At 54.0% G+C, this 116,318-nt stretch overlaps 3 protein-coding genes, 1 long non-coding RNA gene and 1 pseudogene across 15 annotated transcripts; 3 read left to right on the top strand and 2 right to left on the bottom strand.

Annotated features, from left to right (window-relative positions):
* Positions 1–7,987: 7,987 nt before the first annotated feature.
* On the top strand, positions 7,988–32,395 carry LOC309610218 (casein kinase I). Of its 6 annotated transcripts, none has more exons than XM_082352782.1 (11): positions 7,990–8,267; positions 11,737–11,824; positions 20,468–20,578; positions 20,719–20,867; positions 22,187–22,415; positions 23,451–23,621; positions 24,932–25,080; positions 29,223–29,415; positions 29,515–29,654; positions 30,253–30,318; positions 31,375–32,395. In XM_082352782.1, exons 2-10 carry the CDS (start codon positions 11,749–11,751, stop codon positions 30,283–30,285), a joined length of 1,251 nt encoding a protein of 416 aa, XP_082208908.1. In that variant the 5' UTR covers positions 7,990–8,267; positions 11,737–11,748; the 3' UTR covers positions 30,286–30,318; positions 31,375–32,395. The 6 variants fall into 6 exon arrangements, with proteins under 6 accessions (XP_082208910.1, XP_082208909.1, XP_082208908.1 ...); XM_082352781.1 differs by having other exon boundaries at positions 31,212–32,395; XM_082352784.1 differs by lacking the exon at positions 23,451–23,621 and having other exon boundaries at positions 7,988–8,267; positions 31,212–32,395.
* Positions 14,054–24,916, bottom strand: LOC309610252. The gene is made up of 2 exons (XR_014233803.1): positions 23,823–24,916; positions 14,054–19,860 (listed from the first exon to the last, which is right to left on the bottom strand). It is a non-coding gene; the product is annotated as an uncharacterized lncRNA (long non-coding RNA).
* A 13,131-nt stretch (positions 32,396–45,526) lies between the features above and the next one.
* TMEM184B (transmembrane protein 184B) lies at positions 45,527–94,406 on the top strand. 3 transcript variants are annotated; one of them, XM_082352787.1, is made up of 10 exons: positions 45,527–45,685; positions 70,252–70,501; positions 72,023–72,188; positions 83,690–83,780; positions 84,300–84,375; positions 87,146–87,237; positions 88,101–88,270; positions 88,741–88,935; positions 91,008–91,028; positions 91,987–94,406. In XM_082352787.1, exons 2-10 carry the CDS (start codon positions 70,310–70,312, stop codon positions 92,226–92,228), a joined length of 1,245 nt encoding a protein of 414 aa, XP_082208913.1. In that variant the 5' UTR covers positions 45,527–45,685; positions 70,252–70,309; the 3' UTR covers positions 92,229–94,406. The 3 variants fall into 3 exon arrangements, with proteins under 3 accessions (XP_082208913.1, XP_082208914.1, XP_082208915.1); XM_082352788.1 differs by lacking the exon at positions 91,008–91,028; XM_082352789.1 differs by lacking the exons at positions 91,008–91,028; positions 91,987–94,406 and adding an exon at positions 89,930–90,976.
* Positions 94,407–96,067: 1,661 nt separating this feature from the next.
* MAFF (MAF bZIP transcription factor F) lies at positions 96,068–105,547 on the bottom strand. 4 transcript variants are annotated; one of them, XM_082352838.1, is made up of 4 exons: positions 105,322–105,506; positions 104,455–104,605; positions 98,467–98,532; positions 96,068–97,892 (listed from the first exon to the last, which is right to left on the bottom strand). In XM_082352838.1, the coding sequence occupies exons 3-4, from the start codon at positions 98,500–98,502 to the stop codon at positions 97,434–97,436; spliced, it is 495 nt and encodes a 164-aa protein (XP_082208964.1). In that variant the 5' UTR covers positions 98,503–98,532; positions 104,455–104,605; positions 105,322–105,506; the 3' UTR covers positions 96,068–97,433. The 4 variants fall into 4 exon arrangements, with proteins under 4 accessions (XP_082208964.1, XP_082208961.1, XP_082208963.1 ...); XM_082352835.1 differs by lacking the exons at positions 104,455–104,605; positions 105,322–105,506 and adding an exon at positions 105,524–105,547; XM_082352837.1 differs by lacking the exon at positions 104,455–104,605 and having other exon boundaries at positions 105,326–105,447.
* A 4,869-nt stretch (positions 105,548–110,416) lies between these two features.
* On the top strand, positions 110,417–112,192 carry LOC309610245 (succinate dehydrogenase [ubiquinone] cytochrome b small subunit, mitochondrial-like; annotated as a pseudogene). The gene is made up of 2 exons: positions 110,417–110,674; positions 110,882–112,192. The product of its transcript is annotated as a succinate dehydrogenase [ubiquinone] cytochrome b small subunit, mitochondrial-like (transcript).
* The last annotated feature ends 4,126 nt before the right edge of the window (positions 112,193–116,318 follow it).

The raw sequence follows: 116,318 nt of genomic DNA, 5'->3' as shown, positions 1-116,318 counted from the left end.
TTCTCTTCTCCTAGCCTCAGTTTCCTTATCTGTAAACTGTAGGATAAAATAGCAGACCTAGTCCATGATCATCAATGGATGCTAAAATCCCTGGGTAAAAGTTTGATGGGGAACTTTGTAACAGAAGGATGAGGTTAACAACACCTAAAGCCACTGATCAATCTCAGCATCGCTAAATGTTGGAACAACCCAATACTCTATGGCTCCTGCTCTGATGCACTGGGAGGGGCACAACATCATCCGTGAAACATTCTTGAGAAAATCATTGAATCCAAATCAAATCAAGCCGCCAGCCTTTAGAATCTACATCTAATTACCAGTTTATAGGAAATACGGGGGATAGTGGAGCATGTTAAGAGACACCACAGGGATGCAGTCAACCAATTCTAGACTGTGGGAAACTCGATCTGGAATACTATTCAGCCAGAAAAAGTACTGCATCCCGGAAGTACTGATACATGTGACCACGTGGTGGAACCTTGACAGAAAGATGCCAAGTGAAGCCAGATGCAAAAGGTTGCACATCATGTGATCCATTTATATGAAATAACAAGAATAGGCAAAAGACAAAAGTAAATTACTGGTCACCAGGGGCTGGAGGAGGGCAGAAATGGGGAGTGACTGCTGGTGGGTATGGGGTTTCTTCTTCTGGGTGATAAAAATGTTAGGGAGTTAGAGGTAATGGTTGCAAAACCCTGTGAATCTACTAAAAGCCACCAAGTTGTATACTTTTTTAAACGGTGAATTTTATGTTACGTGAATTATATCTCAATGAAAGACAGAGAGAGAGATTTAAAAGATATATCAACCTTATATAGGGTTGGAGGGAAGTTCAGAGAGTGGGGTATGAATTGAAGAAAACACTCGAGGAATCAGAGGCTCCCCCTGTCCCTCCGGAGATCATTCCTTACTCCAGGTGATTTGAACCTGGAATCCGAGGACCCAACTGTTCTGTGTAAGCGGGGGAGGGGGGTGGATGTGGGATGGTGGGAATCCCAGCTCTTTCTCGGTTTCTCAAGGGGTCCCTCACTCTGGCAGAGTGGAACCTCCCCTCTCAGTCCGCCCACCCCCGAGGGTCTCACTTGGAGGCACAGCTGACGGCTGGGGGCCCGGTCCGAATGAGGCGTGCGTGTCGGGGGAAGTGTCCCCATCACCTCACCCCGGAAGCATGAGAACCACGAATCCCCGCGGGCCGGGAAGCCGGAGCGTGGCCGGGAAGCCGGGGGCGGGGCGGAAACGGTGACGTCACAGCCCCGCCCCAGGCCGGCTCCCTCCTTCCTGCGCGGTGCGCCCTAGCTGAATCCTCACCTGGAGAGACAGGTGTGCGCATCTCCCATCTCGGAGGCCAACACGCGAGTGTCAGGTAAGCGTCAGCAGGAGCTCCGACTGGGGGCTGGGAGGAGGGTCCGGGGTGGGAGTCCTCACTGGACGCAGAGGAGAGCCTGGTCAAAGAACGGAGCGAGTCCTGGGTCTGTGGAGGTACTGGTTGCTCCCCAAACTCCTACCATATCTCTTGGTTATAGTCACGTTGTACTGAAAACATAGGCTTTGGAGGGATCTGAAGGAGAGGAAGCTGAAGAGGAAACAGCAGGTTTCACATGAAGTGAAGAAAACCCAGGTCGTGTATCTTACAGAATGCCCCAGTGGAGGGTGAGGGGGCAGCTCACCACACTTTGGTGCCTCCGCTGATCCCAGGCCCCGTGGATCTGTCTTCCTGCACTCACTGCTGGCATGTTCTCTCCAGCATTGTTTTTTTTTTCCCCACGCAGCATGCAGGATCTTAGTTCCCCGACCAGGGATCGAACACGTGCCCCCTGCAATGGAAGCTCAGAGTCTTAACCACTAGACTGCCAGGGAAGTCCCTCTCCAGCATTGTTAGTCTGTCTTTTTCTTGGGTATACCCAGCCTCCCCAGGCAGATTGTCAACTCCTGGTGAACAGGGTCCAGTGTGGATCTCTCAGGCCCTGCAAGGAGTTGGCATCAGGAAATGTTTGTGGACAGACATGTGACATGCTGAGGAGACGATGAGTCGCAGCAACTATGCTGAGTTGAGAAGTGTTGTTGTGGGAATTGGGATTATTAGCCGTGGCAATCATCGTAATTCCCGCGGCCCAGCTAATGAGTGGTTGTGTGTCCCGGGGATGGGCTTCCTTGGATTCCCAGAGGATGGAAGGAGCAAGTTTTGGAGAGGATCGACAGCAGTGCGAACGAGGGAGATTGTGTGGAGCAGAGAGGTCAGGTGAGCCCAGAGGGGCAGCCAGGTGACAGGCTGAGTTGAAGGAAGGAAGTGGATGGAGGCATTGGGGGTGGGGGGGGTGGGCTGGAGGCTGGGTGATGTGGTCCTTTGGTGATGCTGGGTTATTGTTAGTGCTCACTGTGCCTTTGGACACGTGGCAGGCATTCCTAACTCCACTGGGAGTTGATTTCCCTTAAGAAGACAGCAGCCCAGGGATTGCTGAGAGAGGCTGTGTACAGCTGAGGGGGCGGGCCGACAGCCCACCACAAGAAGGCCAAGAAGGCTGGGAGGGGGTGGGGAGAAACCACAGGCCTGTCCCTGAGGGAAGGCTGTCAGGCAACATCTGACCCAGGGATGGGAAGTGCCAGGCCCTGCCTCCACCCCAGGGACCACATACCCGTGGCAGAGTTCGTGGCAGAGTTCGCTCATTGCACAAGTATTTATGGGGCACCCATTACCAACTGAGCACCCACGGAGCAGCTACAGGAGGGTTTCTTTCTCTTGGAGCTTATGTTCACGGGCATTAAAAATAAACAAGCTAATGTTTTCAGCCTCCAGTAAGTTCCATAAAGACAATAAGTCAGGGTGATCCAGCAAAGAGGGACGGAGGGCAAGGGGGCCCACTTCAGATTGTGTGGTCAAGGAAGACCTCTGTGAGGAGGTAACTTTTGAGTTGCGATTTGAATCATGAGATGGAGGCAGCCATTGAAGACCTGGGGGGAGATCATTCTAGGCAGAAGGAACGGCCAGTGCAAAGGCCCTGAGATGTGACAAAACAAAAGACCAGGGGGAGAAAGGTTCAAGGTGAGATCTGAAAGGCAGATTGGGACCAGATCATAGCAGACCTGGGAGAGAGCATGGATTTCACGCCGACAGAAGGAGCCATTAGTGTATTTTCAGTAGCAGAGGTACATGATCTCACCATTAACAGACCAGTGTGGTATCCAAGTAATCCAAGCTGGGTTCAGCATGTAGTCGGGAGACAGAGCTGACAGGAAGTGCACGTGTTTTGAATATGGGGGTGATGGTGGGAAGAGAACCCTTTCCCACTGAGCCCAGATGTGTGGGACCTCAGGATCTCTCTCAACAGAGTGCCAGATGCGGAGCGTGTAGGCCATTCCCCATCTGGTCCAGCCTTAAGTTTACAGACAGGGAGACTGAAGAAAGAGCCTTAGAGGTCTCCTTGTCCAGCCGCCTTGAGAGGGGCTGTGAATTCTCCAAGGTCCCCCTGAAATTCAGTGGCTGAGCTGGCACTCGAACCCAGGCCTCCTGGGCCCTGGTCCAGGCCTGTTGCTAGCCCGCCCTGCTGCCTCTCAGCTGAAGAGGGCAGAGGAGGGAGGAACCACTGCCGGGAATGACCTGACTAATCATGATGGTGTGGTGAGGTCACCCAGGAGAAGCATTGAAAAGCAGTGGAGACAAGAGAGGGCAGGCCGAGGCGTCAGGACACTGCCGTGGGAGCAGCCAAAGGTTGGGGGAGGGCACCCTGGAAGGCTCTGGGGGCAAGGAGCCGAGGTGAATGGAGTAAGGCAGCATTTTCAGGCTGGCATATCCTGAGGAGGACCTCTTAGAGCAGAGCCTGTGTGGGCCACTGACCCTTGAGGGTCTTGGGAGAGACCCAAGTAGGAAGACCCCAGAGAAACTTCTTGCAGGGGCTTCCTAGAACCAAGACCACAGGTATAGACAGAGAGTGGGCAAGGCCAGTGGCTCACCGGGCCCAGCTAGGACTGCATACCTCCAACCCACGCCCACCTCGAAGGGGCTGGTGGCGGACCCTCCAGGGGGAGGTAAGGTAAGGAAAGAAGCTGGAGATGTAGCCTGCACTGCTAGAGAGAATCCAAGACAGGCAGCCTGCATTCACTCCGTGTCCACTCCTTACAACAGTAATAGGGTCAACATCTTCCTCTTACTCAGGGCTTCTTCTGGACCAGGGTGTTTCTGTGCATGATCATCTGCATTATCCCCATTTTACAAATGAGGCTCAGAGAGTTTAAGGAACTTTCCTAGGGTCACGCAGTTAAAAAGTGGCAGAGTCAGCATTTGAAGGCAGCTTCTTAACCACCGTGGGCTACTGTCTCGGATTCCCTCTGTGACCTTGAGCAAGGCTCCCTGAGTCTCTGCCTGTGAAATGATGGAGTTGGCATAAATGAGCCCCACTAGGCCCTGTGGCTCTCAACTGGGGCCCAGAGTTGCTTCTCTAGTAAAGGAGCTCAGGGGTCTGATGGAGGGAGCCAGGGCCCTGCCCCAGAGCTGTGTTCTCCACCAGCCTGGGCGAGGTGGTTAAGAGAGTGGGCTCTGCCAGGCCACTATCTCTGCTGAGGATAGATGTGAGGATCGAATGCAGGTATCGGGTCTCAGAGAGGGCCTGGCACACAGTAGGTGCTCAATAAGTGATAGCTCTTCATGTGTTCTCAGAGAGAGTGGAGGCTGTCCCTTCACAATCCAACCATTCACTCATTCAGCAAATATTTGTTAAATCCCTCCAGTGTGCCAGACACCAGTCTTGATACTGGTGACGCGTGATGCCCCCAAAGATCTGCCTTCATGCAACTGATATTCCAGTGGGGGAAGCAGACCAAGAAAAAAAACAGTCAAATAAGTACCATATAGAATAAGTTAGGTAGTGGTAAGTGCCAGGAAACAAAATGAAGCAGAGAAGGAGAGGCAGATCTTAAATCAGGATTGGAAGGCCTCCCTGTGGAAAGGGACTTGAGAGTCCTGACCTGAGGGAGGTGAGGTACACAGCTGAGGGAAAAGTGCCCCAGGCAGCGGGAGAGCCAGGCCTGAGGTCCTGAGGCTGCAGAACAGCCTCAGGGGACAGATTGTGTCATTTTAAGGACCCTCCCCTGCTGCCTGGTAAATCCAGGGTGACCTCCTCCTCCCCACACCCCACCCCCAAGACTCAGGTTGCAGGTCCCTTGGGGGGGTGCTGAAATCTTTCTCCCCATCACTGGGCACCACAAGAGCCCCAGCCCAGTGCTCTGGGGTGCCAGGGAAATGGGAACAAACTGTCAGGAGCGGCTCCCCCTGACCAGTGCAGAGCAGCTAAAACCCAGTGTGGGGCCCAGTGATCAGCTCTTCACTGACACCTATTGTCCCAGGCCCAGTTGCATCTTCTGGGTGGGTGGGTGGGTGGGTAGGTGGTATGTAGGGAGTGGGGCTAGGGGAACTCCAGCCAGACACACCCTTGGGCTTTAGAGTTGGGAGTTAAGTCCCAGGAGGAGTCATTGAGAATCCAGTCTGGAGAGAGAAGTCAGGCCCAGAGGCTGCTAGAACTCTGTTGTAAGTTTTCTTTCCCTTTGGAATCGCCTCCCCTCCTTGGCTGGGTTTTGTGTCCCCTCAGTTTCTCCTGAGAGTTGAGCTGCAAAGTTCTTCAGAAGGACCCATGGGTGGTCTCAGAGGGGAGTAGGGAGGAGGAGAACTTGGGTCCACAGAACAGCTAAGCAGGGAGGGGGTGTGGGGAGCATTCTTCCAAGGCAGAGACTGGGGGGGGATGGGGTGGAGGGGTGTGTGTGTGGAGAGGCTGGGCGCAGGCCTTGAGGGGAAGAGTGGGTCTTAAGACTGGCTGACCAGGATCTTCAATAGTGGTGCAGAGGGGGGTCAGTTACAAGTTCTGGAATGGGAGGGGACACGTGACAAGATTGGGAGGGGAAGCTGGGACATCTGACTGTTAATGTGTACCCTGAGGCAGAGGTGAGGAGCCTCAGATTCCTCTCTCAACCTGGGAAAGGACAAGAGTAGGATTTCATCTTTGTTGAGAGGATTACATGAGATAACACCTTTCCCAGTGCCAGGTACTTAGTAGATGCTGGAGGAGTATCAGTCCCTTCCTGGAGAGAGAGGGTCGGGAAGCAGGGCCAGGTTGGAAGGTTGGGGTGGTGAAGACAGAGGACACAGTGGTGTATCCACCCTGCTCAGTAGTGCTGGGGGGCCCTCTGCCTGGGGCCCCAGGCCTGGCACCTTGTCTCACATAGGAGAACCTGCAGCCACAGGGAGGGCCGGCTGCCCTGGACAGTGGAAGCAGGATTCAGGGTCGGTGAGATTGGGGTGGAAACAGATGACGAAGGGAAAGGGCATTGGTAGCCAAGCCTGGTGGTTGGCCTCTAGGACAGGTCACATTTGGGGACCTCCAGGAGATGAGGGAGTCATAAAAATGGGTAAAACAAGCTGACGTGAGGAAACAAGTGGGGGCCCTTGGGCTTTGATAAACGTGGGTGGCTGCCGCCCAGGCCTGCTGAGTATGGCCAGGGCCCAGGGTGCGTTTGGGCCCAGAGTGGCAGTTCTCCCAGTGCTTGGAGAGAAGTAGGGAATACAGACCTGTCATATGAAATCTTCCCATTTTAAAACACTGGGAATCAGTTAACAGAACAAAAGAAATAAAAAAAAAACACCACGCAAGCCAAGCAAAGCCCACCACTTTTGCTGGTGACCCTCTTCTCTGGCAAAAGTGGCTTTGAGGGCAGGTCCCCAGCTGACTGCCCCAGACCTCTCCTGGGAGGCTTGTCCTCACTCTCCTCCTCTTGGAAGTGAGATCATGATAGACTCATTTTCCCAGGGACCGCTGAGAGAACAGAGCTATCTTGTGCTGTGTGGTCCCAGGCCAACCCCTTCCCATCTCTGGGCTGCAGTTTCCTGGGCTCTGAAAGAAGAACCCAGTCTGTGGGGCTCCTGACAGTTTGGAGAGTGTGTGACTAAGTCCCTCAGGCTCGAAGGAAGGTGTGATTGTTCTTGAAGTGACTCTTCCCAGGAACCGTGCTTCTGGGACGGGATGCAGCGCCCTCCAGCATTTTGTGTGTCCACAGCCACAGCTGTGTGCGTGAACGGATGTGTGTCATAATTGGGAGCTTTGCATGGTACAGTGTAAATATCATTTTAATAACTGCCCTGGAATCTTTCATCGCCTGCTCTGGAAGCCAGTAGGAAGCCTTAATTAATTCTCAGTGACCTGGGGAGGGACGGGTGCTCCTTCCCGATTTGCAGATAAGGAAACCGCAGCCCAGAGCTGGGAGGGGACTCGGCTAAATGTGCACCACTTGGGGGACCCTCGCTCAAGTGTTGGCTCCACGGCAGTGCGTGGGGTCCCTCATTAAACGAGTGAGGACAGGATTGGCTTTGAGGTCAGCTCTGTGCCCATCAGTTTGAGCTGCCGGAAGAGGGAGAAGGGAGAAGAAAAAGGTCTTTGCATTTGATTTTTCCATGGGGGGAGAGCGCAGCATAGCCCCAGCTACCTCTCTGGGCCGTTTGTCAATATCCCTCCGTCTCTTGCTGTCCGGTCAAATCGCTGGCCTCTGAGTCAACCTGGTCTGTGTGCTCTGCAGCACTCAGAGCCCGGAGGCGGAGTGAGACCCCCAAATCTGTAAACATTCTCCTTTTGCAAACACCGGCCTTCAGAGGGGCCCACTACTAGGGTGTGAGAGGAGAGAGAACCGGGCAGAGGGGAGAGGAGTGTTTGGGTCTAGAAGAACCCAGCTTTTTGTGCCCTCCTCCTCCCCACCCCCTCCCAGGTTTTTCCACCTGTGCCCCCACTGGATCAGGCTGTCAGTGTCTGTGTGCGCTCCTCGGCCCCAAACGTAAGGCCCCGTTCCTGCCAGGTGCTCCTCGCGAGCCTGGGGGGCCGTGTTTCCTGGCTCCGGGGCGCCCCAGCGTCCCCGGGAGCGGAGGGCGCGGGCACTTTAAATCCTCCAAGGCGGCGGCGGCTGGCCGGGGATGACATCAGCGGGCGGGCCCGGGGCTCAATGGGAGCCGGCGGGCGCGCGCCGGGCGGGAGCGCGCGAGCCGGCGGCGGGGGCGGTCGGGCAGGAGGGCCGGGAGGAGGGAGGCGGCGGCGGCTGCGCTGAGATCCCAGAGCCTGAGCCCGGCCGGGACGAGCGGAGCGGAGCGCGGCGGCGGCGGCGGCGGTGGCGGCGGCTGGGCCGGGAGAGGCTGGCGCGCCGGGCGGCTCTGCGAATCCTCCGGCATCCGCCCAGGCGGGCCGCCCCCGCCCGCGGCAGCTCCCCGAGCAGCGGCCCGGCACCGGCGCCTTCCCGGCGGGGTAAATATTGGGGGGCCGCGGGCCCGCGGAGGGGCGCAAACCTGGGGGGAAACGGGGCTCCTTCCGCCTCTTTGTTTTTGCGCGAGAGGGAGGGGAGGAGAGGGCGGACACACGCGCGTTCGCACTCGGATATGGGGGGGCTGCCCGGGCGCCGCCCGCTCGGCCCGGCGAGGACAAAGGCGCGACTGGGGACGAGGAGGAGGAGGGTGACTATTATTTTGCAGGCTTGCCCGGGGGAGGCCACCCCAGTCCGGCCCGCTTCCCCCTCCCCCAGCTGGACCGTTCAAGGCCCCAGCCGGCCGGGGCGGCCACCCCGGGCTGCGATTTGGGGACGCTGAGGGAGGGGGTCCGGGACTGGGGTGCTGGGGGGCACCCGATACTGTTGATTCGAAATTCTCTCCCAAACCCTGGGCTTCGGTAGGGTTCACCAGAGCATTAGCAGAGCCCCCAACCCCTTCGCTTCTGGCCTGGGTGCTCCAGACCTGGGGGTCAGCAAGGCTGCTCCCGCATGTTGGCTGGGGACGCTTGGGGGCCCTGGGGTGATGGGGTGTGTGGTCACCCAGCCACCGATTCTGTTTTCCTTTGTGGAGAGAAAGAAAGGGGTGGGGGTTATTTATCAGATCGGATTCTCCCGTTTCTGCGTGTGAGAAATCCATGTTTTGCAAGTCTCTGTGGAACATAAAACTATGTTTGTGCCCGGGTGTCCTTAGAGAGAGGATTCCCAAGCTCTTCACGCCCAAACTCAAAGTGGGGTGAGCCCCCTCCCCAACTTTTTCCCTTAGTTTTCTTGCATATTTTCTTTTTGCATCAGCCTTCGTCAGGGAGAAAGATTTGGGAACAGGGGAAGGGGATCCTGAGTGTCTTAAGTTGCACCCAATAAATGCCTGTTTGGGGCTCCTTTGCCTGGGTATCTGGGATGTCCCTCCACTTTTTATTTTAATGGTCCAGGGACAAGGGCCCTGGCAGGGGAGGGGGCTGGGCAGGGAGTAAGAAAACTGCCCATGTGCCGTTCTGCTTGATAGTTTGTCTAATTTTTTTTAACCAGTTGAAACTCCGGAATCTTCATGTCCGCTTTTTTTTTTGTTGTTGTTCGTTTATTCCAACGCCAACCCCCCACCCCGCCCCCCAAAGGAGAGAAGCAGCAAAGAACTGGAAGGCCTCTTCCATTCCTGACTCGAGCCTCTCTCCTCTCCTCTGGGAGGCTTTTGGGGAGACGGTGCTGGGACAGTCTAGGCTCTCTTTGGGGCCCTGGCCCCCCGGGTGTAGGAGGAACGCTGGCGGGTCTGGGTGGTAGCCCAGAAAAGTGGTGGTTGCCTGCAGGGCTGATTGTTTGCACCCTCTCTTCTCTGCCCTTCTCTGCCGACAGCCCGGTGAGTGGGGAGGGGCTGGGGGGGTCATGTGCAGTGTATTTATGTAAGACACCCAGACGGAGGGCACGGGTATTTATATAACCCGGCGTGGGTATTTATGTAATATAGGATGCGGGTGTATTTATGTTCCTTTCCTAACCTGCGGCTTTCCCGGCTGCCGTGTGTGGTCTCTGAATTGGCATTGGCGGAAGACGGACTGGGGGTGGGGGGGTTGTTGTGTGTGTACACACCCGCCCGCCCCCCACCCCCTTCCCCAAGCAGGGCTCACAGTGTATGTCTGCGTTTCTTTCTTCCTTTGGAGTGTACACACAGGACGGTGTGTATGTGAGGTGTGTGGCATGTGAGTTTCCCGCATCTGTGGAGCGTGTTCTGCTGGCAGCCCTGGCACCTCCGCTGGGACTGGCCGGGCGTGTGGGCAGAGGCCCTTGGTGGAGAGCCCAGAGTTTGGCTGGCGCGGGGTGGAGCTCCTTCCTTGTGACCATTGGTGAAGGGCTAGTGGCGGCTCCCTGGGAACTAGTGCTGGGGCTGGATGTCTCTCCTGGGCAGGAGCTATTGGCTCCTTGCCTCCGCTGGGGTGGAGAGCTCCAGCCTGACCAACTGTGGAATAGAGCTCTCCCGTCTCCCCTCCCGGGTGGGTCTGGCTTTTGGGGTAGTACTTGGCATGGGGAAGGGTCTGAGCCTCTGTGCCGCACACAGCTGCTTTTCCATCTTCCTGTTTTGTTTGCCTCTTGGCCCTGGCATGAAATAGGTCCTGTTTGAGAGGGTGGAGGCTGCCAGGTAGGGCAGCAGGAACCCTGTCTGGGTCTTAGGGGAGGAAACTGTCAGTAACTTGCTGCTGGGGTGGGGTGGGGAGCAGGTGGCGTGTCCTCCCTGGGCCTCAGTTCCCTGTCTGCAGGGAGCGGCACTTCTTTATAGTTTTCTGCACTTGCCCTCTCGTAGACCCTCTGAGATCTTAGGTATCCCCCATCCCTCTCCTTATTTCATTGGCCAAGCCTCCCCATCCCCCAGAGCAAAAACCACCTCCTCCTGGCCTTTGAATTTCCTCCTCTGCTGCCCAGACCTTTGCCCCAGGCCAGAGCAGAGGCATCCCTACCAGGGTGGCCCCTGATGTTCCGTGAGCTTGGACACCCAGGGTGGGACACAGGAAGGAGGGAAGTGCTCAGATCAGCGCTTTCCCCCCAGACCTCCTCCCACACCACAGAAGCTGGTCCTTCAGCTCAAAACCTGGCTTTGGTCCCCTCAGTTGCTCTGCAGGGCCCTCTTAGGAGACCCTCCTAATCTTGAAGAAAACCAGCCCCAAACTGTTCATCCAAAGAGATCCTTGCAGAGAGTCCTTTGTGGGGTTTTTGGTGTTGAGAGGGAGAGGACCAGAAGGTGGGTGTTCTGGGGGCCCCTTTCTTGCCTTCCCCGTGAGTTGGGGAGGAGACCTCTGGCAGGGCACACTGCAGACTTGCAAGGTCTGCCTCTGGGAAGACCAGCCCAGGCTGTGGAGACCTGGCCTCCAATTCTTGGTGCTGGAAGCTGGAGGCCTGGGGTAAGGATGGGGGCACGGGGATCCTGTCAGTCCTGATGGGGCTGAGGAACTCCTTTGGGGACAGTTCAAGCTGTCCTCCTATCCCTGGAGGTTGCAATTTGCTGGTGGTTGCCATGGCCGCACCCCCAGGGTGATCAGCTCCTGCATCCCACCTCCCCATCACCCCCTTTGTCCTTGATTTTCCTTTCAGAGTCTTTGCCCATTGTGACTGGCCTGCCCCTGAGAGGCTCCTAGCGGAGGGTCCCTGATTGAGTATCCCCCGAGGAGATGCTTGCTTTGCTCTTTCCTCCTGGGCCTTGTCTCTAGTCCCTCTTCTGCCTGGCTACACTGACACCTGTTCTAATAGCCTCACCACAGGTGGAGGCTGTTGGGCTACCTGACACCTGGTTGCTCTTAGGCAAAGCAAAGCCAAATCCCTTCCTGGCTGGTGGGAGGGAGGATGGTGGTGTCCCAAGTTTCTCGTGGCTTTGCCTGACCTTTGGTGGGGGAGGAGTGGGCTCGGGGGGCTAGGCCCCCTTCCCAGCTCCCCTCTTCTCTGACCCTGTGTTTCTGCTTACTTTTGCAGCAAGAGTGAACCATGGAGCTACGTGTGGGGAACAAGTACCGCCTGGGCCGGAAGATCGGGAGCGGGTCCTTTGGAGATATCTACCTAGGTGAGTGTTTCTGGCTCCAGCTCAGTGGCTCTGGAGCCCCTGGGACAGCCCTGGGGACTAGGAGGAAAGATGCCAACATTTCATGCTCTGGAGTCAGAACGTGGCTCTGGTGGCGTGTTTTGGTCATTTTGTCCCCAGAGCCATCCCAGGTGGGGAGGGAAGCAGCAGGCTGGGGGTGAGGCAGGTCGAGGGGCTCCTCAGTCAGGGCAGGATGGGGTTCCCACTTGCTGCAGTCCGGGCAAAGGAGGGTATTTTTAACTCTGGTTTCTAGCTGCAGATGAGCTGGGTCTCCAGCTGGGCGTGGGAAAACCCAGTCTGGGTTAACACCCCTGTCTCTTGTCTCCTGGGGGAAGGATGCTGGTGGACAGAAGAGGCTTGAGCAAGCTGATTGCTCCCAGCTAGGCCCCCTCCCTGCGGTCTGGCCTCTTGGAATTCAGCCCAGGAAGGCTTCGGAATGACGCAGTCTCCCCCGTAACCTCAGGGCCAGGGCGGGGGGCGGTCTTAGCTTTTAGGATCTCTCTCCCTGGATGTGCTTCCTGTTGAAAGTCTGAGTTTGCTCTCATGTTGTTGATTAAACAAATCACTATCTCACCCCTGTCCTTGACCCAGGAGAATGCCCCTTTCTCAATTGCCCTGGGGGTGCGGGGCACAGTCAGGGGACGCGGCCCTTCCTTGGCAGCTGTTGGTCTGGAGGGGAGAGACTGTGTTGGTAATCGTGAATTGGAGTTGTTAGAGCAAGGTGGCAGCCCCTGGGGTTTCTCCCCGTTCCTGTCCCTGTGCCCTTGGAAGCATCTGTGCCTCTGTTTCCCTCCTGGGAAAAGAACAGTAAGTCAGTTCTGTCCTGGGCAGAGGAAACTGACAGGTCAGTGTGCTGTGCTTGTTGCTTCAGAACTCGGGGGGTTTCTCTTACTCAGCGATCTGGGTCCCTGCCCTCTTAGGGTATGAAATCTGCTTCTCAGTGAGCTGCCCCTTCCCCATCAGAGGGGAGGGGGACATGTATGCCCACATTCTCTGGACAGTACTTAGGCTGGGCTGGGCCCTGTTCGAATGCGGTCTTCCCTCACAACAGCCTCTAGAGATGGTGCCGAGCTGTGTCCCTGCTCCACACATTGAGACGGGCAGCACGATCAAGTTGGCCACCGAGGCTTCTCTCCAAAACTAGAAAAGACAGGGAATTCCCTGGTGGTCCAGTCGTTAGGACTCCGCACTTTCACTGCCAAGGGTGTGGGTTTGATCCCTGGTCGGGGAACTAAGATCCCGCAAGCCGTGTGGCGTGGCCAAAAAAGAAAAGAAAACAAACAAACAAAAAAACTAGAAAAGGCAAACTTTCTACCCACAGCCCTCCACAGGAGTGAGAGTGTAGAGGACAAAAGGTGGGAGAGAGCCATCAGACCTGGCTCTGTGCGGTTGGCGAAGTTTGTGTGATACTGATGCGTGGCCGACTAAGGACTTTCATGAGGCACAAGTGAAATGGGCGCGTGGGAAAGCATCTTGTAAACTGTAAAGTACCAGCCAGGTGTGCAGGTCATTGTCAGACACCTAGTAGATCACCCTCCTGTAAGCACTGCAGAGCTCAGAACAGAGGGAAGGAACAGTGCAGGCTGGAGCTGTTTGAAAGGTTTGCTCTGTGACTCTGAGCTCCTCTGGGGGGGAGGCGGGGAGGCGTTGGGTTGTGTCCACCTTCTCGCCCCAGCACCCAGCACGTGGGGGCTCAGTGAAGGCCTTTCAAATGAACGAATGAGGAAATGGGGGCTGTGACGTGCAGAGGCCTGTGAAGCGGCCTCACTTATGGCAGGAGAGAAGAAGGTGGGGATATGGGGGCAAGTTCAGGTCCCCAGTCTATTTCTCATGTGCTGTGTGACCTGGGATAAGTCACTTTCTCTCTCTGAGCCTCAGCATTCTCATCTGTAAAAGGGGGTGCCCATCTCCTTACTGTTTGTGAAATTGGGGTGGGTATAAAAGACCCTCTTATCATGGAGGCTTTGGGCTCAGGACTGAAGCCTGGAGCCACTGGCTTGAGGGCAAAGGTCAGGGAGAGGCAGCTTTTGGCTGATGCATACCTGCTCCTAGACAACACCCAGCCCCAGGCCTTCTCTTTGCAGAAGGGAAACTGAGGCCCATAGATGGAGGGGCAACCCAAGGTCATTCAGAAAGTCATTGTCCCTGGACCATGTGGTGGGACCTTGCTGGGGGTAGTACTTCCTGTTTATCCAGTAATCATCTAGTTCATTTTTTAAAAAAATATATTTATTTATTTATTTTTGGCTGCGTTGGGTCTTCATTGCTGCGCGCGTGCTTTCACTAGTTGCGGTGAGCAGGGGCTGCTCTTCGTTGAGGTGCGCGGGCTTCTCATTGTGGTGGCTTCTCTTGTTGCAGAGCACGGGCTCTAGGCGCACAGGCTTCAGTAGTTGTGGCATGCGGGCTCTAGAGCGCAGGCTTAGTAGCTGTGGCGCATGGGCTTAGTTGCTCTGTGGCGTGTGGGGTCTTCCCGGACCAGGGCTCGAACCCGTGTCCCCTACATTGGCAGGCGGATTCTTAACCACTGCGCCACCAGGGAAGCCCCCATCTAGTTCATTTTAAAAACTAAGTCCGGGTTTACTCCTCTTTGTACAGGCTTTGGAGTAAATTCTACCAGGGTTTAGGTACTGGCGTTTCTTTTCCTCACTGTATGCCCTTGAGCAAGTGATGACCTCTGCCAGCCTTGGCTTCCCCATCTGTAAAATGGAGTTGTGAGGCCTCCAGGGTGGTGAGAAGTAGTGAGATCACAGCATGCAAAAACTCTGCACATGCTCGGCCCTGCAGTGGTGCTTTTATGTTGTGTCCCCCAACCCTCAGTCTTGGTTAGGATTTGCTACTGTCAGGAGCTGGGTCCTTTTGGGCCTGAGTGGGGGGTAGGGAGCTGGTTCTCTGCTGACTGTCCAGCCTTCGCTGGCTGCACAGGCCTCGGGGACCCTGGCCTGATGCAGTGTCCTGCCAGCTCCTCCTGGGCCCCTCTCGCTGGTGTGGGGATGGTAGTGATTGTAGGGCCTCCCTGGCTGGCCTCACTGGCTCCCTTTGTTCGAAGCTCTGGCCACATTCTTGTCACTGGTGCCAGTGCCAGGGCCTGACTCCAGATGGCCTCTGCAGGTGGGGCTGGGCGCGGCCTCCAGGCCCTGCTTTCCAGGATCTACTGAAGGCGAGCACATTTGTGGATGTGGCCGCAAGGCCTATACTCCTCTTCCAGCCTCTCCTCCCTCTCCCCTCGGCATCATGCGGGGCCAGCTCTGGTAGCGCCTCACCTTGGCTGCATGGGGTCCGGAAGTGGCCGAGCCTGTGCCACCCACTCTACGAACCTCTGGCCATGTGCCTCAGGAGCTCTCTAGACCTCTTAGTCTCTGGTCCTCAGTTCCAGATGGGGGAGGGAACGGTGTACCCCAGCGGGTGATGGTGTGGGTACTTCCCACCTTCAGTCCGGCCCAGTCCCTGACTGTACCTGTCTGTGAGTGTCTGAGTGAGCCCCCACTTGAGCTTGATCATCCCCCTCCCCACCTAGAACTTGCCAAGGTCCCAGACTCTCTAGGACTGGCCAGGTCCGAGCCCTTCTCTACGTCCAAGATTGTTTTCCACACTGGCTCGTCCCCCCACAGGGCTGCTCGTTCTCCTAGGGGCCACCTCTGCCACCTTGCCTGGCACTTTTCACTTAATCAGAGTTATCCTTTGTTGTTCCCACGGAAGGTGAGCTGAGCTCCTCCAGGGCAGGGCTGCCTCAGGTGGCCCAGGGCTCAATATGTGTCTGGTGATTGAATGAATGAGATGCTAGGGAATTGGAGTAGAGAAAAAAGCAGGGGCTCTAGAGACTAAGTTTCAGATCCTGGCTCTGCCCTAGCCAGTTCTGTGTGACCTCAGGCCAGTTACGTATCCTCTCTGAGCCTCAGGTCAGTGGTTGTGAGAAGTGAGGGAGGTCAGAGAGAAGACTGGCAGCTTCCTGGTAGAGTTCAGAGGCAGTGCAGGGGTCTGGTGGTGGTGGGACCCGTAGGCAGCTCTGACAGCTTTCCAGCAGTCGGTTGGGGTCAGAAGCCTTTGCCTAACAGCTTAGGTCCCTGTTCAGGGAGGTTGTGTGGCATTTGGTCATTGACCTTTGGTGTCTCCGTTTCCTCATATGATACAAACAGTAGTACTGGCAGGATGGTGTAAGAGCTCAAGGGGACAAAGGGCTCTTTCCCTCCACCTCCCCATTTCGGGGAGGGGCGTTCTCCCGGCACCTCTGCTCCCTGCACAATCTGCTGAGTCATAAGTGCTGAAGGCCCTGCGTCATCCAGTGTCGCTTGGTCTCTTCCCCCTTCCTGGACGGGGCCGCCATCGTCTGGACAATTGCAGCAGCCTCCTTCCAGGTCCCCCCCCCCCCACCTCAAGTCCTCTCCGGTCCTTTCTAATACACCAGTGGGTCTCAACAAGGGGAGGGAGGCCAGATTTTGTCTCACAGGGGACGTTTGGCAAGGTCTGGAGACATTGTTGGTTGTTTCACCTCAGCGTGGGGGTGTGCTGCTGGCAGCTAGTGGGTAGAGTCAGGGATGCTGGTAAACACCCTGCGGTGCACAGGGCTGCCCCAGAGCAGAGAGTCGGCAGTGCCCTGTAATAAGGCATCGATGCCTGGCCCCCGGAGTCGCAGGCTGATGACCAGGATCGTAGCTTGGCATTTGAGCCCCTTCCCATCTCCCCCTGACTCACCTCTTCCACTGTCTTCTTCAGCCACCTCGAGCTCCAGCTGCACCAGACCACCCAGCGTTCACTGCGCCCACTCCTGTTGGGCCTTTGCACGTGCTGTGACCACAGTCTGGGATGGTCCTGCTCACACAGCAGGAGCCCTTGCAGCCTTTCCTCCCACTGCATGGCCAGTGGACTGCAGTGAGCCCCAGCTCCCCCCCCCACCCCCATCCTCACTGTCACCTGGAAACGTGTGAGGCTCTCCCCAGTGATGAGTGTTGACATGTCAAAAGCACTTTACAGTTTGCAAAGCACTTTCTCCCCATTGCTCACTGGATTTGGGAATCCACTTTTTTTTTTCTTTTAAGTTTTAAGTGGTTCAGAAATGAAAACACAAAACCAAAAACCAAAACACAACAACATGCTAAGTGAAAGAAGCCAGTCACAAAAGATCACATATCTATGATTCTATTTATATGAAATATCAGGAGTAGGCACGTCCATGGAGACAGAAAGTGGATTAGTGGTTGCCTAGAGCTGGGGCGTTGGGGGAGATGAGGAGCGACCACTAAGAGATGCAGGTATTTTGGGGATGGTGAAAGTGTTCTAAAATTGATTGTGGTGTTGGTTACATGACCTTGTGAATATACTGAAAACCACTGAATTGTACACTTTAAAGAAGTAATTGTGTAGAATGTGAATTATATCTCAACAAAGGTGTTGAAAAAAATGACAAGACGTAACATGGTATCAGAGAAATGCCCTTTTCCCCTCCTGCCCTAATCCAGCCCTGATCCAACCCTGCCTAGTCTTGACTGGTTTCTCATGTTCCTTTTGAGTGTTTCTTTATGTTGATACAAACAAACACAGATACATAGTTTCCCCACTTTTTTTTTTTTTTCTTTAACCACTGAAAGGAGAGCATATAATACATACTGTTCTGTACTTTGCTTTTTCACTTCCTGTATCTTTGAGATCTTTCCACTTCTGCACCGAGAGAGCTTCCTCATTCTTTCTCCACTGTTTTCCGTTTTATGGATGGGCCTTTCTTTATTTAACCAGTCCCCGCTGCTGGACATTTGGGTTGTTTCCAAGCTTTTACTGTTGCAAACAGCCTAAGTGGACAGCCTCATCCAGGCCTTATTTTGCACCGTGCGAGGGTATCGAGTAAAGTCCCCTGAGTGGGAGCTGGAGGGAGCCAAGTGGCCTTGCAGCCAGGCTTCCCCAGTTCACTCGGGGACCGCTGGGGAGGAGTGACCCCTCCCACCGAGAGCGCAGGCTAGCTTGGGTGGACATGGTCTTTTAATATTTATTTATTCATTTATTGTGGCTGCTCTGGGTCTTGGTTGCGGTACTCAAGATCCTTAGTTGCAGCATGCCTGCAGGACCTGGTTCCCCAACCAGGATCGAAACCGGGCCGCCTGCATTGGGAACTCAGTCTTACCCACTAGACAACCAGGGAAGTCCCTGAGTAAGCCATTTTTATACTAATGATTTCTTTCTTTCTCTGTGAAGTGTGTGTTTGAATCCTTTACCCTACTTCCTATGGAGTCATTGGTCCTTTTCCTACTGCTTTGTAGGCGCTCATTATATATTAGTGTGATGTTAGCTCTTTGCTATTGATAAGAGTGTGCACTATTTCTTAGGACTTTGTTTCTGGTGTTTTTGCCGTGGAGAGTGATTCCTTTTTTGGAGGAGGGAAGGGAGCCTTTTGTTTTTCTTTAATGGCTTCTGGATTTTAAGTCAGGATAAAAAGCCTTGCCTACCCCCAAATTAAAAGGCAGTGCTCCTTTCTTCTAACATCTCATTGTTTTACTTTTTTATTAAATGTATAAAACATGTGCATGGTATAAGGCATCCTTCCCAACACCCAGTTGGAGGGGGACATGCCTGTCACCTTGAAGGCCCCAGTACCCCACCCCGCCCCGCCCTCTGCTTCCCCCACACAGAGGTAACCACTATCTTGACATTTTAAGTTATTCTCTTCTGTTAGTTTTATCGCATGTTTATATCCCTAAACTATATATATTTCAGTGTTATGTGTTTTGAAATTGAGACAATTAGAACTGTGCTTGCATCCTTCTGTCTCTTCCTTCCTCTTTTTTTTATTTCCTTAAACTGAGGTGAAATTCACACAACATAAAATTAACCATTTTATTTAATTAATTAATTTATTTATTTTTGGCTGTGTTGGGTCTTCGTTTCTGTGCGAGGGCTTTCTCTAGTTGCGGCAAGTGGGGGCCACTCTTCATGGCGGTGCGTGGGCCTCTCATTATCTTGGCCTCTCTTGCTGTGGAGCACAGGCTCCAGACGCGCAGGCTCAGCAATTGTGGCTCACGGGCCTAGTTGCTCCGCGGCATATGGGATCTTCCCAGACCAGGGCTCGAACCCGTGTCCCCTGCATTGGCAGGCAGATTCTCAACCACTGCGCCACCAGGGAAGCCCTAACCATTTTAAAAGTACACAAGTTAGTGGTATTTAGTACAGCCCCAGTGTTGTGCGACCACCATCCCTATCTAGTTCCAAGACATTTTCATCACCCAGAAGAAAACCCTGCACCTATTAAGCAGGCCCATCCTATTTCTCCCTGCCCCCAGCCTGTGGCAACCACCAGTCTACTCTTTGTCTCCATGGATTCATCTGTTCTGGACATTTCATATAATGGAATCAGACAGTATTTATTTGCCCTTTGGTGTGTGGCTTATTCACTGAGCATAGTGTTTTTAAGGTTCACTGATGTCACAGCGTGTGTCAGAGCCCCGTTCCTTCTCAGGGACAGGCAGAGTGGCTATCCACGCCTCTTCTGATGGACATTCAGGTGTCTCCACCTTCCGGCTCTTGTGAACGGTGCTGCTCCTTGCTCCCCGCACTCAGGGTTCAGATGCCGAGAGCCAGCCGCTTAGCCGTCGTGTATGCCTTCCACTGCCTGTGGCATCCCCGGGGCGCTTGCACCACCCTGTAGCCATCCTTCTGGTGCTGGGCTTTGTGGTCTTTGTTGCTGTGCAGGTCCTTTCGTGTCCTCCCAGTGCTCACGGTTCTGAAGGGCATACACTTGGGAGTGGACTGGCTTGGCCAAGGGTTTGTGTGTGTTCAGCTTTACCAGGTAGAGGCCAACCTGGTTTCCAAAGTGGTTGAGCCAACTTACACTCCGATTTTTTCCCCCGTACTATATTTTGCTCCACTTCGGACTTCCGGTACGTGCTGTGAGCTGTGCTGTCTTTTCTCAGATGCCAGTTATTCCAAGGACGTTTGTTGCATAGCCCCATCTCGTCCCCTGATTTGAGGTGCCGGCTTTATCCTGCCTGTCCTCAGTTCTTCCAGTCGTGTGCCCTCCTCCGGACTTTCTCTGTTGTCTGTGTGTGAAGACTACACCATTTAGTTGTGGCAGCTACAGTCCCGCTTGGCCCCAAGAAGGAGCCGCCTCTCAGCCTAGCCCCCAGCCCTCCAAGTCAGCCCACCCATTACTGTAGCTGGGGAAACTGAGGCCAGGTGCAGCGGGGATTTGGGTCTTTCTTGAGACAGCCTTGCCCCCCTCCCTTCTCTCCTCCTGAGCCCCACACCCCACTGACCTCACCTCTCTTCGGCTTGGGAGTCCTCAGTAGCTCCCACGCTCCAGGATGAAGTTCCCCTTACTGGTCTGTGAGCGTTTTTCGGCTGTGCCCTGACCCCCCTCGCATCCAGCCTTCCTGCTGCCCCAGTCTCCGGTTCTCTGAATGGTCCCCAGCCCTCACCTCCTTCCCCTGGCACGAGCTGCAGCTCTGGCTCGCCCCTCCCACCCAGGCTGGGTCGGCTGCCTGCTCTGTGTCCCACAGTCCCTCCGCTTCCCTTGGATACAGTGCCGGGCCCTCTGCACAGCCTCCCCCAAGGGGTGCTGAGCTGCTCGGGGGCAGACACTTAGTTGCTCCTGGACTGGTGCTGCCTGCCCAGCTGAGTGTGACCCCGGTCCCTTGCCCCTGGCAGGTGCCAACATCGCCTCTGGTGAAGAAGTTGCCATCAAGCTTGAGTGTGTGAAAACGAAGCACCCCCAGCTGCACATCGAGAGCAAGTTCTACAAGATGATGCAGGGGGGAGGTGAGGGCTAGAGGGGGCTGGAGGGGGGCGGGAGCCTGAGGAGCTCTGCGCATGTGCCATGTGCTTGTGCACGTGGGAGGGGCCCTGGGGCTGGGCGGGGTGGGGAGTGACTGCCCCTGACAGCCCTGCGTCCCCCACAGTGGGAATCCCGTCCATCAAGTGGTGCGGAGCCGAGGGTGACTACAACGTGATGGTCATGGAGCTGCTGGGGCCCAGCCTCGAGGACCTCTTCAACTTCTGCTCCCGCAAGTTCAGCCTCAAGACGGTGCTGCTCCTGGCCGACCAGATGGTGAGCCCCCCACCTACCCACTCGGGCTGGGGACTGGGCTCCCAGCTTTCCTTCCAACCTCCTCTGCCCCGTCGTGCCAGTGGGCACTGGGTACCCAGCTGGAGGATGCTGGAGCAGGAGGCAGTGACAGCGACGTAGGACAGGCCTGGTTCCTGGACCAGGACCAGGGGACCTTGACCATCAGTCATGGTTGGGGGGTAGGTAAGGAAGGGGTATTAAAATGCAGGCTCCCAGTTTCCACTCCAGCCCTGCTCGGTTGGGCTTCCGGGGAAGGCCTGGGACTCTGCCCTCAGGTGAGTGTAAAGCCTGTGGTCACACAGACCTGGGTCCTGTCCCTGTGGGGTGACTGCAGGTGAGCTGGGGGGCTTCAGTCTCCTCAGGAGCGTCTTCCCTTTGCTGGGTTGTTGTGCGGTCACCTGGGATGCCACATGGTGCCTGGACCAGAGCAGGAGCCCACGGACAAGCAATGCTTAGGTCCTCAATCCCTTTATAAGTTCAAGGGAGGAAAATTTTAGAAAAAGAAAATTAAAAAAGCATAGAATTCTAGCCCTGGAATGATACATGCAGATCTTGTTACATAGGGGTCTGTAGCTGTGGCTGCCCTCCAGAACGTCTGCAAACATCCTCCAGTTTTAGGCTAGATGTGTGTGTGCAGAGGAGGGTGGTCAGATTCTCATAGGACGGGAGACTCAAAAAGGGTTTAGGAAATACTCAGAAGCCTGAGGCCCAGGGAGGGGACCAACCTGCCAGAGGACCTATTGTGTGCATATATGTTAATTTAAGTTTCTAACGTATTGTTTAAAGGAAGACAAGGGCCTGTGTGTCCACCTTACTTTGGTGTCCTCTGGAAGCCAGGGGACAGATCCTGTCTGTGTGCTCCATCTCTGTCACCCCTGCCAAATTTAGGGTTCACTGGTGCTCCTGTTCCCCCCAGTCTGGTTTCCAGAACAGCCTTCGAAATGCCTCTTTGGTCCCTTGAGGGCCTCTCATGTCCTCTGTGGGTGTAGAGCCAGGCAGGTGAGGCCTGAATGCCTTTCTGGGCTTCATTTCTAGATCTTGCCATTCGCTTTCCTGCCTTGCTCTCTTTCCTTTGTCACAGCGAACTTGATGAACTCTTCCTTCAGAGTTCCTCTTTACTGTCACTTCCTCCAGGAAGCCTTCCGTGACCTGACCCTTGAAATCATCATACATGGTGATTGCAGACTGATCTGGCCCCCCCCCCCACCCGTGGCAGGGACCACGGATGTGTTTTTTGCATCTGTACGGCCCCAGCCCCTCTGTGGAACATGTGCTGAACGACTTGCTCTCCCCTCCCCCAGATCAGCCGCATCGAGTACATCCACTCCAAGAACTTCATACACCGGGACGTCAAGCCCGACAACTTCCTCATGGGGCTGGGGAAGAAGGGCAACCTGGTGTACATCATTGACTTCGGCCTGGCCAAGAAGTACCGGGACGCCCGCACCCACCAGCACATCCCCTACCGGGAAAACAAGAACCTGACTGGCACAGCCCGCTACGCCTCCATCAACACCCACCTGGGCATCGGTGAGTGAGCGAGGCCCAGGAGCAGGGTACACCCATGGGCTGCTGGCCAGGACTCTGGCTTTCCTTCTGCAGCCTGGGTTTACTTCCCTGGCTGGCCGCACAGGCAGGTCTTCTCTTTCACAAGAAGAGCTGTGGGGTGCCGAGCACCCGCCCTCTTGTGCCTTACTCATCCCCGCAGCAGCCTTGGTGCGCGAGGCTGTTTGCCCATTTTTTTTTTTTTTTTTTAATAAATTTATTTATTTTATTTATTTACTTTTGGCTGCCTTGGGTCTTTGTTGCTGCACACAGCCCTTCTCTAGTTGCAGCGAGCGGGGACTACTCTTCGTTGCAGTGCGCAGGCTTCTCATTGCGGTGGCTTCTCTTGTTGCAGAGCATGGGCTCTAGGCGCGCGGGCTTCAGTAGCTGTGGCATGAGGGCTCAGTAGTTGTGGCTCGCAGGCTGTAGAGCGCAGGCTCAGTAGTTGTGGCACAAGGGCTTAGTTGCTTCGCGGCATGTGGGATCTTCCTGGACCAGGGCTCGAACCCCTGTCCCCTGCATTGGCAGGCAGATTCTTAACCACTGCGCCACCAGGGAAACCCTGTTTCCCCATTTTTACAGATGGGAAATGCTGGCTCACCGTGTGACACAGGTTGCTTAAGGTCATACAGCTTAGCAAGTGCCAAAGTCAGATCTGACCCCAGCCCTGTCTGATGCCACTGCTTGAGCCTTATCCGCAGGGTGGGCCAGGCAAGGAGGCCCCGGGGTGCCTACTGCATAGTTGCTGAATGAATAAGAGCCTGAGCTGGAAAAACTAGGCCTAGGTTGTGTTGGAAAAGCTCAGCCTCAGGCCCCTTCTCTGTAGAAGGGGGTGATAACAGTGCCTGTTTGTAGTGGGGCTGCAGCAAGCCAGCATGTGACAAGGGGGGGCTCGTGCTGGGTGCACAGGGGGGGTTGTTCCCCTCAATCGAGGAGCATGCCTTGGAGAAAGGGGTCCTGGCTCCCATCAGCCGGGAGCCCAAGTGGACCCTGCCCCTCACCTCGTCCTTGACTCTGCAGAGCAAAGCCGTCGAGATGACCTGGAGAGTCTGGGCTATGTGCTCATGTACTTCAACCTGGGCTCCCTGCCCTGGCAGGGCCTCAAAGCAGCCACCAAGCGCCAGAAGTACGAGCGGATCAGCGAGAAGAAGATGTCGACGCCCATTGAGGTCCTCTGCAAAGGCTACCCCTGTGAGTAGCCCAGTGGGGCAGGTGGTTAGCCTGGGACCCCTGAGGCCCTTTCTGAGGGGCAGACGAGACCACACAGAGCCTGTCCTGGGCTACCACTGCCTGGCACCAGAACATCAATCACAGGCTCTGCCACTGTTCAGGCACAGCTAGGAGGCCTGGCTGGTAAATACCGAGTGTCCCCAACCCACACTCCGGCCTCACCTCGTAAGGGCTGAATGTCAGGAAAAACTCCAGACCTTCCTCTTCCTGGGAGTCTCCTTCACTACTCTCACGGAACACTTCACTTCTGACACTTCTGGTCACCAGAGGTCTGGGGTTTTTTTCCTCTCACCAAGCAATGCTCTGACACCAGCCGGGTGTCCTAGAGTTTAACTCAGTTCCGGCACTATCTCCCTGGAGGTAGTGTCAGATCCCACAGGGTAAGGGCTCAGTCCCACAAGGCTGTTCTCACCACACTTCAGATGCCAGTCACGAGTCCAGGTTGCCACCTGTGCGTCTGACTGATTGGCTATAAATAAATCTGAGGTTCCCGTGACTCCCTCCTTGGGTTTGATTAATTTGGCTCACAAAAGTCAGGGAAGTACTTCCTTATGTTTACCAGTTTATTAAAGGATGTGGTAAAGGATACAGATGAACAGCCAGTTGAAGAGATACATAGGCTGAGGTTTGGGAGGGTCCCGAAAGCAGGAGCTTCTATCTGCGTGGAGTTGGGGTGTGTCACCCTCCGGATGTGGATGAGTTCGCCAACTGGGAAGCTCTCCAAACCCCATGCTATTGGGATATTTGTGGAGGCTTCATAATGTCGGCACGGGTGATCATTAACTCCATTTCCAGCCCCTCTCCCTTCTCTAGAGAAGTGGGTAGGGCCGGGGGCTGGAAATTCCAAGCTTCTAATCATGGATTGGTCTTTCTGCTGACCTGCCCGCATCCAGGAGCCCACCCAGAGTCTCCTCCTTAGAGCAAAAGATGCTCCTCATGCTCTGACCACCTAGGCAGGTACAAGGCTTTAGGAGCCCGGGGGCCAGAACCAATATATATATTTCCTATTGTCTCACCAGGGCCCTCTCTTGCCTCTGATTTTCAGAGGAGGAAATGGAAGTTTTCCTCCTGTGGCTTAGAGTTGCCGTCGGGCTCTTTGACAGGCTGAAGTTCACGGATTGTTGTAGGGGGGACGGCCTCTTGGACCTCATCTTGACCCCTCTTAGATCAGAAGTATCTGTAGGGACGGTGGCTGGGTGGGACAGCGCCGGCTTTTGGGGGCCCTGGGAGCATGGGCCTCATGCTGGCGCCTTCTGTCCCCCCTCCACCAGCTGAGTTCTCAACATACCTCAACTTCTGCCGTTCGCTGCGGTTCGACGACAAGCCCGACTACTCCTACCTGCGCCAGCTCTTCCGCAACCTCTTCCACCGTCAGGGCTTCTCCTATGACTATGTCTTCGACTGGAACATGCTCAAATTCGTGAGTCACCTGGAGGCTGAGGCGGGCTGGGGGGACTGAACTGGGAAAGCCAACGTGACCCCGTAGCGGGCGGGGCTCCCAGAAGATGGGAGCTATGAGCTGGACAGTGCAAGTGACCTCACCGGGGTCCCGGAGCCCCGTGCTCCTCCCTTCTCACGTGCTGCTGACGGCACGTGCTGCTGTGGTCAGCGGGGCCCAGGCGGGGCACCACCTCCCACCAGACCCAAGAGGGCCTGTTTGGGCCTCGAGTCCGTGCTAGGCGCCTTGATGGGTGGGGCCCGGATGGCGCTGGGGGGCTGCCCTGCTGTCTGGATCGTGGCCTCCACCATCCTGCTCTTGTCGCTCTGCACATCCCAGGTGGCGGCCTTCACTGAGGCCCCCTTGGCCAGCCTGGACCCCTTCATTGTGGTTTCCTTCTTCCTGGTCATGGGACCCTGGGTCTTGCTAGGCACCTCCTCTCTCTCTCTCTCTCTCTCTCTCTCTCTCTGTCAAGAGTCTTGGGGGTGGGGTGGGGAGAAGTGTTGGTCAGCTAGGCCTAGAGCTCCGGAATCTGTGAAATCCTATGTCTTGTTTCCCATCTCTTCTGGAAAAGGGGGCTTCCTCGAGCCAGGCTCAGCCCCGTGACAGCGACGCTATTGCACTGCCCAGGCCCCACCCCTGTGCCTGTGCCGGGCCCATGTACCCACCCACGTACTGGTAAGGACCCTCCAAGACCTGGCCTCTCCAAGACTTAGCACTTGGCGGGGTGAGCACAAGAGGCTGAGCCCCTGCTGTGCTCTCTCTGTCCCTTCCAGGTGCCCGGCACCCCTGGGCACCCAGGACCCTCCAGGTAGGCCCATGGAGGATATGGAGGAGCTGCCCGCCGCACACTACTGGCCTGTGGTCTGGACCTCAGGGCCCCAGTTCTGACATCCCCAGGTGTGCCTGAGCCCATTGGGGCCAGGCCCAAGGAGATATCCCTTGGCATGGTGGGAGTACAGTGGAGAGGCATGACGGAGAAGGCCCTGCTCCGAGATTCTTGGGGACAAATCGGCTGCCTGACGAACAGAGCCTGAAGGAGGGACGATGTTCACTACCCTGGAGGAGCCAGGTGGCAATGGGCACCAGGAGCAGCCTCAACCAGACCCTGTCGGTGGCCTCTGTATTGAACCTGAACTCATTAAATGCCCCTACCTGTACTGCGTTTCATCGTGGCGTGCCTCTTGGTGGGTGCCCTCGGCCTGCTCCACCAGATGCTCAGGCCCGAGGCCTTGTTCTCCAGGACGCTGGGATCGGCACTTGGTCTTGTGCCCCTCCTCTCTCTGGCTCTCAAACAGTGGCCTGGTACTGTTCCCTAAGGAGTGGGGCAGAGGATGGGGGTCCCACAGGCCGAAGGGCCCCAGGGGTGAGAGATGGGCAGTGGGGCACCTTTCACCCCAGACCTTCTGGCTGGGAGCGCAGCTGAGGGCCCGGGGCCAGCTCTTCTTGCCCCAGGGCACTGCTCAGGGCACTGGGCACCCGCTCATCCATGTAGAAAGTCATTCCTGAGTCTGGTTCTGGGCTGAGTTTGGCCCTTTTTTCTCTGTATAGCTCCAGGAATGGATTTTGCATTGTCTAGGCCTGTGCCCTCCAATGTGGTAGCCACTGGCTACGTGTGGCTAATTTTTAATTAAAATTAATTAAAGCTGAAAACGTACTTCCTCAGTTGCATTTGGCACATTTAAAGTTCTCAGGAGCCACAAGTGGCTGGCTAGTGGCTGCCCTACTCAGCAAGGTGGATGTGAACATATCCATCATCACAGAAAGTTCTGTGGGACCTGCTACTCCAGATGGCTCCTCACAGAGCTTCTCATGGGACCATCCAGCCGACAAGATCTCGCCTCAAGCCAGGCCGGGAGCACGCTCTCCACCCATTGCTGGCACCCTGACCCCTTCTTGGGATTCCCTTAGAGACAGACCCTGGACTCAGAAGCTGAGCAAAGGTGCCAACAGCCTTATCCTGCCCCGATCTCTGACTTGAGGGCCATCATACTGGATAATTGGGCACCTTTGACCACATCACCACTGTAGTGAGCTCAACCGCCTCCCGCTGCCCCTGGCAGAAGTATCTGCAGACACACGATGGAGACCTTCCGCACTTTCACCTCGAGACCAAGCCCCTCCCACATCACCCCTTCCCCCCTGCAAGAAACCTTCATCAGCACCTACCAGCAGACTGGACACCATGCTGGACGCCGTGGGCCGCAGACTCTTCCATGGGAAGGATCCTGCCCTTGACTGAGAACTTCCCTCCTTGGAGTGGCCACCTCGTATCGTTCGACATCCGGGCCCTGGAATCCCCGGATACCTGGAGCCTGGGATGTTGTTCTCAGCACACAGAGCCACTGTGTTCTGAGGTCCAACTAGCTGGCCAGGTGGAAACTTGACACAGCCAAGGACAGGGGTGCATACAACACTGATGAATACTTGTGTGACTTTGCTGTTGATCTTTTTGTGTTTTCACATGGGCAAATAAAAGCCAAGAGACCTCCCTGGTGTGCGTTTCTTGAGGCATCGCTTGGGTTGGTTGGAAACGGGGAGAGTAGCTCACCTCAGCCTGCCGCAGGCCTGAGCCTGCCGTTGGCCTGAGCCTCCTGAGGTCACAAAGGGCAGGGGCTCCAGCCCTCCGCTCAGCCTTGGCCCCTGGGCTGTGCACCTCTGAGTGAATCACTTGGCTTCACTGAGCCTCAGTTTCTCCAACCAGGGAGTGAGTTCATACCTGCCTTGTAGGGTTGATGTGCCCTCTGCCCATGGGATGTTTAATGAGTGGGTGCTGCAGCTCATATCATAGGCTTTGCTGTGCTTCTGGCTGAGTCATTCTCTTTGCCAATCTGTAATTGAGTGGGTGGGAACCCGGGGTGAGGACTGGAGGTCGGGAGATGGTGCCCTGGTGCTTCCAGGCCTGCCTGGACAGGCTTGTGGGTGGGAGGACTGGGAATGTGCATCCCTAGAATGTTCTGCTAAGTCCTCTGGGGGTGCGGAGAGCAGAGCGGGACTGGGTGGCAGAAGCCTGGGTTCACACCCCAGCTCTGCTCTGAGCTGTGTGGCCCCAGGAGGGTCCTGAGGCCTCTCTGGGCCTTGGTTCTTCAGTAGGATTCAGGGATCATTCTGATCCCCAGCCGCTATCTCCCGGAATTGCTTAAAGTCAAGGGCCACCCCCACCCCGTCTCCCAAGGACAGCAGGGCCTTCTCCGCCAGTTCTCGGGGAGAGAGGGAGTTGCAGGAACCCGCACCCCGTGGCCCATTAGCAGGCCCCCAACTCAGCCTGCAGCTCTCTCCTTCACAGATGCGGCCCCCCTCATGCCAGCCCCCGCCCTTCCCTGTGGACGACCCCAGGACCAACTAGGTAACGCGGCCAGGCGCCGCTCCCATGCCGCACTCCTCTCTGGGCCTTCCTCCTTTCTTCCTGCACTGGGGGTGGCAGTGGCTGGAAGGCAGAGCCCCCAGGGGCTCACGCACCCCTTCTGCCACAGCCTGCCTGCTGGGCCTCTTTTTCTTCCATGGGGCATCTAGCCCATTCCTTCTCCAGCTCCCTTCCCGGGGCAGGCAGCATCTGTGTGGGTCCCCCGGGCCTCTTGGTTGTGGTCCCCACAGCACCTGCCAGAAGCCATTGCCAGGTCCAGGGGCAGGGGAAGAACAGCCCTTTGAAAAGATTCCCTGGCTAGGCACTGGGAAGCCTGGTTTGAGTCCTGGCCCCGCCTTCAGCTAGCCTTGTAACTCTCTCTCTGGGCCTCTGAACACTTGCCCTGCTGTATTTGGAAACCTTGAGGAGCTGGGGGCCCTCTGTACACGGAGGGGACCCAGGTTGGCAGGGCCACAGAGTACCCTTGGTTGTCCTGGGGCATGCGACCTCCCTCTGCCCCTCGGGTCCAGCTTCCTCCTTCCGGGCAGTTGTGTGGCTTTGTTTCTCTGTGCGGTGTGATCCTGGGTCATTTCCAGGTCTCTTGGGCTTCCTGCTTTGTGGGGAGGAGGTTGGACCAGAGGGTTTCTGAGATGCCACTTCCCCAAGACGCCCACCTGGCCTGCCTCCCCCTGCTCTGACCCCGAGGGAGTGCTGAGGGAGTGCCAGATCCCGGAGCACGCTGACCTCGCAGGGCTGACCAGGTCTCATCTCACACCCACAGGGTGCAGCCCGGAACCCCGAGGACGTGGACCGGGAGCGGCGAGAGCACGAGCGTGAGGAGAGGATGGGGCAGCTCCGGGGGTCCGCGACCCGGGCCCTGCCCCCTGGCCCGCCCACTGGGGCCACCGCCAGTCGGCTCCGCAGTGCGGCCGAGCCTGTAGCTTCCACCCCTGCCTCCCGCATCCAGCAAGCTGGTGAGCAGATAACTTGGGCAGCGCGCGGGGCCCGAGGGGGGCGCGGGGCGGCCAGGGCCCCAGGTGCTGAGGGCAGCTTGCCCCCGCTTCGCCCTCCAGGCAATACTTCCCCCAGAGCGATCTCCCGGGTCGACAGAGAGAGGAAGGTGAGCATGAGGCTACACAGGGGCGCGCCCGCCAACGTCTCATCCTCCGACCTCACTGGGCGGCAAGAGGTCTCCCGGATTTCAGCCTCACAGGTGAGCTGCCCTCACTCCAGCCCTTCTGTGCCTCACAGCCGAGCCAGGAGAAGTAACCGCCCCAGCAGGCGACAGAGCTGGAACCCAGCCCTCTGCCAGGGGCCCAGCCTGCGTGGGCGGCGGGGCGCTCACAGAGGAGGGGCTCGTGGTCCCTGCCATCAGCGAGCCCCCGCCGTCCCAGTCAGCACAGGATGGAGGGATGGGTGGACCCTGTCGGCTGGCCCCACTTAGGGGCCATGTTTGGGCTAGGAAAGTTGGGAAGGGAGAATCCGGGGCTGCCCAGGGAAGGGGTCTGGCAGAGGTGGGCAGGAGACCTGCTCTGGGCCTCCTGCCTATGTTGGAGGAGTCTCAGCAGGACAGGCCACGAGCTGGGAGTCCAGCGGCTCCGTTCACGTGTGGCCTTGAGCAGCTGTTTTGCCGCTGGGGGCAGGGTTCTTGTCTTACAAAACAGAGACATGCTGGCTCCTTGAGGTCACGTACCCCTGCCCTTGGCTTGAGGGGCTTGGGTTGGGGGTGGGGCTCCACGGTGGGGAGAGACTTGCCGAAGTGCCGGGGCCAGCAGCTCACCCCTCCCACCTTTCTGCCTCCCTTCCCAAAGACAAGCGTGCCATTTGACCACCTCGGGAAGTGAGGAGGAACCACCATCGGACCAGTATTTGCTTAGGTGAGCCGATGTCTGCTGCAGACGTAGCCCCGTCGGGTCTGGAAACACCCACGGCCCCCTGGAGGAGCCCGGTGTGTGTGCTCTGAGCGGGCCCGGCCCACGCCAGCTAACTTCTGCTGGAAAATTCCCTCTTGCCTGGGGCAGTCCTCCGTCCCCGCTTTGCCTTAACTATTCTGGAAGGTTGGTAGTAGGGACTGAGCCCGGGGCCCCACACCCCGATCTTCCCCAGGGCTTTAGCCTTGTCTCAGCCTCTGGGCTGTTAAATGCTTCATTCATGCAGAGCACATAAGACAGGGCCCTGTACTTAGGAGTTTATCTGCCGTCAAAGAAGGCCCTTGGTGGCCTCCACAAGCCCAGGAGAGGCCCTCTGGCTAGTGTGAGCCTCCATGGAACTTGTGGCTGCCTGAGGCCTAGAGGTGGGGTGTCGCAGCTCTGCACTTGGGTCCCGCTTGGGAACCCGCCTGGGGCTCCTTTGGCGGTATGCAGGGGGATGTCGGAGCTCCCTGGGGAATATGTACATGGCTGGCAGCAGCTTACATTTCACAGGCTTGACCTCACACCAGAACATCCTGAGTACGATCTGCTTTGTGGAAATGTATTCCACAGGTAGCTCTGGGGCATAAATCGGGGTTTACCTTCGTCAGACCTCAGGCCCAGGAACCAGTCCATCCGTGGCAGGGTGAGACAGATGTGTGGCTGGGGGGTGGCTGCTCACCAAAAAGAGGGAGAGAGGTTCTGTGTCTTTTCTGTGAAAATGGAGCACCTACTGTGTGCCCCAGAGAGGGACCAGCTCAAAGCCTCGGGGGCAGGAAGACAGGAGCTGAAGGCCGCTGGCAGACGGGTAGCCAGAGGCAGATGTGCACCTGATCTGTCTTCTCTCTCCCCCTTTCTAGTGTCTTCACTGTATTTTCTTTTAAAAAAACAACAAAAAGATGGGGAAAAAAAAACCACTCGAACAAAAAGAGAAAAAAAACCCAGCACAAAACCAACGATGGATTCTATTTCGATTCTTTTTTTTTTCTTTTTTTCTTTTTTTCTTTTTTTGCCAATGGCAAGAAGATGGGATGCCCTCGGCATAGAGGATCCTCGTCCCTTCACACTTCCCGCTGCCCACAGCCTTCAGGCTGCCAAACGCTCCCAGACATCAGGCTACACTTGGCGGACGCCACGGCCGCCGCCTGACATGGCTGGGAGGGGGACACTTCTGCACTGGAGTTGCAGCAGGTCCTCACGGGCCCTCAGGAGGTGGCCTGAGGAGCTGGGGGAATGGATTGGTTGGTCAGAGGCAGGTCCCACTGGGTGTCCATGAGCCTTGGGACCACGGGAGACGTGTGCAGCCCCACCCCCGTGAGATGACGGCCGCCGACTTTCTGTGTTGGGCTTTTGCCAGTGCCCCCCCTCAGCGTTTGGGTCCCTTCTTTGCCTGTCCACAGAGACCTTGAGGAGGGGGTGGTGAGGCAGGGGGGCCAGGAGTCCTTGTGGACGTGTGTGTATGTATCTGACCTGTATCTCCCAGGACAGCAGGTGTCCCGCCCACCTGCCAGGCCGACTTTGTGTTCTCATCCCCCTGACAAGGACATGGGGGTGGGCAGTGACCTCCATGCCCCTCAAGAAGGGCACAGAGGGTCTTTGACACCACCGACCCCTGAGACTGTCATCAGCCTGTGGTCCCCCTTTTCTGGTCTTAGGGCAGAATCCGTGGAGACTACTTCCAGAAGGCATCTGGCTCCTGGGTTATAAATTAATTCCCTGGTCCTGACACTCACCTGGGGTCAGGCCTGGGCACTGGATTTATCCATCCTGCCTAGTTAACACTCGTTTTTACTTTATTTTTGTTTGTTTTTTTCCGTGTGTGTATTTCCTAATTTATTTACCTCTGTTTCCCCTTTTTTTTCTTTTTCTTTTTTTTTAATTAAAGAGCAAAGCTTTTTATTACTTTGTAATTTAAAAAACTGAAAAAAAATACTGAAGAACTTTGGGGGGAATTTTGTACTTTTTTCCTGTGTAAATATTGGACTTTTTTGAGCTTTATTGTGGTTGTTAATTTGAAGTAATAAAGTAGAAAAGGATAAAGTGACATGGGCAGCCCTTGGTCCACCCACCTCTTTGCTCTGGGGGCTTCTCTCCAGCAGACCTGGGAGCCAGGGATGGCTGAGGACACTCGGAGAGTACTTGGTACCTCCCTGGGACTGTTTTAACCCTGTGCTTCAAAGACCACACACAAACCACCTGGGGACCTCGTTAAAATGCAGCTTCTGACTCAGGAGGGCTGGAGTCGGGCCTGAGAGTCTGCATCCGAACAAGTTCCGGGTGATGCCCACAGCCCAGGACCACACTGAATAGGAAAGTTCAAAACGCTCTTCACGTTATCTTATCCACAATTCTGAGTTATCTTAGCCATTAATTCTGAGCTAGGTGTTAATCTCCCTGCCTTCAGATGAAGAAACAGTGTGAAGGTAAAATAACTTGCCCAAGACCACAGCTCTCCTGGGTCCAATGGCACCTATGCCACAGATGAGCCTGGGCAGTTCCTTCAGCCAAGCTTTGATAAAGGAACAGGCCTCAGCCTTGGCTGCCTTTGTCTGGCCAGCTTATACAAGAATTTGTCTAGCAGTCCATGTTTATCCAGCACACATTACTTTCATACTTCTCATTCGTTAACCCAAAAGCCGCTGTTGCCACGATCTCCACTCACAGGCAAGAGCTCAGCCTGGGGAGGGGATGGAGGGCTCTGAGAGACCGCTTGTAAGTCCTGGGCATCGCTCAAAACCCTCATAATTCAGGTCCCTTCCAGTGCTGGCATTCGAAGACCCTATGACCCCACAGCCTGGCTCAGGCCTGGTAAAGGGTCTCCTTCTGGCCCTCCGTGTGAGGCTGAGGCAAAGGTGGGTCCTTATTCTTAACCACCAGGAGATGCCAGAGGGCCCTGCATTGTAGGCAGTGAACCACAGGGAGACCTGCCGTGGAGCAGAGTGACAGTCTAGCTGGTGATTCCCAGCCCCTCCCGTCTGACATCGAACAGTGTGATGCTACCAACTGTGGGCCCTAAGGGGAAATACAAGGAGTTAATCTTTTCAAAAAAATTTTTAATTTATATATCTTTTGCAGTGAAAATCTTAGATCTTATTAATACTAATGTGCTTATTTGCTGTATCCTATAATATACGTAAGTTTCAAAATTACAATTTTAATGTTACTACTAAAAGTATACCTATGGATGGGAATAGGGTATCTGTTGACAGACAACCCTGGCTGTCCAGTGGTTAGGACTCCAAGCTCTCACTGCCGAGGGCCCAGGTTCAGTTCCTGGTCAGGGAACTAAGATCCCACAAGCCTTGTGGCCAAAAAGAAACAACAACAAAAAAAGTATACCTATGGAGTAAAAAGTTTTTTACGGGTTTTTTTTTCCCCCTTAGAATGTATCTAAGGAAATACTGTCAGAGTATAGTGCCCAGAAGTAACTTGAAACTACTCTTTTCTCTGTGCTCTGTGCGGTTATTTTATTAATTTAAATAATGAGTGGGTGGGGCTTCCCTGGTGGCACAGTGGTTAAGAATCCGCCTGCCAAGGCAGGGGACACGGGTTTGAGCCCTGATCCAGGAAGATCCCACGTGCCGTGGAGCAGCTAAGCCCGTGCACCACAACTACTGAGCCTGCGTGCTGCAACTACTGAAGCCTACGTGCCTAGAGGCTGTGCTCCACAACAAGAGGAGCCACTGCAATGAGAAGTCCGCGCACCGCAATGAAGAGTAGCCCTGCTCGCTGCAACTAAAGAAAGTCTGCACACAGCAACAAAGACCCAACGCAGCCAAAAATAAAATAAATAAATAAATAAATTTAATTAAAAAGAAAAAAAATAATGAGTGGGCTTCCCTGGTGGCGCAGTCGTTAAGAACCCACCTGCCAATGCAGGGGATGCGGGTTTGAGCCCTGGTCTGGGAAGATCCCACGTGCCGTGGAGCAGCTAAGCCCGTGTGCCACAACTACTGAGCCCATGTGCCTAGAGCCCATGCTCTGCAACAAGAGAAGCCACCGCGATGAGAAGCCCACGCACCGCAACGAAGAGTAGCCCCTGTTCGCCGCAACTAGAGAAAGCCCAGGTGCCGCAACTAGAAAGACCCAACGCAGCCACAAAAAAAAAAAAAAAAAAAATTATAAATGATGAGTTAGTGTGTCCCTCCCCTTTTGGTTTATTCTGTTTTTTTGGAGGTATTACATATATGAACGTCAAGCTATATAAAAGTCAAGTAACAATTAGAATCGCTCCCATCCCTGCCCCCTCCACTGTGTTCCTACGCACGATCCTCACTGGTTTCTGGTTTCTCCTTCCTGCGTTTCTTATTCAGGGAGCTAATGTATAAGAGAGGAGGTGGTGACTGACAGCCTCTGAGGAAGTGATATTTAAGCTGAGGCCAGCGGAGTGACCAGGATGCGTCAACCATGCAAACTATTTTTATCAAGTATGCCAAACAACTGCCCAGAAATTTTGCCCAGACTGGAGGGGGCAAACATGCCACTTGGTGAATCATTTTTATTCATGCAACAAACATTGACTGGGCTTGTGGATGCCAGGTGTTGGGCTGAGGTAGAGTGGAGTGCAGGGGTGAGGAGGGGTGGAGAGCACAGGGTTGGAATCCAGAGGGCTGACTCCATCTCTCTGTGATCTTGGGCACTGTCTGGGTCTCGGTTTTCTCTGTGAAGTGGAGGTGGCAATACCTACTTCAGAGGTTATAGGATTAAATAAAACCACAGATGCTCGTAAGGGCTGAGGAGGCTCCTTGTGCCAGGCCCTGTTCCCACCCTCTGCTCATAACAATCCTATGAGGTTGGTGTATTATGATGCCTGTTTTATGGATGAGGACACTGAGGCGCAGTGCCCCATCCTCTTAACCTTCACTACAGTCAGGCACCTCTTAAGTGCTCAGTAATGGTAACTACACATTTCAAACACAAGCTGTGACTTTGGCTTCCAGGGGCCAAAGTTAGGGGGAAGACTCAGGTTAGCAAGTGGTTCATCCCAATCCAAAATCCAGTGTGAGATACCCAGTGTGAACTAGGGACAAAAGAGGGAGGAATGTGTCTGATGTCATCAGGAAGGTGTTTCAAAGATGCTTGACCTGGGAACTTCCCTGGTAGCCCAGTGGATAGGACTTTGCGCTCCCAATGCAGGGGGCCTGGGTTTGATCCCTGGTCAGGGAACTAGATCCTGCATGCATGCTGCAACTAAGAGTTTGCATGCCACAACTAAGGAGCCGGTGAGCCGCAACTAAGGAGCCTGCCTGCCACAACTAAGGAGTCCGCCTGCTGCAACTAAGACGTGGCACAACCAAATAAAAAAATTTTTTTTTTTTTTTAAAAAGATACTTGACCTTGAGCCTTGAAATGTGAGTTTACTGGGTGGTGGCGGCCGGGTTTGGGGAAGGTGGTCAGGTGGAGACCGTCATTACCAACCAAGGAAACAGCATGTGCAAAGGACCAGCTTGATACAGAGTTTCCAAGCTCAGAGGGGGAAGAAGATCTACAGCAGCCAAGGCTGGAAGAGGCAGAGGCCAGATCCCAAAGGCCTGATTTCCATCCGCCAGCACCTGCACTGTGGGGGACCGCTGATTAGAGAAGAGGACACCATGGATGTGAACTTGAGGACTATGAATCTGGGAACAGTGGATAGGGAGATTGGAGGATGGAGAAAGGGGACAGGGAGAGTTGTTAGGGAGCTATGGTCACAATCCAGGCAGGAGGCATGCAGAAGGCAAGGATGACTGAACCGTTTCAGAACGCGGTGTTCTTAGCCAGCTGAGAGAGGGAGTCGGAGGCTCTGAGGTTACCTGCCTGGGAGCCTGGGAGCACAGCACGACCACTGATAGAAAACTAGAACACCGATGGGGGACGTGCATTCTCAGCTCGAAACTAATGGGGCGCGGCCAGGGAGGGAGGAGCAGGGCTGGGGGCCGGGCAAGGAGGAGGAGGGTGTGGTCAGCGGGCTCGAAGCCACCGGGCAGAGGAAAGGGAGGCTGGCAAAAAAACAAGCTTCCTACTGATCATTTTCCCCTAGTTCTTGTTCTTTTTCTTTTCTTTTTTTTAAATTGAAGTATAATTCATGTACGAAAAGCGCACACATCTTAAATTTACACGGATCCATAGCTTTTTACCTGTTTCTATATACCCGTGTAATCACCACCTGATGCAGATGTGGGCGATTGTCAATACCCCCGCAAGTTCGCCCATGCCCCTTCCCGTGCAGTATTCCCCCTCACAGACACACAGGTGACCACTCTTCTAAAAATCAACAGGTGACCTTTCGACTGGGGTGAGTGGGAAGTGGGGGGAAGAGGCAGCTGAGGGTGAGGCGTGGAAGGAGGTGGTTTTGAGAATCCAAGAGGTCTGCTCTTGTTTGGAGGCCAAAGAACCCTTGAGGAGGGGGATTGACGACTGGATGGCAGAAGGTTTGGAGGAGGAAGGAGGGGAGGAGACACCGGGAGAACTAGGTCTGGGACAAAAGGAGGGACTAGGCTTCCTCTGAACTTGGTTCATTCACTCCCCCCCCACCCCCCCACCCCCACCCCCCGTAAAACACGAGCCATCCGCTCCCCGCGGCTGCTGCCTCCTAGGTGGTGGCATCCCCTCTCCTTTCCTACCTACCTTTTGATGCCTTCCCCCTCCCCCCACAAGCCAGGGCCTCCCATGGAGGAGTGGATGGGACAGACCCCTGCCATCAGCTCCAGTCGGGGGACGGGGTCACTCCAGCGTAGCTTTAGCAAAGGGGAGAACCTTCCACTCCTGTGTTCTGTCTCCTTCCCTTACCTCCCCCTCCCCCATCCACACTCTATTTCAGAAACAGATACAGGAATAGTTATAGCTAAAATGCTGAGCCCCCATGTCACATCCTCTTTCCCAGAGCCTGCAACACAGGTTCCCGCAGGAACCCATCTAATCCTTCCAAGGAGTAAACCCATTCCAAGCTCCAACCTCAAGCTGCCCAATCACCAAACATCTACTCTCTCTCAAGCCACACTCCTCTGGGGCCTGCTTTCCTGGCTGCACGTGAGTTGGTGAGGGAGAAGAGGTCTGGCGTGCAGGATAAATGTTGCCATGGTGACACAGAGCCACCTTCCTCCTCTTCCTCTGGCCTGCTCCCTGCCATCCTTCCTTTCACCCTAGCCTTGAGGCACCAACAGCATCTCCCTGTCCTCCCAACTGTCCCATGTGAGGCCATGTCCCGTAGCCTACTGAGGTTCAGGAAGCTGCACATCTGGGGCCTGGCTTCACTGAGGCTGCGCTAGCCATGCAGGAGACACTCATGGGATGGGAGAGCAGTCCAGCCAGCAGCCAGGGCGAGGGGAGCAGAGGGCCAAGTCCTGGGGTACTGCCCGTTTAAGAAGGCCCCATTGGGGACCTCTACAACATCTCTGCAGATAGTAACTTGGGCTCCTGCAGGCCCCTGGGAGAATAACATCTCAGGTAATTACGCCTCCCAAAGCCTTTCATCCCAACATTTTCAAAGCACCTATGGTTAAGGTGCAGCCCCTCTGAAGTCATGCCCTCCAGGTCACTGCAGCTCTGAGACTGGGACACCAGGCCTCTTGCTCCTCCTCTCCTATCCTCCCTCTTATTAAAGGCTTTCTCAGGAAACCCTGGACCGAGCTTCCCCAGCTCCTGCACGTCCCTGACCTGTGGGAGGACCTCCCTTTCCTGATGGCAGCGCTCAGGATAGTTGGCTGCAACCTGGGATTTTGTAGAGAATCTGAAACAAGTTCCTAGTGATTCCAAGGAAACTGGCAGTAAATCCTTCTCTTTGGCCTGTTTTCTTTTGCTTGTTTTGGCTAGGTGAATTTGAAGTGGGACTCACCTCACCTCTATTGGAGGTACAGGTGTGTACGTTTGTGTGTGTGTGTGACTGACAGGCAGAAAGAGGAAGTTCCTTCTCTCTGTGTCTCCAACTCAGGGTCTTTTCACAGCAACCTGTAAATCATCCCCAGCGACATCCCTGATTCACACACACACATACACACGACCTAGATGGTGTCCCCCAGGAATGGCCTTGTTCTGCTTGCTGATGGCCATTGATGCCCTGAAGATCACCACCCTAAGAGGAAAGGCTTTGTGAAGTCAGAAGCATTTTCTCTCACTGGCTGATTTTCCTAGTTCCCTGTGGGGGCTAGTGTGGGTTCCGGGTTCATTTAACAAACATCCACGAGGGCTCCCTGTGTGCCGGGTTGCTCAGGTGTGCCCTTGGCCAAGTAATGATGCCAAGATCTGTGCCTCAGTTTCCTCATCTGCCAAATGGCCGTCACTGCTGCTTGTTGAGATAATGAAGAGCTTAGTACATTGCCTGCCACATAGCAACTGCTCAAAGAAAAGTAGTTGTGATGAAGATGATGACCCTGTGCGTCAGGTTCTGAGCAAAGATGACTAAGACCTGGTCTTTGTTTGCCCTCTGTTCATGTGAGGGTGCATTCTCATGAATTCCAGAAAATTACTATGCATTTTTTTTTTTAATTTTTAAAATTTTTTGGCCACACTGCACAGCTTGTGGGATCTTAGTTCGCCAACCAGGGATTGAACCCACATCCTCACAGTGAAAGTACAGAGTCCAAACCACTGGACTGCCAGGGAATTCCCTACTATGCATTTTATTTATTATTTTTAAAAATATTTATTTATTTTTATTTTAATTAAATTTTTTAAAATTTTTGGCTGCGTTGGGTCTTTGTTGCTGCACGTGGGCTTTCTCTAGTTGCAGGGAGCAGGGGACTCTGTTGTGGTGCGTGTGCTTCTCATTGCGGTGGCTTCTCTTGTTGCGGAGCACGGGCTCTAGGTGCGCAGGCATCAGTAGTTGTGGCTCACAGGCTCTAGAGTGCAGGCTCAGTAGTTGTGGCGCATGGGCTTAGTTGCTCCGCGGCATGTGGGATCCTCCTGGACCAGGGATCGAACCCGTGTCCCCTGCATTGGCAGGTGGAGTCTTAACCACTGTGCCACCAGGGAAGTCCTTATTTATTTATTTATTTGGCTGCACTGGGTCTTAGTTGCGGCTTGCGGGATCTAGTTCCCTGACCAGGGATCGAACGCAGGCCACCTGCATTGGGAGCATGGAGTCTTAACCACTGGACCACCAGGGAAGTCCCCCCTACTATGCATTTTAAATCATACACACACACACACACACACACACACACACAAATAGACATACACACATATATTTCCATAAATGATACATCTAATACTTACTGTTCTGTATGATATTTTCTTTTTTCCACTTAATGACATACCCGGGGGAACCAGCGTTTTATCAGGGACCTGAGGGAGGGGCAGGAATTAACTAGGGAAAGGAAAGGGTGTGAGAAGAAATGTGTTCCAGGTGATGGGAAGAGCAGCAGCAAGACCCTGACACCAGACACAAGGTGGCTGCTGGGGATAGACTCACTGACGGCAGAGTTTGAGGCAAGTTCATCAAAATCGTCTCAGTTGGGCCTGTTTATGTTTTCAGTTGCAAACAGGAATTTCAGAAAAGGCCTTCTTACTGTTTATATATATTAAAAACAGCACTTCCAGGACTTCCTTGGTGGTCCAGTGGTTAAGACTCCACAATTCCATTGCAGGGGGCATGGGTTCGATCCCTGGTCAGAGAACTAAGGTCCCACATGCCACGCGGTGAGGCCAAAAAACAAAAAAACAAAACAAACCCCCCCCCAGCACTTCCTGAGTACTTATAGCATGCCAGGCCCTGTGCTAACAGCCTTACTTGTGTTATTTCATCTTCACATCAGCCCTGAAATGATGGTATGGTTATTAACCCCATTTTACAGATGAAGAAACAGAGGCTCAGAGAAGCTTAGTGATTTGCCCAAAGTCTCACAGACTGTCAGTGGTGGAGTCGGATCTGAACCAGGCAGTCTGGTCACCATACAAGCTAAAGGCCTCCAAAAAGCCACCCCATCCAGATGGCTCTCGTAGTTCCCTCCATCTCTGCTCTGGTTGAGGTTACACTTCTGCCCTGTCCCTGATCTTCCTTTCTGGGTGACCTGGGAGAGCCACTTAAACTCCCTGAGCTGCTGAACATCTGAGGTTTTTTCCTCCCCAGCACTCTTTCTTGGTTCTTTTGGTCACGGCATCCCATTTTCCTTAAGGGGCCCACCCTCCCTCTCAGTGCTTTTGGTTCAGTAGGAACTGACTCCTCCCACTGGCTCCAGGGGCGGAGCCATTGACCTAGGCCTGGCCAATTGGAGCACTGCAGCTCCTGGCTACAGTGATTGGCTCAGAGATGGGAAAGTGACCCAAGATGGGCCAATCCGAGGCAAGTATGGAACAGAACTTTCGGAATTCTTAGGAAAGACATATTCTCTGTGCCTTTGCGGGGTAAAGACCACCTGGGAATGAGGCCGAGACACACACACACACACACACACACACACACACACACACTCACACCCAATAGAATGAGAGAAATAGTGTCCTAATGACGGTGTGTGAGGCCTCAAATCCAGCTCTGCCTGGCACTTCCTAATTAAGTGAGCCCTTAAATTCCCTTCCTTTGTTTAACTTAGTTTGAATTGGGTTTTAGTCCGTTGCAACCAAAAGGGTCTGATTCAGGTAAAAAGTTAGCTGGGCCTTCAGCAGCCCCATGCTATAGACTGCAGCATGATTGTCAGCTGTGTGCAAAATACCGTGTCGACATTTTCATACATATTGATGGGGAAACGGAGCCTCAGAGAGGCAAAGCCCCATGCCTAAGATCATACTGCTAGGAAGTAAATGGAGCTGGCCCTGTGCTCTGCCCTCCACACCACACTGCCTCTCCAGGGCACCTGGCCAGGGCTCCCACAGGATCCTTGGGGAAACGTGGGAGACGCAGAGACTGCAGGTAAATGGATTCAGAGTGCTCTGGGCTCTGGGCCACTCATTAGCTAGCACCAGTGAAACTGGAGGGAAGGGGTCAGGGCACAACCTTTGAAAGAATGACATAGCCTGAGGACATGACATAAACTAATTAGAACCAAATGGGTTCACTATGGCAGACAAGTCGACTTCCACTAGACCTTGAGCCTCAGTATACGCTCACATCAGCAAGCTAAATGACACACCCACAGACACCATGACAGTTCCAAGACAGGCCATAAGGATCAAAGGTGGATGGTGGCCCAATTCCTGGAAATCCCTGCCCCTTCCTAAAATAGCTGGAATACTCCTCCCAATCATTAGCCTACGAAATTACCCACCCCTATAAAAATTGACAACCCCATACCCTGGTGCCTTTCTCATATTCTGAGATGGCCCACACCCTGGGGAGTGTGTTTCTCCCTAAATAAATCCACTTCTTACCCATCACTTTGTCTCTCACTGAACTCTTTCTGCGATGAGACATCAAGAACCTGAGCTTCATAAAGTCGAGAAACCAGGTGTGTTATCTCAGTTGGAAGACTGGGTTTTGGCCGGGTTCGAGTCCCAGCCACGTGGGTTCAAGTCCGAATCTGAGGTGCACGGTTTCACCAGCACCGCTGAGGCCCTGGCTCTTTCCTCTGCACTCCCCTACAGATGCTAGGAGTGGATTTTGGATGCAGAGATAATCCAACCTGATCCTTATTACCCTTGAGAGGCCCTTAGTCTGGTGGAGGAGACAGATGCATGCAGATGAATTATGATGCACAGAGAGAAGAAAACAGAAGGGAACAACACACCATTTCTTCTTCTTCTTTTTTTTTTTAGAAATTTATTTTTGGCTGTGTTGGGGCTTCGTTGCTGCGCACGGGCTTTCTCTAGTTGCAGTAAGCCGGGGCTACTCTTTCTTGCGGTGTGGTGGCTTCTTTTGTTGCGGAGCACGGGCTCTAGGCGTGCAGGCTTCAGTAGTTGTGGCACGCAGGTTCTAGGGCGCAGGCTCAGTAGTTGTGGCATACGGACTCAGTTGCTCCGCAGCATGTGGGTTCTTCCCGGACCAGGGATTGAATCTGTGTCCCCTGCATTGGCGGGCAGATTCTTAACCACTGCACCACCAGGGAAGTCCCAGACCATTTCTTTAAATAACCTTTTTTCTTATTTTGAAGAGATTGCATGATTTTTGCAAACATTTTGGAAAATACAGAGAAACAAAAATTAAATAAGGGAGAGAGAGAGAGAAGGTAACCAATATTCATAATTCTGCCACTTAGGAGAACCCACTGTTAACATTTTGTTATATTTCCTTCCAATCTTTCTTCTAAGCCTAAAAAAAAAATTTTTTTTTAAACACTTCAGATCAGGCTATCATGCAAATTTATTACTACCTTTTCCAGTCAGTATTATTCCTAATCATTTCCCCTTATTATTTGAAATGTGTAAAGTGGCTGTTTTAGTATCTACACAATATACCATTGTATGGATCTACCATAATTTACTTAACTATTCTTTGATGAATTTCAGTTTATTTGCGACTTTTTTTGTTGGGGAGAAACTAATTAGACCGGAATGGAGGAGAGGAGAGTGAGGGAGGTGGGAATCAAGAAAGAACCAAAAGATGACATCGGATTTGGCCTTTGAAGGAAGATTAGTTGGTTGCTGGAGGTGGAGAAAGGCTCCTTCAGTAGCCAGTGAGCAGGGGTAAAGGTAACTAGTGGGTTGGGGAATTGTCCAGAAGTAAGGGGACCTGAACCAGGACAGTGGCCCCAGGCATGGAAGGGAGAGGGGCCGATGTGAGTGGCATCTTCGAGCCAGGGTGAATGGGCATTTGCATGGAGTGGGGTGGTGACAGAGGGGGTAAATTTTTACTTCTAAATTAGACATCCTGGGGAGAGGATGAGCAAAGGCAGGTAGCGACAAACTAGGGCTCACAGTGCCACCTGCTGCTGACCTGCCATGTCACTCAGGCCAGGTGACTTTCTGTCTTTGAGCCCCTTTCTGGCAACCCAAGCCTAAAAATACCCACCACCTGCCCCTGCCCCTGTCAGCCTGGGGCCTCTGTAAATTGAGACCCAGAGTGCCCTTAATGAACAGGGGCTAACAACTTGAATTAGGGTGTGGTTTGGCCTGCCACTCTGGCTGTCAAATCATGTCCGGTTTCTATGCTAAGCATAAGATATGGTGAAAATTAAGACAAGGACTTTGCCCTGGGGGAGTTTTCATGTGTAGGGAGGGAGAGCCGGGAAGTCATGAACAAATGATGATGATGCAATTGATGATAAGCCTTGTTTGTGTGCTGGAAAGCCCTGAGCAACTTCCTACCTGGGGGCTGGGAAGGACTTTTCCTAGAGGACTCTTCATGCTACAGAAAGTTTTTAAGCATGTTCTCTATACCAACCCTTGTACTAAGTACTGGGATTATATCAGGAAACAAAAAGGACAAAAATCTTTGTCCTTGTAGCGCTTACCTTTTACTGGTGGAAGACAAACAGTAAAACAGGCAAACTATGTCATGATAGAAATTAAGCTATGTGGGAAAAACTAGAGCATGGAAAGGGGGAATCGGGACTGCATGTAAGGGGTTTGGCAAGTTTACTAGAGTGGTTAGGGCAGGCCTTACTGAGTGGGGAACACGTGAGCAAACCCTTGAAGAAAGTGAAAGGGGGAGCATTCAAGTGTTTGAGGGAACAGCAATCCCAGCAGAGGGAACAGCCAGTGCCAAGGATTTGAGGCCAAGCGTGCTTCATTTGTTCTAGGAACAGCAAGGGGTCAGTGTGGAGGGAAGCAAGAGGAGGAGATGAGGTCAGACACCGCTGGGTGGATGGAATGTTAGATGAAGCAAAGCTCTGCAGGGATTTGTAAGGACTTTGGCTTTTATTCAGAGTGAAATGCACAGCCAATGGCACGCTTCGGGCAAAGAAGTGCCGTGTTCTGACTTAGGTTTTAAAAGAATCCCTCTGGCTCCTGCAATGAAGTAGACTGGGACACGGGGCAGGTCTGGAAACAGGGAAACAGGTTAGGAAAATGTTGCAATAACCCTGATCAGCTTGGGCTGCTATAACAAATTACCATAGATTGGGTGGCTTATCAACAACAGACATTTATTTCTCATAGTTCTGGAGGCTGGAAGTCCGAGATCAGGGTGCCTGCTAGTGTGATAGGTTCTGGTGAGGGCCCTCTTCTGGGTTATAGACTGCTAACTTCTTACTGTATTCTCACGTGGCAGAAAGAAGGCTAGAAAGTTCTCTGGGGTCTCTTTTTTAAGGGCATTAATACCATTCATGAAGGCTCCACCCATATGACCTAATCACCTCCCAAGGCCCCAGCTCCTAATACCATCACATTGGGGGTTAGGATTTCAGCATATGAATTTGGGGGGGATAAAAACATTCAGTCCATAACAAGAATATTGCAATAATCCTGGACAGAAAGTGGATGGGGTGGTGGCAGTGGAGATGGGGTGGAAGAGGTCAGAGTCTAGACATATTTTGCAGGTACAGCCAACATAATTTCCTGCTCCAGTGCGTAAAGGGGTGAGAGGAGGGATTCAAGGATGATTCCAGGAGTTCTGGGCTAGGGGCTGGAAGGATGGAGCTGCTAACCGTTCTTGTGGGGAGGCTGTGAGAGTGCAGGTCTCTGCGTTTGAGAGGAAATGGTTCTGTTGTGGGCATGTTGACTTTGAGATCCTATTGGAACCTCAGGTATGAGGGGGTGAGTACACAGTTCAGGGGAGGAGCCTGGGCTGGGGATAGAAATACATCTGGGGATCTTGAACACACCAAAGCCAGAACTTGATTGGATTTTATGTTTTTTAGTTAAACTGAGTTGGGTGTGAACCTGGCAAACAGAAATGGGCTAGGCGGTTTGAATGATATCTGAAGAATTTTGCTAGTTAGGCCACCTAGAGCGAGGTGGGGCAGGAAGGAAGCGCTGCTAGGTGGAGTGGGAAGAAAAACCTCTTTCTCTGTTTTGCAATTTCATTTCGCGTTATTGCACACAGCACCTCAGTATACATTCATTCCACAATTCCACATGCATCCTTCACTCGACAAATAGCCGTTAGACATTGTTTCATCTTCAAACAGGCCCAAATGGAGGAAAAGAGGTGAAGCTCCATACAGCCAGCGAGAGCTTGGAGCCCAAGACTCTGTCCCTGCACCCCAAGAAGCTCACTGGTGGGCAGGGTTGGGGGTGGGATGGAGGCTGGGGAGGCGACTCCTGACTGGTTTACGATCGGCTGGAAAGCCGGGATCGCTCCCACCACCGGGGGTTTGGGACGGCGGCTCCTTTAAGGCCGGGAGGGTGATCTCAGCCTCGCTTTCGCCGCCCCGCCCTCCCCGGCGGCGCGCTCGGTGCGCAGGCGCGCCGCGGCGGCACTCCGCTGGGCCCGGGACGAGCCGGCGGCGGCGAGATAGTAGGGCTGCGGTGCCGTCAGCCTGCCTCTCTCTCACAGTCCGGCTGCCGCGCGTCGCCCGCACACGCGCCGCCATGGGCTCCTGAGGTACCCTACCCACCGGCCCTGCGCTGGAGGCCCCGAGGGGGGCGGCCGAGGGCTTCCGGGGGCGGCGGGGCTGTCCCGTCTGGAGAGGCCCGCTCGGGGGGCGCCCCGCGGGTCGCATTGGCCGCGGGTCCCCGGGCGGGGAGCTGATGAAGGTGGCCGGCCTGGCGGGGAGGGAGGGGGCGTCTGCGGCCCCGCCCGTCTCGCCCTGCGCTCTGTCCCCGCCTTGCGAGGTCGCGGGCCGCCCGTGGGTGTGCGCTGCCCCCTCCTCGCCAGCGTGGCGGGGCCCGCGCCTGGAGTGTAATCGGACCTGCCCGTGGGGGTGGCCGGGAGAGAGGGGAAGCGGATGGACAGGCCCTTTGCAAGTAGGATGGTATGCGTCCGGTGGGTGTGCTGGTGCCTGGCACAGCCGAGTGAGTGGGGGAGTCAGCCTTGCCCTGTGCGGGTAGCTGTGATCTGGGCTGGTGGCTAGCCTGGCGAGGCCTCTGGGGATGCGTGCATGAAGGTGTACACGCGTTGCATACAGGTCAGCAGTTTGGAGGGGCACCGGCAGGAACCCGGGGCTCCAAGGATATGTGCTTGGAAAAGGACCACAGAGACTGGCTTAGGGTGTGTGCATCCATCCCAGACATTTCCTCTCCGGGCACACTGCTTGGGTCTAGTGCTAGTTGACTCCAGGCCAAGGCAAGGAGATGGGGTTGAGAGGTGGGCGTATCTGTTCCCAACCCGTATCCCCTCTGGGGTTGTGCAAGGCCAGACATTACACACCCACACACACGCACACACCCACACCCAGGGCACTGTGGGGCAAAGCAGGTGTTTGCACGTCTGATACCTGCGTGTGAGGAGAGCGTCATGTATTATTTATCTGACTGCCGGGTGCTTCATGTAAGGAAAGAAGCAGCAATCTGTGCCCTGGAGGCCCTTGTGCTGTGGAGGCAGCCAGGCAAACAAGCTCACGCACCTGCAGAGGCGGCGCAGGTCTCAGAGGTGTGACTCTTGCACAGGTTATGTGTGCAGCGTCCCTTCCTATCTCCCTTCCTTGTCAGCGTGCTTGGTGGGCCCCCTAGGCTCTGCACATCGGGACCTCTTGCCGGAGGGTGCCGTGTGTATCAGAGCTGGGACCGTGGGGTGGGAAGGCCCCAGCGGTCAGGTCTGTGTGCCCATTTTGTCAGGCTTTGAACAGAAACACATGATGCCCCTGGGATCCAGGACCTCTCAGGTCGGTCAGGGAATCAGACTTAGAATCAAGTAGTCACAATGATGTGAAAAATATAAAACAATAGAGGGAATGCAGAGTGGGTTCAGCGCTGGGGGAGGGGGAACGTGGCCGGCAGAAAAGGTTCCAACATGGCGTGGAGGGGGCGAGGGGAGCTGAGCTGAAACTGGAAGGATGGCTAGCTAGCATTCCTCTGATGCTTTGGTGCTTTCCACATATATTTCCCCAGTTAATTCTCTCGGAGGCTGTGCGTGTACAGAACTGTTTGTTATCCCTCTTTACAAATGAGGAAACTGAGACCCAGAGGGAGCGCATGACTCCTTGTCCATGTATGTGGCAGGCCTGGATGGAGTCGTCCATGAACCAGGACCTCTCTTGCTGCCAGGTGTTGCTGCCTTGTAACTTATGAGCATCTACTACATGCCAGGCACTATGCTAGGGGCACAGGGGTCTAAAGATGAATGGGACCTGGTGCCCGGCCTCTAAGGGCTTCCAGTCTGCTGGGGAGATGGACATAGACAGTGACCCCAGTCCAGACACAAGACCCCTGTAGCCAGTGTGCTTGGAGAAGTCACCATCAATTCTCCCCAAGAATTGGCCGCAGGCAGCCTGGCTCCTTTGTGCAGCCTTTGGGATTCTGGATGTGTTTTAAGTTGCTCCCATGTGGTAGTGGGTTACACCAGGAGCCCCTTCTAAAGGCCTCCAAGTGGGTGGGAAGAAGAGCTTCAGGGCAGAATGGGTGCAAGTGATCTTGTCCTAGTTCACTGGTGTTGGCCGAGTTCCGTGGAGCTCGGGCTTCTGTCTGGAGGCTGTTTTCTCCTCCTCTGCCTTTGAGGTTTTGCTCCTGGTTTCTGGCGGGCCGGCCGAGCTCTCTTCCCCAAGAGGGGCTCCATGCTATTTCCAGTCCCTCCTGTGCTCATTTCTCCCTGTGAATTCCCTGGAGTGGGAAGGCAGAGTACGGTCCTTTATTGTTTTGAAACCAAGTAACTGTGAATACCCTTCTCACTCTGCTGGGCCTTGAGACTGGGGATTTGGCGTGTGAGTTGTGGAAGGCCAGCTGCTGGGCCTTGGGAGAACTCTGGTGGGAGGGTCTATCACCGGACCTTCACAGGCAGTGAGCACTTGCTGAAGACCTACTGTGTGCCCAGCACCGTGCTGAGTCGTGGGTTGTGTCTTTTAAGAGGCTGTGGTTGGCTGAGGCTGTCCACCGTGTAACAGATATGCGACAGAGAGTGCTCTGCTTGTGGTGGAAACAGAGGACCCCAGTGGGGCCGGAGGACAATAGGAACAACAGCTCGTTTATTAAGCACTTACTGTGTGCCAGGCACAGTTCAAAGTGCTTTCATGAACGACTGAGTTTCATCCTCCCACCACAGTGAGGTGGGAACAGTTACCTTCACGTTTTGCAGAGGAGGCAGCCTAGGAGGGTAAAGCCGCGCTGGGCGGTGGAGCTGACCTTGGAGCCCACGCTCTTCCCCCACTAACCCTGGGGTGTGCCTGGCATCGTCGAAACCTCCTGCACCTTGAAGGACGGACGGGGAGTGCTCTGCCTGTGGAGGGAGAGGGCATTCTAGGCAGAGGAAGCCCCCGTGGGCAGAGGTGCGGAGGCCTGAAATACCTCACCCAGACATGGCTACGGTGGGCCCAGGGCGTGAAGACCTTTGAAGGCCCCACTAAGGAGTTTGAGCTTGACCCCAGTGTGGTCAACAGGGAGCCCTGAAGTTTTCAAAAAGGAAGCGACAGCCTCAGCCGCGTGTTCCAGGACAGTATGCCCGTGTCTCCTTTCTTCATTCCTGCAGGTAACTCCAAGGAGACTGGGCCTTTCCCTCCTTTGCTTTCCCTCGGGTCACTGGCATCCTTTTTGGTCCCTGCTGCGTTTCGCTTCTATTCTTCCAGCAGCTTCTGGTCCTGACAGCCCTGTGTGACTCAGGACAGGCCTCTGGAGCTCGCTGCTGTAATGGTGGCTCTACCCTGGCCTCCGTGGCTGGCGGTGGGGTGGCTCCCTGAAGTGGAACCGGGTTCTTCCTGGCTCTCCCGGGTCTGGCAGGTCCTCACTGACCTCTCACACTGTGGATCTGGACCGAGTGGGCGGCTCCTTTCCCCCATCTTCCATCCTCCAGGCCCCCATGCTCATCAGTGCTATAAATACAGGCAAAGGGGGGTGGGGACATAGTGGGAAGTGGGGCGCGGAGAGCCAGGCTTAACTGCCAGATCTCATGTGTGGGTTCACTGAGGGGGTGCCTGCCCTCCCCGCCTGCTTTGCTGGGTGTTGAGCAGCCAGCTGAGCGCCCCAGTTTGTCCCTCCCTACAGGGCTGAAAGACTAGGGGTCTTTGCACAGGATGGCTGCTGAAACACAGCTGAGGGGGGTCCACTTTGGCTGTGGGAGCCCATGGGTGTAGGACGTGAGGGGAGGAATCGGGGAAAACTTCTGAATTGGGTGCCTGGGGAGAGGAGGCTGAGAATTCAGGAAGGGGACAAGAATGGTCACTGGGAGCACAGGAGAAAGAAGCACCCCTTTGGGCACCGGGGAGAGAGGGAGGTAAGCTGAGCCTTCTGGAGAAAGAATTGGGAGCTGCGGCTTTCTTATTAGCTCTGTGGCCTTGGACAAGTTGCTTACCAGGTTCTGATTCCCATTCTTTAAGAATAGCGGGAGATGATGCAATTTCCTTCATTTGTAAAAGAGGAGTAATAACAGTGCAGCCATCATATGGCTGTAACGCTCTGATGTCTGCATGGAGCTCAGCACAGCATTTGGCTGTACATGGTACGTGCTCAGTAAACACTGGCTTTTATTGTTACCTTACAGGCTGTTTAATTTATTCAAGAAAGAGGTGTTGCATGCCTGTGTGCCAGTGCAGGGAGCTGAGTCCAGCTGGGGAGAGCCATTCCAGTTGTCATGGGTGCTCTGAGAGAACATTGAGGCATTCCCGCCTGGGCAGGCACTTCTCTGACCAGGTGACGTTTATGCTGTCACCATGTATAAGGAAGCAGGTTCCAGGCAGAGGGAACAGCATGTGCAAAGCAAAGGTCTGAGTTCTTTGTCTGCAAAATTGTTTGGCATTGGGGCTCAGCACGTAGTAGGCCCTCAGAAAATGTTAATTGAATGTGATCTTCTTGGCCTCAAAGAGGACAGGAAGGGGGGGAAATAAAGTGTGAGGGGCCCTGGAGGGAAGATTTGGATGGTCCCCAAGTTTCGGGTTGTCTCATGTTCCCTACCCATTTTGTCTACCTCTGCCGAGTGGCATGTGGTGCAGGTACCTTAATGCAGTGCAGCTAAGCTGCCAGTGTTCTCATCAGGGACTCGTGCTAGGCCCCTGCTTTGTCAAAGTCCTCAGAGGGGCGGCGCTGGAATTAGGCTGCGTTTGTTCACATTCCTGTTTGCTGCTGTTTTAGTGCATCTGAAACCCTATGCTTGGGCAGAACTTAGGAGGATGACATGGGGCCTCTGTCTGGTTGGTGGTTTTTCCAGTCCTGGGTTAATGGCGGCTCAGGGTCTAGCACGATGCCTTGCACAGAGTAGGTGCTGAAATCGCTTTGCCTAACAAACCAACAGTTGGATGGGTTAGTATCATTGCCACACAGGATAAAGCTGGAATTATTCTTGAGAAGTGATAGGTCAGAACAGGATTGTTTATTAGAACTGAGCTTATATCAGGAGCTGACAGGTACATTAAACAGCCTTGGATGTGTTCAAGGACAGGCTCCGTCCAATGGTCTGGAGGTCTCAGGCCTGGGCTGAGAGGCAGGAAGCCCCACAGTCACCTCCTTTTCCTTCTCCTCTGGGGCGGAAACCAGAGAGGGAAGATCCCACCCAGAAAACTTTTGTTCGTAACCTGCATCACTTCCAGTTCTACCATGTTTTTAAAAAGTCACACACAACAAAATGAGTATTTCATGGAAGGTTTGCAGTGTGTCAGCCTGTGAAAAACAATGGGGTTCTCTGCTTTTGAAAATAGTACTTGTTGATTATAGTAAATTTGGAACCCAGAAAAGATTGGAGGATAAGAATAAAAATCACCCCAAATTTCTAATAACCAAGAAATAATCACTGCTGAAGAGTGGGCATATTTTCCTTCTAGGCATGATCCTGCATTAGCTCATTGTTCACATAACACCGAGTTGCAGGCGTTTACCCATGACATGAAAGTTAGCCGTAGATATGAAAGAATCAGAGAAGTTCTAAAACAGAGCCCCTTGGTGCTTTATTTCAAGGTCTGTAGGAAAGACGAGGTCTCCACCCTTTCTGCTAGATGGCACCATGGTGTGAGGAGCAGGCGGAGCACTGCACAGAGTCAGAGAACCTGGTGATGACCTTGGGCGGGTCACTTGCCCTCGGGTGGGGTTATTCATCCTCTCCTCTGCCCACCTCCCGGCTGCCACAGGGCTCAGATGAGGTCCCAGGTTAGAAAACCTTGAAATCCACCCCGCCCCCAAGAGGAGGGCCTGGTTTCTGTCTTGGAGGGAGAGCTGGTCTTCACCGTCATGTGAAGATGGATAGAGAAGGCGTGTGTGTGTGTGTGTGTCTTGTTTTCCAACCTGCAGTCTGTTTTGTGATCCCCCTGAAGACTTCAGTATCCTTGTTCGGGAGCCACGATCTGAGGACCCTGTACCTTCAGGCCACGGGTGGTCCCAGGATGGCTGTCCCCAACCCTCACCTCAACGAAGTGGGTGGAATGAGACCTCTGGAAGTTACTACATCTGCCGCCCTGAAAGTGATTTTCAGATAAGACAGCCTCCCCACCCTGGGAGAAGTGTGTGGAGTTTGGTGCCTTTATTTTTCTCCTGCTACAACCCCTGTGGGCAACCTGCACCCAGGGAGGCCCTGTCCTGTTGGCAGGTGGCTGAGTACCTCCACTCTGCTGGTTGGGGCTGTTTCCCAAAGCCCTCTGGGTTACCTCTTACAGGAAAGCTCCAGGGGAAAAATAGCTAACCCCACGGCTGCTGCTGCTGTAGCCACTGGCAGAGGCTCCTGGTCTCCATCTCTAGCAGCCGTGTTTTTAGTTCTGCCTGGAATGAACAGAGAACCTGGGATTCCATCAGCAGTCATTTCAGGTGCCTGCAGGCACAACGATAGGTGTTGGTGAACAGATGTGTGTTGTGAGGAAATTAATATTAATGTTAACATACTATTTAGTACTAATGTTACTCTTTTTTTCTTGTTTTTAATCTAGTTTTTAAAAATTTTTATTGGAGTATAGTCGCTTTACAATGTTGTGTTAGTTTCTACTGTACAGCAAAGTGAATCAGCCATACGTATACATATATCCCCTGTTTTTTGGATTTCCTTCCCATTTAGGTCACCACAGAGCGTTGAGTAGAGTTTCCTGTGCTATACAGTAGGTTCTCATTAGTTATCTATTTTTTACATAGTATCAATAGTGTATATACGTCAATCCTAATCTCCCAATTCATCCCACACCACCCCACCCCTTCCCCCTTGGTATCCATACATTTGTTCTCTAGATCTGTGTCTCTATTTATGCTTTGTTTTTTAAAATTTATTTATTTTATTTATTTTTGTCTCTGTTGGGTCTTCGTTGCTGCGCACGGGCTTTCTCTAGTTGCGGCGAGCGGGGGCTACTCTTCCTTGCAGTACGCGGGCTTCTCATTGCGGTGGCTTCTCTTGTTGTGGAGCCCGGGCTCTAGGCGCACGGGCTCAGTAGTTGTGGCTCACGGGCTCTAGAGCGCAGGCTCAGTAGTTGTGGCCCACAGGCTTAGTTGCTCTGCGGCATGTGGGATCTTCCCGAACCAGGAGTTGAACCCATGTTCCCTGCATTGGCAAACAGATTCTTAACCACTGTGCCACCAGGGAAGATATTTGTTTTTCTCTTTCTGACTTACTTCACTCTGTATGACAGTCTCTCCATCCATCCACGTCTCTACAGATGACCCAATTTTGTTCCTTTTTATGGCTGAGTGAGATTCCATTGTATATGTACCACATCTTCTTTATCCATTCCTCAGTTGATGGACATTTAGGTTGCTTCCATGTCCTGGCTATTGTAAATAGTGCTGCAATGAACATTGGGATGCATATGTCCTTTTTTTTTTTTTTTAATTAATTAATTTATTTACGGCTGTTTGGATCTTCGTTGCTGCGCGCAGGCTTTCTCTAGTTTTGGCGAGTGGGGGCTTCTCTTCGTTGTGGTGCGTGGCCTTCTCATTGTGGTAGCTTCTCTTGTTTCGGAGCTCAGGCTCTAGGCACGCGGGCTTCAGTAGTTGTGGCACATGGGCTCAGTAGTTGTGGCTCGCGGGCTCTAGAGCGCAGGCTCAGTAGTTGTGGCACATGGGCTTAGTTGCTCCGTGGCATGTGGGATCTTCCTGGGCCAGGGCTCGAACCCATGTCCCCTGCATTGGCAGGCGGATTCTTAATCACTGCGCCACCAGGGAAGTCCTTGTCTGGTCTATGTCTTTTTGAATTATGGTTTTTCTCTGGGTATATGCCCAGTAGTGAGATTGCTGGGTCACATGTTAGTTCTATTTTTAGGTTTTTAAGGAACCTCTGTACTGTTCTCCATAGAGGCTGTATCAGTTTACATTCCCACCAACAATGTATGAGGGTTCCCTTTTCTCCACACTCTCTCCAGCATTTATTGTTTGTAGGTTTTGTGATGATGGCCATTCTGACCGGTGTGAGGTGATATCTCATTGTAGTTTTGATTTGCATTTCTCTAATAATTAATAATGTTGAGCATTTTTTCATGTGTTTGTTGGCCATCTGTATGTCTTCTTTAGAGACATGTCTACGTCTTTTGCCCATTTTTTGATTGGGTTGTTTGTTTTTTTTTGATATTGAGCTGCATGAGCTGTTTGTATATTTTGGAGATTAATCCTTTGTCAGTCGCTTCGTTTGCAAATATTTTCTCCCATTCTGAGGGTTGTCTTTTTGTCTTGTTTATAGTTTCTTTTGCTGTGCAAAAGCTTTTAAGTTTCATTAGGTCCCATTTATTTATTTTTGTTTTTATTCTCATTACTCTAGGAGGTGGGTCAAACAAGATCTTGCTGCGATTAGTACTAATATTACTAATCCTCACTGGAATTGGTGTAGGGCTTTGCAGTTTGCAAATTGCTTTTCACATATATCATCTCATTTAATCCTCCCAATGGCCCTGGCACCTTGGAATTATTGCGCCTACTTTGTAGATGGATAGACTGAGGCTCAGAGGGGTGAATTTGCCTAAGATCCTGTGGAAGGAAGCACCCAGGTTTTTTATTTCAAATCCTGTGCCCTTGCTGCTCTGAGTGACCCCTTCAGCACAGCCATGGCCCCCAGAGAGCCTGCATTCCCACTGGGAAGGCCAGCAGGTGGAACTGCTGCTTAGACTTGGAAAGAGCGTTCATAGAGGATCCGGTCGAAGCTGTGGGGGCCCCAGGAGGCAACAGTCTGCTCTGCCTGCCGGTGGGCCGGGGGCCCAGGCTCCCTGGGGGAAGGGCAGTTGAGCTGGGGGCTCTGATGGACAGTGGAGGTGGGCAGGTGGAGAAGCAGGGGAGGGCTTTCCAGGTAGCAGGACCACCTGGAGCACAGGTACAGGCAGGTGAGTGGAGGAGTGGAGGGAGTGAGCTCTCCCAGAGCAGTTGGCGTCAAGGCCTCACCTCCCGGAAGAGAAGTACATCTCTACATGTTTGTCAGTAGGTTTTAAACAAATAGGGTGTATGAAAATCTAGATTTAGCAAAACAGTACATACTTGCTTTACAAAGAAAGCTTGATGCACTGGGCAGTGGTTAGAAAAATGTTAATAGCGATAACCTCAGTGCATTTAAGTATGATTTGATTTACAGGTATTCTGGCTGTCCAGTCTGTTGGAGCAGAGCACGGGCTGGGAAACAGGAAGGTTGGCGACGGTTCTGCCTCTCAAATGCTGGCTTTGCTTTGCCAAGAGGTGTCTCCCACTTGACTGGGGGCAGAAGACCATTTCTTCCATTTGCAGTTCTCAGTAGTTGAGCCAGATTCGTGAGGGTGGGAGGAAGCCCTGCCCTGCCCGCTGCGTTTACCCAGCTGTCCTCACTCACAGGGAGGACACTAGGTATCCAGAGACCCGCCTCCATCCTCTGCCAGCCACAGCTTGATGAGTGAGGTTTAGGTGGCCATTGCTGTTACGTAGCAGGTCCGTGATAGACACAGCAGTAAATGTCGTGGAGCCTGAGTGTGTCTCGCATGGCTGTGGTGTCCCTACAGCTCACGCAGGGGAAGTGGCCAGAGGTGCTTGTCACTCGTTCAGGATAGCTAGACTGGAAGCACCCCACCGTCTCGGGCTCTGCACTCCCACCTGTCCCCGCCAGACCTGCTTCTGGTGCACGCTCCGTGGCCTGCCTGCTCCTCCCCTGGCGCCTTTGCCCAGGGAGACCAATTAGGGCCGGGTGTCGTGGTGACTCCAGTCATCTTCCACACTTCCCCCTGCCCTGGGACCAGGGCACCAGAGCCTGTCCTGGGAACGGCCGAGGGGCTGAGCGGGTCTGGCCCTTCTCTCACAGGTGAGGAAATGCGAGTCCATGGACCAGGATACTGGGAGAGAGTTGGGGCTGATTTGGGTCCAGAGCCATCTCCCGACCCAGTGCTCTCTCTGTCTCTACTGTGTCTTCATCTGGGCATCCTTGGAACTACATGTTGTCAGTATTTTCCCCAATAATTAGGCTTATTTTTTGGATGAGCAATTAAGATGTATCCTGCCTCTCTAGCAACATTTTCAAAATTACAGATGCTTGAAGTCTTTCACCCAGCAGTTGAACTTCTAGGAATTTATCCTACAGATGAGTTACCACGTGTGCAAGGTTAGTCATGGCTGCCTCATTTTTAATAGCAAAAGGTTGGAAGCAACCTGAAAGTCCATCAGCAGGGGCCAGGAACAAATTATGGTCCATTCAAACCATGGACTACTGTGCAGCCATAAAAAATAAGATGGAGACTCCCAGCACGGATACAGAACAATCACCAAGATAGATTGCTGTGCAGGTGGCGGGTGCAGGATGTATGTCTGGTGTGCCTCCATCTGCGTGAAAGTGAAGGGAAATAGAAAGTGCATTCGCTTATGTATGTGCTCAGGGTCTCTGAGGATTCACACGAAGTTGGTGATTGCAGTGCCTCTGGGATGGTGGCTGGTGGCGGGAGACTGTTCACTGGAGACCCTTCCTACGCTTTGAGTGCCGATTCATGTGAATATGTGACTTTTTCAAAAAATTTAAATGAATACAATTAAATAAACAAGAACCTTAAGAAATGTATCCTCACCCTCTTGCCCAATGAAGGCAGGTCAAGGCTACCCCCTCAAGGACCAGCCATCCTCATTCAGGCCCCTGACCATCAGCTAATCAAGAATGTAAGCTTGGGTCTCACGAAGGGGACCAGGTGTTTCTCGGGAAATCCGACCCCTGGCCTCAGCCCTGGAGAAATGTAACCACCTCCCTCTGGCCCCTCTGAATCACCGCTGTTGTCTGGCTTGTCGTTTAAATCCCTGCTCTGATATGCTTATTTCCCCTGAAACCTTCAGGGGCTTCCCCACTGACACATAAATAAAGACCCTGTCCCAGGCCCTGTTTACTGGGTCCCTTGTTGAGCCACACTTGCCTGGTCGCTCTTTTCTCCACATGCCTCCTCGCCTTCCCACCTCCGTGCCTTTGCTCATGCTGTTCTCTCTGTCTGTTTGCCTTTCCCTCTCTAGCAGTCTCCACGTGCCCAAATCCTCTCTGCCTCTCAAGGCCCAGCTCAGTTTCCAACTCTTTCAGCCCTCTGACCTCCCCTGCTTCTTTATCTGTTCCTCTCCACTGGCACTTAAGCCTTTTACATTGTGTCCTAGGTGTCTGATTCCCCACTGGGCTGTGGGCTCCTTTAGGGCAAAGTCCACATCACAGCCCCTGTTTTGTTAGATGTTTGCCGAGTGGGTGAATGGGGGCTGCCCTCTTCGTGGTGGGATCGGGAGCCATGGGGGGCGGGGCCCGTTTCACATCTGTGAACCGTGGTGCCTGGCACAGGGCGGGCCCACCCTGCAACAGGAATAACAAGTCTTATGCCCCAGTGCTTTGTGTGCATTCTTTCCCTCACCCTCACAAGGACCCATGAAGTGCTGTGGTTCAACTGTGGTTCCCCCATAGCATGAAGAAGCAGAGCGAACATCTTGTCCAGGTCACACAGTTAGAAATAAGATTTGGACACAGGTCTGGCTGCCTCCAAAACTCCTGCATTTGATCAGTTTATTCTACCACTTCCCCTGACTCATGAGTAATACTGATCCCTTGGCCCACTCTCATTAACTGCCCCACTGGCCACGGGCAATCTTATATTGTTATTTGAGTGTATTTTCTTCCCCACTGGACTGTAAGCTCTTAACCGGTTAGAGTCTTGCTGGAGATACCCTTTGGACTTAGCACATAGAAAGTGCTTGAAAGTGTATGTTTATTAACCTACTCCAGTAAAACACACAACTAGATGAACAGTGTGATGGATTTTTACCTCTGTAAATACCCGTGTAAACCACTGTCCAGATCAAGCTGCGGAACATTCCCAGCCTCTCCCTGGGGGCTCCCTGGGGCCTCCTCCAGGTCACGAACCTCTGAGGTAACCACTGTTCACACCTCATCACTATTGACTGTTTTTGACCTTCTTGCAAATAGAATCCTATAGGAAAACCTGTAGTGAGAGTCACCCAGGTTGTGTAGAGCAGTCCTTGCTCACTGTGCCATGGAAGTCCACGCTGTTTAAATATACAGCTGACCCTTGAACAGCATGGCTTTGAACTGTGTGGGTCCACTTATACATGGCTTCTTTTCAATAAATACATACTGTGCTACATGATCCACGGTTGGTTGAATCCGAGGATGTGGAACCGCAGATACAAAGGGCTGACTATAAGTTATGCGTGGATTTTTGAGGGTCGGCGCCCCTGACCCATTGTTGTTCAAGGTTCAGCCATCACTATTCGTTCTGAGGATAGGCATTTGGGTTGTGTCCAGGCTTTTTCTGTTATAAACAGGCCTGCAATGAAGTTTCTTGTTCTTGTCTGTGTGGCACACATGGACTCCTGTGGGGTGTGCACCTGGGGTGGAACACTGACTCACCCAACTCAGTACATGTTGGCATGAATGAAGTTCAGGCTAGGATTTCTCACTGGGCTGGAGCTGGGCTGCTGCTTTTTTTTTTTTTTTTTGAATTTTATTTTATTTTTTATACAGCAGGTTCTTATTAGTTATCCATTTTATACATATCAGTGTATACATGTCAACCCCAGTCGCCCAATTCATCACACCCCCCCCACCCCCCCCACCACTTCCCCCCTTGGTGTCCATACATTTGTTCTCTACATCTGTGCCTCTATTTCTGCCCTTGGAGCTGGGCTTCTTGCCAAAGGGGTCCCAGGGGTCAGGGCAGGTGCAGGGGTCTCAGTTTAGACAGCCTGCACCCAAGGGCCAGCGGGACTGTTCAGGGTTCCGCATCCAAAGGGGACCTGTTTGCTTAGGGCTGGGTGGGGTTTAGCTGGATGAAAAGGTGGTCTCATTAGAGGGACACAGAGTCTAGCTAGAGAGACCGAACACTGGCCCATCCGTTCTCAGTTTGAGAGAAAACTGTAAGGATCAAAATTTGGCCTGGTATGTACTGAAAAAAAAAAGACTTAATTACAAGACTGAATTAAGTAAGTCTTTGCTGAAGGATTTTGGATTACTTTGTTGTTCTCTTTTATTTCTGCACCTACCCCCTGCCCCCAACACCAAGTGAAGGACAGATACATGATTGGATGGTTTTTCTTTCCTGTTGAGAGATTCGTGAGAACTTGACCCTGGGAGAACAGGGACAGATGTGGAACCACTAGCGTGGCCTCAGCTTGTCCGTATTGAAGGGGAGTGGAACTGAGAGATGGGACCCTGCCCCCTCGTGAGGGCATGTGATCCTTTTTCCAAAGGTTAACCAGGCAGCACCGCCCAGCCCCTGGCTGCTCTTTCCCTCTAATCTCCTCTGGAGAAGGGCCAGGCTGTGGCTTGCTGACCTGCTCTGATGTGGGTCAGCCTCCCCCAAAAGGCAGCCACCCAGAAGTCCACAGAACAAACAGCCCCCGGAGACCAGAGGGCCCGTCATCCCCAGGCAACTGAAGTGAGAGCAGTGGCCAGTTCAGGTTAACCGTGCTCAGGTCAAGTGCTGCCTAGTGAGCTCTGCGAAGATGGAGATTCCTCCATGTATCTTAAATAAAAGAACCGAAACCCCTCCCAGGCTGCGTTCGTATTCCGGAGACGTGCGTGCGAGCGTGTTGCCAGCCCAGTTTGGCCCGTGGGTGTGTAGCAACTGCCCGAGCGCGAGCACTTCATGGGCGCAGCTCAAAAGGCTTTGGATCTGAAACTGATAAATGAAACTATGACCTCAGAAGATTTAAAAAAAGAGCCAACTACCAGAGACAGGACTGGCCCGGGTCTCAGAGACCGTTGGGAGTGTGCTCTCCCGGCCTGGCTGAAGGATGGAATGATTGAAACGGGAGTAAATCATCACAGGTAACGTCGTAAGGTGCCGGGCCCTGTTCTCAGTGCTTTCCTTATAGTGACTTGTTTCTTCCCTACAGCTCCCTCGGAGCTAAGTGTGGCTGCAGCCCATTTTACCGCTGAGGAAGCTGCAGCAGGGAGAGGTTGTATAACTTGCCCGCAGACGCAGAGCGAGTAAGTGACAGAGCTGGAAGTCAAGTCCAGGTGTCTGACTCCAGAGCCCATGGCTCTTCAACAGCCCTTGGATATCTGGGCACCTGACAGGACGGCACGGGCAGCGTGAGGAGCCATTTACCAGGATTCTGTGGGCTAATGACTTCAGCCCTCCAGGCCTCTGTTTCCTCATCTGTAAACTAGGTGTATTCGTTTCCTACTGCTGCTGGTAACAAACTGCCAGAAACTTAGTGACTTAAAATGCAAATTTATTATCTTCTGGTTTTGAGGCCAGAAGTCTAAAATGTATTTCACGGGGCTAAAATCAAGGCGCTGGCAGGGCCGTGTTCCTTCCGGATGCTCAAGGGGAGAATCTGTTTCCTTGCCTTTTCCAGCTTCTAGAGGCCACGTGCATTCTTTGGCTCAGGACCCTTCCTCCAGCTTCAGAGCCTCTCTTTCCCACTCTTGTAAGAACCCTTGTGATAATATCTGGCCTACTCAGATAATCTGGGATAATCTCTTTATCTCGAGATCCTTTACTTAATCACACCTGCAAGGTCCCTTTGGCCATTTAAGGTAAAATATTCACAGGTTCAGGGGTTTAGGATGTGCACATCTTTGGGAGGCCATTATTCAGCCTTCCAGGCAGGAAATCCGTGGGGGACACAAAACAGCAAAGTGTCTCCCAAGCATGAAGCGAAATGGCAGAATAAAATCTGGGTGAGATGGTGAGATTCTCTGAAATACCTAAATTCCAAGGCAGGTGGCTGAGTCTAGTGACTACACAGAGCTCTGCAGCTTTTCTGGAAAAGGTGGGTGTCTTCAGAAAGGGAGTCAGCCAGAGACGTCCCTCCCAGAGAAGGACGGAGTGGGGCTTGTGTTAGGGGACGTGAGCGTTTGCATCACTCCGTGTTGTTTGCTAGGGCATGGCTTGGTTCATCAGGCCTCGCCAGGGTCTGGTTGAATTTTACTCGAGACCCCTCACTTCCCTGTACTCCGATCCTGTGCTCTCAAGTGCCCTTCTGGCAGCTAATAGGAGGTGGAGAGGACATTCATAAACTGGCACTCCTCCCTTTTCTTGGGAGCTGGGTCTGCCCGACCCTGTTCCCTTGATCCCCTGAAGCCTGGCTTTCTGCACCCATAAGGTGAACTCTGTCCAACCTTGTGGCTTGGTGCTCCCCGAGGCCCTCTCCGGGGACCTTGGTACCCCTGCCGGGATGTTCTGACTGCAATAAGACCTACTCCACACGGCTGTCAGGAGTGCTTTGTCAACTGAAGAGTGCCACAGGCCTGCTCTGGGTACACCCCTGGCCGAGTGTCTGTCAGCATATCCCCAAAGCAGTCATTCAGCAAGTACTTTTTCATCACAGTACTTGGTCCCTGCCCTCATGGAGCCCCACTCACAGGATGTTAAGGGAACAAATCTAATCACAATTATGGTAAAGACCAGGGAAGACATGCCACGTGCAAACTGTAATAGGCTGTAGAAGGGGATAGCTACAAAGGCAGGTGGGAATAAAGATCTGGTGGTGGGGGGGAGGAGCAGGAGAACATGCCATTCCTGGGAGTTGGTACAAGGCTGGTGGAGGGTGTCATAGAGTTTTAGAGTTGGAAGGAGCTACAAAGCCCAAACATTCATTCGGTTGCCCCCTTATCCAGCCAAAGCCTGTTGAGTGCTAACCACATCCAGGCTCTGAGGTCGGTGCCGGGGATCAGAGCTACACATAAGACATGACCTCTGACCTCCACAAGCTTGCAGGCTGGTTGGGGAGAAGACAGGGACGAGTGACCACCCTTCAGAGGTTCCTTGATCAGTGTTCCTGCCCCAGGAGACTTCTAGCCCTGTTTGATTGGGAGCTTCCTTATTCTGGCAGAACATTGCTAGATTGTGCCAGCTGGTAAAAATGTGTCTATCTTGGCAGATTCTCACCTTCCTGTTGCTCGCACCCAGTGGACCGGGCTGTGTCCTGATGGAGCACTTAGGACAAGTTCCTTTGCCCTCATTGGTGTGGCTCTCCATAATGGAAGATGTGTGTGAGATGGTGTGACTCAGCCTCCATCCTTTGCCCTCACCCAGCCCATCCCTCCCTCCAGCCAATGTCCAGGTCCTTAGCTGAGCTCTGGATGGTGGGGAGGGGACCAAGTGACGGAGAGCCGGCAGCGTGCAGCACGTGGCTTAATGCCAGACATTCATCAGTCATCTGATTGATTCTTCTCTTCCAGGTCCCTGCTGTGTGTCTGGCACTGTGCCAGGCCTACAGAGAGATGACTCAGGTGTGGGGAGACGGGAACACTGTCAGAACAAACCTCATGGAGCGAGCACGGTGCGGCTGGGCGGGAGTGAGTGGGCCGGCCCTCGGGGAGGCCGTGACGTTGAGGATGACCTGTGAGTGAAAGTTGTCACCCGTCACGAGGACCAGGGCAGAGGGGAGGGTGCGTTGGCACAGGGGCCAGAGCTACGTGTGGAGGGACCCGGTATTGCCAGCACTTAGGGAGGGAGGCTGGGGCCCAGCTGGCAGGACCCTGGGCCCTGCAGAGGAGTCAGGACTGCATCCCACCTTCAGAGCCTCACATGTTCTCAAAGGATTTCAGGTCAGGAGGTGGGATGGGGTCATCTTTGAAAATAAGTGAAAAAATAAACCACACTGGATTCCTGCTTCCTTGAGCATCAACCTCCCCGGAGCTCTGGAGGATGGTCCACGCCCAAGTCCCTTCTCCACCTTTCTGGAATCCAGAACACTCAAAATCCCAAAGGTTCTTCCTAAGTCTGCAGCAAGCTAATTTCGTGGCAAAAATCTGACCTGAATTGATGCGAGGCTAATTAGGGTCTTTAAAAATATCTCACCTTTCTCTGTGGAAGTACTGTGTGTTTGATTTTGGGGTGCCGCCCAGACCCCTCTGGGGGTTTTACTGCCTAAGCACCATATACAGCACCATAATCCTTCCTAAAGTCTGAAAAGCTCTGAATTCCTAAACTCATTTGGCCCAAGGGTCCTGGTTACAGCACAGTGCACCCAGGAAACAAATTTGGAGACATCCAGTCCGGGCTGGGTGGTGGCGCCGAGATTCCAGCTCAGTTTCCCCGAGACTCAGAGCCTAGGATTGCAAGGGAGGCGGGTGAGTGAGGGCCCGGGTGTGGAGCCGCTGGGAGAGAGAGGCAGGACCGGGCCTTGACTGGGCTTTCGGTCTGATTCAGCCTGGGACTGAGGGCGGCGGGAGGGCAGAGGCAGAGACATTGCAGAGAAAGTTAAGAGCCATGTCATCGACTGGCTTTTCCCACTGCTTACAGCACCACTCTTCAGACTTTCTTTACCCACACATCCCGATCAGTAATAGAACTTTGGGGGCATGCACCCCCAATATATGGATAGTGATGAAGTTATTCTATACTTGTATTATGTTAGTTATACTATGTATATCGTAAAACCTACACCAAAAACAGAAATCAAAGGATGAGTTAAAGATGTAATCATTTTTAAAAATTAAAAAAAAAAAAAAAGTTTTGTTGGTGGTACAAAAACCTTTTGACTTCATGTACTTATTTTTGGAAACTGTCCTCTGATGCTCTGGGAAAGAGCCGTTTGTTTAGATGCTTGGTTTTAATGGCCGCCCTCCCTGAAAAAGATCCCTTCCCAGGACATGTAGCTGCACACAGAGGAAATGCATCATTGGCTTTTTTTCTAAATCGGGTTACTCATTTTTCCATCCCATCCACTGTGTACGCAGAGGATTTGTTGAAATTTGGCTAGTACATTTCCATCCTCCCTGATGCCAATCAGATGTTCTTGTGAACTAAATGGAAGGTATTTTAAAGTTCTTAACACATGAGTCCAAAACCCACTCAAATGCTTTGGAAATTTTTAAACAGATTAGAAAATTCTGTTACGTAGGCTTTTAGGAGCTCAGATATGAGCGTTTTTGTAAGTTACAGACATACTGTTTTTGGTGATAAAATCCTACAACAGGAGAAGCATTTTCACATATACTTTTCCAGAAAGCTCTGCCCTAACTGAGGTTTCTTTCGAAGAGCAGTTCCTTTCTCATTCATTGTGATAACATGCCTTTCCTGTGAAGGGACATATTAAATATGCCTTAAGATGTTTTTGAAACATCCCTGGGAAGCATATCTCTGATAACCAGTGGTCATAGGAAAAAATGGGGAATTGGAACTTTTTTTTTTTTTTTGGTAAAAGAAAGATGTGTTGAGCTCAGTTGTTAGGTTTGACAAATCTTTCTGATTGCATTTCTACAAGATAACCAGTAAATCTCTGATACAATTTCCTGAGTGACTGCCCATCTCTTTACAAATTTGGTGGAAAATTCTACCGTTCTACAGTCTAAAGCTTTTTATTATGGAAAACGTCTAACACAAGTAGAGCGCATAGTATTGATAGAATGCATTTCTACCTGTCAGTCACTCAGCTGCAACAGTTAGCAACATCTGGCAATCTTGTTGCATCTGTCCCTCTCCCCCTTTTCAAAGAGCAAAAGCCCAGATGTCGTGTTCTTTTTTGCCCTTAAGTAGTTCATTGTACATCTCTTCTTGATAAGAACCCTTTAAAAACTTTTAAATTTTGAAATAATTATAGGCTCACAGGAAGTGGCAAAAATAGTATGTAGAGTCCCACGTACCTTTCTTCCCCCAATGGTGACATCTCAAATTACTGTAGGACAGTATCAAAACCAGGACATGGACATCAGTACAGTACTGTTAACTAGACAAGAGACCTTATTCAGTTTTCACTGTTCTTGTGTGCGTGTAGTTCTATGTAGTTTTGTCTCCTGTAGACCCCTGTAGCCACCACCACTATCAAGATACAAAGTATCTCACCGCCTGGAGGGAACTCCCTGTGTTACCCTCTGGGTATCTGTGCGCCCACTTTCCTTGCTGCCTCCGCCAACCACTAATCTGTTCTCCATCTTTATAGACCTGTCATCTCGAGAATGTTATATAAACGGAATCGGGCAGTATGTGATCTTTTGAGATTGGCTATTGTCACTAAACGTAGTGCCCTGAGATCTGTTTGGACTGCTGCCTGTATCAAGAGCTTGTTGCTTTTTGTTGCTGGGTAGTATTCCATGGTCTGGATGTAGCGAGTTTAACCTTTCACCTGTTGAAGGACATTTGGACTGTTTCCATGGTTTGAGGATTACAAACACAGCTGTTGTGAACATTTGTGTATAGGTTTTTGGGTGCGTGTACAATCATATCTCTAGGATAAATGTCTAAAAGTGATGACTGGGTTGTATGGTAGGTGCATGTTAGTTTTACAAGAAACTGCCAAACTCTCTTCCAGAGCCGCTCAGCCATTTTATACTCCCACCAGGAATGTATGTGAGAGCCAGTTTCTCTGCATCCTCACCAGCATTTGATGTCACTATTTCGTATTTATATGTGGGTAGTGATATCTCATTGTGGTTTTAGTTTGCATTTCCCTAATTGCTAATGTTGAACAGCTATTTATGTGTTGGCCACGATCCTTCTTGAGTGAAATGTCTGTTCATGTCTTTTGCGCATTTTCTGATTGGATTGTTTGGGGTTTTTTTTGTTTGTTTGTTTTTTACTGTTGAGGTTTGAGCATTCTTCCTATACTCTGTATTCTAGATGCTGGTCGTGTGTTGGATATGTGGCTGGAAGATATTTCCTTCCACTATGTGGCTTGTCTTTTCATCCTCTTCACAGAGGCACAGCATGAAAGTTATTACTTTTAGCGAAGTCCAGTCAATTTTTCCTTTTACAGGGTCATGCTTTTGGTGTCAAGTCTAAGAACAGTTCGCCTAGCCCTAGGTTTCAAAGATTTTCTCCTGTGTCTTCTAAAAGTTTACATTTAAATCCATGGTCCATTTTGAATTAATTTTAGTATATGGTATAGGGTTTAGGTTAAGGTTCTTTTTCTTTTTTCTTTTTTGCTTCTGCATATCCAATTGTTCCAGCACTATTTATTAAAAAGTTAATTCTTCCTCCATTGATAAGGACTTTTATTTTTACATACCCACCATGCACCTAACAAAATTGGCAAGAATTCCTGTGTGCTGTGTATTTCAAAGATGTCTTCTTTTAATCATTGGTTTGTTCGCATCAGGACCCAGCAAGGTCTAGTAGACATTGCGTTTAGTTGTAATGTCTCCTTGGCTCTTGTTCTATAACAACCCCTCAGCCACCTTTGTTTATAAGCCACTAATTCCTGGGAGAAACCAGGTCATTTGTCCTATAGACCGTCCCGTGGTCTGGCTTTGGCTGCTACTTCCTGGTGATCATCTGTTTTGCTACCCTCTGTATTTCCCGGATACTGGTGGTTAGTTCTAGCGACTTGTTTTGATTCCAGTTCACTTTTGGGGTGAGGGTCCTTCCTAGTTGGTGCTGTGTGCTGCCTGTGCACCTCACTGGGGGGCTCAACACTTCTGGCTGCCCCTCTTTAGTGATGTTGACCTTGACTGTGGGTTTGGAGGGTGCTGCCTGTTCCATCCCTTATCAAGTTCCCCTTCAGCCTCTCACTTAGTGGTTTCATCATCCACTGATGATCTGTATCTATGCCCATTACTTGTGTTAGGAGTTGCAAAATGGTCATTTTTTGGTCGCGTTCTGTCTCCATTTACTAATGGGCTTGTGTAAAGTGGAACACTCCCCCGACAATGACGTCGTTACCCTCAAATATTATAGATGAAACAACTGAAGCTCTGAGAGATGAAGTCAAGCCAGCAGGCGGTGGAGTCTGGCAGGAACTCGGCTCGGTGACTTCACAGCTGGAGCTTGGTTACGCTCCGTAGAGACTTTGCCCCAAAGTCCCTGCCGCTTCAGAGCCCTCCCCACCCCTCTCCCCGGCCTTGGCCAAGGCAGTCGGTGCTTCCTCGGGGTTCCCTGGGTGCTCGGCACGCACCCTTGTGCAGTGCGGTGGGGTAAGGCCTCTGGGTACCGCTGTTGCATCGAGCAGGCGTGTAGAGGAGCCGTGAGTCCTTGAGGCCGAGGCCGGGTCTCCCATGCCCAGCACAGCATCCAGAGGCCTCCGGATGTGTTTGTTGGAAAGATGGCTCCAGTGTCTCCCCTCAGGCTCTCTGCCTGACCCCGGCAGAAGTTTAACGTTCAGTCGATTAAGAAAATACAGGGGACCTGCCAGAGCATCTGGGGTTCTGAGCTGCATCCGTGTATCCCCCCGCTCTGGCATGTGTGTGCCGCATTGAAGAAAGGCAGCCGGGGGGTGGGGGGGGCCTTTTCCCTGGGGAGCAAACTCCCACTTCTCCCAGGTCCGGGGCTCCACTGGGCCAGTGTCCTGCTCACTTGTGGGACCCGGGCAGGCAGAGGTCCTTTCCAGGTAGGTGCCCGTCCCGAGTGTGAAAGGATGGGACCCCAGTGTACATCCTCTGCCACCAGCACCCACACTCTGTGAAGTTTGTGGGGTCTAGTGCCGTGAGCTGCCTGGGGTCCTGGGAACAGGGTGAACTCTGGGAGACAGCCTTCCAGGAGCTGCCTTCACCTGCCTCTCTGGGTGCCGGGGACCCTGCATCTGTAAGTCAGAACATTGCCTGAAGTATTTTGGGGGGTTATTATGAAAACCCTCAAGTCATTTTGTGCTACCCCAGGAAGCTGTAAAACCCAGTTTCACATCATTTTTCTCATCTCTAAGATGTAGATAGTGTTACTTACTTCAGAATTGCTGTGAGAGAAAGCATGAGATCATGTTGGGGAAAATGGTTTGCAAACAGCGAGGGGCGCCCGAGAGTGAAGTAAATGGTTTGTATATCACAGGGCCCCAGTACGAAACGTGGCCAGCGTGGGTCGGGCCGCTGGAGTGCTCGCCCAGGTTGTGGCTTCCCCTCCTGGGAAGTACTTCCCTCCCCTTCCTGCAAGAAGAAGTCAGGGCCCTGGTGAGACGGCCGTGACCCCTGTCCTGGAAGGGGGCTCTGGAGCCCGAGGGCAGCTCATCCACGGCCCGGGTTGGTAGACAGTAGGCACCTAAAATGTGTTATAGGACCTGGGTTTAAGTCCAGCGTCTAATTTGGGGGCAAGTCACCTGCCCTCTCTTGAGTAGACTTCTTGGGAACCAGATGACCTACATAAGGAGGGCACTTGAGTGTGAGGAAGCAGAGTCCCAGCAAGAAACGGTGCGGAGCCTTCATCAGCTCCCACAAGCTGCATATACGCCCTGGAGGGTTACCTGTGGTGGGGTCAGAGCTCAGCGGTCTCCCCTCTGGGGAATCTGTACAGGGCCCTCTCAACGCTGCCGTTAGTAGAGGACAAAACTGCCTTTGACACACCCGGCCCTTGCTCAGAAGGAGAAGATTGGGGAGTATTTGTACTTCCTGAAGCCCCCCCTCCCATTTCCTTGTGTTTGTTCATTTAATTTGGGATGACAGACAAAGATGATGATTTACAACCCAAATCTTCTTTTTCTGGAAATATTTCTGGCACTGGTTTTCAGTTTTGCAACCATACTTACAGGAGCTATTCTTAGACTTGTCACTGTGTCTCTTTTTCAAAGCACCACCAGTCTTTATATAGACACCTTCTCCAGTTTTGAGTTTCTTTATATAGATGACGTCTCCAGTTTTGAGTTTTTAATCTAGATTCTTCTCTTGGTTGGTGTGTTAGAGATCATTTATTTTTATAGGAAAATAGCAATATAGAGGGCTCTCCTGGGGTAATAACTTACAGCTAGGAGCAGACATGGCTCAGATGGGGGCAGAAGGGTGGGGAGGGGGAGATGGTGGGCAAAGAACCTCTTCTTCATTGCGGGGTCATGGTGCACCCCGGGAAGGCCCAGGGAAACCTCCCGTTGGTGTCAGAATGTTTTGGCTGAGAATATCAGCTCAGACTGGGAAGGCACTGGGAGAGGTCATCTGGACTGACCTCAGGGTTCAGGCTGAGATGGTTGGGTTTGGGGGTTTGGCCATTTTCTGGGTCAGGCAGTGGGGACCCTCTGGGCCCAGTGAGCCCATGCAGGCACACAGCTGGTTGGGGTGGAGCTGAGACTTGAGCCCCGGCCTGGGCTCTCTCTACTCTCACCTTTGCATCTGTTTGCATCAGTGGTTGGGTGGTCCCCTGGTCCATTGCAGGTTAGTTTTCCAGGGCCTCTGTTGCCAGGAGACTTCGTGACCCCAGGACGGCGTGCCCAACCTGTCAACAGGTGGCAGCAGTGAAAGGCACTTCCGTCAGGGCTGTGGGTCTCGGAAGCCCGCGGATGCAGGAGTGGCCAGCCCTCCCAAGAGCAGTTCCGGGTGCTTCTGACAGAATGGCTTTGCTTTTTGAGAGCGGTTCTAGCCCCCGGCCAGCATTGGTCCCTTTTGTGAACTTGCCAGGAGATCCCTAACAACAGCTCTTCCCATAACATCTGGGTTACCATCCAGCATGAAACCATTAATTTGTTGCCACCAGGAAGTGCGGGGCTGACATGACAGCCCACCTGGGGTAACTGCCTGGGACCCTGGAGTACCGTCCTGTGTCCCGCCCACTCCCATCTCTCCCACCCAGAATCTTCCTTTATGCCAGCTTCCTCAACTCTGTTCTTCGCTTCTCTCTGAAGTACCTCAAATTCCTTTTGAAATAAGTTGTGAAAATCAATAGATAATAAAATAAATGTTACAAATGGCCTTGGTGCTAAGCTTGGTGCTGGGGATTTAAAGATGGAAAAGTGGTCTTGCCTCAAAGAGTAGGCAGTCTTAGAAGGATAAACGCGAGGAAATGACAGAACTGCGTGTTATGTAGAACAACAGAGGCGGGTGAAATGCATGGAAGTACCTGGCTGGGGAAAGTGAACAGGACAGGCTTTTAGGAAGAGTGATACATGAGCTAAATTAAAAGGTGAGCGGTTTGTTGGTGGAGAAGGGCCGCAAAGTCTCCAGAACGGCACAGCTGGATGGTGAGGAATGGATGTTAGCCATTAGGGAAACTGGGGAGAAATGGCAAAGAAAAGACACATACCCGTAGAGGGGATGCCTCAGTGCGAAAGTGATCTTGCTAGACCCGGAGGTGTAAAGATGGGCGGAGCCAGCAGGTAATTACTGAACACCTGCTGTGTGCCCACACTGTTCCAAGTGCCAGAGATCCAGTCGTGAGCAGAACGGGGCCCCTGCCCTCAGGGAGCTTGTGTCTGGTGCAGGAGGCCGTTAATGAAGACGTGAGTAATGTACAGTTTGTCAGATGGAGTCGGGTGGTAATGAGTGCTCTGGAGAGACATCAAGCAAAGCAAAGTGGTCAGGAGCGCCTGGGGTGAGGGAGGGCTTGCCACATTTGAGCAGGTGGTCAGGGCAGAGGCCTAAAGGAAGTGCGGGAGCGAGTTGTGTGGCTGGGCAGAGACAGCCAGTGCAAAGGCCCTGTGGCAGGAGCAGGCTTGGCGTGTCCAAGAAACAGCAGGAGGCCAGTGTGGCTGGAGGGAAGGATCGAGATGGGAATTGTGGTGAGATCAGAGAGCATGGAGGGCCCATGTGCTCTGTAAGGACAGCAGCTTATACTCCGACGGAGATGGGAGCTGTTGGAGGGTTTTGAGCAGAGGAGGGACCCAATCTGGCTAACATCTTAGAAGGTTCACACGGCTGCCGTGTGGGGATGGTGCGGGCAAGGGCAGAAGCAGAGAGATTGGTCAGGAGCCTGTTCCATTAATCCAGGGGAGACATGCTGGGGGCTGGAGTGAGACGTGGTCAGGGTCTGGTCACATTTTGAAGGTGGAAGTAGAGACCTGGAAGTTTCTTTCCAACACCGCCACTGACGCTGGAAGGAGGCTAACGTTGCGGTTCCCTCTCTCTAGGCCAGCTCATCGCTTACCCCGAGGGTTTCTCTCAGGAAGCCCCCTGCTGCCGGGCACCATGACTGTGAGGGGGGCCGCACTGGCCCCAGATCCAGCGTCGCCCACAACAGCAGCAGCCTCGCCCAGTGTCTCCGTGATGCCCGAAGGCAGCCCCACGGCCATGGAGCAGCCCGTGTTCCTGATGACAACCGCAGCTCAGGCCATCTCTGGCTTCTTCGTTTGGACGGCCCTGCTCATCACCTGCCACCAGGTACCCAGGCCGGGCAGGAGCCCCTGAGCCAGTGAGCCCCAGCCCTCTAGGGAGGTCCTGAAAGGTTTGTTGTCCAACAGAGTATTAGTTAGGCCAGGCCAGGCTACACTGCAGTAAAAAATAAGCGTGAAATCTCAGGGGCTTCACCCGGGGGAGTCAGGTTCTTGCTCACTCAGCCCAGTGCAGGTCAGTTTCCGTTCTGTGGCTCCAGCATCTTGCAGCTTTTAAGACATCATCCATCTGACAACTGTGGGGAGAGGCGTGTGCAGAAAGCACTCTGGGTGTTTAACCTTCTCAACCAGAAATGGCCCACTTCCGTGGGCCAGAACTGGTCATGTGTCTAGCCTAAACTGTAGGGTAGCCTGGGAACTGTACGGGAGAACAGGATGGCAGTGACCCCTTTGCAGATGAGAAAATTGAGACCCAGAGAGGGAGGAGGGCGGGGAACTAGCCTAGTCACGTACAAGTTGGTGGCGGAGCTGGGATAGAAGTCAAGTCTCCCGTCCCCCTGTGCTCGCTGTCCCCGGGGAGGCTGCCATGGGCCGGGACGTGCCTTGGCTGCCCCAGGAAGAAGGTTTGAAGGTTGCCAAGCGAAGAGGGGAGGCTGAGCCTGTTCGGGTCCCTGTGTTCCCCGTCCCTTCTAGAACTCGACTGCTTCCAAGGCGGTTGGCTCACAGCAGATGGGGAATACTTTGTTCTCTTCCTCCCAAGCCCAGGGCTCGGCTGGGCCAAGCATGAAGTCATGGGAGCGGAGACGAGAGACTCTGGCTGCTGGGACTGTGCAGCGTGGTTAGAGCAGTTCTTGGCATTTGTATGCAGCTTTTATTTTTTCTCCTGCTTTCTAAAAACCGCATTGCATTCTCCCAACTTCCCAGCAAGGCAGGCAGCACTGCACCTGTTCAACAGATGGGAAAGTGAGACAGGCCATCACTGCAGCCATTCAGCCAGGAAGTGCTCCCACCTTCTGTGAAAGTGAAGGTCCCGTCCCTCCCGTCCTCTACACCATAAGTTAGTTAAGGGACGGGGTGGGGTGGGCGATCACCTGGACGCCTGTGTTTTAGCTCCATGCCCCAGGGGCCAGGTGTTTAGAAAGTCCAGGCGGCGGAGGGACACGCACACGCATGTTAATAGCCTCCTCTGCACCAGGCACCCAGTTCCCAAACCTGGCCGTGCACACGGGTCCCCAGGGAGCTTGTCACAGCTGTGGATGCCGCCACATCCCTGGCTGATTTGCACAGTCTTGGGCGTGGCCTCGTGGCCAGTGTCTGTGAGGTGTCCCCGGCGCCACCGCGCGCAGCCTGCGAGCTTCACGCACCCTGTGGTTGGATGCTTCCACAGCCTCATGACGGAAGTTGTGTGTCATCACACTTTACAGAGGAGGACGCCAAGGCTCAGGGTTGAGTAACTTGGTCCCGGCGCTAGTGAGGACAGAGCTAGACACGGGCTGGTCTCCTCCTTCTGTGGAGCAGACGGGCCAAGGCGGGCCGTGGGCTCTGACTGACCCGGCCCCTCTGCCCCCAGATCTACATGCACCTGCGCTGCTATAGCTGCCCCAACGAGCAGCGCTACATCGTCCGCATCCTCTTCATCGTGCCCATCTACGCCTTCGACTCCTGGCTCAGCCTCCTCTTCTTCACCAATGACCAGTACTACGTGTACTTCGGCACCGTGCGCGACTGCTACGAGGGTGAGGACAGCGCGAGCGGCACCGGGAGGGCCAGGGGATGGGGGTGCAGAGCTGGGCCGGGGGCTGTGCACCCACCTTGTCTAGGAGCCAGAAGCCCCTCCTCCCAGCTTCCTCCCTGAGGGGCCAGCCGTCACTTCTTGACCCCATTCACGGTTTCCATCCAGGTACCAGCGCACATGTAGCCAGAGTCTCACCTGCTGAGGCGCTTTGCGATGTGGCCCCCAAACACCTCCACAGATTCCTGGGAGCAGGGACCCTCCACCTGTGTCTCATTTCTCAGTGCCGGCATCTCTGATTGGGGGTGGGCAGCAAATAAGTGGTCCGTTTATAGGTAGAAACCCCAGGTACAGACGGGTAAGGGGCTTATTCAGGGGTCCGTGGTAAGGTGGCAGCAGGACTGGACCTCCCTCCCCGCGTGTCTTAATTCTGAGGGCTTTGTCCCAGGAGGAGCCCGTGCTCCTGGGACAGGTGACTCGCTGCCTTTCAGGGGGCAGTTCTCATGTGTGATGTGAAAGCATCACCCGCTCCTATACCGAGTTGCAAGCACCGGCCAGGCCCCGTGCTGGGCCCTGGGCAAGCCCGCCCTCAACCCGCCTGCTCTCCGGGCGTCTGTGCCACCTGAACTGTCAGCACAAGGAGACAGGGATGCTTTCTCCCAGTGGCCCTGGCCTGGGGTGGGCAGGGGGCAGTGTCTTAGAGAATGAGTCAGCGTCTGCCATGTCATACCGTGGATGAGCATTCATTCTGGGCAGAGGGGAGCCCCAGCGTGCTGGGCTGGGAGGTCCTGGGAGCTGTGCAGAGGAGAGGCCAGCAGCTGGAGGGCATTGCCCTGGGAGCAGGGACGGGGACATACAAAGCCTTGTGGGACATAGAGGGAAACTTAGATTTTCTTTTTTACTGGTGATACACAAAAATATGATGCGATTGGAAACTGCAGTTTAGAAAATCTCCAGGTGGTGGGTGGGTGAAGGAGGGGGTGGCCAGAGTCCCCAAGACAGGTCACAGGCCAGCGATGCTTTGGCCTGTACCCAAACAGGCCAGCAGGGATGGGAAGGAGGGCCCTGAATTCAAGATCCCTGCTCTGATGCCCACCCTCCTCTCACGGTCCTGCGTTTTCCTGATCCTCCCCGTACCTGCGCTGCTGGTTTCAGGTAGAGTGACCGGACCTGGTATTCCTTATGCCGAGGCCCGGCAGCTCTGACCACGACTGGTTATTTGCTTCCCAGACCCCAGAGAGCTTTGCCCCGGCCCTGGGCTCAGTGGATATTGGGGTGCAGCATGCTCATCCCCAAAGAAGCTAGAGTCTCTCTTCTTGTCCCGCTTTGAACCTGTGCATCCCTGAGGACTCGCAGAGCACAGGAAATGCCTTTGGACTTGGCGAGGGAATGCAGGCACCTAACAGGCACAGACTGCGCCCCACCAGCCCCTGCGGTCACATTGACCCCTTTTCCCGCCCACCCAGGCACATCAGTTTCCCCAGTGGTTGCAGAGCTCCTCCTCCTCCTTCATCTTGACTCCAGCATCTCCTCAGAAAGGCCTTCCCCGTCGCTCCCGCTCCCAGCCCCCGTCCGAGTCCTCTCGGCCTCACCGCGGTTTGCAGTGAAGCTCAGACAGCCTGCGAACCTGGTTTGCTCCGTCTCCCTCGTGGACTGTCAGCTCCATGAGAGCAGGAAAGGGCGGAGAGCCTGTGCGACAGAGCCAGGCACATGATGGGTGCTCACTCCTTCTGTATTTTTCGAATGAATAAGGGACTTTATTGAACACCTGCTGCATGCCTTGCGTTCGCCCACATGGGGCCTCATTGAATCCCCAGGCTGGCCCGGCTCTGTCAGGTGAGAACACTGCGGCCAAGCGGGGACCTGCTCAGGGCATAACTGGGGCTCTAGCGCCTGGTGTTCCTGGAAGCAGTGGAGTCCCCAGGGAGACCTTTGGGCACCTGGGGAGCTGTAAAGGCTGGGGATGGGGAAGGTGGGGCTGAGAACCCTTTTCCGTTCAGCTGCCAGCCTTGCACGGTGCCCAGGAGCAGCCAATGCCGACTGGTTTCTTCAGAAGCAAAAAGCTGATCCCTGCTGGGGGCGGAGGTGGGGGGTGTCTCCTATGTGATGGGGGGCAAGTATAGGCTCCTTTCTCTCCTGGGCCCTGAAGTCTGGGGCGCATGGCAGAAGGGGGGGCACCGCCGGGGCCTCCGCACCATCCTCACTCCAGGCCGCAGAGACAGCAGCAGATGGTTGGTAACTCCCCCCACCCCAGAAGCCCTTTTGTTCAGGCCCTGCCTGTCCCAACTTTCCTCCCAGCCACGTAAGGGTCCTCACGGGAAGCCTGCTGCCCTGCGAAGCACATCTCCTAGCAACGCTATTATCTGCTTGGCCTCTCCGAGGGAGTTTACAAACAGCACAGCAGCTGCTGTGAAGTTCAGGCTGCCCCCGAGTTCACCAGCTTGCAATGTCTGAGTCAGTGGGCTTGGCCCTGGCCTGGCCAGTTCGTGCACCTCTGCTCTGTCTCGGACCCTCCCCCTTTGTGGTCTTATCTGCAGGTGCCAGCAGCTGCTAGCAAGAGCTTCGCCTGTAGAGTTGGTGATGGGGTGTGTCCCTTACAATTCAAAAAGAACCCCCCCTCCCCGTTCATTCCTCCTCCCACCCTTCCTCCTCAGTGTCCCAACACCCGGGTGGGATAGGAATCGACTGGGCTGGAGGCCTCTTACTTCAGGCGGAGCCAGCCCGTCCCGCAGGCCAGGTCAGAGCCAGACTCTCTGCCGGGCATCACAGAGACATTTGCTTTTCTTTCTAACAAAATTAAAACAACTAAAGTTTTACTTTTATTAAGGTAATACATGCACATGTTTGAAACACAGAACTGCCCCAACTCCTCCTCACTCCCAAAGTCATCCTACTTTAAACTCTTTAAACTGGTTTCTCTTTCTAGAATAACCTAAAAATATGCTTATACTGTTGTTTCTTGATTTTTCAATTTTATGTAGTGTTACATAGTGACTTCCTGCTGTGGAAGGTCTTGATTTAGGTATGTTACCTCCAACTACACACACACACACACACACACACACACACACACACACACGTTTTCTTTCCTTCTTAGTCTGTGTTCAGCGAGTACATCATTTCACGTCTGTAAATGTTGTTCAGAGCTGAGCCTGACAGTGTCCCAAGAAGACATTTCCTTGTTGGACTTCATTTTTCCTCTGGTTACTACTTGTCTTGCTTTTTGGTTTGCTCTGTTTTCTGTGTCTCTATCATTACTTTATTCTGCAAATGCTTCAGTCGAGTGAAAAAAGAAGCCCTCCTGTCAGTGACGCCAGACACATCAGCTCATCTCCTAGCTCTAGGGTTTCCGGGTGGTGATCCTCCTGGGGCCCTGCCCTTCTTGCTCCCGTCTGGACTGGTTGCCCTTGAGGCCTCTTACTGCTCAACTGTTGTCCTGGGTCTTTCCTTCACCGTCATTCCGGGAATCCTGTCGCCTCTCCTGTCCTGAATCACCTGCCCCCTGGATGCCATCTTTTCCACTTTTGACGTTTGCTCTCTTTTTAGTTCGTGCACATCTTCTAGGAGCTTCCTGAGAAAAAAAGTTGCATGGGAGTTTTGTTTTTTGAAATCTGAAAATTATCTGCAAATATCGTTATTATATTGTTTATTCGATTGGTGTTCAGTGGGAATATGATTCTAAATTGGAAATCATTTTCCCTCTGAATTTTGAAGGCATGTTTTTCACATTCTCTTAGCTTCCAGTGTTGTTTTTGGAAAGTCTGCTGGATTCTGATCCTTAATGATTGTATGTGACCTTTTTTTTTTTTTTTTTTCCCCTGGCTTTTAGGATCTTGCCTTTATCCCCATTGTTCTGAAACCTCACAAGAGGTGGGATGTTCATTGTGCCGGGCACCTGATGGGCCCTTTCAGTTCAGTGTGGAAACAACTCCTGTCCTATGGTTCTGGGAAATTTTCCTGAATGTTTTTCTGATAATTTCTTCCCCTCCACTTTATTATCCCTTTTTGGAATTCCTGTTAAGTAGAATGTTGCACTTCTGGATTGAGCCTCAAATTTCCTTTACAATTTCCTGGGATTTTCCATCTCTTTTTTGTTCTGCTTTTCAGGAGGTGTTTTTTTTTGTTTGTTTGTTTTTTTTGTTTTGTTTTTTAATCTTTACCTTTGAGCTTTTCTGTTGAAGTTTCTCTCTCTCTCTCTCTTTTTTTTTTGGCTGCATTGGGCCTTCGTTGCTCCGCGCAGGCTTTCTCTAGTTGTGGCGAGCAGGGGGCTACTCTTCGTTGCGGTGCGCAGGCTTCTCATTGCGGTGGCTTCTCTTGTTGCGGAGCACGGGTTCTAGGTGCACGGGCTTCAGTAGTTGTGGCACATGGGCTCGGTAGTTGTGGCTCGTGGGCTCTAGAGTGCAGGCTCAGTAGTTGTGGCGCACGGGCTTAGTTGCTCCACGGCATGTGGGGTCTTCCCAGACCAGGGATCGAACCCATGTCTTCTGCATTGGCAGGCGGATCCTTAACCACTGCGCCACCAGGGAAGTCCATCTGTTGAGGTTTTATTTCCTTTATCATGTTGTAAAATGTCAGGAGCTCGTCCCTGCTCTCTTTTTCCTAGCCTTGTTCTTGGTATTGGTTTTTCTTTCTCTGGGGATGCTAATTACAGTTTTCTTCTGTTCCCTGCATTATCTCTGTCTCCTGAGTTCCTTCCATCTGTTTGTTTGCTTTGCTCTTTGACCTTTGGGTAAGAAGCTTTCCTCCAATGTCTCATGTCCTTGGCTGTTTTTTATATTTAAGAATGGGGCTTAAAACTGCTGGGCCTCCTCCCAGTTGGGTGATAGGACACGGGGCGTTTCCTCTTCCATTTTCATGTGGTGGTGGGGCAGACACCAAATGAAGGCTTTGATTCTGGACCTGTTTCCCCAGAGAATAATGTTCTCATCTCCTGCCTGGGAGGAAGGAGCTGAGGGGCTGAGCTATGGGTGCAGCCAGGGAAAGGCCTTGGACATCTCCCCTTGGTATTTAGACTTCCTCTGTATATTTTCCGCAAGTCTTCGCATTGCTGTCCTCAGCTGGGCCAAGTTCTGTGAGGACAGAACCATCACAACCTGTCTTGAAAGTAAAAAGCCAAGAGCTCCACGTGGAGACCTGTAGGCCAGTGTTCCCGTTTGCACCCCTACCCACAGCCATCAGAGCTGCGTGGTGCGCCGTCTTCGGGTTCCTGGGGTTCTCGCTGGCTCCCCCCTGTCCCTGGGGTTAGTGACCTTGCCGCATCTTCCAGAGCTTTGGTCGACATCCCTTGTTTGCTGCCTCTGGTGCCGTGTCCTTGTCCTTGAAGGTTTGTACCTTTCCCCCCATTCGTTCTCACTTCAGGGGCATTTCAGGGGAGAGTGGAGGTAAACCCTGTGAATTTGGAGGTAGTGTTTCCATTTTCCAGGGAGAAGTGAATGCTTGTCCACGGTGCCCCTGCTCTGCATCTACTACCTGGTAAGGGCCGGAATTCACAGAGCCTAAGGATGTGCCACCAGGGTGTAGGGGGCAGGCAGGTGGTGGAGGGGTAGAATCCAACCCCCTTACCTACATTTAGTGTTTGATTGTGGTCGGGGTGAGAGGTAGCCCCTAAAGATGACTCTGAGACAGCCTGGGGAGCTCTGTGGGCAGACACATGTGGGTGGCCAGAGCTCAGACGAGGGAGACGCCCTTCACAGGTGTTTCGTGCGGCACTGTTTTTTTTTAATAATGTTCGTGTGGCACTTCACAGTTTACCATGTATTTTTCATTACTGTTAGCTCATTCTCACCTCTCAGTTACCTGGTGAGGTATATATTATCATCCCCGTTTTACAAATGTGAAAAAAAAATTCACGTAGGCTAAGAAATTTGCCCAAGTTACCCAGAGAGTAATTGCCAGAGGCTGGACTCAGCCCTGGGTCTCTGAGGCCCAGGAATTGCTCTGTGCCAGGCTTGGTGAAGGAATACAGGACAAGTTTCTCCCCTGCAAAAGTGTGAACTCTTGTTAAGGGAAGAGATTTTACTTGCATGAAAGAAGCAAAGAATGATGTTTCATTTTCTGAAATCTGTCCCAGTTTCAGATTTGGGACAAACTTAGCTTCCTGGAATCTGGCCCAAGTAAAACGTCTTCCCAGATAGGGAGCATACAACCTGGATGAATACAGCTGAGGACCACAAAAGACCCAGAGGCCAGTGTGCTGCCAGGAGGACTCATGGGCTGGTAGTGGCCCTTGCTGGCCATGGCTCTGAGAGAGCCAGGAATCAGAAGAGCTCAACCAATCAGAATAAAGGCAGACATCTGGAAGAAACCAATAGAAAGAGGGACCAGAATCAGTGTTTCGGGTGGCAAGAAGCATCAATGAGCAGGAACAGCAAAGGACAGAAAAGCTGTGAGAGAGGAAGAGCAAAGTGCCATCGGAGCAGCTCAGAGTCTGGGGACAGGTGCTTAGGGAGGACCCCGCCCACCTGGCTGTAGCACGTCGCATCCGTTGTTGTCAGTGGTGATCACTAGTCACAGAAAAAGCGGGAAAGAATGTTTGGGTGCCCCTATTTACTGAGCAGAGGAGATTTCTGTCCAAAGTGGTCAAAATTAAGTTTTCCGGGCTCATCCACAAGTTACTCTGAAATATATCTTTCCAAATAACCAAAGTATTTCTGTGCAGCGAAGAGGGCTAGGCCCTGCGGCCGGCTTTAGGTGCTGCGGGTGTGTGGAGGAGGTGAACTTGGGATAGTCAGTGACCTGTAGCCAGTGTCACTTGCAGTGGGGGACTCATGAGGACAGTCCCCTGCAGCTGGCAGGGACAGTCTGAGTATACTTCTTAGCGGGTCCTCTCTTGAAGCCCCTCGGGCCCCTCAGGGTTGTGTGGCTGCAGTTGTCAGGCCACGGGGGACGCTGGATGGGAGGCTGGGTGGAGAGTAATCTCTTGGTCTGCAGTTTCCTGTCCGGGCAGCTCTTGGTGGGAGAAGTTGCCAGTGAGGAAAGAAAGCCTTGCCTCTCAGGGTTGGAAGGGACCCGTAAAATCCTAGCTGCTTGGAACCCCCTTAATCTCTCAGCTCAGAGGCTGCCTAGCCTCTGATTGCATGCTTCCACTGGCAGGGAGCTCACTACCTTTCATCTCTGAAGACTACCTGCCAGAAATTGTTTCTTATACTAAGCTGAAGTCCTAGGATCTGCCCCTGGGATGAGTGGGTCCTGTCTGACCCTCTGGACGAAGGTGGTCATCACTTACATGAAGAGAATGATCCCTAATATCTTTTCTCCAGGCCTCAAGTCTCCAGCACCATCCTCCTTTCATCTTCATTCTGGTCCTTTGCCCCTGATTGTGTGCATTTGTCTCTAGTTCCTTTAAGATTTGGTATCTAGAATGGAGCTGAAAGTTCCAGGTACCTGATTTTCCAGGGCAAGAGAGAGAGAGGCCGGGGGGGTGGGGTGGGCGGGAACCCATCCCTTCCCTCAAGCTGGATGCTCCCTGTGGGCCCCTTGGTCACTTGTGTGTCTGGGGCCTCTCCAGGGGACCAGAACTGGAGCTGTGGTCAGGCGACAGTGCTGCTGGTCGAGAACCCCACTCATAATCTTTTTTGCTCTTCTCATGTCCAGAGCCAGCATATCTCTGTGTTTGTTCCTGGGGTGTGTGTTGAGTTGTCCAGTTTAAACACGCCTGCTGGGGTGGGGGGGGGGTGGTATTTTGCACGGCTCCATCATTTCCTCGGAAGGGCATTGATTTGTCCAGATGGTCAGTGGTCTTGGTGTGGGCTGGTTGCGTCATCTCGAGGAGATTCTGTCTTGTCTCCCTTCTCCGAGATGCATTATTGACTCACTAACGACTCTTTAACAGACACCGTCAGCAAACTGGTATTTGGCCAGACTGTCTGGCCCCATAGCACTGTGAAAAGGTCAAAAGTCCTGAACTGAGAGAGATGGATGAAATTTGATGATCTGCCCAGTTGAATGCAGAGCTGCACATGGACAGACAGTGGACCACGTAATCAGGAGCGTGCCGCGTGTGTTGTGACACAGGAAAGGATGTGAGCTCAGGCACCAAGCTCTTCCCAGGAGTGGACTGCAGGACAGCCTAGCTTGGTGGTTCTGGACAGAGGGGCTGATGAGCCTTGGGCCCCTGTGGCCTCGCCTGAGGGTTTTGTCTTTGGGGACTTGGGGAAGGTGCAGCTTCCCAGGCTGTGGCAGGGTGAGCTCCTGAGCGCAAGACTGAGTGTTGGCCATACCCGCCTGCCCCGCCTCTCTGAGCCTCACCTGGAGCTGTGGCCTGTGTCCATCCGTTCATTCCTTCCGTGTTGATTGAGGATGGAAGTGTCAAGCCCTTTGGTAGTTGTTGTGGGTGGGCCTCGGTTCCTGCCTGCAACAGTGGGTAACACTATGGGCTGTTCATTGTGAGCACAGCCTTATAGATAAGGCATCACACTCCCACCCCTGAGGCCCATCCTCACAGCAGCCTCACCAGGAAGAAGCTGTTGTTATCCCCGGCTTAGAGATGAGGAAACCGAGGCACAGAGCACTTAAGAAACTTGCCTGAGACCACACAGCTCCTAAGTAGTGGAACCATGATTCGCACCCAGGCAGTCTGGCTCCAGGAGCCATGGCTTTCTGGCTGCTTTATGCTGCCTCTTGTCCTGGAAGGATCAGGCCGTTCAGCAGAGAGATTGTGGGGTGTGATGTGAGCATGGCGACAGGACAGGGGAGGCCGCCAAGGACGAGGTGGCATCTGAGCTGGGGCTGCCTCTGGGATTTAGCAGAGAGATCGGGCTGTGCCACCAAGGGGAGGCGTGAGAGATCACGGCGTGTCCTGGGAACTCCGGAAGTGGTTTGATGTACATTCCACTTACTGTAGCTGTGTACATAACTACCCCAAAACAGACTAGTGTAAAACAGCCATTTATTGTGTTCATGGATACCGCACGTCAGGAATTTGGACAGGGCATCTTGGGGACAGTTTGGTCCTGCTCCATGATACCTGGGCCTCAGCTGGAGACCTGAAGGCAGGGGAGGGACCATCTGATGTCTGGTTTACTTACGTGTCTGGCAGTTGATGCTGATGTCAGCTGCGGGCCTCAGTTCCTCCCCCACACGCGCCTCTCCGTGTGGACGCTCCACGTGGGCCGCCGGCATGGGCTTCCTCAGCGCGTGGTGGCTGGGTCCAAGGGCAAGCATGTCAAGAGAGGATGGGCCAGAAGAAAGAGGCCTTTTCTAACCCCAGCATCAGGTGTCGCCGAGCTTCGCCTCCGCTGCGGCCACCCCAGTTCACCCAGATGCAAAAAGAGGGAAGAAGACCCCATCTTCTGAGAGGAGTGTCATTGTCATGGGATGTGGCTGCCTTTGGAAAACACCATCAACCACAGTACAGCTGGACCCAGATTGGAATGGACACATCCACTCTACTTGGCCTCATATGGTTTTGGACAAAGGTTATTAGCAGGCTGACATCAGATTGGGCTTGATGCCCCCCGCCCCCTCACCCCCCTGCCTTCAGATGCCCCGAAGTTTCCGTCAGTGGGGAGTGATCTGGAGCCCAGTCAGTGGAGATTCCTGCAGCCACCAAACATCCTGAGCTGCTTCCGTGTCGGACAGGCAGCTCACAGGGCCCTCAGCCCCGTCAGGGGACAGAGGCCCCTGAGGGAGGCGGGCAGATAAACAACAGTGGCCGTGACAGCCAACACTGAGTGTGCTGGCCACTCTTCTGAGCACTTTGCATACTCACTGAAATCCCACCGCCTCCTAACTCCGGAGGGGCGCTTTCTGTCCCCATTTTAACAGATGAGGAAACTGAGCCGCAGAGAACCTCCCAGCAGAGTCACACCTCTGCTGTATGTCTCTAGGGGGACGGTTGCAGCACAGGTGACAGGTGCTAAACAGGTCATGTTTACGTAGGGTGCCACTTGGGCCCCTGTTGCCCAGCCCCAGACGTGAAACCTTACTAGGTTAGAGCAACTGAGGGACGTAGAGCCCTCAAATATATTCCTTTCCACGTTGCTGAAGGCCAACCTCTACCTTGAACCGTACGGCCAGGATTTCCTGTGTTCCAATTTCGGGCAGTCAAGCGTTTGTGGTGTGGTTAGTATATGCCGAGGGCTGGGCCCACGCTAGAGGGAGAAGCAAGCTCCCAGTCGGTAATCACACTCCGGGGGTGGGCGGGGCGGGGGCACAGCGTCCGTCTGCAAACCAGTAGGTTCCGTGGGTGGGGACGCACGAGCCCCCATGGTGGTGGCCGGGGACTTCTCATGGTGGGTGGTGTCTGACGGGTTGACGGTACTAGGAGGTCAGAGGGCAGGGCATCCAGGCAGTAGGATCTGCAAGGGCAGAAACACGGAGGGCACAAGACCCTGCCGAGGGGAAGGGGGCACCTAGTGTTGCTGGGAAGGAAGTGTGAGGGGTGGGCAGGGACCAAGCCACCTGGTGAGAGATCTTGAGCTGAGCCAGGGGACTGCACCGGGGGGCCTTGAAGGCCCTTCTGCTGCACGGGGGTTGGCCAGTCAGATGAGAAGGAGCCCGCTGGCTGCAGGGCTGCTGGTGCCTCTCCCTGGATCTTATTATCCCCTGACCCCGCCTTGACCCTCCCCTTGGCCTCACTCCTGCGCTGGACGCGTCTCCTGTTCCCCTGCCCTAGGTCCCTGATCTGCCTCCTGCATCCTCTCCTTCGTGGCGTCCTCCACTGTGCTCCTCGTCCTCCTCTCCACGGCCTGTCTCCCTGGCTCCCGACACTTCCGTGTGCTTCTAGCACCCTGCAGGCAGCAGCTTGCATTTGCTGACCCCGCGGAAGTCCTCTGACCAGGAGACCAATTACAACGTAGTGCTGTATTTGCAGCATTTACAACATACTTCTACTGTGCCCTAGGTTGCTGCTGTAAATTTTGGATCTTTGTGGGTGATGTCAAGCTGTGTCATGATTCAGGATGAGCTGGCCCAGCTTCCTAAGACATTTGCACTATATTTTGTGCACCTCTCATAGGTTTTGTTACAGCTTATCATGCTGTGCTCACTAAGATGCCGCTACACGCTGTTGAATGCGTAAGGGGTTCTATCTCATTCTTGCCGAGAACTTCTCCTGAGATCCCTCTGGAGAAAGTTTTATTGTTGCTTTGTCATAAAATTGTGATCTGTGACACACAAACAGAAAAGCGCATAAGGCTAATAAATAACTGTAAAGCCAAGACCCAGAACACGCACACTGCCAGCTCCTCAAGCCCCCAGCATCCCGTCCCGATCTCCCCTCCCACAGCTCCCCACACGGTCCTGGATTTGGTGGTAATCACTTTCTTGCCTTTCTTTGTGGTGTGACCAGCAGTGTGTGTGCGCATCCCTGAACAGCATGATTTAGCCGTGACTGATTTTGATTACAAATGGAATATTCACTGCGGATTCTTATGTCCCTGAGGTTCCCTCCCCGTTGCTGCCTGTGACTGTGGTTCTTTCACTTTCGTTGCTGTTTAGAATTCCACCATCTGTTTATCCATCCTGTTGATTTGAGTGGTTTTTCTCTGGACATTGTTTTCACAGCCTTGGTCATCTATAATTTCCTGAGCCTGTGCTATGAATACCTTGGGGGGGAAAGTTCCATCATGTCAGAGATCAGAGGGAAGCCCATCGAGTGAGTATGAAGTCCCCCCAGAGCCCCCCACACCACCCTGTTTCCTGGGCCTGACGTTCTCCGAGCTCTCCTGGCGTCAGCCGGTCACACAGACCATCTCTGCCCGTGACCTTGACCTCTCTGCCTCTCCCACACTTCCTGAGCGAGGCCATTCATTGGAACTCTTGGGAGGGCCTGTTTGGCTCTTTCTCCTTCTCTCTCTTCCTGTCCTTTCCTGTTTGCCTGTTTCTCCCTCTTGTAGTTTTTACATTCAGTGCCTTTTAAGTTGGTTTGTTATCCCAAGGGCAGTGTCGCCCCGCTCCTGCATAGCCTACCGCATATGCAAATGCTCTCCTGCGTCTCTCCCTGTGCTTGGCCTTGTGCTTAAAGACTGCCCAGGATCCAAGCCCCGTCCTCACCCTACCCCGCCCTACCCCAGCTTGTCTGGATCTGCAGGAGGGTGAGGGCAGCCTCCCCCAGCCCTACCTTCCTGAGTCTGGCTCTTTGCTCACCAACCCCTTCTCTGCTTGTCTCTTCCAGGTCCAGCTGTATGTATGGCACATGCTGCCTCTGGGGAAAGACTTACTCCATCGGATTTCTGCGGTTCTGCAAGCAGGTGGGTACCCCTAGCAAACTGCCCTGGTCAAGAGTTGCAGGCCAGGCACCAGGAGCCTGGGTCTGTGCCCTGGAGTAGCAGCTGCAGGGGCCGTGCTGCCCCTGGTTGACATAGTGACAAAGCGCATAGGGCCCATCTGCAGGGTTCCCATTTCCTGTGAGGCACCCCAAGCCCCAGCACCCACTCCCTGAGCTGTTAGGGATGCACCTGCATTGGTGGGGCGTGCTCAGAGGGGCAGCAACAGGTGTCCCAGGAGTGCCTGATGCAGCCCTGGGCAGGAAGTGGTCCCAGACTCTTGCTCACTTTGACCAAGTTGTGGTGTGTGTGTCTGAGCAAGTGCATGGCGATTCTAGAATCTCAGTTTGAAAACTTCTGATCAGCTGCGGCTAGAGGCCAGGAGGGTTTCCGCATTAAAGAACATGACAAAACAGCTCTGAGCAGCCTCTGGTCCTTTCCCCCATTTCTCACTTGGCAGGCAGTCTAGCAGCTTCCAGTTTCCAGAGCTGCCCCCCACAGTGGCCTCGAGTGGCCTGGGTGGAGGCAGCGTGGTGTTGTGCGTAAGTGCATGGGGTCTGGGTGTCTGACCATCTGAGTTTGAATGCCAGCCTCTCCTATGACTGTGTGACCTTGGATAAAGTACGAAACCTCTCTGAGCCTTGGTTTCCTCTTCTGTGAGATGAGCTTAATGATACTTACCTCAAGGGATGGTTTGAGGAACAGGTGAGGGAAAGCCCTTAACACAGCCCTGGCTCAGAGCCCGCTGTCCCTTGCTCGGGAGGGAGTCAGGCGCCACGCCCAGCTGGCGTGACCTCGATTTAGTCTCCTGGGGGGCTCCACAGGGCCTGTCAGCCCGTCCAGCATCGTGCAGCGTCATCACGAGGGGAAATGAAACCCATGGCCCATCACCATGACCTGTGGGAGGACTGGCCTTTCTGCTCCCTTTTGGGCGGGGCCGTGCCCGCAGTGCAGACGCACCCACAAAGCACTGCCTGGATGGCCCAGTCTCCAGTTCTGCTTCCAGACCCTCCTTCCCTATAGGGTGTTTCTAAATTCAAAACCTCCCCACAGGACCTGCAGGGAAGGAGTTCAAACTGTCCTGGGTTCAGGGTGGGGCCTGTCAGAGCCATTGTTTACCAGTGCCGGCCCAGCTGACTCACTGCCTTCTTTGATGATGATGTTGTGTATGAAGTTTTGACCGCAGATCACTAGCTGGGTTGCCTTGTTGCAGATTATTCCCCAGCCCTGTGGGCTTTGATGTTCCACTGCTGCTCCTGGAAGTGGCAGGGTCAGGTAGTAAAAGGAAAGAACTGAAGAAGCCTCCTCCCCGCTTTCCCACGTGAGAGAGGACACCGCAGCTTTGTCGTCAGTGCTGGCTCCCGGGTCTGAGTCTCCGGGAGAGTTTGCCTCTCCTGCCACTTCAGCTGCTCTGTGGCTCAGTTTCCTCACCTGTACCCTGAGGATGATGACAGTACTCACGTCACGGGGCTGTCGTGAGCACCGAGTGAGCTGACCCGGGGCAGCACCAGCCTATCGGCAGGCTCGCAGGGCTCGCTTGGGACACGCTGCTGACCCTCCCTTTCCCCAGAGCGTGCCGGTCCCGCGTCCTCTAGGGGCGGGGGGGCAGGGGGGTTTTGTGGGGTTTGCTGACAGCAGCATCGCCCCTCTAGCCCCCGTCACACGCGCCTCTCCTCCTGGCAGCCACACGGCTCAGGCCGCCCCGGGCTCCCCTGCAAACTTCGCTCGAGCCTCTTTCGGGACAGAAACTTTGGGTTCCACGGGTTACTTTCTGTGCTCCGGGGTCCTTGTCCCATTTGGAGCCACACTAGCTTAGCCTTGTAAAATGACTCCCATCTCCACAGAAGGGGCCTTGTGGCTTAGATTTATTTAGTTTCAAGAGAGTGATGCTTCTAGTGATTTTTTGGGCACCGAGGGTACCTCTGGCGTTTACTGGTGCCTCTGTAGGGACTTGTGGAAACCTGGCTGAGGGATTCTCTCCGTGGCAGAGGCCTCTGCTGAGTGCTCAGAAGTGGGAGACCTCCAAGGACACCCCGTGCGGTCTCGCTCCCCAGTCCCCGCACAGCGACCGCGCAACACGGGGCTGGTTACAGCCATCTACCGCGAGCAGCCACTCGGAGGCTGAGTGACCGCCCACTCGGGCTTCTGCAGCGGTAGTTGGCAAGGCCAGAATTCAGACACGTGTCGGGACTCCGGACCTCGGGCTTCAGGCTGCTTCCTATTTTGTGCTCCTGTGGGGTCATCTCCATCCCCAGTAAGACCCCAGCTTGACATAAACCCTGGACCCAGGCCTAGAGCATGGGGCAGGGAGGCAGACCCGGGGTAGACAAGGAGACCCTCACCTGCCTCTGCTCTCTGGGGCCACTTCCCTGCTGCCGCCCCTCACCAGCACTTAACCCCTTGCACTTGTCTGCTCTCTGCCCCTGGGCCGAGCTCATGCCCCTGGCGTGAGCTGCTCCCTCTGTCCGTCCCCCCGTCCCTGGCACGTTCGTGGGGGCCCCTCCTCTGGTGGAATCTCTGTCTCCTGCGTCTCTGCCATTCTTCCTTCACACCCTCCTGTCTTCTCACGCAGCTGCATCGCCCTGTTACTGTCTCGTGTGTTCTGCCTTCCCCTCCTGACAGCAGTTCCCCCAGGGGCAGGAGGTTGGGCCGCCCCCATCCCCTGGCATCCAGCCCAGGCCCAGCTGGCCAGAGGAGGTGCTTCTTCCGTGGTTTCTGTGCTTATCCTTGACTCTTGACCTTCTCTCTGCAACAGGCCACCCTGCAGTTCTGCGTGGTGAAGCCGCTCATGGCTGTCAGCACCGTGGTCCTCCAGGCCTTCGGCAAGTACCGAGACGGTGACTTTGAGTAAGCAGCGGGTCCCCCCACGGCACGTGTTGGGAGGAGTGGGCGGCCCTGCCCCGAGGCTCATGCCCTGGCCGAGGGAAGGGGGTGGCCTCAGATTGCCCCACCCCCGTGTTCATCCTCTGAGTGGAGGCCAAGCCTGACCCCGGCCTTCCTCCCGTCTGCTGCACCCCTGAATTGCGAGGCCGGAGCCTGGCAGTGGTGCCATCGCACTTGGCCCCGCCTCTGGCACCAGAGTGAGCGCTCAGCATCTGTCACCTTCAGGCTGCAGAGTGGTGCCGGGTGGGGGCCGGGGGGAGCAAGAAGGGACAGTGACCATCCCAGGGCAGGGGGCGAGAGGGCCAGAGCCCTGAGGGTCCCGTCTCGAGTCTCCTCTCCTGTGTGAATTGACACACACACGAGACTTCGGGGGGTTAGTGAAAGTGACCACATGTCCCACGTGGCCCTGAGCTTGCACGCACTTCAGACACACTCCCTGTGCCCTACACGACAGCCCCCAAGGGCCGGTGAGCAAACAGAGGCTCACAGGGGACGTCACTTGGCTCAAGCGCAAAGAGCAAAGCTGAGCTTCGTGTCCCTCTGACCATCAGTCTGAGGCCCCGCCCCCGAGGACACCTGGAGTCCTCCACCAGGAGCGTGGGCACCGGAGCTACAGGTGGCAGGGCTGGCCTGTCCTGCAGGTGCTCACCCTCGCACTCCCCCCAGTGTTTGGGCCGCTTTGATCACCCGTCCCCTCCCTTTGATGGCTCGGGGAGCATTTCTGAGAGCTGTGCAGAATGGCATGTGGGCAGGGCAAAGGGGGGAAGGAGGCCCCTTGTCCCACAGAAGGGTCAGTTCAAGCCAGAGGATGCTCCCCGTTCCCGCAGCGTCACCAGTGGCTACCTCTACGTGACCATCATCTACAACATCTCCGTCAGCCTGGCCCTCTACGCCCTCTTCCTCTTCTACTTTGCCACCCGGGAGCTGCTCAGCCCTTACAGCCCCGTCCTCAAGTTCTTCATGGTCAAGTCTGTCATCTTCCTCTCCTTCTGGCAAGGTGAGCCTCCTCCCAGCCCCTGTGAGGCTGGCCTGTGCCTCCCTGTCCCCTGAGCCTTGTCCTCTTGCTCCTGCTCACCGTCCGCAGTGCCCCGAGGGCCCAGGCCATGGGGCTGTCCCTAGGCGATCCTGGCCTGGAGCTCAAAGGGACCTCTATCCACTGAGCACCTGTGGGGTGTGACGTCTGGGCCCTCAGGGGCCTTTCACAGGAGCCATGACCTTGGGTGGGACTGCTTTCTGGACAGGGGGATCCAATCCAGGTGGTGTCTAGCCAGGACCTGGGGAGTGTGGTTTCCCTGAGGCCTTGGCTTGTGTCAGCATCCCTGCCCAACAGGAGTAACCGTGGACCGTGCTTCCAACCTCTCTGGAGAGTGTGGCATTTGGGGGGCTGTAAGGAGGAAGAGAGATGGGGGAGGGGGTCCAGTCTGGGGCCAGACGCCCACGCCTCCCCTTCCACACCTCCCCTTCCAGGCATGCTCCTGGCCATCCTGGAGAAGTGCGGGGCCATCCCCAAGATCCACTCGGCCCGCGTGTCGGTGGGTGAGGGCACCGTGGCTGCTGGCTACCAGGACTTCATCATCTGTGTGGAGATGTTCTTTGCAGCTCTGGCCCTGCGGCACGCCTTCACCTACAAGGTCTATGCTGACAAGAGGCTGGACGCACAAGGTATGAGCCAGGGTCCCGGAGTCGACCCCCCCAGTAGGAAGGCTCCTTCCCGGCCCCGCCCCAGGGCCCCTCCTGCCTCCCAGGGTCCTTCAGGTGTTGATGGGTCAGGTCAGGGATCCCAGGTGTAGGAAAGGGGCCACAGAGGTCCAGGCTCCCCTGTCCCCTGTCACAAGGTGTCAGGGTCAGGGACTGGTCCTGGAAGCTACACCCACCTGTCTCTTGAAGCAGATCTGGAGTATGGAGATGATATAGCACAATATCCCCATGGGAAGGTCAGGACAGAGACCCTAGAATAAACAAGTTCCTAAGGGTTCCTGACATCGAACACTGTTATCCATTTTGTCCTGTAATTCCCTTGTCTCTAAAGCTCTTTTTTTTTTGTTTTTAACCTGATCCCTTCTAAGAAACAGACTCAGATGGTAATAGCTTTTAACAGCTTTCTTTTTACACCTGCTAATCTTCGCTTTGTTAGAACAGCAGTTGGCAGCCCCAGTTGTATATTAAGATGCCCTGGAGAGTCTTAAAAGTCCATGCTGTCCAGGCCCCACCCTCGGAGAGTCTGCATAATTGGCCTGGGTTTGGGCCTGGCAGGATGTGCTGACAGATCCCCAGGCCAGTCTAACTTGCTGGCTGGAGAAGCAGGGGCTGGGGGCCACCTCTGGCTGCTGCTGGGCTGAGAGGGGATGCTCAGGGGGGAGGAGGAAGAGGAGGCTCGGGATGCCTGAACTGACTCACCCCGTGTGTGGGGGGGGGGGCCTGGGGAGGAGGAAGCCTCCTGGTCCAACACATCCACCCAGGGGTTTGGCTGCTGCCAGCTCCCTGCCTGTGGGGCTGAAAGCAGGACCCACTTGCCCAGGCCCACCACCTGTGCCCACCTCGGGCCCCGGGGAGTGGCGTGCTGAGCAGAGTGTAGAAGCACTGGCCTGGCCTGTGCAGGGCTCCTCGGGCCCCCACCTCTCACCCTACCTGCCGTGTTCTTTCCCTGGTTGGGAAGAGGCCATAAAATACCCAAGGCTGCTGGAAGCATGTGGACTGAATCACCCTCCAGGCCTCACGACTCTTGGGCACCTGACACTTGCTGCCTGGGCACTCTAGGTACTTTTTCCGGTTTGGATTCTACACTTAGTGCTGGGCGCAGTAGTGGCCAGGGCTCACCGCTGCCGGCTGCCATCCCACCTGCTTCCCACCAGGCCCCCAGTTGGAAGGATCTGGCTGACACCCTCCCAGTGTTGAGGGCGATGTCCCTTCGACCTGGTCCTGACACCCTCTGCCCTTGGGAAAGTCACCCTTATGCCAGGAGTCTGAGGCCATGGCCAAGAACCCTTTCTACACCCTTAAGGTTTAACATGGTTCAAGCTGGCGCTTCTGCACTAGTGGCCCTGCAGGGGCTCTCCGCGGTTGCCTGGGCTGTCTTCCCGTCCACTGCCCCCAGACACATCCAGCTCCAGCCAGAAACAGCGTGGCCAGGCCTCCAGCTCTAGCGCGGATGCCAGCCCAGCCCAGCCCAGCCCAGCCCAGCCCGGGAAAGGTGCTGCGAGCCTTTGTCCACCACTGTGCTGGTCCCAGGCCGGTTGTGCACCCACTAACCGCGGCGCCCGGCCCCTCTCAGCCCGTCAGGGTTGGGTGCAAAGCTGTGGTGTGGTCAGTACACGTCACCTGCCCCCTCCTCCATGTCCCGTCTGTGGAGTGTTGTGAGGTTTGTAAAGCATGCGACACAGGCTCAGCAGTTCTAGCCAAGCCTGAGGAGAAGTGGGGTGGGTGGTCCCTACTTTAGTGCGGAGGTGGAACTCCGACCAGCGTTCTGGGGGTCCACTCTTTGTCCGCCACCAGAAGAAAGCGTGAGCCCCGAAGGAGGAGTCTCCTAGGTGGACACGCCCCCCACGCCCCTGGGGGGCAGCGGGCTGCCTGGGTGCCGGCAGGGCCTGGGGTGGGGCGGGCAGGGTGCGTGGGGCGGTGCCAGCCTCGGTGGTGGGCACGAGGTGTTCACTCAGCTGTCTCTTGTCTTCTCTGTTTCTCTGGCTCCTCTCCCCCTCCCCCTGCCCCGCTTTTGCCCCGGGTTTGGCCGCGGGCAGTGCCGACATACGGCCCTTACGGTAGGTTCTGCTCTCAGTCTGCACGTCTGTCCTGCACGTCAGTCCTGGTCCCTGTCACCAGCATGTGTCTCCCAAGCTCCTTCGCTGTGTCCCCGCCTCCTCCCCCCCAGGCACCCCTGGGCGGCAGAGCCCAGAGCACTCGCCTCCAAGGGCTGCCCTCCGTAGAGCTTTCCTGTTTCCGTCCTGGTCTCTCGTTGTCCTGGAACATGCCCTGCTCTGTCTGGGGGCACGGTGCTTGTTAGTGGGGAATTGGGGAGTTTAGTTCTGTTCCGTGGCAGAGAGTGTGAAGGGGAAAAGAGCATGCAAGTTTGAGTCTGAAAACCTGGGACCAGAGTTGGGCTCACCCCTTCCATCTCGGTTTGGGGGCCTGGGCCATTTCTGCCCCCCAGAGCCCTTGGGGATGATTTGTTAGGGAATTACGAGGAAGCACCTCAAGGCAGGTGGCCCCTGCCCTGTCAGAGCGAAGATGTCTGCTCCGTTGTGGGTCCAGGCCCCTGTCGGCCTGTCCTGATGGAGCGGGTCCCTGGTCCACTCCCCAGAGTGAAGGGGAGCACCCCGCAGGCGAGAGGGGCATGGGCCAGCGCCCGTGGAGCCTGGGCCCCCTCGCCTCCACTCCCTGTCTTCAGTTGGCGCGGAGCTCGTCTTGGCCTCCCCAGGGCGCTCGGGCTCACGCCTGCAGCACGCCAGTCTCCACCCCAGCTCCCTTCCCACCTGCCAGACTTTCCCAAGTGGCTGTTTACGTTTTCCCTGGGGGTGCGCTCCACTCTGCACCCCGCCAAAGGAGCCATTTCTTTGCTTGTCCCTTCTCATGTCCGGGACCCCATTCTCTGTCCCAGGAGGGGTTGGTTAGATGACACAGCCTTGGGGCAGGGGGTTCGGTCCCGGGACCAGGGGCAGGGGGCCAGGCTGCCTTGCCCCCCGCTGCCCGGGCCCCTCACTCCCGCCTCCTGCCCTGTAGGCCGCTGCGCCCCCATGAAGAGCATCTCCAGCAGCCTCAAGGAGACCATGAACCCGCACGACATCGTGCAGGACGCCATCCACAACTTCTCGCCCGCCTACCAGCAGTACACGCAGCAGTCCACCCTGGAGCCCGGGCCCACCTGGCGCGGGGGTGCCCACGGCCTCTCGCGCTCCCACAGCCTCACTGGCGCCCGGGACAACGAGAAGACTCTGCTGCTGAGCTCTGATGACGAGTTCTAGGTGCGGCTGCTGGCGGGGAAGGACTGGGACCTTGGCCAGGGCAGGGTGTGCCCCTCCTCCAGCCTCACGTCCAGGCTGGGAGGCAGGCTGGCTCAGCTTCGGCAGTGCCCTTTAATTTATTGGACCAGAAACACATATCGCTTCAAGAGGAACAGCCAGATGCTGTCTGCCCAGAGGATGGCCCAGGCTCACCCAGGAGCCTTCAGGAATATTTATACAAGGCCAAGGCTCTACTGCCTGGACGACGGGCAGAGGACAGTGGGAGCGACTCCCATGCCCCTGCGGCTCATCCTTTGGCGGCAGCATGTTGGGACCAGCCGTGCCCAGGCCCAGACGCTTGTGTTGTGGACCAGCGGCTGCAGCCTTCTCAGCCCCTCCCCCACAAGACATACAGCCCCTCCCCCAAACACCGTGCAATACTCTGACCCGGGCTCTCCCTCCCGCCTGCTCCCTCCCCTGTCCCCTTGTCTGATGCTAGATTAGCCTCCCCCTGGGCAGGAGGAGGGAGGAGGGAACACGGATGCTCTCTGTGGACCTTCCTCCTGACCCAGGCCTAACTGGCATGCTGCAGGGATCAGAGCCAGACACCAAGAGCCACGGGTCCCACCTCAGAAGGGTGCTCAGGCGCATCTGGGCTCCTGAGTGTCCTCTCTGCGGCTGCACCTTCTGCCTGCCTCATGCCCCTTCCTCCTGGCCTGCTGAAGACAGCCAGCCACCCACACTGCCCTCCCACTTGCGGTCTTTCCTCTTGAGAGCATTTTGGGTAGAGCCCTTGCTTCCCAGCTACTCAAAGGGTCAGGGGTTCCCACCCCTCCTTCCCAGGCTGAGCAGTCAGCACCTCTGCTGGATCCTGGTCTCCCTGGGGCTGCTCCCTCCTGTTTCCTGGGGAGGGTCTGGTCTCCGCATTTCAGACCAGCTTCCAGCTTCCAGAGGAGCACAGTCCTTCGGGAGGGAGGAGGGAGGGATGGGGCATGTGGCGGGGAGCCAGGAGATGGGGGACTCCTCTCTCTGGCCCCGTATCTGAACAGGGCCTGGTGTCCTGCCTCGTCTGGCCCCAAGGCCCATCTCTTCTGTGCCTTAGTCACATATGAAAGCTCCCCCTCACTAGGCCCTCAGCCTGTCCCAGACACTCCCTGGGGGCCCCCTGTTAAGCTGCTGGCGCTCAGAGGATCCTGCAGTGCTGGGCCAAGTGCCCTTGGACAGGCCTCAGGGGTGGCCAGGACCACCAGTCCCCTCCCCCTCCCCCACCTCCATGCCCATATCATGCAGGCCGGGCTTACACTGGCCACTGTCTTCGGAAGAGCCTTGTGATGGGACACAATGCACGTTCGTACAGGCAGAGTGCTCTGTCACTTGAAACCCAGAGAGCACATGGGTTTGGGCTGCAACAGCCTGGAGGAGGGGGCAGAGTGGGGGAGGAGGGCCCTGTCCTGTGGGAGCAGAACTTCGCTGTGGCATCTCTCCTTCTGGCCACTCTTGGACTGAACTGTACCAAGGTCGGGAGGGGGGTTCCATCACAGTAGTCTTCCCTGGCCTCCTTCAGTGACCAAGCCAGCCCTGCAGGTGGGGGCGCACAGAGGCCTGCATGTCTGGTACCGGAGGCCAGCTCTCGGGCCCCTGGTGGGCCTGGCCAGTGGTGGCAGGCTATGCAGGAGGCAGCAGGTCGGTGCAGGCCGTCCCAGGAGGACCTCTGTCCGCCCCCACCATCTGCTCTCATGAATCTGTTTCTCTGATTCTCCTTCCAGGCCAAAGTGTGCTGCTGACTCCCTGCCCCATTGGTCTTTGCCTACCCTGCTACCTGCCCGCTGGCATGGTGGATGCGGGGCTCCGTGGCAGGGAGCTAGCAGCCCCTGGGGGGATGGGGGCGGGGAACGTGTGCCCAACCACTCCACCCCTCCTTCCTAGGATGTGTAATCTGCCTTGTCTTTTTATTTTTTTGTTAATTTTTTTCCCCAATAGAGTAGCTCTTTGTACATAAAAAATACTTGAAAAATTAATTGTATGATGTATGAGAAGACAGAGTCCCCTAGTTTTGTATCTCGTGTATGACTGCCATGAGTACCACCAGAAAGCCGCTCTATTTTGGTCTCTGTGACATTTTAAATGCGTGACAGAAGTGAGCAAATACAGTGAGAAAGAAATATATATATGAGATAATATAGATTGTATTGAAATCTCCTCTGCCTGTGGGTAAGGCTTTTTCCTTCCTCTTTCTCGGCTCCCTTGTATGTGTTTGGGGGTGGGTTTAGTGGTTGTGGACAAGGGTGTCCTAGGAAACCCCCTTCCTTCCCGGTGTAGGTGTAGGTGATGGGGGGATTCCCATTGCCAGAGACTGAAGTTGGGGTCCAGGCCCCTGTTGGACAAAGTGTTTCCCCCTCCCCCGGCCAGTGGGACATGGTGGCAGCCTTGGTCACTAGGGGTCCACCCTCCTCAACACCCCACAGGGCTGGCGTGCACAGTGGGTTGATACCTCGTACCCAGTTTGGTCAACCAGATAGAGGGGGCCCGTACTCTGGCAGCCCCATTCCTGCAGGTGTCGCCCAGGGGTTGGAAGAGATTTCCCGGGGTCCTCATGCCTCCCAGCCTATCTTCTTGCCTCCCTGGGCCCACCCTCCACCCTCCACCCTCCACCCTGGGACCGGAGGCGCCTTCCCCCAGCGGCAAGGAGGCCTGGAGCAGGGCCTGTGGGGCAGTGGGCATGCGCCAGACACCTGGCACCTTCCTACCACCGCTGCATGCCTTCCTGGGGCCTGGCCTGGCTGACGGGGGCGCTCAGGAATGCAGCGTGGGTGGGGGCAATTCCCAGCCCAGCCAACCTCCACTCGTCCCCCCGACAGCTTCCTGCTGCCCTTTCTGCAGGCCTGAGCTCAGCGTCTCCGGATCAGGATCCTGGGCCCCAACCTGTGAGGGGAGAAAGTCTTGTGGACCAACCCAAACCATGTGGTTTGGCCCTTGCCCAGCTTTCATATCCTGCACCTTCGACAGGAGCATCCTTCTCCCAGCCCCGCCATCCCTCCATACCCAGCCACGCAGAAATCCTCCTCACCACCGTCAGGTGCGCTGGGGTAAACTCACTCTGCGTGTTAAATCTTGCAGCCCCTCAGGTTCCCAGTGCTTGTCACACCTACGCCCTTAGAGTACTTTAGTTGTACAGATGGGTAAACCGAGGCTGCGAGAAGCGAAATAAGTCATCAAAGGTCATACAGCTAGAGAAAAACACACCTCAATTTCCCTGACCCACAGACCACAGAACACCCCACTGGGTGTCCCAGAAGGGCTAGCAGATTGGGTTGAATTACAGGGAGTTTGGGGCCTCGGATGAGACACAGGGTTGTGCTTTAGGCCTGCAGGCGGGGGTTGAGGAAGCCACTTCTCTCCCTGATTCTCTGTGCCTTTTGGAACACGAGGAGAATATTTTTTACTTGGCTGTAGAAAATCAGACCTCAACGTGAAAGGCTGGAAAGATTACTCTTCAATCGGGGAATTTTCCTCCCTGGGCGGGACTGTTTATTTGCTGAAGGGATGCCCAGGGAATTTAACCCTCCATATCATCGTCCTCCTGGCTTTGCCTTCCCCAGGGAAGCTCCTTGGCCCCAGGCAACCAGATGGAAGGACAGATGTTTGGGCACTGCCCTGCCCGGTTCCACCTCCACCTCACCCACCCCCGCACCAAGCCTGGGTGCAAGAGCTAGTGATGGGGCACAATTCCTTCATCTGCAAATTGGGGCTAAACTTCCCACCCAGCAGAGGGGCCTGCCTGGGGTTGAAAGCAGAACCCCCTCTTGGGCCCCTCATTCAGAACCCCCCCCCCAAAAAAAAACATAGACCAGGACATACACTTATAAACTGTGGAAAAAGAGAACTTGACTTTATTCAGAAAGTCTACAAAATACAGAATGCGGATAACTCGCTTACTGTAAGTCAGAAAAATAAATAAATTCCGGGGGCCGGGCAATTTTTTTTTAAAAACATTTTTTGGTTGTTTTTGCCATCCGGCTTCTCCTAAATATAAGATAAAATGTGATTTATTTGCAGATATAAAATATAAAGTCCAGCTCAGGGCCACACACCACTTTTCCCAGGCAGTGGGCGCTGGGCTCTGGCTGGGGAGAATAACTTAGATTCGTGCAATAAATAAACAGCAGGGAGGAGCAGCTGTATAGTTGGTGGGGGGGGCAGGGGAAGGCTCGGGCCCGGCTTCCCAGGAGAATGGCGATCAATGGCAGTGGTCAGCCCCCATCCCACAGGGTGGACAGGTGGGACCCTTTCCTTTAAGGACCCCTATCCCAGGCTGCAGAAACATAGGATCTGTCTTCTCATCTCCCCACCGCCACAGTGGTCACCTCCTTGGTCCCCTTTCTCTTTGGCTGGCCAGCTCCCTGGCTGCGGGGAGAGCCCAGGGTTGAGCCTGGCCAGCTCCTTCCCTCTCTTCCATCTGCATCACCTTCTCTCTCCCTCTACTTCTCTTCACCTGACTCACAGAGAGCCATCTCCCAGGCCACGGAGGCCCTTTCACCACCTGTTCAGGCCCTGGCCGCTGTCCCCCTGACAACCACGGCTGGAATCTCAGGGCAGCAGTGGGAAGACAGGGTTCCAGCTCAACCACTAAGCATATGTGGCCTTGGGCACGTCCGATAGAGGCCTGTTTTCTCCTCTGTTAAGTGGGCTTCACTAGGTGATTTCTAATGAGTCTTCCAGCTTTGGAAGGCCAGGCATCTGGGTGCAAGGCGGAGGCGGGAGCATCAGCTTCCCAGCTAGACAGCCCCACAAGACCCATACCGGGCCAAGCCTAGTCCTGTATCCCTGGCGGGCGGGGAGGGGCTGATGGCACAAGCTGAGCAGTTACAAAATGAGGGGTGGCCGTCTTCCCCTCGATGGCCCTTCTCTAATCCGCTCTGTATCCCCTCCTCCCAAACTAAGAAGGCTGAATTTTCTACCAGAGGAAACCCCAGACCCCGACCCCACCCTACCTCCTATCTCATCACCGTTGCCCCTCCCAAGGCCATTAGGTCCCAGTTGCAGGGGCCGCAGGAGGAAGACAGGCTCTGGGGAGGGAACGTGTGTGTTCATCACGGGGGCTGGTGGCTGCAGAGAAATGGCACTTGGAAACAGACTGCGCTTAGGCACTTAGGGAAGGCAGCTGGGGTCGGAGGGGCTGTGGTTTGGAGAATGGGCGTGGGCGGAGCGAGCGGGGCTCGGCGGCCACTAGGAGCAGGCGGCGGGGGCGGGGCCGGGGGCGGGCCCAGGTCCGGGGGCGGGGCCCGGGCTCGGGGCCGACTTGACGATGGTGATGACGCTGGCCGGAGCCACCAGCGCGGCGGGCCCGCGGGCGGCGGCCACGGAGCGGGCGAAGCCCTGCAGCGCCTCGCACTTGCCGCGCAGCGCGTCGAGCTCCAAGCGCATGGCGGCGTTCTCGCGCGCCAGCTTGTCCACCTCGCGCTCCAGCTCCGACTTCTGCTTCTGCAGCTCCTCTTTCTGGCACACGCGCTTCACGCGGCAGCTGGCTGCGTAGCCGCGGTTCTTGAGTGTGCGGCGCCGCTGCTTGAGCCGCGTCACCTCCTCGGCTGAGAGCCCGCGCAGGTGCCGGTTCAGCTCGCGCACCGACAGCCCCATCAGCGCCTCGTCGGACAGGTGCGGCGTGTTCTCGCTCAGCTCGCGCTTGATCTGCGGGCAGCAGGTCGGGCGCATGGGGAAACTGAGGCCCAGGGTCACACTCCAACCTGCGGGCCCAGAGCTCTGGACCTGGCGCGCAGCAGGTGCTGGGGACGGCTCCCCCTCCACCGCTAGTGTTCCCCCTTAACCGCCAGGGGCACTGAGGTGGTGGCTGGACTTGCTCCAAGACTCGGAAGGGGAGCAGTAATCCCGAAAGGGGAAACCGGGCCAAACCGGGATCTGAACACAAAAGGAGCCACCCCAGAGCTCAGCCCGGATTCTAACCCAGCGACGGGGCCTGGACTCAGCTGGAGAAACCCAGGAAAGCACCTTTGAAGTCCTACAGCCCAGGGGACATTGTTCCGATGGGGAAGCAGGTCCAGAGAGGGAAGTGACCTGCCTCGGGGCACACAGCCTATGGCCAGCCTAGGTACACAGCCTAAGCCCTTTCAGTGGCTTCATGAATGCCTGATGCCTGCTGAGCCACTCTTGGGGATTCCAGGAACTGAAGGGGAAGTTGGGATGGGAGCTCAGCGGGGGCAGGGAGGGAGAGGAGGACCAGAGACAACAAGGGCTGCCTTCTCACCTTCAGGGCTTTGCTGGATAAGGGATCCACAGACATGTTTGCAGAAGGTGCCCTCTGGGCTGAGACCTAGGGGAGACAGGAGGCCAAGGTCAGTTTTTTTTCCCACTTGGAATAAAACCCAAACACACTACCTTGGCATTCAAGGCCCCTGCTGTCTTAGAACTCATCTCATACCACTTTCCTCTGCCCCACTGGTCCAGCCACAGTGGCCTCACTGAGTGGTTCATTCCAGCCTCAGGGCCTTTGCTGTTCTCTTCCCTGTTATCTCCCCATAGACTCCTCATCATTTAGGTCTCTGCTCAGTGCCACCTCTTCAAAGAGGTCTAACTATCCAGCTAAACCACTCCTTGTGCCATATCACATAACCCCATTTACTAACTCACAGGCACCCCAGACTCATTTCCCACTACTGCCCGCCTCCTTCTGCACTCCAGCCACAAGGAATTTTTTTTAAAAATATTTATTTATTTAATTTATTCATTTGGTTGTGCTGGGTCTTAGTTGTGGCAGGCAGGCTCCTTAGTTGTGGCACGTGGGCTCCTTAGTTGTGGCATGCATGTGGGATCTAGTTCCATGACCAGGGATCGAACTGGGCCCCTTGCATTGGGAGCACGGAGTCTTAACCACTGCGCCACTAGGAAAGTCCCAGAATTGCTTTCACTTCCTCTCACCCTATGCTTTCTTGCGTTTGGGCCACCCCAAACCTTGTGACACTTCTCCCCCCACCCCCACTTCATCTGGCAGACTCCTACTATTCAGCCTTCTGCCCTGGACGTAGACATCTCCTCCTCCAGGAAGCCCTCCCAGGCTCCTAGGACTTGTTCAATACCACCCACCCCAGCAGTTCTCCCCTATGTTGTAATGGTCTGTTTCCTTGACTCCCTACCAGACAGGGAGCTCCACAGGCAAGAGCCAGGCCCAGGCAGCTTTGGGTGCTGAGGCTGCCAGCACAGGGGCTGGCAGGGAGCAGGCACCGGTGAAGTGTGGATGGGTCTATGACACTGTCCATCACCCAGCTTGTCAGAGTCTGAACCAAGTGCCAAGCCCAAGCCCTGCTGAATACCATCGAGAGACAAACCTCCTGGCCCTACCTCCAATTCTTCCTCCTTTCCATCTGCCTCCTGGCTTCTGCATGGCAGGGATGGTACGCAGACGCCAGGAGGATGGGAAGGGAGCAGAAGGGATTCTATCCTCATGACTGGCTCCCAGGTGGGGTATGGGAAACAAGGAGAGGAACACGGGATTAAGGGTAAAGCCTGGGTTTGAGTCCCATCTCTCTTTTCTCCAGGCTGTGTGACCGTGGGCAAGCCACTCCACCTCTCTGGGTCTCCACTTTCCCATCTGTAGGATGCAAACAATACCTGCCTCGCAGGGTTTTGGTGGAACTAAGTGGTACAAACTGGAGAGGTCAGTGAGCACCTGGGTGGTTATTAGAATTAATGAGTCTGTCCAGGAGGGGTTGGGCCTGTAGCAATTCCTGGGACCTCGCTTTGATTTGGCAGCTCCTGGCTGGCCAGAGTCACACAGGAAAGGTCCTGAGAGACCGTCTGGCCCCTGCCTCCTCACTTCACCCGAGGGGAGGTGGAGACAAGAGAGGGGCATCTCTTGCCTGAAGTCACACAGCAGGTGAATGGCTGCCTCCCCCCAAATCAGGAGGAATTCTGAACACCTGTAAAGGCCCCAGGACTGAATCCTGATCCCTTTCACACCATCATCACCCCAGTTCTCCCAACAACCCTGTGAGGCCAGAGATGTCAATAGAGTTGTCCAGGGTCACACAGCTAACAGGGGGTGGATCCTGGGACTGAGGCCACATTGAGCCAAGCGTCTCCTCCCAGTGTGGCCCTTACAGGGCACCCTCTCTGGGCCCTGTTTCCCCACCCCTGTGAAGCGGAGGACTCGCCAGTCTCCAAGGCTGCCCAGCTCTGATGTGCCAGGATTTGTATTGGGTCTGCTAGGGATATGCAAATGACATACAGATATCCAGGCCCCCTGGCCAGCTGTTCAGGGAGCTGGGGTGTTAGGTGACACCCAGGCAGTCTGGGCTACACGGAGAGCCTAATGGGAGAGGGGAAGCCTCTCCTGACATAGGCTAACTAAGAGCCTGCTAGGTGCTGAGCGCTGGGTGCTATGGCTGATGCAGAACTTGGGAGGCATGTCCCCTCGTATAAGTCATTTTTCCTCTCTGGACCTTGGCTTCCTCACTTATAAAGTGGGGACAATCATCATAGTATTAGCGTGTAAAATACAAGAGGCTTAGACAAGATCAGAAGTGGCAGATGGTTGGTTTATCTCACCATCACCCCTCCCTCCACTCCTAACACAGACATCAGTAATCAATCACAGCACTTTTTCCCACTGAGGTTGGACACAGCCCCTGAATCTTTCTCAGCACAGCACAGTTTTCCACTGAGCTTGGACACAACCTCAGAATCCTCGTCAACACAGCCCTCCAGATTAGGCCCAAGAGGAAACTGTTGGCCATCCGCTCTTCTATCTAATGGCTGAAGGACCCACCCCCTCTGCTGGCTGTGATTCTAAGTACTTTGGGGCCCTAGGGAAGCTTTGAACCTGTTCTTCCCTCCTTTCATCTTTCTCCTCCTGTCCTAGCCTCAGCAGCCTCAAGCACATGCTGGATGTCAGCTGAGGCACCTATGTTTGCGCAGGAATGTCCTAGCTCAGCAAAGTCAGGCAATCACAGGGGAAGTCACAAGAAGGGGGACCTTTCTGATAACCTCAGGCTTTCAGCCTCCAACTTCAGGCCAGAGGCTGCTGGGCTATCAGCCAAGGGGCCGGGGTCCTCCACCAGGCTGCCTCAGCCAGTCCGGTAGACCTGGGACCTGAGACAGCAGCTGATCCAACCTCCTTGTTCTGTAACTGAAGCAACCGGGCAGCTGTTTGGTGGCAGTGGTGGGCTGGAACCCAGGAGTACCGACCCCCAGCTCAGGGCTCTTTCTTCATTGCCAGCCACCGCACTTCCCCCACGCCCCCACCCCTGTTTCTTCCCTTTTTCTTCTTGAGGCCGGCAGAGCTGACCTCAGGGGTCTGCAGGTTCCTAACGTTCCCTTGGAGGCACGGAGAATGAAGTTACTCTTGGGGGATTGACAGCTGCCCTGCCCAGTCGGCAGCCACATCCCCTGCCCCCTAGTAGACGGCCCACCCGCTGGCATGGGCTCCTCGCTGACTGCTGAGCCATTTTGCTTCCTCTGTGAGGACAGAGGGAAAAAATGTGTTTTCCTGGGCCTTGGCAGCCAGCACTGGTGGAGCCTCCTCCCTGCTGGAAGGGGAGCAAAGCTGGGAGAACCCAGCTGGGAAGTAGGAGCCTGGGGGTCCAGCTCAGTTTCTACCACCTGCTCACACTCGCTGTGTGACTTCAGGTACGCCACTCCCTCTCTCTGGGCCCAACACGCCAAACCACCAAGCCTAAGGTTCCTCCTAGCACTGACAGTCTCAGAGTTTAGAGTGTCAGATTCTGGCCCAGAATGGAGCTCCAAGACCACCAGCGGAGTAGAGGCCCTGGAGGAAGGGAAAGGAAATCAGGGGAGGCTTCCTGGGGGCAGGGGCATGAGAACACAAACTCAGACTATCAGCCTCAACCCTCCCTCTGCTCCACTTGCATAGCCAGGGACCACTTCCTCTTTCAGCTGAACCATGACCAAAGCCACCTCCTCACTGGCCTCTAGTCGTGCCTGCCTCCACCTCTGACCCCACCATCTATCCTCGCCCAAGAGCTGTCAGAGGGAGCATTACTGACACAAACTTATAACCTGATCATGTTCGGCCCATTTCAAAACCCTAGGATGCCAGCCTCCCTTCCAGCCTTTCGGGCCTCCACTATGTTCTCTCCCCACTCTCTTCCAGGATCCTCAGGCTGACAACAAATGAATGAGCGCCCAGTAAACTCTACCATCTCTGCACTTTTCCCAGAGGGTCACATGGGGTGTGTGTGTGGGGTGGGGTGGGGGGAGGATGTCACCTGGACCCTGAAGTATCTGCTCGCTTTGGGGAAACTGCTTCAAGAATCCTACAGCCCATGCCCAGGCTTCTTGCTTCCCTGGGGTTCCCAGGCCTTTTTCTCTAAGTGTTGTGGAGTTCTACCAGAATACTGACACAGTGCTCATTCATTCATTCACTCAGCAAACACCCAAGAAGCACCTACCCTGTAGGTGCCAGGCTCAGTGCTGGGCTTCCTTAGACCCAAAGTTGAATCAAAGCCCCTGCCCTCAAGGCATTCATAGATGATCATCACTTGATCTGACAACCTGGCTGACTGGTCACCTCCTCAGGGAAGCCTTCCTTGATTGCCCTGGCTAAGTCAGAGCTCTGTTATATACTTCCTAACCACAGTGACTTCCCCCTCATACCACCCATCTCAGCTGTGGTTTTGCATTTAGGTTAGTGGCTCTTCCTTCAACTTTGTCTCCCTTCCTTGACTGTAAGCTCCCAGAGGGCAGGCTTTGGATCTGATTTGTTCACCATGTTATCCCCAGCATCTAGGCCGTGATGGGCTCCATGGCAATGCAGGCTAAAAGTGTTAGGACTGAGGGAGGCACAGAGGCCAAGGGAGCCGACATTGGGTCCTGGGCCCTACTGAAGGCCCAGGGGTGGTTCCATGGGAGGTTAAACCTCTCAGTACTAGCTTTCCATCTATGACTGAGTCAACCAGCCACTCCCTCTTGCCCCCCACCCTCCCTGGTCCCTAGCCCTACGCAGGGATGTTTCTTGCCCAGCTTTGAGGATGGGCCTGCTTGATCCCTGTGCTCCTGGCGGCCGCCTCCCTTACTTGGACCCCACATACTTCTGGACACCCTTGGCCTCAGCCTGGGGCGGTCGGCTCTGCTTTCTCTCCCACAGTTCCCCTGGAAATTAGGTTGTGTGTGCAAGCTGCCATACCTCTCCCATTCTACCCCCATCCTACCACCTTGGATGTTACCTAGTTCCTGTTGCAGATGGGGACACAGAAGTTCCCAGCTGTGGTAGCTGCTCAAAGATTCAAAGTTAAAAGTTTATCTGATCAGACTTCCCTGGTGGCTCAGTGGTTAAGAATCCGCCTGCCAATGCAGGGGACACGGGTTTGATTCCTGGTCCAGGAAGATCCCACATACCGCGGAGCAACTAAGCCCGTGCACCACAACTACTGAGCCTGCACTCTAGAGCCTGGGAGCCACAACTACTGAGCCCGTGCGCCTTGAGCCTGTGCTCCACAACAAGAGAAGCCACCGCAATGAGAAGCCCACGCATGGCAACAAAGAGCAGCCCCCGCTCTCTGCAACTAGAGAAAGCGCTCGTGCAGCAACGAAGACCCAATGCAGCCAAAAATAAATAAATAAAGTAAATTTATTTTAAAAAATGGTTATCTAATCAAGCTCAATGCCCTCCTCCCAACCCCCATGATTCTGTAGCCTTGTGGGTGGGAGGACAGGGAGGGCAGAATAGGACCAAGGCATTCCTAAACCCCAGCCCACCCCTCAGCCTCCCTCAGCAGGGGGCTGATGGATGAGGAGGCGGGGCGAGGTTGGGGGCCCCACCCCTCTCGCATTAACCTCTCATGCACCAAGTCCAGCAGGCCCACTGCTTGTTTTCCATGCCTGGCCCAGGCCCTCAACTATCTCCTCAGGTCCGGTCATCCATAGGTCTGTCTGACTAGTCCCACCTGTGAACTGAAACCACCAGGAGGGCAGAAACCAGCTCCACCCCAACCTTGGGTTCTCACCCTCCCTGACCCAGCAGGTACAACCTCTAGAACCCAGACCAGCCAGAGGAAGCCTGGTATCCCTTCCTACTTCCGACTTTTGCCGTGGGTTTTTCTGGCCCTTCCTGCTTCTCCTGAGACCGAAGGGTTGGGCAACCCTGGGGATGAAGGAGAGTCCTGAGGGGAGAGTCTGTCTTCCCCCAGCTAGCCAGAAAACTTGGGGACAAGGACCTGGACGCCAGCCTACTTTGTTGCCAGACCCACTAGGGTGCTGGGGCCAGGGGTGGCCCCCTCACCTCGTCGCGCAGAAGAGCCCTGTGGGATCTTTGATATTTCGCCCCACCCTGTGGCTGAAGGCGCCGGCTCTGGGCGGGGGACAAACACCGCGGGTCACATGGCTGCGGTCCTGGGAAACTCCGGGGAGAGCAAGGGCCTGGACGCCGCCGGCTGGTGGAGAGCAGACAACCCGGGAGAGAATTCCCGGACCCCTTGTGACTATGGACTGGGCCGCTTCTCTAGCTGCGTCCCTATTCCGTGTTTATTCCTGTGGTCACTCTCTCTCCGAGGTACGCTCCGCTGGTACACAGGCGCCAGGGTCCTTATCCTCCTGGGAGCGCGCGGACACACACACACACACACACACACACACACACACACACACACACACTCCCCAAGGTACACGGCGCAAGCACGCACCTGACGGCATACCCAGGAAGGTGGCCAGGGAACACACACGCACGCCCGCCCTCGGACGTAAACAAACCGCGCACGCACGGCCCGCGGGCACCGGTCCAGGGACTGTTCTCACCGAGTCACGTACTTTCACACACCGCTCCCGGCCCCGCCTGGGCGGACGCTGACGCTCGCCAGCCCGCGCTGCCCCTTCCTGCCCGGCTTCGCCGCCTCTCGGCCCGCGCCCCCAAAATGGGGCCCATAACCCCCGCACCCCGCCAAGCTTGCTTCGGCCGCGTCTCGGCCCCGCCGGACCTCTGCCCTTCCCCCCCCACCCCAACTCCCCAAGCCAGCCGTCCCGGCGAGGGATCCACGGGAGCACCGACTGAGTGAGCACCGGCGCCCTGCCCCAGGCACGTTCCCGGGGTGCGGAGACCCTGCCGCCTCCAGGTCCCGCGCGCCCGTCCCGGTCCAGGACCAGCGACCCTCACCCGCCTCTCGGCCTGCTTCGCCTGGCGTCCCTGGCACTCGCGGGTCCCGCTGCCTTCCGAGCTGCTGTCCCGGCCCGCGCCCTGGTCAGTCTCCCCTCCAAGCCCGGCTCCCGGGAGCGACGCGCCGAGTTTTGTTGTGGGGCGGGAAGCGCAGGGGGCCGCGCGGAGTTGTAAGGCGAGCTTCCCGGAATTACTCACTCACAGGATTCCTTTCATTCATAAAAACTCAGTCATGCGGTGACGTCACCTCCCCGGCCGCCCCCCGGCCCCGGAGAGTCCTCCCAGCTCCTCAGCCCCGCCCCCTTCCAACTCCGCCCCGGAAGACCCCTCCCACACCCAGGCCCCGCCCCCGGGATTTTCAATCCCAGCTAGAGCGCTGGCTAGGGGCATTCACGTGACACCTCACTAGAGCCGCTCGGATGAAGGTGTCATTTGTCTCATTTTACAGTCGACAGTCCTGGGCCGCCTCCTTTCGACCTACACCCTCTGCCTTGATGATCTCATCTAGTCTCGTGGTTTTAAATGCCATCTGTAGGCTCAGGAGCTCCAAATTTGTATTTCCAGAGGGAACAGCGTCTCTTGAGTTTCAGACTGTATCCAACTGCCCACTCAACGCCTCCACGTGGGTACCAGATGGGGCCTGCATACCCTGCACGGCCAAAATCCAACTCCGGAGCATCAACCCTACCTCAGCAACCCACACCTCCAGTCTCTCCCACATCAGCTGTTCAAGCCCAGACCTAGGAGCCTTGCTCCATGCCTTTCTCCTTCCTCTTCACTTCATGAGTCAGGCTGGCTCCACCTCCAACACTACCCTGCATCTGACCACTTCTGGCCAACCCCAGTCCTACCACCTGATCCAGGGACCATCAACTTGCCTGGACAATGGCCGAGGGCTCCTGATAACTTCCTTACTTTGCCCCTAAAGGCTTTCTTCGCACACCAATGTTCTCGAAACAAAGATCAGATTGTTTCACACTCTCCCACCCTCTGGCTTAACGCCCTCAAAGGTTTCCCTTTGCATTTAGAATATAAACTGTACTCCTGTCTTCGGCGTACAGGGCCCTAAGCCATCTGGCCTCTACCCAGCGCTGCAGCCTCACCTCCCGTCACTCTCCCCTCACCACTACTCTTCAGCCACACTGCCCTTCTTACTGTTCCTCAAACACACCAAGCTCATTCCTGCCACAGGTCCTTTGCACTTGCTGTTTCCTCTTCTGTTCACTGCCTGGCTCTTTCTCATCTTTCAGGTCAGCTCAGATGTCCCTGCCTCAGAGAGGTCTTTCCTGAGAGCCCTGGCTAAAGGAGCCCCCACCTCTGAAATTTGTTTTTATATTACCTTAATATTCCCATAGGGTATTATCTTGCTTATGTATTTGCTTATTATTCAGTGTCTGTCTTCAACCAGAATGTAAGTTTCATGAAGGTAGAACCTTGTCTATCTTGCTGACCACTTCACGTCCTGTACCAGAGCAGTGCTCTGTACATAGTAAGCCCTCAATAAACACATGTTGAGGAAATAAATGAGTGAAGGCTCAGAGAGGTAAAGTGACTTTCCAAAGTCACCCAGCCAGGAAGTATAAGAACTGGAGTTTGAATCCAGACCTAACTAATTCCTGATCCAGACGTTTGGGGCTCTGCCCAGCTGGGTGGGGCCCAGCATAAATGTAGGGATGTATTCAGGGCCTGGAGCTCCACCCAAAAGAGGCGGCTTTGGGGGCAAAATGGGAGAGTGTCCCAGTTCCTTCTTTTCTTTGCTCATGGTGTTTCCATTGCCTGAAATGCCTGCTGTCACTCCAAGAGCCATGTCTTTTTTTTTTTTTTTTTTTTTGAAACTGACATCACAGCACCTACCTTATCTTACTGAGTAGGGCCTAGGACCTCCCCAACTAGGAGGTCTTTGTGTGGAGCCCTGGTCACCAGCAAGGCTCCCTCTTCCTTTGACGTAGTGTAATTTGATTTCAGAGCCCTTGCTATGCTTCCTTGCCTCTGGGCCTTTGTCCACCTGGGATTGTGACATCTATCCCTTACCTCCCAAAGGCCTTGGGTTTCATATGCAGATTGGCCCACTAGCTTCCCAAGTGACCAAATATTGCAGCAGTTATGTCTGGCACTCAAACAATTCCCCTTACCTTATATTTACATATCAAGGAGAGCCACTCATGTTACCTCTTGGGGTAAAAAGTTCTCAGTTTTAGAAACTGCACAATTGCGATTGTTTTCTTTACCCTCCATTTTCAATGAGCTTTTCAAAAGCTGAGGCCATAGTAGGTGCTCAGCTAGTGAATGAATCCCCAGTGGGTCTGCACAACACCCCTGGACACCAGGCTGCCTAAACCCTCTCCCATCCCCTGCCTGCCTGCATTAGGGGGTCAGCACTTCAGTATCCACCCAGCTGGGACTGCTCCCCACGGATGTGTCTCCCTTTCTGGTCAAGGTCAAGGGACATGGTGCAATGTCATATTTAAAAGTGGGAGCTCTCTGGCTTGAAGGGGGTTCCTAATGGCCAAATCTGGGACAATTTGAACATCAAAAGAAGTAACAGTAACCATGGATTATAGCCTATTGAATAAGAGAAGAATTCAAACTGATATGAATAAATAAATGAGAAAACACCTCCTTCAAGTAAAAAGAAGGACAGAATTAGAAAATGGCAATTAAGACCACAAAGTAATAATAGAGTCCTCAAAGAATCACCAGTGGACACAAAAATTTGATGAGGAACATATTACATGGGTCCAAAGTATTTCTCCATAGACAATTATTAATTACAAATAGTAACTTTACAGTGGAGAAACCTGGCAGGTACCATCTTCACTAAGTGACAAAAGTTAAAATCACCAGGAATGGGACAAATTGACATGTGTAGCTCCTAAATGATTCATGGAGAAGGAGACAGCATCACTTCTGTGGTGCTCCTGCCGAAAATTCATACAATCACTCTCCTCGTGAGGAAACATCAGACAAACCTAAACTGAGAGAAGTTCTATAAAATAACTAGAACTGTATGCTTAGAAAAAATGACAGGATCATGAAAGATAAAGAAAGGGGAACTGTTCCAGATTAAAGGAGCCAAAGGAGATGATTGAATGCGACGTGTGATCCAGAATTTTCTTTTGTCATGAAGGATGTTATTAAGATAATTGGTAAAATCTGAATAATGTCTGAAGCCTAGATAATAGTATCGTATCGATGTCAATTTCCTGATTTCGATTATTGTCCTATGGTCATGGAAGAGAATGTCCTTGATTCTAGGGAACACATACTGAAGTGCTTAGAGGTAAGGGGCATCTATCTGCAATTTACTCTCAAATGGTTCAAAACCATTGAGAGAGAGCGGATTATTGAGAAAATGTGCTAAAATATTTATAACTGGGGAATCTGGATGAAGCGCATATAGAAATTCTCTATCATTCTTGCAATTTTGGGTTTAATAAAGAAGTAGGTTTTTGTTTGTTTGGTTCTTTTTTTCTTTTCTTGGCCGTGCCACGTGGCATGCGGGATCTTAGTTCCCCTATCGAACCTGTGCCACCTGCAGTGGAAGTGTGGAGTCCTAACGACTGGACCACCAGGGAAGTCCCTGTTTGTTAGTTTAAGGTAGGGGCTCTCAGGAATTCCCTGGAGGTTCAGTGGTTAGGACTCCAAGGTTTCACTACTGAGGGCCTGAGTTCAATCCCTGGTGGGGGAACTAAGATCCTGCAAGCCATTCGGCCCGGCCAAAAAAAAAAAAAAGAAAAATTAAGTAGGGGCTCTCAAGTTAGCCTGTGGGCTCAAATCCCAGCCTCACCCACCACCAGCTGAGTGACTTAACCTCTCCCTTCCTCCTTTGTAAACTGGGTTTACTAATAGCGCCTGCTTCATAGACTGTGAAACAATTTCTTGGGTTCACACTTAGAAGCATTGGGCACAGTGCCTAGTATGGAATGAGATCAATAAATATTGGGTTAGAGAGAGATGAGTCCTCTGGAGTCCCCTAGGACACTCCCTCTGAGAACCTGCGTCTTCCCCAGGTGAGTGACTCGAAGCCAGTGAAGACCTCACCCTGCCCAGAGACCCCACCTCCTGTCAGCAGGGAGTGGCCTTGTTGCCAGTTTCTTGGGATAGAGCCACCCTCTGCCAGCACAGTCTGGCAGACCTCTAACTGGCCCAGCTAGTCCCTGTTCACCTGCTCGAGGGTCCAAAACACCAAACAGCACCCAAGCAGGTCCCTGTGGGACCCTGGTGCACAGTAGGCACCTTGCCCAATAGTAGCAGCTCAGTAACCAGGCTTGACCCAAGCCAGGATCTGCAGCTCAGATCGCACCCCTGGCTGACCCCAGAGTGGGGCATTCCTTGCTCCGAGCCTCAGTTTTCCACCTGCAGAGTGAGAGTGTAGAATTAGGGCAGTGGTTTTTAAACAATCTCAAACCACAGTAAACTTCCTTCACATGAAAGTTGACTCTGCAGAATGTCCCTCCTCGTAAAACAGCTAGAAGCTGGGCTGCTATGGAGGAGACCAGGGTTGGCTTCAAGGTTCCCCTGTTGAGTGTTCTCTGGAGGCCCTTCCTGCCCTGAGATTTGATTTCCAGGCCCCCATGAATGCCTGTCCCTGGACCCTGGGGCCTTCCCTGCCCCGCTCTGCAGGGCAGCTCCATCAGCTGGGCCGGGTCCCACATTTCCTGCGGGGCCCTCTACTAGGTGGGAGTGATAATCAGAGGCATCCCTTTCGGCACCTTCAGGCACCTTATCTTGTCGCAGTTCTTCCACCCACCGCATGGTCCGAATCAGTTTCTTCTTACTGCTTATTACTTCTGACTATACTTATTCCTATTACGTTTATGAGATGCTTCCTTTGAGCCAGGCACAGTGCTAAATGCCTAAGACCTGTTTGCATAGTAGATATTTTCCCATAGTGTATCTTTTCTCCCACTGCTAAACAAACCAATCATCCGAAAAAATATTATCTGTACTTTTTATCACATTTCAATATCTTTATAAATTCAACTTTTCCTTCTTACCATAGCCCTCCCCAATGAGGCGGAACGGTGGTGCAGAAACGATCATCTTCATTTTAAAGCTGACGTTCTGGGGATGACCTTGAGCCTTCAGGAGCGACATGGGGACTCTCTGGAGGCTGAGTGTCCTCTGCAGTGCCGGAGGAGGGCGAGCTCTGTTCCTCTAAATCCCAGTGGTCAGACTGGCTCAGGTCTCAGCATTTCTCCAGGAGACCGACCTACCCCAGGATGGTGTGGAATACAGCACATTCATGTGTCACCCAACCACCATTCTGCTTCCAAGGCTGCATGTCTCCACTGGATTGGTGAGAGGATTGTCAGTGTTTTGCTCCTGGGCCTACTTCCAGCTGCTTATTTGTGTTTTGTTTGTTTGTTTTGTTTTTAATATTTATTTATTTGGTTGCACTGGGTCTTAGGTGCGGCAGGCGGGCTCCTTAGTTGTGGCATGCAAACTCTTAGTTGCGGCATGTATGTGGGATCTAGTTCCCGGACCAGGGATCAAACCCGGGCCCCCTGCATTGGGAGAGTGGAGTCTTATCCACTGGACCACCAGGGAAGTCCCCCAGCTGCTTATTTGAATCCTTGCTCTGCGATGCACTACTTCCTGGCGGCAGCCCTCACTGTCCATAGTCACCAGGGCATTGGACCAGCTGTATGTTCAAGGGGATGCATGGCAGAAAATTGTCAAGGCAGGCCTTTTGGTGCCCTCAGCTTTCACCTTCGCTGGGTGGGCTTTGTTATTTCAACTATCATGATGCGGGCATCTGCAAAGCTGTGGCTATGCTGTGGAATCTCTGACCCTTTAGACATAATACCTTGAGAATTGACTGTAGACCACCTCGCCTTTGCTCCGTCATGCCATTCAACTCACGATAACAAGGAAATAACAGATAAGTCCACTGGTGAGACAAACCTCTTCTCCCAATCACCTGGTTATTTTTTAAAAATTTTTTAATTTTTTAAATAATTAATTAATTAATTAATTTTTTGGCTGCGTCGGGTCCTAGTTGCGCACGCGGGATCTTTCCTCGCGGTGCGCGGGCTTCTCTCTAGTTGTGGCATATGGGATCAATAGTGGTGATGCGAGGGCTTAGTTGCCCCACAGTATGTGGGATCCCCTGCATTGGAAAGCAGATTCTTAACCACTGGACCACCAGGGAAGTCCCCACCTGGTTATTTTTAGAATGTAATCTTTGAGGAAAGATGTGAGAGGAATTGTATCCAAGAAGCTGTCAGACTGAGTTCTGTATGCTGGGGAGTTAATGGGGTGTCTCTCAGCTTCTCACAAGACTCACAGTATAACTAAACATTATATATGAGCTTTTGCCTTTTAATTTATCAAACTCTTAGAGGGAATTCAGCTTTATTACTCTCAATATCCGATCAAGCATCTATATTTGTCCTAGGATGATGGAGAAAGGGAAATACTGTTATTTCGTGAGTAAAGACTTTGCAGAAAATTAGGCAGTGTTTAGTTTTTGCAAACATCCCCTCTCTGTTCAGTTGATACCAGTTACCCATGGTTATGTGTCCTAGGGAAATTTGAAAATTAGAAATGCTGATATTTCACATTACTGATTTCTAAATCCTAGGAAGAAGAGCCTGGAGAGTTTCTGAATATAGAGAAGTTCCATGTAGGGAAGAGGTCCCTTTATAGATATTTCAAATTGTTACAGATTCTAAACTGAGACTTAATCCTCAAATGTGTTTGTTTTACTGGTCCTAAAATAATCTGTCCACAAATATAAAATTATAAGTAGTAAGTTGTTGTTTTCCCACTGTGGGAATCTCTAATGTGAAAATGTACTCTATGAAGGAAAAGTTTTTTAAAAATCAAATGCTGTATAATTAAAAAGTAAATAAATAAGGCAAGCTGAGGTTCTGACTGATTTATGGGTTCACTAGCTGTCCAGGGAGTACCCTCCTGTGGCCGGGTGTGGGGTGCCTGATGCCCTTAATCTTCTTCCCACATCTTAGGAGTTAGATGTTGCAGGTGAGGAAATTGAGACTCTGAGAGGTGAGGAAACTTGCCCAATATCACACAGCTAGTCCCCAGCAGAGGAGGACTTGAACTCAGGTGGTCTGACTCAAGGGCCATGCTCTCTCTCACCGCCCAGGGCCAGGCATAACCATGGGCTTTGTTGGAGGGAGATGTCCCCTGTCACGTGGGCCATTCCTCCTGAGGCGGAATCCTGTACCCTCCTCCCCCTCTTCTTCCTTCCTACTTTAAAATCATAAGGCAAACTAGGGAGGGGCTGGCAGAGGGTATCCCTGCACTGGGCTGCTGTCTGCAGGGGTCCTGGGTCTGGGCTAGAGATTGTCCAGCAGGGAGAAAAATGAGTTTGAACAAATCCAGACAATCGTAGTAACTACTGTTGTCCCGTTTATGAGACACTTCCCTTGTGAAACTTTTATCTCACAAAACGCTGTGAAATGAGTGTCTTTCTTGTCCCCAATGCGCAGATGAGGAAACTGAGGCTCAGAGAGGCAATGCCATTTGCTCAGGACACCCCAGTGAATAAAGGCCCTCACGACCTCTGTGTGAATATGAGCGTTTCACTGCTGCTTCATCAGCCCTGGGTGTTTCTTTTTTTTTTTTTTTTTATGGCCACGCCGCATGGCATGTGGGATTTTAGTTCCCCAACCAGGGATCGAACCCATGCCCCCTGCAATGGAAGCACGGACGGAGTCTTAACCACTGGACCACCGGGGAGGTCCCTGTTCCCATTTTTTAAGTTCTGCTAATTTTCTAGGCAAATAACATGGTCTTGTTTAAATTTACATTTCTCTGAATATGAATAGGCTTGGATACATTCCCATACTTTTGTTCATCAGTTGAGTTTCTTCTCTGTGAATTGTCTATTCATGTACTCTGCAAACTGACACTTTAGGGCCCTGAGACTTAGAACTGTACAGATGCCCTTTTTTCTCCCACTCCTCCATCATATTTTCCCTCTAAAACCTTTTTCCTCCTGACAGCTTCAGTATACTTGGAAATCTGCCACTCCGTTCCGTGCCCCGAGCCTGTAAACCCATAACCTTGGGCACCTCATTTGTCTGCTGCCCTTCTGCCCCTCCCCGCCACCCCCACCCCCACCCCAGCTGCTCTGGGCTTCGGAGAGAAACTACCAGCATGAACACGACACCCACAGCAACAAGACTCCACTGCGAAGTCATCCTCCAGTCACAGCCAGGCCCTCGGGGTCCCTGATCACCGCCTCCCTTCTCCAACCCCCATTCTCGCTGGCCTGGTCCACACCCCCACCTGCGAGGCCCGGCCTCAGCTCCCTGCACTGTTCATCCCCTCCCTCTCGGTCCCGGCGCAAGCTGTCCCTCCTCCGGCCCCAAAGCTACCTCCCTCTCTTCTCTCCTGGACCCTCAGACTCACCCTCCGGCTCCTGTCCTCTCAGCCCCGAAATTTCCCCAAGCGGCTGCCATCTGTAACACCCACCCCTCTACATTTCACTCCTCCACCCGCCCCCCACCTTTGCCTTTTCTTCCCTTTTATGGCCAGACGCTCGAGTCGTCTCCACTCACTGCCTCTGAGCCCTCCCTGCCCCCTCCCCTCCCAGCCTCGCTCCGGTCCCCACAGTCCTCTGAAGGGACTCTTGCTGAGGTCCGCGCGACCTCTCTGTTGCTAAATCCGGGGTCCGTGTTCCGTCCTAATCTGTCTTGTCCTTTGACAGCCCTGGACCTTGTTGCTCCCTCCCCTCCTCCTTTTGATACACTCTGGCCCCTGGGTTCCAAGGCGTGGGTTTCCCTCCTCCTTTTTCAGTCTCCGTCTCTGGTTCCTCTTGACCTTTCAGTGATCAGTGATGCTCAGAGCTTCAGCCTTTGCCCCCGTCTCTTCTCCCAGGGGAATCTCATTCCCCCTCAAGAGTCCAGGCGGCATCCGATGCTGATGACTCCCTAATCTCTCACCTGCTCGCCTCTGTGTCTCAGGGGCCAGATCTTCTTAAACAGCTGCACAGTAGGTGTGGATTTCCCCCTGCCCTCCCCCCCATCCCTCCCACCCCTCCCGGTATGTCCAACCCACCACAGTCACAGCGCCACTCAGCGTCACCCTCCCAGCCTGCACCCCCGCTCCCCACACCACACACTTCTCAGACGGGCTGGCGACACCACCTTCCACTCAATCACCCTAGAGAGAAACCAGGCCACCATCCTTGCCTCACCCCCGTCCCTCAATCCCACAGCTGACCCGTCACCAAGTCCCCGTGGCCTCCTAAGCTTCCCTCCATGCTCTCGCTCTGCTCAGCCATGGTCTCAGTTCAAATCACAGCATATCTCCTCCTGGACATGGCAACGGCCCCCTGCCTGGTCTCCCTGCCTCCAGCACCTTCTAATCCAGCCTCCAGGGGGAAAGTAGAGAGAGCTTTCTAAAACCTAAATTGGACCCGGACACTCCTGGGCTCAGAAACTTCCGTGGCACCCCACTGCCTTCAGAACGAAGTTGAGACTCTCTCCACAGACCTTCTAGGCCTGGCCTCTGCCTCCTCTGACTGCCCAGCTCTCACCCCTCCCTCTGGGCTCTTCCATACCGCCATGCTTTGGCTCTTGTAGACCCCTCAACCGGAAACTCCCTCCCCAGTTGCAGCTTGTCCTTCAATAGCCAGCGCACAGGTCACATTCTTCAGCGAGCTTCCAGAATAACCCCCCGGGCGGACCCAGGCTCCTGCCCTCACAGTAGGGATGGCCCCCTGCACGATGGCACTTTTCCCTCCGAGTTCGTGTTCCGTGTTTTTGTGGCTGTCTTCTCCTCTTAATCCACAAGTTCTTTAAGGACTAGGACTACATCTTTTCATTTTTGTGTCCCCAGTGCCTAGCCCCGGCCGTCATGCAGTTGTGGCACAGTAACTATTTGCTAGATGAATGGAGGAGTTGCCCTTGCTCTGCTGGGGCTGGGCCGTGTCCTAGGCTGGAGCAGTGGGGCAGGCTGGGCAGGGGAGGGAGGGAGGGAGGGAGGGAGAGGGTATGGTTAATTTCCTAGAAGGTCCTTCTGCCCTGATAGTGGAGGCTGTGTCCACTCGCCGGCTGTCCGCCGTGCCCTGCCTGACCACCAGTGGCAGGATCCTCAGGGAGTCCCTGCCATTCCCCTTGATGACTACTGCGTCCCAGAGACTATTCGATTCAGCCTGCTCACAAACGTGTGATTTGCAGCAGAGTTTCGGGAGCCCCTGGGACATAAACGAGGACCACCAGGACAGAATGTAGATCATCCAGGATAATTCAAATACGCTTGGTTGTCCAGTGGGTTCTGCCCATGTTCTTTCTTCGGGACCTCACCTCCTCTCCCTGCCACCTCACTCAACGTGCCTGGCCCCTGTCATCACCCAAGGCTTCAGACCCCCCTCTCTGCTCTTGGCCTCTGGTGGTCTTCTCTATCCTGGAATCACCTCCTTGAGGGCTGAAAGGGCCTCTGTAGGATGCTGTGTGCCCAGCACCCTCTTTTCTCCTGATAGCTCTGTGCATGCCCAGCTAGGGTGGGAGCTGCCAGAGCTGATGAGCTCGGGGGTGGGCACACAGCCCAAGCTGACTCAGTGAGAGTCGTTTCCAGGAAGTAAGGGAAGAGCTCAGTCCATTCCCAGTGCTGAGAGCTGTAGGTGGTGAGGGGGCTACGTTCCTCAGTCCTGGGCAGAGGAAGCCAGAGAAGAGAGTGAGATGGATGTGCTGAAAGACAGAGGCCGTGGAGGGCCTGCTTAAGGCTCACCGTGAGGTCCCTCCAGCGTTTGGCTGGTCACCTCTTTCTTGGATTCTGGGAGATTCTCTGGTTACTTTCCAGTCTTTTTGCCTGTTTGCCTGTGCTAATTTGAGTCGGGTTTCTGTGGCTTACCATCAAGAGGGTCCTGACTCATTCTGGTCTCTTTCTTCTTAATCCCATAGAACCCTGTCCCTCTTACTCAGTCCTCTCTTCCAGAAAGCTCTAAAATTATGGTGGTATTGCCATATTAAATTAATTTATATACATTTTAGAAAACTTTAGGCTGAAGACTGACAGGGAAT

This window comes from Balaenoptera borealis (genome assembly GCF_965194805.1).
Source record: "Balaenoptera borealis genome assembly, chromosome: 13".
In the NCBI taxonomy this organism is placed as follows: domain Eukaryota; kingdom Metazoa; phylum Chordata; class Mammalia; order Artiodactyla; family Balaenopteridae; genus Balaenoptera; species Balaenoptera borealis.
The sequence above is the reverse complement of the archived record's forward strand: the minus strand, read 5'-3'. Positions and strand labels throughout refer to the sequence as shown.

What these genes read in the sequence shown, in the direction of transcription:
- LOC309610218 (XM_082352782.1), top strand. Translation starts at nt 11,749, where the DNA reads ATGGAGCTACGTGTGGGGAACAAGTACCGCCTGGGCCGGAAGATCGGG. An exon ending in ACTGGAACATGCTCAAATTC is followed by an intron (nt 25,081 to 29,222) that starts GTGAGTCACCTG and finishes TCACACCCACAG; the next exon opens with GGTGCAGCCCGGAACCCCGA. An exon ending in CTCCCGCATCCAGCAAGCTG is followed by an intron (nt 29,416 to 29,514) that starts GTGAGCAGATAA and finishes TTCGCCCTCCAG; the next exon opens with GCAATACTTCCCCCAGAGCG.
- MAFF (XM_082352835.1), bottom strand. An exon ending in TATCCAGCAAAGCCCTGAAG is followed by an intron (nt 97,893 to 98,466) that starts GTGAGAAGGCAG and finishes TGCTGCCCGCAG; the next exon opens with ATCAAGCGCGAGCTGAGCGA.
- TMEM184B (XM_082352787.1), top strand. Translation starts at nt 70,310, where the DNA reads ATGACTGTGAGGGGGGCCGCACTGGCCCCAGATCCAGCGTCGCCCACA. An exon ending in ATCAGAGGGAAGCCCATCGA is followed by an intron (nt 83,781 to 84,299) that starts GTGAGTATGAAG and finishes TGTCTCTTCCAG; the next exon opens with GTCCAGCTGTATGTATGGCA. An exon ending in TTCTGCGGTTCTGCAAGCAG is followed by an intron (nt 84,376 to 87,145) that starts GTGGGTACCCCT and finishes TCTCTGCAACAG; the next exon opens with GCCACCCTGCAGTTCTGCGT.